The following is a 140,111-nucleotide window of genomic DNA, read 5'->3' on the forward strand; positions in this document are numbered from 1 at the left end:
GTGCTGCGGGCCCTGGGGGCAGAGATCGTGAGGACACCCACCACCGCCAGATTCGACTCCCCTGAGTCGCACGTGGGGGTGGCATGGAGGCTCCGAAATGAGATCCCCAATTCTCACATCCTGGACCAGGTGAGGGTGGGGGCTGGGGGCAGGCGTGCCCTCGGAGGCGGGGACCTCTGTTGCGGGGGGAGGTGGGCGGAGGGCGCACTGGCGGCAGGGGTGCCCGGCCCGCAGGCAGGGGTGTCTCGGCCGGTCAGGCCCTGGGCTGGAACGGCCTGTGCGGGGGACCCCGGAAGTGCCGCATGGGTGTAAAACGCACAAAACCCTTTTCTTCGGACGCTCTCTGCATCACTCGCTTCCCTTCCGGGACTCCTGGAGATGGGATTTTGTGTTCTGTGCCTGTTGAGGTTCCTAAAACTGCCCGTGCTGTGGCTACTGTCCCCTGAGCTGCCAGGAGCGTCCCGGCTCTGAGCCGTGCGCCTCCCGCGCTGTGGCTGTAGCCCCTAGCGTGTCTGACCTCGCCGTCTTTGCGCAGTACCGCAACGCCAGCAACCCCCTTGCTCACTACGACACGACCGCCGAGGAGATCCTGCAGCAGTGTGAGGGTGCGTACCCCGTCCCGCCCCGCGGTCCGTCTCCGCGGCTCCTACCCCTGCTTGCCTGGGAGTGTCCGAGTCCCTTATCCTCTCCTCGGTAAACTCCTATTTGTCCTTCAAAACCCAGCTCAGATGCCCCCCGCTCTGTGACATGCTCTGCCGAGCCTCTCCCTAGAGAGCTTTTCTCCCTCCGGTGTGCTTTTTTGGACTTTGCGTTTGCCTCTCCTCTAACACCAGACACGAGCAGTCCCGTTTGCGTGCCCAGCGGTGTGTCCTCCAGACGTGTAGGGGCTCCCGAGCTCAGGGAGCGCATGTGTCCCCGGCCGGTGCTGGACGCGTCCCTGGGCTCACGCTGTGGAAGGGCGCTTGGCGACGAGCCCCGATCTGAACGGGTGGGGGCACCTGGCATTGGCTTCCTCACGCGCGGACGGACGGAGCCCCTCGCGGTCTTCCGCACGCTCAGAGCCAAGGCCCCGAGGGGCTGTGGCGGTGTTTGCCGAAGACACTTGAGGGAGTCGTTGCCGGGTGGTGGGCCCCGTTGGCTTTCTGCTCGGAGTCTGGTGCTGGCGTGGGCTCCCGCGCAGCCGCGTTCCGAGCCCAGGAGCCAGGCGGCGAGCTCCAAGCATTGGGTCACCCTCTCCCTTGGCAAAAACCCGCGTCTGCCCCGGCGTGCGCGCCCGTGCAGACTTGTCTGCGGCCGTCGGAGCTCGCCCCCCAGCAGGCTGAGAGCGGGGGATGTTGGAGCCGAGCCTCAGGGATGTCCTCTGTCTCCTCTGTAACTCGGTTCCCTTAGTCCCATCCCCAGCCAGACTCAGCTGCCCGGGCCCCGTCCCCCAGGGGCAGCCTCCGTGGAGGGACGCACGCCACTTCGGGGTTTCCGTGGCCGTGGCCCGCCAGCAGACACCGGAATGAAGCCCCCGGGGTCACTCGCCATGAACGCTTTCAGAGATCCGGCGCTGTAATGAAAGGCTGTTGAAACACGAGAATCGTTTCTCTGGAACTTTCCCACAACCAGCCTTCAGTTGGCTTAGGTTTTCACCCATTAGTAGGCGTGCGGGTGGGGCTGGATGCTTCATCGGTGAAGCATCTGCCTTCGGCTCAGGTCATGACCCCGGGGGCCTGGGATCGAGCCCCGTGCGGACTCCCTGCTCGGGGGACCCTGCCTGTTCCTCTGCCTCTGCTGCTCCTGGTTCTTGGACGTGTGCACACGCGCGTGGGGTGTCTCTCTCTTGCTCTCCACTAGATGAAGTTTTAAGAAAAGAAAAGGAGGGGGCGGGGCGGGCCGGCTGGGTTGTGGCCGGAGGATGTTCCCCCTGACGCGGCTTCTCCCATCAGGGAAGCTGGACATGCTGGTGGCTTCGGCGGGCACGGGTGGCACCATCACCGGCGTCGCCAGGAAGCTGAAGGAGAAGTGTCCGGGCTGCAAGGTGAGTGGCCCGGGGGCTGCGGACGGGCGGGAGGTGGGGGCAGTGGACGCCGGCCCTGCCCCGAGACGCGGGCCCCGACGTGGCCACAGCTGGAGGCGGACCCGACCCATCGGGCGTCCGGGCATCTGGCCCCCAGAGCGGCCTCTGCTTTAGGGCTGAGAGTTCCTGCCATTTCTGCTTCCGGCCTTGTGTCCGGGACGGTGTGTGTGTCTGGGCCGGTCTGGGAGTGGCCCATGACCTACGTGCCCACATACTCTGGGGGCGGACTGTTGGCTTGGGTGGCCTCCAAGGACTGTTCCAGAAGCTCTAAGCTCTTAGGCTCAGGTCCCACATGTGCCGCACCTGGGAGGGCATCTGGATTTGGGGTTTAGCCCGGACCTGGGGAGGGGCTTGTAGAAACATCCAGCGGGCGGTCCGTTCTCTGCCCTCTCAGCCGCACAGGCTTCCGCTGTCCCCACAGGGGCAGTCAGCGCTTTCCTGGGGCGCCCTGCTACCCGGTTCTCCCCTGGGAGGCTCCTTCCCCCGACGTGCCGGCCCCTCTGAGTGCCCCAGAGTGAATGTTTACCTTGGAATCTGCCCAAGGCTGGGGGCGTGGGTTCCTGGGTTTCCAGCTTGGCCTGAGGCCTGGGGATGAGACCGAAGCCCCCAGGGGCCGATCTTTATCCGGCACTTGCTCGGGTCGGGACCGGCCACCTGGGCGAAAGCCAGGCCAGGCCGGATGGGACTTGTGCGCAGCTCAGGCCCCAACGCCGCCCGCTCTGCAGATCATCGGGGTGGATCCTGAGGGCTCCATCCTTGCGGAGCCCGAGGAGCTGAACCGGACCGAGCAGACCGTGTACGAGGTGGAGGGGATCGGCTACGACTTCATCCCTACGGTGCTGGACCGGTCGGTAGGTAGAGCCGGGCTGCCTCCCCGTAAGGGGCTCCAGTCCTCCGCGACGTGCGCCCTCAGACCGGCCTTCCTACGGAGGGGGCGCCGGGAAGGGAGCACCGCAGGGGCCGGTGGGCGGAGCACGGTCTTGGCGGTCGAGGCTAGGTAACCGGCGGCACCGTACCAGGCGTGTGCCGTGGCCTAGCTGGGCACAGACGTGGACGTGGCCGGTCAGACCCAGCTTTGTGTGGGTCTGTCAGGCCCCCGCCGAGGGAGGGAGCTCCAGGTGCTTCGGGCAGGGGGGCGAGGTGGACGAGAAGGACCCCAGACCGGCTCTTGAGAGGGTCTGGGCTGGGCCCCGTGGGGACATACGGGGTGCAGCGGGGGCCGCGGGACAGCTTCGGTTGCCAGAGGCAGGTGGTGTGGGACCAGCGAGAGGGAGACCGTTCTGGGTTTTCACACGTGAGAATCCCCTCCCACTCGTGGGGGGGCCGCGACCGTGGAGGGTCACGGCCTCCGGGTCCGAGGGCATCTGGGAGGCGGTACCCGCGGGCGGCCGGCCGCATCCCTCCAGGCCTTCGGTCCCGGCCGCAGGTGGTGGATCAGTGGTTCAAGAGCAACGACGAGGAAGCCTTTGCCTTCGCCCGCATGCTGATCGCGCAGGAGGGTCTGCTGTGCGGTGAGCGGGGCGCGGGCGCCGGTGTGCGGGGGGTGGGCTGGCCCTCTGCCCGCTTCCGGTCCAGGGATGCGAGAGACGCCCCCCTCCTGGGGCTGCGGGGAGGCGGCAGCCGGGCTTCTCAGGTGCCGCCCGCCCGCCCTTCGGTGCACGCTGGGCGTCGAGCCCGTGTGAGGGCAGGAGGCCGGGGAGCGCGGAGCTCTGGGCCAGTGTTCACGGGTCCCTACGTGCTCTGTGCTCTGTGTTGAACGGTCTTGCTGAGACAGGGATGTGGCGCGCAGATCAGGGGCAGCGTGAGCGGTGAGGGGCCTGGGGACACAGCAGACGCCAATAGCTTGACGGGAGAGGAAGTAGCCGTCACACTCCTGGGAAAGTAGGCACCGGGGTCCGGGTGCGCGCCGGGCACCTGGGTCCCCCACCCCGTGAGAAGAGCCCTGGCGATGCCATCAGCCATGCTGGGCTGTTCTGGGGGCGAGGCCAAGGCTCTTGGGACACTTGTGTTTCTAGTCAAGCCCAGCACTGACCTTGGAGTGGGGGGCTCGTCATCGACTAGAGTCCCCGGCCTGGAGAGGGTGTCGGGAGCGCTCTGGAGAGGCTGGAGGGCATCTGTCACACGGGCCTCAGTGCAGAGGGAGGTGGGACGACACCCCCCACCAGCTCTCACAGACCCCAAGGCCCCCGAGGGAAGCAGCTTGGTTTTGACCCCCAGGGGCTTCGGGACGGAGGGGACGGGCAGGGTAGGTGCTCCGTGAAAGCCCGCCATGGGGTCTCTGGGTTTCCCTGGGGCAGGGTCGAGTGAGGAAAGCCTGGGCCGACACAGAGCTCAGTGGGTAAGAGAGGAGGGCAGGGGGCACTGAGAAGCGGGGTGCTCCCCGTGGAGGCAGCCACTGGTGACGGCTCCCCGGGGTCCAGCGGAGCACGTCCGGGCACACGTGCACACGCGCTCACGGTCCCTCTCCGCAGGTGGCAGCGCGGGCAGCGCCGTGTCGGTGGCCGTGAAGGCGGCGCAGGAGCTGCGGGAGGGCCAGCGCTGCGTGGTGATCTTGCCCGACTCCGTTCGCAACTACATGTGAGACGCGCCCCCTCACCTGCCCGGGTCGCCCCGTCCTTCCCAGCCGCGCTCTGGCCCGCCGCCGAGCCTCCCCTGACATCTGCAGGCAGAACGTGGCGGGGTGGGGGCCTGCGCGACTCCCGCAGGCCCCGTATCCTCCCTCCTGGCCCTTGGGGTCCCTTTGGGGTCTCAGGAGTCTGTGGTTTCTCCTCCCGTCTCGTCCCCACCTCGGGTCTTCTAGACACATTTGACAGTCTGGGCCTAAAGCATCCGTCAAGGGAGGAGGGTGACAGCGGCCATGACCGCGCCTCCCTGCTGCCCTCCGTGCTCCCCTATAGCTCTGTCCAGCCTCTGGCCAAGGTGCTCCCCGGGGGGGGGGGGGGGCTCAGATGGCCCCATGGGACCTGGTGCGGAATGTGTGACCAGTGGCCTCTGAGACCCCTTCACTTTGTGTCCCGACTCTGCAGACCGTAGGCCCGGCTGGTAGCCCGGGCCGATGGCTCTGCTTGCGGGCCCGTGCGCTCTGCGGCGGTCTTGTGGGGGGCAGAGATTTAGAGACGCCCCCCCTTCGCCCACCAGAGCCTCACTGCAGCCCGGGGGCTGGGGTACGTGTCTCTGGTGCTCTCCCGGGGGCCGCGTGAGTCATGTCTGGGCTCCTGCGGCCAAACTGCCCCGAGCTGGGTGGCTCACCTGCCCCAGTCAGGAGGAGTGTCTGACTCCCAAGAGCTTGGCACGCCTGCTGCGTGTGCGATAAAGTCTGAAGGGGAGTGTGGGAGGAGGGGCGGGTGTGGGAGGGGAATGTATATGAGGTGCCCATGGTGCGGCCGGTGTCCCTCACCCCCAGGAGGGTCGCGCTGCCTTTGTCCCCAAGTGTTAGGAATGGGCTGGGGAGGAGGTGACCCTGGGGCCGCGAGGGGCCTGCTGGCCCAGGTCCGGGGACGGGAGCTGCTGTGTCCTGAGCTCGTTCAGACACGGACACGGGTCGCTGCTTGTCCAGCTCTCCCACCGGGTCCCCGCTGAGGTTCCCTCACCCTGCAGCCTCGGCCGCGGCGGGGTCTCTGCCGGACTGTGGCATCCGGCGGGGGGTGCTGGGCTCTCTGAGCGCCCGGGTCCCCCTCCGTGTGGGCAGAGGAGCGGTGAGACCCTCCGTGCGGACCCTGGTGACCTCGTGATGCCCGCAGGTCCAAGTTCCTGAGCGACAAGTGGATGTTGCAGAAGGGCTTCTTGAAGGAGGAGGACTTCACGGTGACCAAGCCGTGGTGAGGACCGCCCCCCCGAAGCCCCCCGTGTGACCACAGGGCACGTGCTCCTGGTCCCCGCCTCCTGCCCCCCCAGTTCACGGCCCGCCTTGTGCTGTCGCTCAGGTGGTGGCACCTCCGGGTTCAGGAGCTGAGCCTGTCGGCGCCGCTGACCGTGCTGCCCACGGTCACCTGCGAGCACACCATCGAGATCCTGCGCGAGAAGGGCTTCGACCAGGTGCCCGTGGTCGACGAGTCGGGGTCAGTGTCTGCAACCCCCACCCGGGACTGCACTCCGCACTGCAGGACGGGGCGGCCGCGGGGACCCATGCCGACGGGTTGGCGGTGGCCGCCGTACACACTGCAGCATGGTGGGGGGCCCGACGGACGAGTGGTCGCTGCGCAGCCCCCGGGGCGGGGAACGGGCCACGTGCACTCCTGCGGGTGGGGGACACACCAGGCCTGGCAGGCCACGCACAGGTGACCCGCGTGCACAGGCTCCCAGGACGACCCCCGTGCTCGCCCCAGGAGTCCAGGTCCCGGGGGTGGCCTCGATGCTGGTCAGAACGGAAGCCCCCAGGGGACCCACCAGTTTGCACAGTCTGCCCCCCGTAAGCCCTGCTCGTGCTGGCTGAGGTCTGAGAGGACTTGCGCCTTTGCCCAGAGGACACCATCTGACGCCAAGGGTGGCCCCGGGCATGTTCTGCCGTGGGGAAGGAAGGGGTACCTGCCCTGAGCCCTGACCCTGAGCCTGTCCCCCACCTCCCAGGGCGATCCTGGGGATGGTGACCCTGGGCAACATGCTGTCGTCCCTGCTCGCCGGGAAGGTTCAGCCGTCAGACCAAGTTCGGAAAGTCCTGTACAAGCAGTTCCAACAGGTACGAGCGCCGCTGGGCCAGCTGCGGAGACGCTGCCTGGAGGGCACGGCGTGGCCCCCCAGGGGGTCAGGAGTCAGCTGGGCCTCGGTGGGCACGACTGTCCCATAACACGGGGCCACGCCTTTCCTGGGCACGCTCATGAGGAATAACCTGGTGCGCCCGATTGTCTAGTGAGACCTGGAACATTCTGGGATACGTGCCGGGGCTGGGGGGACCCCGCGCGTGTCCTGAGACCGTGACAGGCCCCAGCACACTGAGGCCCGAGTGCTCTGGTCTCCACCTGGCGGTGAGGGGAAGGTGAGCCGTTGGCTGTTCCACGTGAGAGGGTCGGGGGTCGGGGGTCGGGTCCCAACCCCGGGACGAAGGTGCTGCTCCCCCTCCCCCAGCACGCGGCTGCAGGCCCTTCGGAATCGAGGGTTGCTTCCACTTCCGCCGCGTCTCTCGGGGCCTGCAGAGCCCCTCCCGCCACGCCACCCCCAGGAGAGCTCGCCCCCCGGCCTGGACCCCCACCCCCTCTCCTCTGAGTCCGCCTGCTTCCTCCAACCGCGAGCACCCCCGCTGCCCTGGCCTGCCCCTCCTCGCAGTCCCCTGAGCCCCCGGCTCCGGTCCCACGAGTGTGCTTCCTGTCCGCGAGCGCCGTGAGGCTGAGGCCGCCTGGCCCCCGCGCCCCTGAGCCCGGTGTCCCGTGCGAGTGGCTGGGCAGCCCGGCTGAGCGCTGGTGGCCTGCCCACGGGCCCCGCGGCCGCCAGCGGTCGAGCTCCCTCCTTTCCGTCTCGGGAGGTGTGACTGCCACGCGGTGAGCACGTCCCACACATCCCAGTTCACAGTTGGGACAGGACACCGTCACCCGTCACCCCAAAGGCTTCCCGCACTCCTCCCTGACCCCCAGCGCCACGGAGGCCACGCCCGTCCTGTCCTCGCGGTGGCGTGTGCCACGTGTCCGGCTGCTTCCCCACGGCTCACTGATGCGTTCTCCATCCGCAGGGGGCCGCACGCGCGATCTGTCTCCTCCCTGCCCACGGTCTGTCCCCTCCCTGCTCGCGGTCTGTCCCCTCCCGGCTCCACTGCCTCTCAGTCCTTTAGGAGTTGATTCCGTGGGCGCCTGGCTCCTCCCTCGGCGAGTGGCTGCCCCCGCGCTGTGGCCTTCCGCAAGCCGGCGTGGCTCCCCTGCCTCTCACTGTGGGGGGGTCTCCGCGCTGGTGGCCGCTGTGGTTTTGTGCGTGCGCGCTGCTGGCAGAGCCTGAGGACGGACAGGCAGAGCGGGGCTGCCACCTGCCTCCCAAGTCTGTTTTGTTCCTCCCTTAGAGGCCACGCCAGCAGGTCTGAGCCTTCAGAGCACGACTGAGCCCCGGGCAGGGCCCCCCACTGGCTCTGCTGCTCTAAGGACCCTCAGGGTCTCCGTGTGGGGACCCCAGTGTCCTGCCACCCAGATGCTGGGCAGGGCCGGCGGGAGCAAACCACGAAGGGGCCCTGGTGTGCCCGCTCCACTCCGGGTACCACGGGGCCGGCGCAGACGGAGGCAGGATGTCGTCCTTCGCCAGGCGTGCGAGGCTTCCGTGGACCAGATCCTGTCTGGAGGCGAATGCAGGGTCCACGGGATAAAGCCTGGGTGGGACCCGTGTCGCGGGCACCCGGCAGTGAGCCGCGGCTGCCCCGACCCCTGGCTCTCCCTGACCCCTGCGGTCGTCTTGGCCACATCACGTCGGACCTGCCGAGGCGCGTTCAGGGGCACTTGGCTCCCGCGGGCAGCGCTGCCGTGCTCGGCCTGCCCCAGCGCCCGGCGTGGCTACGGTGGGGCCCCGCTGACCCTCTGCCCGGCCCCGTGAGCAGGCGTCTTCTCACGGGAGGTCGCCCCCGTTACCAGAGCCAGACGGGAAGGGCGCCCGGCTAGGCTCTGGCATGGCCAGCCGGTTTGGAAGTCAGGCGGGGACTTGTGCAGCTCGCATCTGATCAGGACTTCCTCGCTGTGTGGCTGGAGAGGGTCGTCCAGCCCCTGCGGCCCCTCCCAGGGCACTGACACCCATGGAGGCCGTGGGGACGGAGGACTGTCCCGGTCCGTGAAGGACTTTCTTGGGATCGTGAACAGACGACCCGAGTGTTTGGCTAACGCCAAGGGACCCTTGGGGCTGGGCTGCGGGCGCCCCGTCTGTAAGTCCCCTTCTGAGAATCTCACGGTGTGACCCCGAGGGGGGATGACCCCGCCTGAGGGCCTCACAGGGCTCCCCTCTCCCTCCGGGCCCCTTAAAACTGGAAAGAGCTTTCAAAGGGCATTAAGGTCTCGCATGAGTTCAACTCGCAGGGAGGTCACCTTCGATCACTGCGAACATCATCTCCCTGGGAGGGACGAGTGTGACGAGCCCCCACCAGGGTCAGGGAGCCCCGACCCGGAACAGCCTTCTCAGACTGATTTCTAAATGAATGTAGAGTCTGGGGCCATTGAGGCCTCTCGCTGACGCACACATCTTCCCTCTGGACGTGAGGTCATGTGGTTCCCCGGCTCCCAGGCGTTTGGGCCGAGAAACCTCATTTCAGGTCTTTCCTGAGGTGTGAGGTTGGCTACTTGGGGGGAAGCGGGTCCGGGCAGCCCTTCCCAAGGGGCTGGACCCGCCTAGACCTGGGTGCGGGGTCAGCTGGTGGTGAGCTGTGGACCGAGCGGGATGACAGGCCTGGGGATAGGGACCACCGTGGGCCGGCCTTGTTCCCCCCCACCCACCCCAGCCCTGGAGGACCAGGGTCTCCGTGCCGTGGCTGGACTTCCATCCCCCCTCCTGATTTTCCTTCCTGGATCTTCTGTCCACTCTGTAGTCCTCCAAGTCCCTTCCCCATCTGGTCGGAAACACGCTTCTGTGAAGCCGCGTGCAGGCGCGTCTGCTCGCGTTCGTGTTTGAAAGGTGGACCCAGGTGTCCTCGTCCTTCCTCGCCGGTTCTCCTCTGTCTCGGGCGCCCAGGGCGGCGCTGAGTTCCCACAGTCCCCTTCTCTGCACCGTCTCCTCTCGTTAAGTCTCGTGCTGGTGTCCGTCTGTCGCAACGCGTGACCGATGTCCATTGTTCGCAAAGGCTGGCTGAGGTGGGGGTTCTGTCTTGGTCTCCTGGGGTCTCCGGGCTGTGACGTGCCCCCGTTCCGGTATCCCGCCGAGCGATACTGCGTGTAAGCCCCCCCACTCCACCGGTTTGCCCCTCGTCTCTTTACCGGTTTCGCCTTTCCCAGAATGGCCAGACCGAACGGGGTCAGACCGTGGGACGCTCTGCCGGCCGCTTCCGTGCAGGGTTGGGTACAGGACGTCCTGTGTCTTTCCAGGGACTGGTGGCCCGTCTTCGCGTCTGCTCACGTTCGTTGTGCGGCCCTCTCCATCCTGTGTTTTATTTGTGCCCGGCCTTTCCTCGGCTTTGCCGCCTTCACTGGACGGCCCGGCAGGCAGCGCCCACGGTGGCGGCAGCTCTCCGGCTCCGGCCGGGCTGCCCCCGGGCGCACTGAGCACCGCTTCTCTTCCAGATCCACCTGACGGACCCGCTGGGCAAGCTCTCGCACATCCTGGAGATGGACCACTTCGCCCTGGTGGTCCACGAGCAGATCCAGTGTGAGTAGGGCCGGCTCCGGGCTGGGCTGGGACCGGGGCAGGGGGCGGGTGGGAGCGCTGCGGGGCGCCGGCCGCCACGGCCCGACCCCAGGTTCCGTGCGCCTTCCTGCCGTGAGCTGTGCGGGCAGGAAGGCTCTCGTCCCTCGAAGGGCATCTGGGGAGTTCGTGGGGAGTCGACCTTCAGGTCCCAATGGCCTTGGATTGTGGCTCCGAGGGACCCCCCTGTGGGCCTGCCTGGGGGGTCCGCTGCTTTGGAGACCACGGGGCGTTTGGACTGCTGGTCCGGTTCTGGTGATGGTGAGGCCTGGGGACGTGAGAGTCAGGCGGGGCCTGGAACCTGTCCACCCTCCCAACAGAGGGCTGCTCTTGGGGCCGGGGCGGCCCCGAGTCTAACCTTCTCCCGTCCTTGGCTCCACAGCGCGGGACCTGGCCTTGTCGGGCGTGGTGGGGGGGCCCGCAGGTATGTACGCCCCGCCCGCCCTGGAGACGGCTCGGGGTCAGAAGCGCAGCCTCTGAGGGCAAAGGAGGGTGTTCAGGGCCCTGGAGCCCCAAGCTTGCGTGCGAGGGTTCCCCCTCCTAGTGTCCCATTTACTCCTATCTGAGCATCTGGTAAAAACAAAACAAAAGAAAAAGAGCCAGGAGGTCCAAGTTCGGGGTCCGGGAATAAAGTTTTCTCGGAGTCACACTCAGCAGTGCTTCCTGCCATGCCGGCAGAGCCGAGCCGTCATCACGGACCGCGTGGCCCTTGGCACGCCTCGGCTGCGGGCGAGTTTCTCCTGGAGGGGCCTGGAGGGCGGGTCCCAGGGGCGCCTGTAGACCCCCTTTGCCGGTGCTCCCTGCAGTGCACGGGGCTCTTCTGGCTCTTCCCCTGGTGTCTTCCCGAGGTACCCCCCGTGCCTTCCCGACCCCCGCCCTCTGCCACCTCTGCCCTCAGTGGCCACGCAGAGTGGTGCTGGGCAGGGAGGTGGGACCTGGGCCCTTCCCACCCGCTCCTCGGCTCTGCCGGTCCTCCGTGGGTAGCTCACGGCTTTCCAGGGACACCAGCAGCATGTGTGGGTGTAGGGAGAGGTTCAGTATCAGAAACTGGCTCCCGGGACGAGGTCGGCAGGTCCCAGGGGCTGCAGGGTGAACGGGCAGGCCTAGGGCCCCGAGAAGAGCCGATATCTCAGTTTGAGTTCAAAGATAGGAACTTCTCTTCTTACTCAGGGAGCGGCAGTCTTTGTGTTCTGTTCAGGCCTTCGGCTGATTAGGTGCGGCTCACCAGGCCAGGGAGGGTATCTGCTGTACTCCGCAGACCCCATCAAATACCTGGGCTCGCCCAGACAGCCAGAATACGTTTGACCAAATATTTGCGCGCCCTGTGACTTAGCGAAGCAGACATGTGAAATTAACCGTCTCCCAAGCCCTCTGCCCGTCGGCAGCACAATGTGGCAGCCACCAAGAGAGAGGGACACGGGTCTGACGACAGCCCGGAGCCGTGAGCTGGTGTGGTTCGTGGGTGTGGGCAGGGTTGGAACTTCACGCCAGAACAGGAGCGCCGGCCACCAAGGGGGCCCCGCAGAGGAAGTAGTGAGACGGGGCGTCGGGCCCAGCAGGCCTGGTGGGAAGAAGCCAGGACCCCACTCTGTGCGGCTTCACCCAGATGGCTCGTGCCGGAGGACGGCTGCTGTTGGGGTCGGCTTGGGCGCTCCTGGGGGGACACTCAGGCACCGGCTGGGCCCGGACGTGGGCAGGGCCGCGTGTCCCCGCGTGCACACCCAGGCACCTTTATACCCTCCCGCCCTGTTCGTCCTCAGACCACAGCGACGGGAAGTCCAGCAAGAGGCAGATGGTGTTCGGCGTCGTCACGGCCATCGACCTGCTGAACTTCGTGGCTGCTCGGGAGCGGGAGCAGAAGACAAAGTCCGGACCTGCTGGGGCCACCGTACAGCTCTGACGCCACTGCGGGGGTCCGCGCTCTGTGGCTTCTGACAGCCCGAGCGCACACCCCATGACTGCCGCCTGCCTGCCGCTGGGCTCCGCTCTCCCGTGATGGGCAGCAGGGAAGGTGGACGACGCTGAGCCCGCGGCCCGCAGGAATGTTCATTCCCCTTTATTAACAGCTGGCTACCCCTGTGGGCCTATTTATGGTTTGTTAGAGTAGCGGGCTTCCTTTAACTTTCTTCTAACCCGTTTCAACACGAAAATCCGAGTAGAGCCCAGCCAGGTGGAGGCACCCACGCGACCACAGGAGCAGGGTGGGTAGAAACAGCAGCGGGTGCTTTTTCTCGGTCCCTCCGGGGACGGGGAGCCACAGAAAGGCGTCTGGGAAAGTGGGGTGCGTGTGATGCCCTTCGCACGCAGCAGGGTCTGCTTGGGGCTGGGTTGCTCAGAGGGACTTGTCTGGGGTTTTCTGATTGAGGTGACATTCCCATAACATGCAGTCAGTTTAAAAACGTCCTGTTCTCGGGGTCACGTAGCCAGTCCCCTCCCCGGCCTCTCTGGCAGCTGCCAACCTGCTTTGTGTCCCGGTGGGTCTGTCTGGATCCATCACATAAACGGAATCCTGTGGTTCGGCCTTGCATGTCTGGCTTCTGTGGCTCAGCGCGACACTTCTGGAGCTCACCCGCCCGTAGCGGGCAGCTCTTCTCCTGCTTAGGGCCGAGTGACTTCTGCCGCGCTGCGGGACACGGCTCATCCCTTCATGCACCGCGGCGGGCGGGCGTCTGGGTGGTTTCTGCTGCCGTGAACCCCGATGTGTGCCCAAGTATTTGCGGGTCGGCTTCGAACTCTCTGGTTCTGCACCCGGCCGGAAAGTGCTAGGTCACGTGATAATGCCGCACATGTGCATGTGTGCATGCATGTGTGTGCACGTGTGCATGTGTGTGCGTGCGTGAGTGCACATGCGTGCATGCAGCTCCCACCAGGCTATTGCGCAGCCACGGCGCCTGCTTCCGCCCCCACCCGCCGTGCTCGGGGTTGCAGTTCCTCCGTGAGCTGGTCCACAGTTGCTGTGCCCTGGTTCCAGGCATTCTGCCTGTGTTTCCCCAGTGACTGGTGACGCTCAGCATCGTTATGCTTTTTGGTCAGTTGTAGGTCTTGGCAGAAGTGCCCGTAATTCTGTGTCCATTCCTCACTGGGGATGTCTTTTGTTGTCCAGTTGGAGGACTTCTTTATATATTTTTTAAGATTTTTATTTATTTTTCTTATTTGACGAGACAGTAAGAGAGGGAACACGAGCAGGGGGAGTGGGAGAGGGAGAAGCAGGCTTCCCGCCGAGCAGAGAGCCTGATGTGGGCTCGATCCCAGGACCCTGGGATCATGACCTGAGCTGAAGGCAGATGCCCAACGACTGAGCCAACCAGGCGCCCCTGTTTATGTATCGTAGATACTAGATCTTTATCTGATTGTGACTTGCAGAGGTTTTCGCCCGTTCTGTGGGTGACTGTTCCCCTTCTAGCGTACACCACCTTTGGCTTTGACGAAGTTCAGCTTCTTTCTTTTGTTATACCTTCGCTCTTATATGTACAAACCCACTACCAGATCCAAGGTCATGATACTTTACACCTGTTTTCTTCTAAGACTTTCATAGTTTTAGCTGTCATGTTTGGTTTATTAACCCATTTCGAATTAATTTTTATACAGGGTGTGAGGTAGGGATTCAGGCTTTTTTTTTTTTTTTTTTTGTATGTGGATGTCTGTCTGTTACAGAGTGTCCCCCATTGAATGGTCTTGGTGTTGAAAATCCACAGATGGACATGTTTATTTCTGGGCTCTGAATTCTCATCGGTCAGTAGATCCGTCCTTAGGCCAGTACCACACTGTTTTGATGACTGTAGCTTCGGTAGTAAGTTGCAAAATCAGGAGCTGTGAGTCCTCCAGCTTTTGTTCATTTTTAGTATTATTTTGGAAATCATGGTGTATCTTGATGTATTTTGCTTCATGTTTCTCATGCTCGGAATTCTTTGAGCTTCTTGGATTCCGATATTTGACTAGAAACAGTTCCAGAAAGAAAAAAGAAAGGGAAAGAAATCAACAGCGAAGTAATTCAAGGACTTTCCCAGACTAAAAGACGTGATTTTGTAAGTCAAGAGGGTCCATCCAGCACCCCACACCATGGATGGGGAAGGACTCGCACAGGTAACATCACTGTGAGATGTTCGGTCACTGGGGACAGGATCTGAAAGCCACTTCCAGAGGTGGGTGGGGAAACCCAGTTCACCTAGAAAGTCTGGGAAGGAGGAAAGCGTCTGACTTGATCTCTAGCTTGCGGAGGCTGGGAGACGAGGGAGCAGAGCCTAAAAACATCTGGAACGGGGAGGAATACAGGCCAGGCCCTCCCTGAACAGCAAGATGGGTCTACAGACCTTTCCACCCAGGCACTGGGAGAGGTGCTCCCCCCAGCAAGCTCCAGGTCACCCCGAGTGGTTGAGGGGGCAGGTCCCTGGCAGCGCTAGTCGGCCGTGGACTGTAGCAGGACAGACGGCTCCAGGGGATGCTCGGAGGGGAGGGAACATCAGAGGCCTGTAAACATCTGAGTCACAAGCCTAGTAGAAAGTAGGGGTTGCTTTCGTCCCTAGGAAACACCACAAAAAGGCAATCTGAATGAAGACTGGACTGTTGACCCTTTGACAGCCCAGGCTTGGGGGTGCCAGGCTTTCTGCCCTGCAATAAAGAATCTGTAACTTTCTGTTCCTTAGAAACTTAACTGCTGGGGCGCCTGGGAGGCTCCGTCGGTTGAGCGTCCATCTTCGGCTCAGGTCATGATCTCAGGGTCCTGGGATCGAGCCCCACGTCGGGCTCTCTGCTCAGCGGGGAGTCTGCTTCCCCCTCTGCCTTCCCTGCTCGTCTTCTCTCTCGCTCGCTCTCTCACTCTCACTCTCAAACAGAATCTTGAAAAAGAAACGTAACCGCTCACAGCCTACCGCTGACCAGAAGCCTTGCTGGTAACATACACCGTTAACACATAGTCTGTTCCATTTCTACTGTATTTTTACACTAAGCTAAGCTGTAGGTTATTAAGAAAATACACGTACAGACTCGACTACGGAGAAGAATCCATGGACAGGCGGATCCACGCGGGCCGAGCCCGTGGTGTTCGCGGGTTTGCTGTCCGAGGGAGGCAGGCACGGTGCCGAACACAGCTGGGCTGGGAGTAAGGGCTGCTTCCTAAAACCCAGAAACACTGAGTGGGGATCCCCACAAACGTTACCATAAACCATAGGAAGGGGGTCTGCGCTGGTGGGAGGGGCCCGGGGGCTGGGGGGTCCACAGCCCTGCAGATAACGAGTAGGGCGAGCGAGGGTTTGGAGCCACACAGGTGAGGGGCACGGGCTGCATCTGGGGCACTGAGCCAGTGTCTCGAGGGCAGCCTGGCACTTTGGAGTCTATGCCCAGGCTGGGGTGGGTCTAGGACTTGCTCGCATTCACGGTCAGCCGCCTGGAACTCGGGCTGGATCGGAGCAGAATGGTGATTTAAAAAAAAAAAAAAAAACACCTTTTTACACACGAAGCCAGTAAAAGTTTCTGGACAGAAAGTATCTTGGGTACATTTCTGAAACTCGGTAGTCGTTGTTTTAGGCTTCTGTGAACCAGGGACCGGATGGAGAAGACAGTCCCGTCTGGTGGCCCGTGTCCGTCACAAGACTCCCGACGGGTCAGCGGGTTACTTTCCCGCAACAATGCCCGTATTGGACAGTCCAGCACCGTCACGGCCTGCTCCCTGGGGACCGCGGGCTAGACCGTAGGACAGTGACGCTCTCTGTGGAGCTCTGAGCCTCCGCTCCCCTGGGCACCCCAGCCGGGGCCTGACCTCGGGGTCTGCACCCCAGGGCCGGTGGGAACACACCTCCCCGGTGGGCCTTCAGCCTTGTCGGGAGCCCGCCTGCCCCGGCTGCGGAAGCCGGCAGCCCCTCGCCCTGCGGCCTGGCCCTCGTTCCTCCCTTGAAGGGCTGGGGCCCCGGGGGACGGCGCCTGGGGCCACGTGGGGTTGTACTCGGGGAAAGGCAGGAGCGTCCCGGCAGGGCCTCAGGAGCCCCCTCCAGCCTGTCCCAGGCCGGCCCCCGCCGTCGCCCTCAGACACCGCTCCTCTGGAGCCGCAGGCCTTGCCCGACAAGGCCCCTGTTGCTGGCGCACTGCCCTCCTGTGCCTGCGTCCCCCGGCCCAGAGCAGCCGGTCCCGCCCGACGCGGTGACAAGCAGCTCCTTGCTCAGTAACACCCGGTTCCTAAGCGGGCGGTCCCCACCCCGCTCTGCTGGCTGCGGTGAGCACAGGCGGCTGAACTCCGGGGCACGGCCACCCCTGCCTGCGAGGGAAGCTGGACTTTGGGGTCATTAGTCGGGGCCGTAGGCTCAGCTTAAAAGGGCAGTGGTGGGGGTGTCAGTTCTAAGGAACAGGAAGGATCAAACGGGGCGGGGCCCACACGCTGCCCTTTCCTGAGGGCGCCCTTTTTAAGGGAACCTGCACAGGCGACAGCTGGCAAGGACACTAGTGTCCCGGGGGTCAGGCCGGCAGAGCTCCCAGGGCCCACGTGACCATCCCACGCGGCTGGCAGACCCCCTCCTCCCGCCGAGTCAGGCCGGGAACTCGGATCGCTCCTGGCCCTGCCCACAGGTGAGCACTTTCCTGCGCTGTGGACCGCCTCACCTCCTGGCACGTCCCACCTTCCCAGCTGCCGAAGCGCCGCTCTCTCTCCCAACATCCTTTGCAGCCGGGATGCGGGCACCGGGCGAGCTTGGGCGATCAGACGCCCACCCCGTGCCTCCGGGAAGGAGGACATGGCGCCCCCCCGTGGAGGGCAGCGTGGCTGCATCCATGGTGGGGGCGCGGCGTGGCATCTGCCCCACTCCCGGGGCGACCAGCGGCCGTGGCTCGGCGGCCGGCCTGACCCCGGTCCTCTGGCTCCAGGACCACTGGAGTCGGGGCTTCCCGGCAGTGTCCTTTTTGCCGAAGGAGCCACTGTGTCTTGCAACAAGAAGCGCCAGGTGGGGACGTTTCCTCCGTGGCCACCTAGGGATGGCCGCATGCTCAGTCCCTTCTCCCGTCCTCCATGACACTCTGACCAATGCTGGAAAGACTCCGGCCCCACACAGCCCCTCCCGGGCTTTGTCACCTGGGCTTCAGGTAGCGTCAGTCCCACTGCACCCCTCGGGAGGCTGCTGGCCGAGCTGCCTTCGCCTCTGCTCAGAGACACAGGCCATAAGCAAGACCATTCTCCATCTGCCGGATGAGCAACAGTCAGGAGCGGAAAATCCCCGCGGTGGGGGTGCCGGTGGGCAAGTGTCACGCCCCGCTTGCCAGGCACGACCTCTGCCGGCTGCTGGGGGACATCGGCACAGCCTCTGGGGAGGGCAGCCCACGTGAGCATCCCGCAGACACGGAGCGTCCCTTGACACCAGACACCAGTCCCAGCCCAGAATTACGAACACCCGACACCAGACTTCCCTTCTGCTGGGAGGAGCCAAATAAGACATACGACACGTGCCGCCCGTGCCCGCGGCAGAAGAGGACGCGGCCTCGGCAGGGAGGACGTTCCGGCACACGCTACAAGGTCCAACCTAACACCAGCGAACACAAAATGCGGACCAGGGGTGGGGGGCGAGGGGCTGCGGGAGGGGTGCGGGGCTGTGTTTGAGGAGGACAGAGCTTCAGTTTGGGAAGATGGGAAGTTCTGGAGAGGGATGGCGGGGACGGCTGCACGAATGTACTTAATGCCACAGAACCGGACGCTTGTAACGTAGTCGGGGCTGTATTTTATATTCCGTGTATTTTACTACAATGAAAACAAGAAACGGGAAGAGAGCGGGGGGCGGCGGTGGAGAGGGTGAGGCAGCCACATCCCACCAGATGGTGACCCTGGAGACCGGAGAGCCGTGTGGGGCCGCCCGGCGGACGGCAGGTCCGGGCCCCCAGCCGCGCGCACAGCCAGCACACGGGCCCTGGGGCAGGTGCGCCTGCGGCGTCCCGGCAGCTCCGAGGGGCCGGGAGGAGCCGCCCCCCGCGCCCCCCCACCGGCCCCCGCAGGAGCGCTCGGCCTTGCTCCCGACGGCCAGCCCGAGCACGTCCTCCCAGGGGCCGACTTCGGTCACTCGGGCCAGCTCGCTGGTCTGGGAGTCACGCGTGGCAATTCCCACCCCCAGACCCGTGTGTGCGAATGCTCTGCACGGGGCGAGTCCACAGTTTCCAACGGTCTTGGCGGCCGTGTCGGGGCGACGCTCTTACCGCAGAGGCCCCACAGGCCAGAGAACGGGGGAGCTTCCCAGCCGTTCCCCCTGAGCCTTGCCCAGAACCACCAGGAGCGGGGCAGGACAGCCAGGGCGGCCGGGGCTACTGCCGGCGCAGGGCGAGGCAGAGGGGAGGCAGGGCGTGGGGCGGGGACAGGTCCTGTGCAGAGGTGGCCCCGCCCCAGCCTGGCTAGGCAGGGGCCCGCGGGCGCTGTGCCGGGTTCGCGCCCGAGGGCAGGGGCAGGGCGGCTGCGGGCGGCTGCCCAGAACTGAAGTGTAGGGCTCTGGGACCTTCTGCGACGTGTGACAACAAAGTCGCGCCCACTGCTCTCGCGACACTGACTCACGTGGAAGGTTGCATCTGTTCCGAACGGGTGTTCGCTTCACTCAGAGTTCCCAAGTTCAAAGAGAGGTGGGGACCCGTGAAGCCCGTGTGTGGACGCTGAGAAGCGTCAAGGGCCACAGAGGAGCCAGGAGAGGACCGAGGGACACAGAGGATGGGGGGGGGAGGGATGGGAGGGCACAAAGGAAGCACCACGGGGCGGGTCAGAGCCTCTCCAGCTCGGTGCCCGGAGGTGCCAGGACGGCCAGGCAGTCCCTAACCCTCCGGAGACAGGGTTCGCTCGACGGACAGTCCTGGAGGAGCGCGTGGGGCGGGCGCGCTGCTGCGGCCACAGGAGCCGCCGTGCCCAGGACACAAGCGCTGCCACAGGGAGCAGGGTCGCAGCCCTCTGGGACCGCTCAAGGGGACGCAGGAGACCATGAAACCACCTCTCAAGTTCTAAGTAAAAGTGACTTCCAAGTCCCATTCCTCCCTCCTGATGCCCATTTTTAACTTGTGGACCTCTGGGGCCGGGAGCTCGTGACGCCCCCTCCCACCCGCTGTGGGCGAGCTCCAGCCCCTCCTCCCGCCCTCGCTCCCAGGCAGGACCCCGGCCCAGGCGCATTCCGCACCGTCTCACTTACCTCCGGGAGCTGTGGCAGAGCTGTTGGCAGAGACACGCCAACCCGTCGGAGGTCCCGTCGATCGTGCGGCGGCTCTGCTTCCCCTTCCGATGGAGAAGCCATGCAGTGTGCCCCGACGGTAAGGACACTGGGTAACCCACCAGGTCCTGACTCTTCTCCAGCTCACAGCGGCAGCGGCAAGGCCACCAGATGCCTGACCTCCCAAGAGGGACAAAGCCCTCTGGGGCAGGAGCGGACGCCGATGGGCTCCCCTTTAGCCCAGCCCAGGAGGGGGAAGAAGACAGCCGGCCACCAGGGCACAGCGCTCCCTCACACGGGGCTGGCGAGGCAGCTTGGGGAGCAGGCTAGGGGACTGGAGAGACCCCCTTGGAGGTGTGCAGGCATGACCCCCCCCCATCCTAACCAGTCCCTCATGTAAGAGCCTTAATCCACAAGGAGAGGAACCATCCCGTGCTGCCCCATAAAGACCACTGCTTCGGGGGGGCCCCAGAGAACCTTCTGGACCCCGGATGCAGCCCCGATACCAGGAGGCCCACTTTCCCCCACTCTGTAAGGCCGGGTTTGTGGTCAGAGGCACGGGTGGGCGGCCCTGCTGGTGCCCCAGAACCTGCCCACCACCTCCCAGCCTTGCCGGGGTCTTCTGCAGGGGCGGGGCAGAGCAGGGAGACCACCTCGGGGGCTCGGGTGCGGGGCCTGCCGAAAGCAGACGGCGGGGCAGAAACACGGGACAGTGGTCTGGCTGCGGGATCCTGAAGGGGAAAAAGCAAGAGCGAAACCTCAACCCAGCACGTCGGTTCAAAAGACGCACGCACGCTCACGGCCTGTCGGAAGGGGTGCGCCCGCCCCGGGGCATGAGGACCCTCTACCGGGTCTCTGCTGTTCCCCAGATCAACCCAGCTTTCCATCCGTCCCGTCGGCGGTTAGGCGGCACGCGACGAAGACAGAACCACCCCACCGTGTCGAGAAAGCAGTTCTCCAAAGCAGACCCGGGAACGCGCGCTTGCCACGGTCCCGGGTTGGGGCGCCCGCCCCCTGCAGGCGCATCCCTCCACGCGGCCCTGCCCCGGGCCCTCGGCTCCGGCTCCCAGGGAGCGTCTGCGCCGTGGTCCGCACGGGAAGCGGACGCAGTTCCCTGGCCGGGACGCGTGGGGCCAGAGCACCCCCGCTTCTGCTCCCTGGGGCACCTGGAATCCTGGGAGGAGGCCCCAGCAGCAGGGGTCCCAGTGATGCTCCGACCCCAGGCTCCAGGCTCCCGCCTCCAGGCAAACTCGGAACCACTCGGCTCAGGAGCCACAGGCGTCTGCGGGGCCGGCCACGCTCCCCACAGGCTGGCTGGCCGCCCGGATCTGGCCCTGACTGCCGGCTCCTGTCCTCCGGGCTTCTCTCGCCACTGCCAGTCTCGTTCTCTTCATCCGCAGGACCCCCCGGAACCCTAACCAGTAAGCACCCGTGGGTGGTAGGCGCTGGGACAGAAGCTCGCCCCGCTCCGCCTGTCGCCCGCTCCCAGCCCACAGCGGCCTCCGCGGAACAGAGAAGCTTCCCGCGGGTCTGGCCAAGTCCCCTTCAGGGGTAGCCTGGCTTGACGTGTCTGGGGTCTTACAAGGTTTTCCACGAGGTAACCAAGACACGCCCCCTCAGTGTCGCCTACTGATCCGCGGTCACCTCGCCGGGACCCCCGGCATCTGCCTCCCTCTCTTCTCTGGCTCTGCTAGAAGCCGCGATCACCTCCTGGCGGCCCAACCCAACGTCCCCCACACACGCCACCTCCCCTCCTAGAAACACGCCTTTCTCGGCCTCTCCGCTCAGCCCCACCGTCCTGTTCTAAGCGAACTCGGGGCTTCAGATCTCTGGCCTACACCAACACGCAGTGTAGACGCGTATGGGCTTCACCACTCACTCCTAGCAGGACTGCTGGGTTACTACGAGAGAAAATCGAGTTAATAGAAAGCAACATATTTTAAAATATACCTTTTTTTCTGTAAGCCGTTTTCTAAAAAAAAAAAAAGCCTGAGCAACGGAAACCCTCGACCTCCTTAAACTGCTCCTTGTCCAACCACCGCAGTGAGGGACCCCCTCGTCTACAGTAAAACCATCACTGGCTTCTGCGGCTTGAAGTTTCGGGTTCATTTAAGTCACGACATAAGAAACGGAAACATCTGGGGGCGCCTGGGTGGCTCAGTGGGTTAAGCCACTGCCTTCGGCTCAGGTCATGATCCTGGAGTCCCGGGATCGAGTCCCGCCTCGGGCTCTCTGCTCAGCGGGGAGCCTGCTTCTCCCTCTGACCCTCCACTTTTCATGCTTTCTCTCTCTCTCAAATAAAAAAATATTTAAAAAAATTTAAGAAATGGAAACATCTGTGCAACATTAATGCCTTCTAAATATTATTTGTGTGTAAAATACTTAATTATTCAATTAAGCCAGACAAAGTAGCCCTTTCCAGGGCTGGAAGGGCCACCACGGGGAGGAGGCCGACCTGGTTCAGGGCCAGGGCGCTGGGGACAGTGGACGGCTGGCAAGCCAGCCAGAGCCCGCGTCCGAGACCAGCATTCATCTCCTCGTCACGTGGGCTTAGAGGCCACAGCTCTGCCTTGCAAATTTTAGCTGAAAAATGGCACCCAGACCTTAGGTCTTAGTGAAGATAAGAGGGTCTCACTGTAAAAGGGCAAAAATCCTCTGTATTAAGAATTTCGTTAAAGAGCGTCTCTAAGCACAGCATCGGGGCTAAACGTAGGTGTTACTTCTAACCTCTGCACAGTGTAACAAAATGGGGAACACTAGTCCAAGCATATTTCTTCTTTTCAGGATTCGCTAGATCACGACTGACTGACTTCTCTCCCTAGATAGATGGGTAGCATTGGATCAGTTATAAATACGATTTCTGAGCTAGAATAAACCTTCTACGCCAATTTCTTCCTTTTACAAACAAAGCACCTGAAGCCTAGAGGGGGTCAGAGACTGGGCCGAGGTCTCACCTGGTTAGAATTTCGACCTAGAGGAGCTATAGGGCCGGCACAGACGCTCCATTTTCCGTCCGATCAAACAGGACGTTTCCCGAAACACCACGCTTCACAGCCGGTTCTCCTCATCGCCCGCGAGACGTACCGTTTCAGGGGTGCTCTTTAAAAACACGCGAGTCTGGGGCGCCTGGGTGGCTCAGTGGTTAAAGCCGCTGCCTTCGGCTCAGGTCATGATCCCAGCGTCCTGGGATCGAGCCCTGCATCGGGCTCTCTGCTCGGCAGGGAGCCTGCTTCCTCCCTTCTCTCTCTGCCTGCCTCTCTGCCTACTTGTGATCTGTCTGTCAAATAAATAAATAAAATCTTTAAAAAAAAAAAAAAAAAAAAAAAAAAAAAAAAACACGCGAGTCTGCTTACTTTGGCCTCGAAGTGTGAATGGTCTGGGGGGAGTTCACACCGGACTACAAAGAAAACGTTCTCGGATACTGTTTTCCTGTGGCTCTTTGACGCGTCCGGAAGGACGCTGGGCGCCACTCACAACACGCCCGCGGAAGGCGGCCCCTCGCTGATGAATCCTTCCTCATTCCTACCAGAATAATTAGGTTTCTGATAAACTACAATAAAAAACAAGCAAAAACTTTCCAATGTTTTTCCCCGGAACACCACGGCTAACTGAAGTGAGGAACTTAAGGGAGGACCCCTGAAAACGCAGGCGGACCGGTGCGTCCGGGCAGTCCCAATGCCTGAACAACGTGCAGGGCTCGCCATGACCCCCACGACCCCCACGTCACCAGCAAAACCCGTCAACGATGTCCACGTTCTGCTTAAAATGGAAAAGCAGCTTGTGGTGACATCAGCTTTTAGAAAATAAAACATCCATAAAACGTGTTTCTATTTTTAATTTTTTTTGCTTTGATAAATCAAATGCTTCACAAAAATCCCTTTGAAAGACAACAATCCAAGAAAACATATTGTTACAGTATTCACATTTTAAAGATTGTCAGTTCATAGACCAAACGTAACTAAAACGAAGGCAGACCGTGGAGTCACTTCTGTCACTACTGGCCAGACACAGCCTTCTCCCTCCGGCCGGGTGTGCTCGGGTGTGTCTAGAAGGCAAGCCCTGGCCACTCGCCCCGTAGGGAAGGCCCCCCAGGCCGCCCTCCTCACTCAGCATCCTCCCCGGGCTGGCGGCAGTCGGGGCACTGCGGGCGGGGTGGGCGATGCTCCCCCGGGAGGGCAGGCGGCCCAGCCTGTCAGGCTCCCTGCTCAGCCGTGGCACAGAGGGGACAGCCAGCTTCCTCTGGGCCTCAGAACGCATCCAAGGCACCTTCTAGTGGACGGTCAGGATCGCATCCACTCACCGAAAAGGAACGTTCGACGGCGTCCCCTTTGCACAGCTGCTCTGGAATGCCGGAGGGCTGGGGATGGAGGTTTCTACAATGCAGATGGACAGACAGTGCGCTGGGTGGCGGCTCTCTGACCCCAATCGGCTTTACCACATGCCCAGCCGCGCATGGGCGCCTGTGCGTCCCGGGAAGTCTGCCAGAACCTCAGGCCATCCTACGTGCCTCTGTCTGAACGGCTCATCCCAGTGCTTGGAGCCCAGTGAGAACGGAGAGCCCGAGAACCCCAGCCTCAGCCAGAGGGAGCGCGCGGCATCACTGGGCCCCGAGGCCTCAGGCCGGGGGTGGGTGGGACTCTGCACGGGAGCCCTGGACTGCCGGGCTGCCCCTTGCAGGATCCCTGGGCAGGGAGGGAGACAGTGACTGCTGGGAGTCCCTGCACAAGGAGGGACATGGTGACCGCTGGGAGTCCCCGGGCGGGGAGGGAGACGGTGACCGCTGGGAGTCCCCGGGCGGGGAGGGAGACGGTGACTGCTGGGAGTCCCTGCACGGGGAGGGAGATGGTGACCGCTGGGAGTCCCTGGGCGGGGAGGGAGACGGTGACTGCTGGGAGGCTGCACCGGGAGCATGTCTGCTCTCCCCCAAGGAGCAGGGCGGCGAGGAGGGCCTGGGGACCTGGGGCCGCAGCAAGCCGGCCGACTGGCCGCCACGGTCCTTGCGTCAAGAAGTCCAACAACACCAGACTTCAGATCAAGTTAAAATCGTCTTTTAAACTGGGGTAGACTTACTGAAAACATTACAAACCATTTATAAATAAGGAATGTAACTGCTGCTTACAAATGTGATTCTCTTGCCAAGAGTCAATAGTCGTGTTTTTCTTCTAAAGCTCCTGAAATATTTTTAAGAGAAATCTCCATGTATTTCTAACTGTCTTCTAAGTTATCTAGGAAATGCTCTTCCGTGATTAACCTTAATCAATAAATTTGGGGGGAAGAAGTCAGTTGCAGAACAAAATCTTTCCTCGCTCAAAATGTCCCCTCAGTGTGAGCGTGGTCTGCAGCCAGCTACCGCCGTCGAACCTCGAGGACGGGCGACTTTCCTGACCACGAACTACCGTTCGGCCACACGGACCGCGGGCATCCCGTGTCAGACCATGTAAAGACTTCACGAGACAAGGCGGCTTGTTTTCGCCCTGTTTTCTCTCAAGAGCCCCACTGGCAACTACATGAAAACAAGGGAAACAGAACCCAGTCTCCTCTTCTGGTTTGTCTTGTCACCCGGAAAGGGAAGTCCTACAATTATGCCAAATCTGGTGTGCGCAAGCCCGAGGGCCAGGGCTCTGGAAATGCCTAAGCGACAACGGACAAGGAGGGGAAACGGACACCGGGCCCAACGGTGGGAGAGTCTGCTGTCACGCTGTCGCCCCAGTCTGGGTCCCCGTGTCACTTCGGGGAGGTGTTAATTACGTAACAGAGCTAGCGTGGCTTACGGGCCCTCACTCGGAGCCAGCGGGTAGAGGACATTTTGTGTTAGTTTGTGATGAACATTCTACGTGTAACACATGGCTGACGAAAACATCCTAGAGCAACACACAGCTAGCTGGGACAGTGACCGTTTAACTGCAGTCAGATTTAGATCAGACAGAAACACAGGCGGTGAGCTGTTCTCCGGTCGCTGGCCGCCGCGTCACCTGACTTACTAGCCCTGTTTAGCAATCCCTTAAGTCTATGTCCGGATCGAGAGTACGATGTGATGCGAACATTCACGTAGCAACTAAAATTTGCAGGTACCAAAATTTCATTCAACAGCTGTTTCCTTCATAGTCGTAAATATAAACCACCAGCCTGGGGCGGCAGAGAACCGTGGAATGCTAGCTAACTTTGGGCAGGTTCACGAAATTTGGTCAGTCCACAACATTCCAAATTGAAGTAGTAAGCACGTATTGTTTCTCCTCTAGAAATTTTATCCTCAATATAGTCATCCAATTCATAACGAATTTATAAAAATAGCTTTTTATCCAATAATTCCAACAAGGTAAAAATAGGAGTTTCTTTTTCATCTATAGCAAATGAAACAGGCTCACGGAATGTGCGAGAACCTACGTGTGTTCAGATGGCCGCACGCCCACCGCGGAGCCACGCCCACTTTGCCGCCGATTGGCGTCCGCCTGGCACGGGCGGCTTTAAGATGCAGAAGCTTCTTTCGAATCCGTGGGCTGCACAAAGAGATCAGCCCACCGAGACCTGCTTCAACCACAGAACTAAGTTAAAACTGCGTAATTTTTTAGAAAATGGCAGCACTATTCCTTAATCTAATTAGGGGCTCACAGGGGTGTTTGCCACTCATCACATTTTTAGCGTTAAACCTTTAAAGAATTTCCTTAAAAATCCACACGCACGCCCACACACGCGCGCACACACACACACACACACTCGAAAGAAGTCGCTGCACCAGCAAAGATGCTCTTGAAGCGTACTATGAAATACAAAAGTGCACTCTTCTCTATCTACATATAAAACATATTAGAAATAAAACTGTGTAAAAGGTTTGCCGTGCAAACTGTAAAAAGTCAGGCCGGCCCGCCCCACGGTTCTGGGCCGCGCCGGCGCCCTACTGCAGGGAGTCGCTGTTCTCCAGGACGAGGCCGCTGATGTGGGCGGGGGCCAGCGCGGCCCCACTGTCCCCCGTGCTGTCCACAGACTCGTCCTCGCTCTGCTCCGCCATCATGACCTGCTGCACCGCCAGGGTGGCGCCGTCTGAGGACAGGGACTGGAGGCTGTCCACGTTCATGCTCACGGGCGCGGTGATGGTCACGACGGCTCCTGCGGCGAGAAGGGGGACATCAGCTCCCGCGCAGGAAGACGCTCCGTCACGCGGCGGGGCACTGTTGCTTATCTGACCTCTGGTTCTGGGGTGTTCCACAGGGGTTGGGAAACAGCCTCTAGGATCCGCGTCAGCCCTTCCTTCGCTAACACGCACTGAACGCTCCTGGTCTACGGAAGGCCTCGGGTCAGGACTACAAGAACACAGGTGCACGGGGCGGAAAGCAGGTTTCACAAGGAGAACAGAAGAGGCCACAAGCCTTCTAACACGCCCGTCCCCGTGTGCCTTCCGGCCTGGCAGCTGAGGGACAGAAGCTGCAGGAGCGCAAGGTGCCCCGTGTCTCCGCACACACGGGGGCCTCGTGCGCTCATCTGCAAAGGCCTCCAGACATAGTGACGGGGGGGGCAGCAGGAGGAGACCGAGTTGCAGGTCAGAATCGGGGAAACCCTTTTAAAGAGCTTCATTCATCCCCTGTGGTCTCCGCACAGTGGGTCGTGTCAGGAGCGCCCTGGGAGCACAGACAGAAACTGTTAATGAGGACGGTTTCTGGAGAAGATTGGGGGCCAGGATGGAGGGAAAATCACTTTTCACTGGATAGTTCTGTGCGAACTTCTACCCCGATATGCAGGGATTGTCTTTTCCAAGGAGGGAGGGCGGGGGAAGAGGGAGAGAGAACTAATACCTTCCTAACTAATTCTTGGATTAAAAGAGAAAGCAGAAACCGAAAACACAAATTATTTAAATATAAATTGAAGACCACTGCGTATCAAAACCCAAACGGCGAAGGCCCAGCTGTAAACGCACGCACCACAACCAGGAAACAACGTCAAGCCTGGTTTACACCCAGCATGAGGGGCCCAGCCCAGCCGTCCGGCCAGCTCGGCTGTGGGAGCCCCGCGTACACTGGGCAGAGGACGGGTCCGCACACGCATACGGGACACAGTCCAGCGCTGGGCGAGGAGCATCTGAGAAGATTCAAGGACGCTGTCCAGGCCTCTGAGAGTTGGCTGCCCGGGGGGGCGGGGGCCCGGGGAAGGAGGGCGATCAGAAGTCTCGCCGTGGCTTGCGCAGTCAGCCCAGGACTGAGCGCCCCCGGGTCACCAAACGAGGACCAGTCACAAAGACCGTCCCAAGTAGCGTCCGTGCTAGGACACGGCTCAGGAGGACTCGCTGCCATGCGAAAGCCCCAGCCCCCCGGCAGGTGACGTTCACAGGGCCCGGCGTCAGTCCCAGGTTCCCAGGCACGCGCACGGGCAGGGAGACGACCCTCAGTGAGGACCAAAGTCAGCCAACGGAAAGCAGCTCAGGACAGAGATGTTAGAGGCAGCGGAGGATGTCAGAACAGTTCCTGGGACTGTGTTCTAGGAAGCAGAGCCACAAGAGGCAGAAAAGACTTTTCCGGAACTTCTGGAGATGAGCAGGACAATGTCTGCCCAAAACGCACTCCCCAAAACGCCCGGTGGCAGGTCAGCCACAGAAGACGAGCTCAGTGATGCGCAAAGACAGTCACGGGAGCCATCAAGACGGTGGAAACAAGAAACAGAATCCCAAACGCAGGAAAGCGCACCAGTAAGGACAGATGGACCACGGCGGTCCCTGAAGGGGTGGGGGAGGGGCGACAGAGCAGGTATTTGAGGAGATACGGGCCCCCAAGTTTCCTGACGTAGCACCAGTACACTGCGGACGAAAATATGCCCAAGAAAGTAGGAACGAGCGAATAACACCGATTATACACGTGGAAGGACACGCACACCCAAACGAGCCAAACTTTGGAGAACTGTCGCCAACATAAAGCTGCTTAGTAAACACAGATCAGGCGGGGAGAGGGACGGGTCCGAGGGGACCAGCAAGAGCAGGATCAGGCCGCAGGGGCTCCGGAACAGAACACAACGAGGACTCCAGGCCTCTGTCACTGGGCTCTGCAGATAAGGTCAACAGCGCAGCGGTGCAGAGCGGAGCTCAGGGCCCCGCCCCGGCCCCGCCCCCTGTGGCCCCGCCCCCAGCACCCCCGCCCCCAGCACCCCCGCCCCCAGCACCCCCGCCCCCAGCACCCCGCCGCCCACCTTCAGACATGGCCAGCTCGCTGGGGGGCGGCTGCGCAGCTCCGGAGGCAATGGAGTCGGGCCAAAACCTCTGGACCGGTCTGTTCTGAGCAGTTTTCTTCTTAGTTTTTGGAGTTTCTGAACAGCTAGAATCCAGCATGGGCTGAAGAATCCGTCTTCTGGCGTTGATGAACCTGGGCATCGAGGGCAACACAGGGAAGTGGTCACTGGGTGGGCTCCGCTATAGCCCTCCCGCAGCCCTCCCGCTGAGCACGTCCTGGACTGCCCCGAGCACGACCCCACAGTCCCGTCCCTCCTGGTGCAGACGGTGCTCCGTCCACTCGTGGTCACCTCCGTGTGGGCGGCTCCAGGGCCGGAGTGGGCCCTCGACACAAGGAACAGGCTAGTTATGGAGCGGCCCCCGTCTGAAATCTCTCAGCTGTGCCGCTGCTGCGACAGCACCCCCGGGGACCCCAGACAGGACCCAGCAGCCCAAGCGGGGACCAGATCCCACACAAGCAGAGTGGCAGGAGCGCACAGTCCCACGTGGGAACATGCTTCACTGACTTTAAGCATGTGCCTGGAAAGCCTGCCTTCCTTGGCCGGCACCTTCCCCGCACCCAGCTGGTGCCCCCGGATCTGGGAGGGCAGCGGAGCTCTTGACAACTACCCCTGCCCTCCAGAAGCCGGCGGCTGTTCCAACCACACACTCGGAGGAGGACACAGCTGCACCTGCCAAGCCTAGGGGCAGTTCCTCCTCTAGGAATATGGCCAGGTGGGGGGTCACCTCTCGCTGGAGCCCAGCCTGCTCGTCCCCAGAAGCGGGGCCCTCATGAGGGCGAGGAGCCGTGTTTGGGTGTCAGAGAAATACAGGCTCCACGGAGACTGGGGCTCTGCGCTGGTCTCTGCCGCCACGCCCCGCTCTCCAGGCGCCCAGGTGCAGAGCAGAACTGGGGCGCACCTGCTCCCCGGCCACATGAACATAGGGACACTCACGGGGCGCCTGGCTGGCCCAGTTAGAGCGTGCCACTCAGCATCTCCCCCGAGAGTGAGCCTGACGCTGGGTGCACAGATGACTTAAATCTAAAATCCTAGCATTTGCAACATTCTCCAGTGGAAAGGAGGGGACTGAAGTCGCAGCCGCAGGCAGTGATCTGGTCCCTGGAGCACAAGCAAGGGGGACACCGGCCATCACAGGGGAGCCCTGGCGGCCCCTAGCTCGGCGCTGACCCCGCCACTGCCTGCGGAGGGAAGCCCGCTGCTGCCTCTCAGCATCTGCCTTCCAGCCTCCTCACTCAGAACCGCCAGGTGGCAGGGGCACAAGCTAACGGGGTGTTCAAGGTAAGCCCAGCGTGGGATTTTTGTTATCGTAAAAGGAAACAAAGTCACACAAAGTAAAAGTAGCTACAAAGATGAAAAGGTTTTGGAAACTTTATGCTAATCGTGCTAGTAAACTGTTACTAATGTAAAACTTAAAAGCAGGGGCGCCTGGGTGGCTCCGTGGGTTAAGGCCTCTGCCTTCGGCTCAGGTCATGATCCCGGGGTCCTGGGATCGAGCCCCGCATCGGGCTCTCTGCTCGGCAGGGAGCCTGCTTCCCACCCCCGCTCCCCGCCTGCCTCTCTGCCTACTTGTGATCTCTGTCAAATAAATAAATAAAATCTTAAAAAAAAAAACAACTGAAAAGCAGGTGTCAAACCTTCCAGATCAGACAATTCTGGTATGTGACAGAGCAGTAAGTTAGGGAGCTCGAGGAGGTTATCTGATGAGGAAGAGCAGGAAGGCTGACCAGCAGCAAAGGCACTGGGCTGCCCCGAGAAGGGCCTCCAACGTCCAGCGCCAATCAGCCGACCGCCCTTAGGACTAAACCTAGACGGGAAGCGTCCCACGAGATGCGCCAGAGAACGGAAGGTACTGGGCCATCGCAAACGTCACAGCGACAACACAGGTGAAAACTTTTTTTTTTTTTTTTTTTGCAAACGCTGTTTAAAAGATTTAATAGGAAATAATCCAAAGACTCTGTATTCTTGGTCTCCAAGACTCAAACAAGGGCCCAAACGCAAGATTACAGATACGCAGTGCGACCCAAAGCATACCCATACGTCCTGCCCAGACGGCCGCATACTTTGGGAGATTTTGTCATTTATATTGGAAGGTACCTGACCTTGCTCAAATTTAAATTATTTTTTTAAGATTTTATTTATTTATTTGACAGAGATCACAAGTAGGCAGAGAGGCAGGCAGAGAGAGAGAGGAGGAAGCAGGCTCCCCGCTGAGCAGAGAGCCCGATGCGGGGCTCGATCCCAGGACCCCGAGATCATGACCTGAGCCGAACCCACTGAGCCACCCAGGCGTCCCTCAAATTTAAATTTTAACAGTTAAAAAGAGAACAGTGTTTACAAGTGATAGAGTCTGTGCTTTCTTTTACGGATGCCCTTTTTATCAGCCGGTCCTGTTTCCCACTCCTGAGTGAGTACAAGAGACCGATGACTGACACGCACAGCCTTAAGTGCACCCTGGACCTTAACGCCCTCCATCATGTCTGCAGCTCTGATCTCAGGGGAGCGCACACAGTCGGGGTCCAAGCTTCCACCGTAGCATGTGACACCGAAATCACAACAGGCTACTTTATTCGTGAAGTCAACCAATCCCGGGCATTTCCCTCCTAGGACCCCGGGTCCTGCTGTGGGGGTGGGACCACCATACGGAGAGCGGACAGCAGAGGGGCCGCCTCCCCAACTCAGAGTTGAACAAAGGGTCAAAGGTGGGGGAGCTGCAGGGGCGGGAGGGGCACTAGAGGTCAAGATGCCTCATCGCCACCAGGTACCCCCCAGGGAAGCTCATCACCAAAAACATCACGTTTCTGAATGAATGTGGGGGCTCAGGCATAGTGGTAACCCACAATAGAGAAACTTTTTTGAGACTGTGTGGCCAGGTGCAAGCGGTTGGGGGGCGGACAGAGGGAGAGAAAGTCTCAAGCGGGCTCCACGCCCAGTGCAGAGCCCAGATCACGACCTGAGCCAAAATCAAGAGTTGGACGCTTAGCCGATGGAGCCACCCAGGCGCCCTCGAAGCACGTTTCTAACCGGACGAGCAGGCTGCAGAGAAAAGTCCGTAGTGAGGACGAGAGGTTTAAGTCGAATGTGTGTGCTGATTTATTCTCAAATATCCTGCCACCAGTTCCGGCACTCTGGGGACACAGTGCCGCCTGTTAAAAGGACTCAGCCAACTTCAACCCAATCCCACTACTTATTAGCGTATTCTCGAGGCCTCCATCACGGTGACCGGCACCATTCCGGAGGGCGGGCGGCTCTTACCAGTTGTTAACTTGGAGTAGTGTCAGATTTGTCTGAGCAGCAATCTGTTTTTTCTCATCTTCTGTCGGGTAAGGGTGCTAGAAATAAAAAAAAGGGTTAGCATGACCGGCAGAAATAAAAAAAAAAGGGTTAGCATGACCAGCAGAAATAAAAAAAAAAGGGTTAGCATGACCGGCAAGGTTTAAAAGGGACTCGAGCTTATCTAGTAGAATAGAAAGATACAAATAATCATTAGCGAAAAAACGGTGAGTAGCAATAGCGCCTTCTGCCAAAACCTCCTTAGTCTTACGATTTCGTTTTAGAAACGCGCCGCGGGACGTCCTCCCCGCACCGCCCAAGCACGCGGCAGCCAGGCGGCACACACAGCGCAGGCCAAGGCGAGACCGGGTGAGCGGCTCAGAGACGAGGCGGGGGTGCCGGGCCCAGCGAGAGCCGCGCCCTGCTCTCCTGGAAGGGCCACTTCACCGAGACCACACGGTGGAGTTCGGACCCAGCAAGCCACAGCACGGGCGTCACGCACAGTCACTTGCGTCGTACAGACGAGGAAGCCGAGGCTGGAAAGCACACACACTCCCCATCCTCCAGCTGGGTAAGCAGGGGACGCAGGGGAGGGGCGGGGCCGGCGGTTCCCAGGCCGACACACGGGGCAACATGCTTCCGTCCCAGGCACTGGGAGAGAAAAGGGACACGGGGGCGCACGGCTGGCTGTTCAGGACCCGCCTGGGACCAGGTCAGCGTGCGGGGTCTGTGAAGAGCCGTGCCCAGGGCTGGGGTGGGAGCACCTGTTACATTCCTCTTCCTCGCACGATGAAAACACTCCACTTGAAAAAGCAGAATTAAACCGGAAGGTACGTATCAAAACTGACAGAAGGACCAAAGGACTCTCTTCTACCTACGGTAACAAGTGCCTTCTCCACGGCTGATCGCTGTCCACACGCAGAAGCCAGGAGAACTCGGGCTCTAAAGCCTTCCTCCCCGGAGTCCCTGATTCCAGATGGCCTGGGACCCCGGAGGACACGGGGGGCAGGAGCTACCGCGAGTAACACTCGGCGCGGGCGGCCGTCGCTGCACACGACCGGGACCGCGGGGACCACGTTTCGGGCCACAGCGGCCTCCCCAGTGGCGTCTGTTCCCTCGGACAGACGGAGACCGCACGGGGCCCCGGGGCCGAGACTGTGGAAGTGGGAATGCCATGCCCGCCGGTTAAGAGCCCGTGAAATAAAAGGGGGCAGGAAAGCCAAGTGCACTAAGCAGGACAAACCCCGCCGTGCGGCAGAACCACAGTCGTCCCGTGTCAGCGAGGCCGCCGAGGGGACTGTGTTCCAAAGAAACAAGGGCCAGAAGAGGCAGAAAACGCCTCATAAGGGAAAAAAAAGGGACATTTTACTTCAACCTGTGAGGAGAGTTTATTGTTTTAGGAATTACGAAAACTTTCAAGGACACCGTCCGTGCTCCTAGAGCGCAGACACGCCACACGGTGGCACTCTCCTGGGGGGACAGCGCTGGGGGACCCTGTCTCACTCGCCACCCCGTCTGGGTCGGCCGGGCTCCCCAGTCCTCGTGTCCCACGGGAACTAGCCGTGTAACTTCCCAGCAAACGGATGGGCCCGAAACCACATACCGAGTCTTCCCACCAGTAGGACGAACGTCACCGAACCACTGTACCTGTAACACCTTTCCCTTTTAGGACAACTTTCCAGATGCGGCCGCACCACTCAGAGACGGCACTGTCATCCCCAGACCCGTGCTGCCGTGGCCTGCACGCAGGGCTGGCTCGGGGGAGGAGAGAAGCGGGGGGTCCTAGCGCTCCAGGCGGACTGGCCTGGGCTCCCTGAGGGCCTTCCCCCAAGGAAAGGGAGAGAGGTCCTGTCCCCACCCCAAAACTGCTCAGCGACATCACGTGCCCGTTCCATGTCTGGAGTCAGCGGCTCCTCTGACTGCTATCCCTCGGGGAAGGAGCCTGGCATCAGTTAGAGAAAAGAGGGTGCTGGTCGGCAGTGACACAGGCTAAAGCCCGGAAGACGGGGGATGACGGAGACCGGCGCCGGCCCGGGGCCGAGTCAGGGCGAGGACGGAGACCTCCAGGAAGGGCCCAGGCAGCCGGCCTGCCCCAAGGTGGATGCGCGGAAAGGGTACCAGGACACCCTGCTGACAGCCTCGGGGCAACGGGCTGCAGACGAGCCGGGAGGGCTGCGGAGGGAGCAGGCGGCAACCAGAGACACGAGCGGGGGCCAGGGAGGCTGAGGGGCAGAGTCGCCGACGCAGCGCAGCAGTCGGGAGCAGCAGGCGGCCGGGGCTGCGGAGGGAGGCGAGCACCAGCTCCCCGCCGGACCTCCTGACCTTCCGTCCCTCCGGGTACAGAAAAGCCACTGCATCTGTGCCCACATGCCCCTGCGGGTTCCTCTGTCTGCCTGGACACGACAGGCAGCGGCCACTTTCCTGCCTCGGTCTCACCGCACACTCCCCTAAAAGCCAACCTGGCCCTTCCTGACCCTGGCCACCAGACCAGGTGGTCCCCCAAGCTGCCCGGGGTCACATGCGTCCCCCAAGTTCAGCAGCATGAGGACTGAGGGTCTCAACTTGTGAGAAGCAAGTCTTGCCCAGTAAATGGGAGAGCAAGCGTGTGCTTCCTAAGACAGGACACCCCCACAGAGAAGGTGTGGTCGCGACCCAGGGGAGCGAACAGGTGCGCGGACGCAACGTGCATGGGCCGGGGCTGTCTGCGGGGCCAGACGCCATCTCAAGTTCAACAAGTCCGTGTGCGGGCCCCTCTGTCCACAGCTCGGTCTTTGACCTTACCACACCCTCCGTTCAAATCCAGTATCTAAGACGTCACTGTTTTCCCATGTTTTGCCCACACTCCTCTTCTCTCTGCCCACTTCTTGAACCTCACCTCACTGGGTCACCCTTCGTGGCACAGAGGTGATTAGCAGGAACGGAAAGGACCCCTGGTGGGCAGCAGGGCCCTCCTGACTAAGTCCCTGAGGCAGAGCCCTCCAGAGTGTGGTCACCCTCCTCTGGCCCACGTCCCACCCTAACACTGAGACAGTCAGCCGGGACACCCATGCCCGACGCACAGTGCGCTCTTCGTGGAGAGGAAGCGGAGGGGAAGCGTCCCGGGGCGCTGCTGCCGGGGTCCCTGCGCTCTTACCCCTATGTGCTGGAAGAGCCACGATCGCATCACGTTGGTGGCGTGCTTCGGCAGAACGCCCCGTTTATTCTTAGAGGAGCCGTCATCTTGATGCAAGATGCTCAGATCTTGGTTTAACTGCAACTGAAGCTTTTAAACAATGGAAAAATAACGTTAGAAAGCACAGAAAATCACGACATATGCAAGTGGCTTACGACTTCAGATGGACAAAATACCCAAAGGTCTTACGGATAAATGACGTGCCGACCTCAGAGGGGGTGGGCTGGGCCCCACGAGCTCACCTGTGGGGGCGGCGCCCTCTGCAGTCTCACTACTGACCCTGCTGTCTCGAGGGCAGCGGTCCCCCATCCAGCAGGTGAGACCGGGGCCCAGAGGGTCTCGGAGCCACTGCCCAGGAGATACGTGCGTCCCACGGCCCTTGCGCCCACCACGTGTTTTCACCTCGTGCCCTCTAGTCACAGATGTGACAACATGTGACAACACGTGACAACACCTGCTCCCCTAGCCGAGGATCCCAGACGATCAGTAGAAACGGGCAGGAAGGCGGAAGGGCAGCCAGCGAGAGGCAGCCGCGTGGGCTGAGCAGAGAGGAGAGAGAGACGCCCACGCAGTGTGGACATGGGACACAGGGCAAAGGGGCCATGGTGCCCACCCTGGGCACGGCCTCCCTTAGCCCCGAGGACAGTGTGGGCACATTCTGCCCATTCCGGCGCGCACAGCACTTCTCACGTGCGTGTCTTTCGCACCAACGGAAGAAGGCGCCGATGGGTCAGCCCCGTGGGCCCCAGGCGCCGCAGCTCACGCCCGGCCTGCCTGTGCAGACGGCAGCGCTCGCGACCCGGGCCAGGAGGAAAAGCCCCCGCGCGCCCCAGGCCCTCGGCACAGACGCTCGGGGACATCTCCACAGCTGTGCACCCGTGAATTTGGAACTTAACGTGGGAACCAGACTTGCTAAGGAAGAACATCAGCTTCAACGTAACTATCCTCAGACACAGCTGTGAGCGTTTGGAACTTGTCTTTGAGGAGGTCACTGTATCTCGTCTGTACTTCCCAGGGCCGTGCAGCGCTTGGAAAGGATGTGCTCTTTAAAAGCCTCAACAGTGACACGGAAACGGACACCATTCATGACTTAGGGAAGCACGGACTCACTAGCTGTATCTAAAGTGTCTCAAAAGTCAAGACTATCATTAAGGGCATAAGTGTTTTTTAAAATGTGCTTCTTTGTCAAAGGACTGAGGCGGTCGGAATTAAGTACCCCTCCACGCTTGTGTTTGTGCCCACAGGAGAAGGAACAGGAAATGAACTTTGAACACGCGCTCCAAAGCCCCGGGGCCGAACTTCAGCTCGCCTGCCTTATTTGCTTCAATCAGTATACGATGTTCTTCACGAAATCTCACACACGATCAGTGTTGCTTGTTTTGTGCGGGGTTAAAGCAAACGTGGGCTCAAAACAGGTGAGGTGACAGCTGCCTGCGTGACTCGCCCCCACAGATGCGACTGAGGGGCCGGAGTGTCAACGAGGCTGTGAGGAAGGCAGGCCACGGGCCTCTGCGCGGAACGGCCGCTGGCCCTGCTGAGCTCCGGCAAAGCCGGGGACCGGACAAGCCGGGGGTTTAAGGGCCCAGGCAACCGGCTGGAAGTCCATTTCGGTAGCGAGAGCCCCCGCCCGCCCCGGCCCTTCCCATCCTTCTCTGCAGATGACCGATCCGCCCCCGCAGGAGACCAGGGACACACGGAGCACAGCGGGACAGTGGGAGGGAGGGGCACGGCCGGAAAGGGAGTAAGGGGAGTCTGCGCGCAGAATGGGAGACCCCGGCCCACCCCCGCCCTTGCAAGCAGGCCTACGCCGGCAAGACGTCCGAGAGCCCTTCCCTGGAGACACGGAGTAGAGGAAGCCTCCGGAGGCCCGCGGAGAAGCCGGCCTGCCCTGCACCGCCCCGGCCACGCTCCCAGAGGCTTCTGGCAGCTCTTGGGGACAGTCCCGAGGACAGTCAACTGTCCCCAGACACCGGAAGGCCGCTGCCGCAAACCGCAGGCACCCGCGTGAATAAGCGCGGAGATGTAGAGGAGAGAGAGAAGGCGGACGCTAAAGACAACTCGGCGTCCCGCGGAGCCAAAATGGGGGCCACTTCGAAAGAGCGCGGCGGGCACGGAGGCGTCTAGGAAACCCGCACCGCGCTGAGCGGCAGCCCGCACGGAGGGGGGCGCAGGAGGAGCCCGCGCAGATCGCCGAAGGGAAGACAAATACCAAATGACACCAAAACGCAGAGATTCGGTTCAGAAGGTCTAACGGGCTCGGGCTGGGCGCGGGGCTGTCCCAGAGACGTCGGGGAGAGGACCCCACCCGCCCCGCACCCACGGACATGAGGTCTGCCGGGGCTCGGCAGCAGCTCAGAGAAGAGGCATCTGAGAGCAGAGAACACAGCAGATGGGAGAGCAGCAGCGGGACCGCCCCCACGGCGACAAGGTGGCGGGAGCCCCCGACACCACGCTCCCCGCCCCCACCGACGATTTTACCCGGAAACCGTACTTGTAAACGGACTGCGTCGAGTACGAGACCAAAACAAAGTCACCTTCAGGTTCACCACGTCTCAACAAAACGCAGTTCCCACGCGCATGTCCCCTGGAAGTTCTCCAAGTGGGGGGTGAAGCCCAGAAAGTGGAGGGTGTAGGCTCTAGGAGAAGGGACTCCTCAAGGCGGCGCCAAAGGGAAGTTCAAGAACACGCCCTGCGCCCAGCCTGGACGGAGAAGAGCCCCGACAAGAGGAGGCGGAGAGCTTCTGGGGGCACGCGACACCGACATGCTTCTGGCCGGCGGGACGCCCGGGGCTCAGCCAGCGGTGGGCCATGGCACCAGGAGAGCCAGGCCAGGGGCAAGAGTAAAGTGCTTGTGACTCTGCCAAAAACACGTGAACCAGAGAAGCCCCGCAATCTCGGCTACACACTGAGTCACAGAGACCAGGTGAGGCTCATGCTGACGACAGGTGCGGCTGCAGGTGAGAAGCGAGGGGCAGGGCGGGGGTGGCGCAGCCCGGGGCGGGGGTCATAGGGTGGGATATGGAGCACAGGCCCCGACCGCAGACAGAGAATCCAAACCAGGTGCTGCAGGGGTGAGTTAAGAGGGAGGATTTTTAGTTAGAAACAGGAGGAAGGTGCCTCGTTAGCGCAGTGGGTAGCACGTCAGTCTCATAGAAACAGGAGGAAAGCAGCAGGATCGGAAAGCAGCTGCCCGAGTGGAGAGGAGGGAACGGGGCAGGAGAGGGGGCGGTTTGCTCCAAGCCTCTTAGCATGCCGCCCGCTGAGCCGGACACACAACTGGATATAAAAAAGCCAAATAAGTGCTCGCTTCGGCAGCACATATACTAAAAAAGCCAAATAAGGGGGCGCCTGGGTGGCTCAGTGGGTTAAAGCCTCAGTGGGTTAAAGTGGGTCATGATCCCGGGGTCCTGGGATGGAGCCCCACATCGGGCTCTCTGCTCAGCGGGAAGCCTGCTTCCCTTCCTCTCTCTCCGCCTGCCTCTCTGCCTGCTTGTGATCTCTGCCTGTCAAATAAATAAATAAAATCTTAAAAAAAAAAAAAGCCAAATAAGGGGCGCCTCGTGGGTTCAGTCGTTAAGCATCTGCCTTTGGCTCAGGTCATGATCCCAGGGTCCTGGGATCGAGCCCCGCATTGGGCTCCCTGCTCAGCGGGAAGCCTGCTCCTCCCTTGCCCGCTCCCCTGGCTTGTGTTCCCTCTCTCACTGTGTCTGTCAAATAAATAAATAAAATCTTAAAAAAAAAAAAAGGCAAAATAAGAGTAAAACGGAGACAGAAAACCTTGTCATGGGCCAAACAACAGCAAAAACCTAAAACATGGGGCGCCTGGGTGGCTCAGTGGGTTAAAGCCTCTGCCTTTGGCTCAGGTCATGATCTCAGGGTCCTGGGCTCGAGCCCCGCATCGGGCTCTCCGCTCAGCAGGGAGCCTGCTTCCCCCTCTCTCTGCCTGCTTCTCTGCCTACTTGTGATCTCTCTTGCTCTGTCAAATAAATTAAGTCTTAAAAAAAAAAACTAAAACACGTAAACGACAGTCACACAATTGAGAGTGTCCCAGGAACCGGGCGGGGGGAGGGCCAGGGCGTCAGGGAAGTGCCCAGCTGCCTCTCTTCTCCCGAAAACTTGTTCTGAGAAGCAGAAACAGCTTTCTACAGAGACGACCTAGGAAGACATCAAACCCTGCCTCCTCCTGACGGGCACTAGGTCAGAATGTGGCCCATGGTGGCCGATTCTCTCCCGGGGGAGAGGAGCAGGGTTACTATCCGCCCCGTGTGTGCCCACGACGCACGCACCCAGACCCAGGGCAGGATGGGCAGGTCAGGGACGGCCCGGGAGGGACTGCCACCACACTGCTGCCGTGGACGGTGCTGGCCAGAGTGACAGCGTGACCCGGGACAGACAGCGGTCTTCCCGATAAAACCAACCCTGATGGTTTCTGACACTAAAACAGACAATGTCACTGGTTCAGTTACTCTCCCCAATTACCTGAAGCCCAGTAAGAACCAGCCCCCACCCCCGCAAAGAAAAGAAAAAGGGAAGAATAGAGCCAGAGCAGCCCAAAGAGCTACAACAAAAATCACGTGGACCACGGGCAGCTCGTCCTCAGAGCAACCCGCACCCCGGGCCCCCCGGCAATCTGTTGACGCTTCTGCTGCAAACCCGGGGTAGCTCGTGTCTCCGGCTTCCTGGCCCTGCCACCCTAGAAGCCAGACTCGGCAGGAGTGTGACGGGGAGGGGACAGACACACACGGTGGGCTGGAGCCACGGAGTGCTGGGGCAGAGACAGCCCGTGGGCCACAGGGAGGGGAGCTGTGTCCTTCTGTCTGCCCAGCAGTGCTGGCGAGGGTCACGTGCATGTTCTGCGTCCAAAGGGGTTTTGCTGAGACACAAGCTCTGTGTGTCCCCTGCTAAACTAGTCCTCTCCGTCTGTAAGAAAATTCAGGCAAGGGGCACCTGGGTGGCTCACTTGGTTAAGCGACTGCCTTCGGCTCAGGTCATGATCCTGGAATCCTGGGATCGAGTCCTACATCGGGCTCCCGGCTCCATGGGGAATCTGCTTCTCCCTCTGACCTCCCCTCTCATGCTCTCTCACTCTGTCTCTCTCTCTCAAATAAATAAAATCTTAAAAAAAAATAAAAAAAAAAGAGAAAATTCAGGCAAGTAGAGAACTTTCTTCTTTTTATTCCTTAAAGATGAATTTTTGTATCTGAGAGAGCGAGCGAGCACACAGTAGGGAGGGGCGGAGCGAGGAGAGAGAATCCTAAACAGACCCCCGTTGAGCGCAGAGCCCAACACAGGGCTCGATCTCATGACCCTGAGACCAAGACCTGAGCCAAAATCAAGAGTCAGAGGCTTAACTGACTGAGCCACCAGGCGCCCCGGAGAACTTTCTTCTTAAGCAACACAAGGAAGGCACCTCACTCTGAAGTGTGTCTCTCTAAAAGCAGCTCCCTGTGGTACCAGGAGGTGCTCAAGCTCGCAGCCATGCTGAATGGGGAGTTGCAGGGAAAGCGGGTTGGCCGGGGATCTAGGGACAATGCCGGCGGAGTCTGGCTCCTCCTCTACCCACGGCTGGGCCTGGTGAGACCCCATGTGCCCAGATGACAAGGCCCCCAGCCCCAGCTCAACTCCGTCCAGGCAGCGAGAGGCAGTAAGCCCTGGATTGGCAGCACCAGCCCATGCACCACCAGCCCCAGGCCCTGTGGCCTCTGCCGCCTGCTCGCAGGAGACCAGCATCTCCGGAGCTAGGCCTCCAAGCCGCCCGGAGGCTGTGCGAAACCCCTGCACAGGCCAAAGACAAAGAACTAACCGAATCTGTATTCCTAAATGTGAGCGGGTAAGCGAAACACGACCCTCTGACTTAAACCCAGCTAAACGTGGAAAACGAGGGTGCGTGTGTGCCCATGACCGACGGCGGCGGGCAGAGTGCCGAGCCCGAGCCCCTCTCCCCGCACAGGCAGAGAGAAAATGGCTCGTCCATCTGCTCGGCCCGCGAAGCTCCTTCCTGCACTCTCGGAGCCGGGGCTCCCGCGAGGCGGCCGGCCGAGGGCAGGACGAGCCCACCGGCCTCCTCTTCGGGCAGGGCCTCCACTGGACCACGGGGAGTGGGGAAGGGGCAACCCGGGCTCGGCTTTCCCGTAGGCTGTGGGAGGGCGTTCAGGAAGGGCCCCGCCGCCCCCAGGACCGGCCTGAAGCGGTGCTCTGGCCCAGCAGGTGCACGGAGAAGGGCCCTGGCCGTGGTCTGCGCGGTCTGCGGTCGGCCGACCTGGGGCGGGAAGAGCCTGTCCACGCGGCCTCGAATCTCCCGAGCCAGAGACAGCTACGCAGTCCACCGTTCGGTTGGACGACAGTGGCTGCTGAGGGAAAGGGGTCAGGGCTGACTTTTTCCGGCTTCCTTAGACTTTCTGAACTTGGAGACTTTTTTACGAGAGAGACGAAGTGTAGGTGAGAGACAGCGCACTGACATCGAGATGACCTGCAGACGGCTACGGGGAAGCCCGCGGAGACTGTGGCCTTCAGGCTGAGGAACAGCTCCAGCCCGGACCCACTGTGCCCCACACGGCGCCACTCAGCCCCAAACCCGCTCGCGGGAACGACACACGCACCTGGGAGTTCTGGATCCTGATCGTGCCGGGCGACAGCGCTTGTGTCACTACTTGGCCTTGAGGAGTGACGACGGTGACGGGCTGGTACACGGTGCCACCTCAAGAAGGAAGAAATTAAAAGACTCTTAAGTCTCAAGGATTTAAAACCATATTCTCGATATACTTAACGCGCGTATGGAAGGAATAAAACCTCCAGTCTGACGCGGTTTTCAAACTATTTCAAGTGATCAGTACTTTGCTGGTGGACTTGTCACTGCAAATTATTAAAACAACATCCCTGGACAAACAGTGTCCCGGCATCTAGAGTGAGGCCTGGCTCTGGGCAAGGGAAGGGCCCCCCCAGTGGGGGGCCGCGGTACTATAATGGGTGTGTGGGCCCCTGGGCAGGAGGTATGGCATCGTGCGGGGAAAGGGGTGCTGCGCAGCGAAGCGGGGAGGTGTACGGTGGGGGGAGGGAGGGGCAGAACAGTGGGGGGGCAGTGCAGTGTTCCGGGGCACGGGCACAATATGGGGGGTGCACAGTGTGGGGCAGGCGGCAAGGTGTCCCACCGCACAGGGCACAAGGGCATCCTTGGATTCTGCAATTCCCTCTTTTGTCTGCCTCTATTTCCTCCTTTCCCCACAGTTACCAGTATTAAAGGACCCGGTGATGGTGTAAAATATTTTTTATTATCGTCTTTTTTGATCAAACATGCGTTCACCTTCCCGCAGAGGTTTCCCTGCACACTATCACATGAGGCTTTTCGGTGTAAATTTCTCCCCTCCTTACACGCCCCAGTCCATTTTCACGACGATGTTGTATTTGCGACGCTCGACATGCACCAGGGAACCGCAGAACCCGTACCCCTCCCGCGATGGGTTTCACTATACAAGTAATACTAAGAATGAATTCTTGTTTGTCAAATATCAATGACACCACCTAAGCTTGTCCAGGTGCTCCCAAGAGCCCAAGGAACAATGACGTCACCTGCAAACCACAGCGGGTTTTGCTATGTATCGTCAACTCCAATATAAAACCTTTCTTCTCAAAATCTTTCGGTAGAGAAACACAGCTTGCGCACACTATTTGTTACTGGGAATTAAAACAAGGAAGATGCATTCGATCCCGAGGGCCTACGTGCCGCCACTCCCATTTCAGGAACCGGCATTGATTAGAAATTATACTGACGCACTTCTCCGTTCTAACAAGAAGGCCTTTTCCACAAGCGCTCAAGGCAAGAGCGGCCCTTTCCCGAGGCATACCTGCCACCGTCGCCATGGTGACGTTTCCCTGTTGCAGCGCAGACGCCGGCACCACGATTCCCTGGGGGCTGAGAGTGCCTGAGATGGCGCTTTGAATCTGCTGTAAGTCAGAGACACACAGTGAGGGGCGGGAGGAAAACAGAAAGGCCTCCTTCCGCATCTGCAAACCAGGAGATCCAAGGCTGACCCGGCATCACATACGAGGGTTCTGAGATCCTGGTTTCAATCTGGCTTTCAAAAGGTTACGTTTCAGCTTGTCACCATAGGAATCATCATCAAAGAGGCGAGCCCCCTGGTGCTCCTGCCTGTGGAGGGCTCGGTCTGGGCCTGGCCTGCAGCAGGTTCCATGAAAACGACCGTGAACGCTGCACCCAGATCCCAGCCATCTGAAGTCGGGCACAAACGGGCTCATCTACCCGTTCCCCGTGACGGCTGCGTGGGCAGCTGCAAGGGAGGGACGCTGTGCACCTGGCGTCCGGGCACGGGGCCCGGCACCCGGCAGGCGCCCGGGTACCTGGGCAGCTGAACAGTGCTGGTGGCAATCGTGCAGAGACAATTACTCTGCAGGCTGCCCCATCAACTTGCTTAGAATAAAAGTTAATTCATCCCAATCAATAATCCAAGCTCCCACCACCGAGAACCGAAACACGGAGGAACAAAAGGAAACCAAAGCAAGCAGGAGGGAGCACGTGGAAAAGATCAAAGCGAAATCAACGAAGCTGAAAACAGAAAACAGAGCAATGAAAACAGAGCTGGCTCTTAGCACGATCAGTAGATTGACAATGTCTACAGGACTCGGGGAAAACGAAGGGAGACGACGTATTACCAGGACCAGGAAGGACACAGGGGGCGCCGCACACCCTACACACGGCAGCGGGCGAGACAGGCCGCAGCCACTCGGCACACGAGACTCTGCCATCTGAGAGGGGAGCTTGTGTGAAACAGGCCATCTGATCAGCCCTACGACCGCGAAGGACATCGAATTCGTATCTTGAAAACTCAAAAAAGAAATCTCCAGGTCCGGCTAGTGTCACTGAAGAATTCTATCCGACATGTAAAGAAGTAACACCAATTCTACGTAGTCACTTCCAGAAAACAGGAAAGGAGGGAATAATACTCTTCCGTTCACTTTATAAAGCTGTACTATCCTGGTACCAAACCTGGACAGAGACTGTAACAAAAAGGAAACCACAGACCAGCATCCCTTGATACAGACACACGAACACTTGACAGCACACTAGTCAACAGAACTCGGGAGGCTACATAAAAAGAATTTCGTGCCATGCCCAGGCGGAGTTTATATCAGCTCAGTACGCAAAAAATCAAGTACTGTAATCAACTACCACGTTAATAGAAGAAAGGAGAAAAATCACATAATCCTATCAATTTACACAGGGAACGCATTTGACAAAATGCAACATAACAGAAATTCTTAGGAAAACAGGAATAGAGAGGAACCTCAACCGGACGGACAGCGTCCAGGAAAAACCTGCCGCTAGAATTATAGTTAATAGCGAAAGGCAGAATGTTTTTCCCTAAGACTGGGGAAAAGGCAGGAGGTTCACTTTCGCCAATCGTATTCAAGACAGCACCAGAGGTTCCTGCCAACGCAGTAAGGAAAGACAAGGAAATGGGCACACAGCTCGGGAAGGAAAGACTAGAACAGTTCCTGTCCGCAGCTGGCATCGCCGAACAGGTGAGACATTGTCAGGAAGCTGTGAACACAACCTCCTAGAACGAAGAAAGGAGTTCGGCAAGGCTGCAGGATGCAGGATAAACATACAAAATCGACTATTTCTAAATATTAGCAGGTACACTGAAGTTAAAAACATAACACCACCTGTAACTGCTTAAAAAGAAGAAGAAGAAAAGAAACACCCAGGTGTGATTCTACAAACACGTGTGTGGGCCTTACAGCACGAAACTACAAAACACCCCTGAAAAACGACAGAGGAGTGAATGAACGGAGAGACACGCCGGTCTGGGTGCTGGGGGAGTGGATGGAGGGAAGACCTTGTTTCTCCCCAGAACGATATGCAGGCTGACTGCAATTCCTACCTAAACCTCAGCAGCACTTTTTTGTTGATACAGACAAGATTATTCCAAAACTTCTATGGAAACGACCTAGAATAACTAAAATCACTTTGGAAACGAAGACTACAGCGGGAGGAACCCGTCTACCGACATGTGAGGCTTGTTAGATAGCTCCGGTGACCTGACCGGCTGCTGTCCATACACCGATCAGCGGACCCGAACAGAGAACAGAGACAGACGGACACAAACATACCCGACTTGTTGCCCCCAGTGTCGTAAAAGCACTTCGAGGGAGGGACCGGAGCAGACGGTGCTGGAGCACTGGGCGGCCAGAGGCAGAACAAAGAAGCTCGACCTAGACCCTCACACTTTATACCAAAGTTATCTCAAAAGGATCATGGATTTAAATGTGAAACATAAAACTTGCAGGAAAAAAAAAACAAAAAACGAAACAAAAAACCTAGAGAAAAGTCCTTGGGACCTGGGGCTGGGCAGAGTTCTTGGAGTTACCACCAAAAGCACAGCTCATCAGAGAAAAGTTGACAAACGGGACTTGATCAAAATTTAAAATGTTTACGATGCAGAAAACCCTGCTAAGAGGATGAGAAGATAAGCTACAGACGGAGGAGAAAACCTTCACAAACCATGTAGCTCATGAGAGACTAGTATCTAGAATACGCTGAGAAGTCAACAGTTTAAGAAAATCCCATCAGAAGATGGGCAAAGACGTGAGCGGGACGGACAGACAGCAGACAAGCTCAGGAAAGACGGCCAACACCATCAGGCGTCAGGAAGGCGCGAACTGAGCACGACACGATGTCACTACGCGCCATTAGAACGGCTCGCGGGTAACGGTGCTCCGATGTGCACCAACTTCGAGGACGTCACGCCCGTGAAGCAGGCCAGACACAAAAGGACGGATGCGGTGGGATCCCCTCGTGTCGGGTACCTGGACTGACCAGTTCACAGAGAGTAGAATGGTGGGAGCCAGAGGCTGGGGCGGGAAGAAGGGGGAGTTAGTACTCCAGGGACAGCGTTTCAGTCTGAGAAGATGGAAAGTTCCAGAGACGGCTGGTGATGACTGCATGACAGTGTGAATGCATTGAATGTCACCGAACAGTCAAGACGGTACATCCTATGATACGTGTGTTTTACCACAATTTCCAGAAATAATAAAAACCTTATTTTAAAGAAAAAGGAAAGCGATGACTAGTACTCCGTCCTCCGGACAGCCGGGGTCCAGGGTCCGCCGGGCAGACGGAGGCCTCAGTCCACGACCGCATGAAGCCCAGAGGGCTGTCCTGGCCCCGGGAAGGCCGTGACAGCCCAGGCCCTCTGGCGGGGCTGCTGGTCTCCGGAGGCGGCACCGTCGCCCCTGCGGACCTTACCGTCACCGCGAAGCAGAGCAGGACCCGAACGGATACCTGGGACTGGACGGGGGAGTACGGGCTTCCGGGCTCTCCGCTCAGCAGAGTCTCACTGTTCATTTTCGTCTTTAGACAAGCGATGTATCGACTGCAGAAGTCTTTGCACAGTTCATTAACCTTTTCCAGCTCAAGAAGATGGATGCGTAACACCTGGATTGCTTTTACCATCTAGAAGCAGAGGAAACGAAAGACCCTCAGACAAGAAAACGGCAGCGTCCCGGGAAGCTCGAATTCTCAGCACGTAGCCTCTCTCGGCTCGGCCTGAGCGCCGCAGAGCCACGGCCGTCTGCAGGGCCAGCGACAGAAGGGGAACTGCGTCCGAACCACGTGCACCAACAAGTCATCCCAGCGCTGCGGGCCTCTGGCATCTCGGCTGCATCCGCTGTGCGGGGACACGGATGGTCCCTGTGCCGCCCTCGTGTGTCCCAGCGCCGGGAGACGGCCCAGCCTCGGCCCGGCCCCGCCGCTGCCCCGCTCCACAAGAGCAAGTCCCTCACCCTCCCTGTGCTCCCGTGCCTCCCTCGGTCCCTCCGTCAGTGGGGACGGAGCCACACCCACAGCACAGGTGGCTCTTTGTTTCGATAAAACTCGACTTACTGCCTCTGCCTTTGATGGACTGTGCTCCCGGTGTGAAGCCTGAGAACTCTGGCCCTAGCATGACATCAGCCCTTTAAGATCTAAAAGTTCTACCGTGACTTTATTAAGTCACTAAGTTTCGGGGTAACCCGCCCCACAGCTGCAGCCTCTGCTCTGTCACAGCCCAGAGCCCAGCCCCTTCCACTGGGACCCTGGTGGCACACCTCGTACGCACTTGCCGAATGAACCAGCCAAGCCGTCAGCGGAGTGACCACGCCCCAAGCCCCGCTAGGCCCTCTGCCGGGACACCAGTCAGGAGAGCCTGGGTCCCCTCCTCCAGCTGTCCCCGCGGCCACGCACTGGCAGCACTGTGACAGATTCAGAGGCCAAGCGAGCTTCTGATTCTCAACCCGAAAGGGCGGGCACCTGAAGGCCGCGCCAGGCCAGACGGCGCCCCGGGAAAATCCGTTAAGCACAGAGGTTGAATGCACGATGAGAAATTAAAAACTGACACAGACCCGGGACATTTATCCAGGAAAAGATTTCCTAAAGACGCTCTTCTGCGGACGGGGGCCCTGACCCCGGTTTGTGGCTGGGGGTTAGCAGGCTCTAAAGGCAGCCCGGGGAAGGAGTGTGCCCCCGACTCGAGCTACCGGCGCTCCACCACACTGAGGGGCGCACGAGCGACGCTGACCCTGACCACGTCTGCCCGTTCTTCAGCAAGCGCAGACAGCCCCGGGCATGGGGCACCTGACCGGGGAGGAGGGCACCCAGCCGAGGCGGCACGGCCAGGGCGAGCAGTGAGGAGTGTGGGAGCCTGCTGTGCAGGCCGCCCTGCTCCGTGTGCAAGGGCCTCAAGTCTGCACACAGCCACCCACCACCACTCACTGCCAGCCTCCAGACAGAGCATAGGGACATGTGTCCATGGTCGGGGACGAGCCCAGAACCGGACAGGGACACAGGCATGCTGCCTGAGAAGCGCGGCACAGAAGCACGCCGACCCCAAGGGACTTCACCGATACTGGGGGGGACCTGAGTCCCCAGCCCCCTGGTGGCACAGGCACAGACGAGCTCCTCTGAGCCCTCGGTAAAGGTCATTTGGCAAGGCTGAGAGACGTGCGGTCACACCCGAGTCACACATACGGGAAGTATTTCATCAACTCCCGGATCCCCCCCTTTACCACAACTACATTCTGAAGTCCTGATTACAAGTTTCAACTTCACTGAATAGATTTTAAATTTGGAATAAGTAAAGAATAAGAACGAAACATTTCTTTTACTTACTAAGTTGTCAGTTTCCGGATCTTCACAAAAGAAGGGTTTCCCTTCCTTCTCCTGCTTCCGTACAAAATTTTCGATATCCACATCGAAGCTGGCGGAAGTCGTGCCTTCGGAGCCCTGAGTGGACTGTTCGCATTTTTCAAACAGCAAAGCTAATAACGGAAACAGCGGGTGCCTGGGGGAAAGAAATGGTAAAATGGGTGTCCCACATGGGCACCAGAGTATCTGAGTACACATGTACGCATTCACTGTCGAGACATCGTTCTCATACTACAGCTTATCCGCTGCCACGGACGAGCCAAGGGGGTCTCCTCTGTTCACGGAGGGGTGCAGCCATCACCAAGAGCAACCCTACAGCACCTTCATCAGCCTGCAAAGAGACCCCGCAGCCATCAGCAGTCGCGGCCCACCTTCCCCCAAACCCCAGCCCCTGGCCACCACAACCGATTTTCTGTCTCTCTAGGCTTGCCAGGGTTCTAGGCATCTAAACGGAATTACACAACACACACCCTTCGGCATCTAGCTTCTTGCACTTAGCACGGTGCCTTCCAGGCTCATCAGCGCTGGCACATGGGTCACTACCTCGTTCCTGTTGTGGCTGAATGATACGCCACAGTATGGACAGAGCAGCTTTATCAGTTTAAAATTTACAGTTAGATCTAAACTCTGTTTTGAGTAAACTTTTTTTAAGATTTAATTTATTTATTTGAGAGAGAGCGCACAAGCAGGAGGGAAAAGCAGGCTCCCCGCTGAGCAGGGAGATTGATGCGGGGCTCGATCCCAGGACCCTGGGATCAGGACCCCAGCAATGGCAGAAGCTTCACCCACTGAGCCCCCCAGGCGCCCCTTGAGTAAACTTCTGTACAAAACGTGAGAGCACGTTGAGGATCTTCTTTCGGCATGTGAATGTCTAATTCTTCCAACACCATTTGTGGGAAAGTCTGCCTCTACCCCACAGAACTGTCTACACCTTTGTCAGATCCACTAAATCACGTTTTGGTACGTCCACTTCTGGACTCTATCAGTGATCTGCCCCTATCCCTTCACCACCGTCACGGCATCTTCATTACTGTGACACCACAGGACGTCTCCAAATCCAACTTTAGTCTTTTTCAACACTGTTTCGTCTGGTCTAGTTACCTTGCCTTCCATATAAAATTCAAAATTAATGTGTCTGTATGTAGAAAATTATCCTGCTAAGGCTTTAATTGGAATTATGCTAAATCGTCAGGTCGATTTCAGGAGAAAGGACATCTTTACTTGTTGAGTCTTCTAATCCATGAACATGGTATGTGTCACATGTAGGTTTTCCTTGATTGCTGGCATCAGCATCTTATAGTTTTTCAGCATAAAGTTTCTGCGTTTTGTTAGAATTATACCTAAATGTTTCGGAGCTCTTGTAAACAATACTGTCTTTTTAAATTCTCAGCCTCCCATTGTGTATAACTGATACAGAAACGGGATTGTTCTCTGTGCGTTGCCCCTGTAACGAGGGACCTTACTAAACTCACTTACCCGGTTCTGGAAGTTTTTTGGTAGAGTCTTTGGGCTTTTCTACACAGACAACCGTGTCATTTGCGCACAGAGCCAGATTCATGTCTTCCTTTCTAATCTGGTTTGCCTTTTCTTTCTTTCTCTTGCCTTATCGCACTGGCTAGGACTTATATTACAGTGCCGAACGGGGCTCCTTTTGCCCAGTCTCAGAGGAAAACAGTCTCTGGCCATTGAGTGTGATGAGAACTGCAGATTTCCTGATGTCGCCCTTCATCAGGTTAGGAGAGAGACCCTCCAGGACCACCTGGCTGACAGTTTTGAATCATAATTAGCTGCTGATTTTTGTCAAATGCTTTTCTGTGTCACTCGGTATGATCATGTTGGGGTCTCGCCGGCTGATCTTTTGACAAATGATTCAGTTTGAGTTCTCGGAATAAACTCCACTTGGTGAGTGTATGTCATTCTTTTTATATGTCACTGGATTTAATATTTTATTAATGACTTTCATGTTTAAGTTCCTGAGACACTCTGGCGTGTACTTTTTTTTCTTTTAATACTGTCTTCGTCTGGCTTTAGTATCAGAATGATGCATTGGGAGCCATTCCCTCTTTGTTTACTGGATTCTCCTGAAAAAATACCTGGGCCTGAAGATTCCTTTTTGCAAGGCTGACTAAAAGGTACATTTATATTCCAAAACGTTTTTTTAAGGTATCAGGAATGGTATCTTAATTTGACCAACTTCTTACCCCCGTGGTTATCACGTCAAACCTTACTACTCTGCCTAGCTGACGGCTCTAGTGTTCCATTGAACAAGGTTCTCAATCCCTGTTATTGCTGTTAAAACCCCCGTGCGTCGCATCTCGTCGCTACCTATAAATGGCCTGCTTGTCCGCGTCCATTGGCGTCTGGGACCCCACGGGTGGGGGGCTTACTCCTTCCACATCGGGTTCAGAGCAGTTGGGGTCTTGTTCCGTTTTTAACTCTGTTACTACTTGCATCTGTGAAAGGAGGAGGAGAATTCTGGTTACTGAACACAAAGTAAACTGCTAGTACGTACCCGACCCTCAGGCAGGAGCAGAAATGCAACAGGAGGGGATCGCTGGACGGCTGGACGACCGGCAACAGTATCTAGAAACTACACCAACAACACTCCTCTGAACTTAATACATTTTGCAAATGGCTAAGACAAAGTCAGATTTCCAAATCATCGTGAAAGCCGTGAGGACCGGTCTCCGTGAAATGCTTATGATTTTCAGAAACGTACTACTGCCCAGCACTGAAGGGACAGGGCACATGAGTAATGTCAGCGCTGTCCCTTCCTGCCCTAGAGGCTCACACCGAGTAACACTACAGTAAGAGAAGCACACACGAGGAGTTCACACTCTTACCTTGTCAAAAAAAACAACTCGGACCCCACATTCTAAATTCTCCCCTATCTACTCTTGAGTTTGAGGAACACATAAGCCATCCAAAGTTTGAGAAAGAGTCACTGTGCTCAGAAAGCAAAGACTGGCTGTGTTTCAAGAACTTGTATTAAATGTGAGAGGAAGCGCTAGAGGTATTACCAGTTAAATTCCTCTCAAGTAGCTATTTGGTTTGTAACTTAGGTGTAAAGTATTTAAATCCATCAGCATAAGGAATTCAGTTCACAGAAAGAAATCCCAGATCGCTGCGGGAAGCTCGCAAGGATCCACGAGCAGATGGCCAGTCGTCCCCCAGCTCCTTCAGGGCCACCCCTCGCCGCCAGAACTCCGTCCCTCCAGGCAGCAGCCGGGTGGGGACCCTCGGGGAAGGGGCTTCTCCCCACAGGGCGGGAGAGCCTCCGCCCTGCCACGAACCCTGCCCCCCACCCAGGGTCCCCTGACAGCCAGGGCTGGTCACAGGCCATAGGGACCCTGCCGCAGCTCTCCAATGGTCCAGAGGGCAGGGACCCCTCCGAGCCACTGCCTTCAGATGGTGCAGCGGGCCCAGGAGGGCATTTGTCTCTCTTAAAAAAACAAAACACTAAAGCAGCTAACTACAGCCCAGCCGAACATGACCTTTCTGGAGGGAAATCTGACAGTGTTATTGAAAAGCCTCAAAAGGGGGCGCCTGGGTGGCTCAGTCGTTAGGCGTCTGCCTTCAGCTTGGGTCATGATCTCAGGGTCCTGGGATCGAGCCCCGTATCAGGGTATCAGGCGCCCAACTCGGCAGGGAGCCTGCTTCTCCCTCTCCCACTCCTTGTGTTCCCTCTCTCGCTGTGTCTCTCTCCGTCAAATGAAAACAAAATCTTTTTAAAGCCTCAAAAGATTTATTTTAGGTTTTTTTTTTTAAATGATGGTGTAAAAAAGAAACACCTAAATGTGCCACCTCAGAGGAATGGCCAAGGAAACCGGGCACATCTAAGCTGCAGGGTCGTAAACAGTCAACGTTCACCGAGAGTTTTCCACGGCAAGAGAAAAGCGAGGCTCCTTCCCTCCCTGGGCCTGGCACCGCGCAGGACATGGCCACCACCACGGACACGGACCTGCCCCTGCCGGAGGAGACTCTCGGAACAGGTTCCAGGATAGGCTTGGCCAGCAGGGGATGGGGCATCAGTGGAGGGAGGAAGGACAGGGTAGGGGGCAGGTGGGGAGGGAGCAGGCTGCCGTGTGACCAGGGCAGGCCAGGGAGTCTTCCCAGGATGCGATGGAAGCAAAGACGCACGGGACCGGAGGGCCGTGGCCGAGCCGCTGCCAAGGGACGCGCCAGGCCAGGGCCACAGGGCAGACATGCCCAGAAGCAGACTGCAAAGGTGAGGACAAGGGCAATGCAGAGTCCTCAAGGCCGGGCTCTGCGGGGCAGAGAGGGGACAGCACTAGCTTTGCATTTCAGAGACAGAATCACTTGGAAGTATCAAAAGACTTTGAGATGCAGAGAGCACCCCCACGCCTCAATTCCTGTAAGAAGAACCAGCAACCACCACCACAACAGTGAAAGCCAACAAAAACAAAGTCGTGCCCCAGGAACCAAACCAGCAAGGCCGGGGACTGGCTGCCAAGGAAAGACGCAGCAGGAGAGGGAGGAGCCGCAGGGCCCCCGGCGCCACCGGAACCTCACTGGTGTGGGTCCCCGCCCTCATTCGGGTGAGTCCCCCAGCCTGGGAGTGATGGAGCGCCCTCAACTCAACGTCCGAGCAGGAAGAAGGGGGGCTCCGGGCCTTCTCCCACCACCTCCTGACCGTAGGAAGCAGGAAGCAAAGACGGAGCTCTTCCACGGAACGAGCTCCAGGGCTCCGAGTCAGAGGGGACTGGCCCCCATTCTGAACACACGGAGCACCCCAACACCTCGGGGTCCCAAGAGAGGCCGCCCGGGCCTCAGCTGAGCTGCTCCCACTCCCGGCCTGCCCAGTTCCTTCCGGGCGCGGAAGCCCCAACCTCCGGACCTCCACGGCAGCTGCCACGCAAACCAAGCGCACAGACGGCGGGAGGGCGGGCAAGAGGCTGTCGGGCGGCCGGGCAGCGCCGCCACCCAGCCCATCGGGACGCCCCGCCGCCGCTCACCCCTGCGCAGGGGAAAGGCCGTGGCTCCCACGCAGGTCGGCAACCCGTCACGCAGCTCTCACCCACCCAGCTTCCCCTTAAAAGCAACAACGCTCACTAGCGCGGACATTAAACCGGTAACTTCCCAATCGGCTCCGACGGAGAGGGTCGCGACCACTGGGAACGGGACAGCACTGGGAGAAACGACCGAGTGAGTCTATGGCTAGCCCCTCTGGGCACCGGCACATAACCCACGCATCACGCACTTGAAATTGAACCCGCAGCCTCCGGGAGACGGACTCAGCCGCGAACGACGCGTCAGCCGCGTCTCCGCAGCCGCCCCACGCCCGAACGCAGCGCGCGGGTAAAGCTCGGCCGCTCACCTGCTGCCCATCCTGATAGCTGTCTATGCTCAAGGTCTGTGTGGCCATCATGGTGAGTGAGTTTTATAATAAAACATCACATCATCTCGAGTCAGAGGCAAATGGTGTCTGGGGAAACAGAAGCAGAAAAGCATCAGTTAGTAACTACAGAGCATTTTGGGTCCTCCTTATTCCACAGGACCCACAGACTTTTTTAAAGGTCTATTTTCACATGGAGAGGAAAAAGCCACCCCAGGATCTTATAAGCCAACCCCCTCAGCCTGACCCCGCTCACTTAGCGGCCCCGAAGTCACACGCGCTCCAGGCCCAGACTTGTTCTCAGTATTTACCCCTCCGGATGCCTTCCCTCTAGTAACTGTCCGCGGGTGCAGGACACCGTCCTGGGCCCGGGGCCGCGACAGTGCGGAGGCTCCGCTCTCTTCTCCTGGGGCGGCCAGGGAGCCGGGCCACACGGAAGGGTCGGCATCTTCATTGACTTGGCGCTCGCACCCTCCCTGGGGCAGGGTCTCCCGCGGGGCCACCCTCCTCAGAGGGGCCTGAGTAACGGGGCTGCGACTGCAGAGTGGCCAGAGGCGGGGCCAACCAAGCCCTCATGAGAGTCGGGGCCTCCCACCCGCCCAGGGAGCCAACCGTGACCTCGTGAAAGGCCCAGGGGCAAACGAGGCTCCCCCCCGCCCCCCGCAGCAAATGCTCCAACTCAAGTCCCACCCGGCGCCCGGGGGAGCACAGGCAGCCGCGCAGATAGGCGCCAACCGGTCACCACGCACACAGGGTGCCGGGCAGCTGTAGGCACAAGCCGGTCACCTTGCACATGGGTAAGTGTCAGGAGGGGATGAGATGAGGACAAGCAGGCAGGGACAGAGAAGACTGGGGGGAGGGTGGGAGACCCCCGGGCGCAGGAGGGCCAGAAGGAGCCACGGGGAGGTCATGACTCCACATGTGGGGCAGGCGACTGGGCAGAGTGGTGAAGGGGACGGCGAAGGGAAGGCAGCAGCAGGCACGGGACCAGCTCCAACAGACTCTCACAGGCCCCGGCCCCGCTGTCTTGGGGGCACGGGGAACCATGGGAGGGTCTGAGCAGCGGGGGGACGTGGCAGGGGCCCAAGGCGGACAGGTGCGCAGCTGCGGGCAGGCAGGGGGCTGGGCGTGTTCCCACCTGAACAGCGGGCAGAGCCGAGCCGCACGTCCCGGAACGGAGCCGATGGAGGGGAGCAGCTTCCGTGGCCTGGGAGGAGAGAGCAAGGGGCAGGGCTTTTTAGGTTTGATGCTTCTCAGACAAATTCCAAATGCAACTGTGTCAGAAATGCAAACTCAGCGCCTATTAGGGTGTGGCTGGTGCAAGGAGGGGACCGAACAGTGTCCCTCAGCAGATTCGCCGAATCCCAGCCCCTAGTCCTTGCCAGTGGGACCTTCTCTAGAACAAAGGCCTTACGCAGGTCATCATGCAGAGGATCTTAAGATGAGACTATCCTGGATTTCAGGGAGGCCCTAAGTCCAATGACTGGTGTCCTTTAAGGAAGGGGAGACAAAGACCTGAGACGTACAGAGGGGACGCGCCACGTGCAGACAGACGCCAAGACCGGGGTGATGCTGCCACAAGCCAAGAACGCCTGGAACCACCAGGAGTGGAGAGAGGAAGACCCTGAGAGCCTCAGACGCCAGGCTGACTGCAGGTGCCAGAGAGCGTGTTTCCGTTGTTTTCATCCATCCGGTTTGTGGGACTTTGTTCCAGCAGTCCCAGGACACTGCGTCAGCACGTAGGGCCCCCAGCTCGGGGGAGGCCAGCCCGGGGAGAGGGGGTGGGCCACGTAAGTCAGGAGGTCGGGAAATCTGGGACACCCAGTACAGAATGGGGAGCAGCCGCCGGCAGGACAGAAACAGAACGAGGTGGCATGGCTGACGCCAGAGAAGACAGACGGAGGAGGGGGTGTTAGCCACGTCACCACAGCTGACTGTGGCCACGGGGACCTGCAGGGGTGTGTCCGTGCGCTGGGGAGAGGAGGGCCTGACCGGAGCGGGGAGGACAGAACAGCAAGACGCGGCCAGCCCAAGGGTAGGAAGTAAACTCGCGTGGAGTCATGACTCGAGCTGCTCTCTCTGCCCCTGGCAGCCTCTGTCCTGAGACAGAGTCAGACCCGTCACCGAGCACCTCCCAGTGGTCTTTGCCTTGACCCAAAGCCGGCCCTCCCCCCAGCATCTTGCCTTCCCCTCCACCCCAGGGCAGTGACTCCAAGCAGCACTCCCCGCTCCCACAACCCTGATCATAGCAGGGCTCATGGGAACCTCTGGTCTCCCTCTCCTCCTCTCCGCTGTCCACCGTTCGGAAACGCAAATCTGGTGAAAACCCCACCACAGGTCAAGTCCACGGGCGGCAGCACCCCGGCCAGCCCCGTGCCCCCGGGAGCTGTGCCAGCAGTCAGAGGGCGCCGCGCTATTCCTCCCCCGGCCCGGCACGCCGCCAGCCTGGGACTTCGGCTGGAACACTCTGGCCTTCTCTAGGCCTGGCCAGCTGGCAGACATACCTCATCACCCACACGGCCGTCCCAGAGTCTGCCCAGCCGCTTGCCCGCACCTGGCGCGCACCTCTCTCCCGGGGCCTCACGTCCAGCCCGTGCTCAGTGCCACGGGCCTCATGGTTTCTCTGCACACTGCATGTCCCTTCAGGGCCATGGCCCCGACAATCAGTACCGTCTCCGATCACGACATACAGAGCCCACCGTGGACAGATGACGGCGTGGTCTGGACGCCTGGCTCACCCAGCTCTGCCCATCCTGGCGCCCGCATCAACGGGCTGCACGCTCAGCCTTTTCTGATCTCAGTCACGGTCTTTTCGGCGGCCACAGGCACACAAACTCCCGAGGCCGGGCTGGGTCTCAGTCAACCCCGGCCTGCAGAGAGCAGGGCAGCCCCCGGCTCCCCGCGCCAGTGACGGCTGCCCTGCGAGCACGGCGGGGCTCTGGGGGAGCACCGAAGCCCCCGCGCGCGCACCAGCCGCCAGTCACCGGCAAGGCCGCCTCTCTGGGCAAACACCTGCCGCGGCCGCGGGGACAGCTGCCCGCGCTCACAACTTCACTTTCTCGGCCGCACTACCTCGGGCCGGTGCACCTGTGCTGGGGCTGCTTCCGCACATTCTAGTTCACCCCACACGAATGCAGGGGGCTGCGAGCGCCGCCATCCAGGGCAGGCGGGCCAGGCCCGGACACTCTGCCAGGAAGGCCCCGGGCGGCCAGGGGCCTCACTATCTCAGTGCTGCACAATGGAAACGGAGGTTTCCCACCATCAGCCGTCTGAAAGTCCGACACTGCTCAAAGCGGAGAAGAAAATATTTTAGAAAACTCACATTTAAAGAATAGACGAACCAAAGAAAGAAGACACATGCCTTCTGGGGCCGCGCGGGCCGGCGAGCCAAGCCCGGAGCTGCCTCTCTCCCCGCCGCTGACGTCCATCTCCCAGGACCTGGCCCCATGCGGAACCTCACTCTACAGCAGACAGTTCTAGATCAAAGTCATGCCGGCCCAAAAACACCTGTGTCAGAAGAAGTCCGCGTCTACTCGGCTGTTGGTGTCCAGAGCTCACACTGGCTTTCAGTCATGCCAAGTCCGAACAGCGGCAACTGCAGAGAACGAGCGGGCGCCGCGTGTGCGGGGTCCTCTCCCGGGCACACCCCACCTCCTGCTCCGACCCACCCTTCTAGAATAGATGTGACACTCAACCAGAAAGCAAAGCCCGTGGGAGACGAGGCAGCACCGCGCCCATGGAGTCACTCCCCACACGTGTCAGCAGTGCCCTGCGTTCAACACTGAAAGCCTTTTTCATCACTGTGAAAGGAAGAGGCTCCCCATGATTGAGGCATGAAGTCACAAGTGCACCTGATGGACGAGACCCCTTGGCAAGGACACCTACCAAGAGCTTCCTGCAACAATCCAGTGACTCAGAGTTAAAAAGCATACTGCAGAAAAGGGGGGGGGGGGCTGGGTGGCTCCGTGGGTTAGGCGTCTGCCTTCAGCTCTGGTCATGATCCCAGGGTCCTGGGATCAAGCCCCAGATCAGGCTCGCTGCTCAGTGGGAATCTGCTTCTCCCTCTCCCTCTTCCTGCTGCTCCCCTGGCTTGTCCTCACTCTGTGTCAAATGAATAAAATCTTTTAAAAAAATGTCCATACTATCCAAAGCAATCTATACCCCGAGTGAAATCCCTATCAAATACCACCAGCATTTTTCACAGAACTAGAACAAACAAGCCTAAAATTTGTATGGAAGCACAAAACACCACAAATGGCCAAAGTAATCTTGAAAAAAGAAAAGCAAAGCTGGCGGCATCACAATTCCAGACTTTGAGCTCTATTACAAAGCTGTAGTCATCAGGACAGTATGGTACTGGCACGAAATAGATACACAGCTCAATAGAACAGAATAGAAAGCCCGGAAATGGACCCACAACTCTATGGCCAATTAATCTTCAACCAACCAGGAGAAAACACCCCATGGAAAAAAGACCATCTTCAACAAATGGCATCAGGAAAACTGGTCAGCTACATGTAAAAGAATGAAACTGGGCCACTTGCCTATACCACACACAAAAATAAATTCAAAACGAGTTAAAGACCTAAATGTGAGACCTGAAACCATAAAAACCCTAGAAGAGAGCACAGGCAGTAATTTCTGTGACACCAAGCATAACAATATGTTTTTAGATTTTTAGATCTATCTCTTGAGGCAAGGGAAACAAAAGCAAAAATAAACTATTGGGATTTCATTTCCAAAAAAAAAGAAGGAAAAAAAATCTTCTTCACAGCAAAAGAAACAACCAATAAAACCAAAAGGCAACCTATGGAATGGGAGAAGATATTTGCAAATGCCATATCTGAGAAAGGGTTATTATCTAAAATAGTTAAAGAATTTATAAAACTCAACACCCAAAACCGAACAATCCAATTAAAAAATGGGAAGACATGAACAGACATTTCTCCAAAGAAGACATCCAGGGGGCCAAAAGACACACTCATCACCGGGGAAATGCACATCAAAACCTCAGTGAGACACCATCTCACACCTGTCAGAACGGCTAAAATTACACAAGAAACAACAGGTGTTGGCGAGGATGCGGAGAAAGGGGAGCCCTCGTGCACCGTTGGTGGGGACGCAAGCTGGGGTAGCCGCTCTGGGAAACAGCACGGAGGGTCCTCAGAGAGTTAAAAATAGAGCTACCCTATGACCCAGCAATCGCACTACTGGGTATTTACCCTAAAAATACAAAAACACTAATTCAAGAGGAGGTAAGATGGAGGAGGAGGAGGGGACCCTAATTTTGTCTGGTCCCTGGAATTCGGCGAGATAGTTACGAGATCATTGTGAGCACCTGCAGAATCAACGAGAGATCTGAGAACCGCTGCAACTCTACCAATAGAAAAGCGACGACTTTCTGCGCGGTAGGAGGCGCAGAGACGAGAATCCGAGGCGATACAGCAGAAGATAAACACAGGCGGAGGGAGCCTCTGTAAGCAGCCACTGGAGAGTGTTATACGCACTGAACACAAAATCAGAACTTTTAGACGTCTGCCTGAAAGGCGCTCATGGGGCCAAGTGGGCCGGAATCCCAGGTGGGACTCAGGGTCCCCAGGGTCACAAGAAGAATGGGGGTGCCCAAGGGTGGCAGAGTTCCCAGGCATTGGAGCAGGAAGTTCACTGCAATCAGCGACCCCAGGCACCAGCTTTCTGCTCAGTCTTGCCACAAACCGAGAACCGCTGCGGGGTCGGGTCACTGTTCTCTGAGCAGGGACCTAGCAAGCAGCAGATCTGGGCTGAGACACCCCCTCCCTGCCCTCGGAGGAGCAGCGTGGGTGCACGCCGCAGGAGTCTGCAAAGTTTGGAGACTCCAGACAGGGTCACGCGCCTGAGATAAGAACATTCGGCCACAGGCTCGGTAAGCACAGGGAGTAAAGAATGACTGGCTGCTTTCCCGCGGGGGCTCACGAAGAGTGGGGGGAGCGAATTTCTGCTCCAGGGCTGGAGATTGGGGCACCACCATTTTCATCCCCCACATGGTCCTGGAGCCACTTACACCGAGCCAGGCCCCCTGCAAGTGGGGTGCAACCCTGCCAGGCCAAAGCCACCTGAGAACCAGCGCAACAGGCACCTCTTTCAGAAGACCAGCGGAACTTCAGGCTGGCAGCAAGTTTACCGATCGTCCGGAACTGCAAGACTCTGGCTCTTGGGGAAAACAGTATATAGCATTTGTGGTTTTTTTCTTGTGATTCTTCAGTCTTTCAGTTTTATATTTCATTTCCGTTTTAGCTATTTTCTTATACTGTCAATTTTTTTAAGTCTTTTTCATTTTCATTTTTACATTTACGCGTCATACATATTTTTCATTTCTGGCTTCCTTTCATTATATTAAGTTTTACATATATATGTAAAAACACATATATAGAGAGAGAAATATATGTAAAATATATTTATATTTTACATACATATGTAAAAACATATATATATATATAAAAGCATATATATATATATGTTTTTCTTTCCTATTTTGGGATCTAGTTTATTGTTCTGTTCAACTTCTTGTTTGATTCTTTTTTTTTGTTTGTTTCTGTTCTCTTCTGATTTGTTTAGTGTGCATTTTTCTAGTGTTGTAGTTGCTATTTCTGTATTTTCTCTTTCTTTCATTTACTCTTTTCTGGATACAATGACAAGACAGAAGAACTCACTCCAAAAGAGAGAAAAAGAGGCCGTACTCACTGCCAAAGATTTAGTCAATATGGATATTAGTAGACTGTCAGAGCTAGAATTCAGAATAACGATTATAAAGATACTAGCTGGGCTTGAAAAAACCATATTAGACACTACAGAATCCCTTACTGGAGAAGTAAAAGAACTAAAATCTAATCAGGTCAAAATAAAAAAGGCTGTTAATGAGATGTGATAAAAAATGGAGGCTCTGCTGGGACAAATGAGGCAGAAGAGAGTCAGTGATCTAGAAGACAAAATGATGGAGAATAAGGAAGCTGAGAAAAAGAGAGAGAAACAACTACTGGATCATGAGGGAAGGATTCGAAAGATCAGCAATTCCATAAAGTGAAAAAAGATTGGAATAATTGGGGTCCCAGAGGAAGAGGGAGAGAGTGGGACAGAAGGATTATTTGAACAAATTATAGCTGAAAATGTCCCTAATCTGGAGAAGGAAACAGGCATTCAAGTCCAGGAGGCAGAGAACCCCCCTCAAAAATCAACAAAAATAGGGCAACACCTCCACATATAATAGTGAAGCTCGCAAATTTCAGAGATAAAGAGAAAATCCTGAAAGCAGCTCAGGACAAGAGGTTCTTAACCTACATGGCTAGAAACATAAGGTTGGCAGCAGACTGGTCCACGAGACCTGGTGGGACACAAAGGACTGGCATGATATACTCAGGGTGCTAAATAAGAAAAATATGCAGCCAAGAATTCTTTGTCCAGCTAGGATGACATTCAGAATAAAAGGAGAGATAGAGAGCATCTAAGACAAACAGAAACTAAAAGAATTTGTGATCACTAAACCAGATCTGCAGGAAATATTAAAGGGGATCCTTTGAGCAAAGAGAGAGCCCAAAAGTAACAAACACCAGAAAGGAACAGAGACAATATACAGAAACAGTGACTTTGCAGGTAATACAATGACATTAAGTTCATATCTTTCAATAATTACGCTGAATGTAAATGGGCTAAATGCTCCAATCAAAGGACACAGTGTATCAGTTTGAATTAAAAAATACAAGACCCATCAATACACTATCTGCAAAGATGCCTCCAGACTGAAAGTGAGGGGGTGGAAAACGATTTATCATGCTAATGGACATCAAAAGAAAGCTGGGGTACCGATCCTCATATCAGACAAACCAGATTTTAAATCAAGACTGTAATAAGAGGGTGCCTGGGTGGCTCAGTTGGTTGAGCGACTGCCTTCAGCTCAGGTCATGATCCCGGACTTCCAGGATCGAGTCCCGCATTGGGCTCCCAGTTCCTTGGGGAGTCTGCTTCTCCCTCTCACCTTCTCCTCTCTCACGCTCTCTCTCATTCATTCTCAAATAAATAAATAAAATCTTTAAAAAAAAAAAGACTGTAATAAGAGATGAGGAAGGACACTACGTCATAATAAAAGGGTCTATCCCACAAGAAGATCTAACAATTGTAAATATTTATGCCCTGAATATGGGAGCAACCAATTATATAAACCAATTAATAACAAAATTAAAGAAACACATCGGTAATAATACAATAATAAGTGGACTTCAGCAACCCCCTCATGGCAATGGACATGGTCAACAATGGCAGGTCAACAAGGAAACAAGGGCTTTGAATGACACACTGAACCAGATGGACTTCACAGATATACTTAGAGCATTCTATCCTAAAGCAACGGAATACACATTCTTCTCGAATGCACATGAAACATTCTCCAGAATAGATCACCTACTGGGTCACAAATCAGGTCTCAACTGGTACCAAAAGACTGGGACTATTCCTTGCATATTTTCAGACCAGAACAGTTTAAAACTTGAACTCAATCACAAGCGGTAATTTGGAAGGAATTTGGAAGGAACACAAATACATGGAAGTTAAAGAGCATCCTGCTAAAGAATGAATGGGTCAACCAGGAAATTAAAGAAGAATTTTTTAAAAATTCATGGAAACAAGTGAAAATGAAAACAGAACTGTTCAAAATCTTTGGGATGCAGCAAAGGCTAAGCTATTTATTTCCCCCTAAGAGGGAAATTTATTTATTTTCCCTCTTATTTATTTTCCCTCTTAGGGGAAATAAATAGCAAGACAAGCCTTTCTCAAGAAACAAGAAAAGTCTTAAGTACACAACCTAACCTTACACCTGACGGAGCTGGAGAACGAACAGCAAAAAAAGCCTAAACCCAGTGGGAGAAGAGAAATAATAAAGATTAGAGCAGAAATCAATGAAACAGAAACCAAAAGAACAGAACAGATGAACTAGGAGCTGGTTCTTTGAAAGAATTAATAAGATGATAAACCCCTGGCCAGACTTATCAAAAAGAAAAGAGAAAGGGCCCAAATAAATAAAATCATGCATGAAAGAGGAGAGATCACAACCAACACCAAAGAAATACAAACAATTATAAGAACATATTATGAGCAACTCTACGCCAGCAAATTTGACAATCTGGAAGAAATGGATGCATTCCTAGAAACATATAAACTACCACAGCTGTCATTCAGAATAGGAGAGGAAAAAAGAGAAAACCCAAACAGACCCATATTCCTCAAGAAATTGAAGCAGTCATCAAAAATCTCCCAATAAACACGACTCCAGGGCTGGGCAGCTTCCCAGGAGAATTCTACAAAACACTTAAAGAAGTATTAATACCTGTTCTTCTGAAGGTGTCTCAAAAAACCAGAAATGTAAAGAAATCTTCCAAACTCATACTATGAGGCCAGCATTACCTTGATCCCAAAACCAGACAAAGACCCCACCAAAAAGAAGAATTACAGACCAATATCCCTGATGAACACAGATGCAAAAATTCTCACCAAGATACTAGCCAATAGGATCCAACAGTACATCAAAAGGATGATTCACCAGGACCAAGTGGGATTTATTCCTGGGCTGCAAGGGTGGTTCGACATCTGAATCAGCAAAGAAGTCAAACTCTCACTCTTTGCAGATGACATGATACGCTATGTGGAAAACCCAAAAGACTCCACCACAAAACTGCCAGAATTCAGAGGAATTCAGCAAAGTGGCAGGATACAGAATCAATGCACAGAAATCAGCTGCATTTGTATAAGCTAACAATGAGAAGAAAAAGAAATTAAGGAGTCAATCCCATCTATAATTGCACCCAAACCCATAAGATACCTAGGAATAAACCTAACCAAAAAGGGAAAGACAGGATCTGTACTCTGGAAACTATAAAACACTTCTGAAAGAAGTTGAGGAAGACACAAGAAAATGGAAAAGCATTCCATGCTCATGGATTGGAAGGATAAATATTGTTAAAATGTCTCTGCTACCCTAGAGCAATCTACACATTCAGTGTAATCCCTATCAAAGTACCATCAGCATTTCTTCACAGAGCTGGAACCAAATAATCCTAAAATTTATACAGAACCAAAAAGACCCTGAATAGCCAGAGGAATGTTGAAAAAGAAAAGCAAAGCTGGTGGCATCACAATGCCGGACTTGAAGCTCTATTACAAAGCTGTCATCATCAAGCCAGTATGGTACTGGCACAAAAACAGACACATAGATCAATGGAACAGAGTAGAGAGCCCAGAAATGGACCCTCAACTCTATGGTCAAGTAATTTTTGATGAAGCAGAAAAGAATGTCCAAAGGCCAAAAGACAGTTTCTTCAACAAACGGTGTTGGGAAAATTGGACACCCACATGCAGAAGAATGAAACTGGACCACTTCCTTACACCACGCACAAAAATAAACTCAAAATGGATAAAAGACCTAAATGTAGGGGCGCCTGGGTGGCTCAGTGCGTTAAAGCCTCTGCCTCCAGCTCAGGTCATGATCTCGGGGTCCTAGGATCGAGCCCCGCATCGGGCTCTCTGCTCAGCGCGGAGCCTGCTTCCTCCTCTCTCTCTGCCTGCCTCTCTGCCTACTTGTGATCTCCGTCTGTCAAATAAATAAATTAAAAATCTTAAAAAAAAAAAAAGACCTAAATGTGAGATAGGAAACCTTCAAAATCCTAGAGAACACAGACAGCAACCTTTTTGACCTTGACCACAGCAACTTCTTCTTCTTCAATTTAAATTCAATTAATTAGCATATAATGTCTTATTTGTTTCCGGGGTACAGGTCTGTGAATCATCAGTCTTGTATAATACCCAGTGCTTGTTACAACACATACCTTCCCCAATGTCCATCACCCAGTTACCCCATTCCCATCCCAATCCCCCCCCCACCCCCGTCCCGGTCCCACAACTTCTTGCTAGACACACCTTCAGAGGCAAGGGAGACAAAAGCTAAAATGAACTATTGGGACTTCATCAAGATAAAAAGCTTTTGCACAGCAAAGGAAACGTCAACAAAACCAAAAGACAAACTACAGGAGGGGAGAAGATTTGCAAATGTCTTATCAGATAAAAGGCTAATATCCAAAATCTATAAAGAACTTATCAAACTTGACACCCCAAAACAATTAATCCAGTCAAGAATTGGGCAGAAGACATGAACAGGCATTTCTGCAAAGAAGACATCCAGATGGCCAACGGACGGGTGAAAAAGTGCTCCACATCACTGGGCATCAGGGAAACACAAATCAAAACCACAGTGAGATGCCACCTCACACCAGTCCGAATGGCTAAAATTAACAAGTCAGGAAACGACAGATGCTGGTGAGGATGCGGAGAAAGGGGAACCCTCCTACACTGTTGGTGGGAACGCAAGCTGGTGCAGCCACTGTGGAAAACAGCATGGAGGTTCCTCAGAAAGTTGAGAATAGAGCTGCCCTACGACCCAGCAATCGCACTACTGGGTATTTACCCCAAAGATGCAGGTGGAGTGACCTGAAGGGGCACATGCACCCAAATGCTTACAGCAGCAATGTCCACAATAGCCAAACTATGGAAAGAACCTAGATGTCCATCCACACATGAATGGATAAAGAAGATGTGGTATGTGTGTGTGTGTGTGTGTGTGTGTGTGTGTGTATACACATACACACACACACATATGTATATATATATATATACATACACACATATACACACACACACATATACATACACACACATACACACACACACACACACATACATACAATGGAACACTATGCAGCCACCAAAAAAGATCTTGCCATTCGCACTGACGTGGATGGAACTGGAGGGGATTACGCTGAGCGAAATAAGTCAATCAGAGAAAGACAACGATCACATGATCTCACTCATATGTGGAATTCAAGAAACAAAACAGAGGCGCATAGGGGAAGAGAGGAAAAAATAAAACAAGATGGAAATCAGAGAGGGAGACAAACCATAAGAAATTCTTAATCACAGGAAACAAACTGAGGATGGCTGGAGGGGAGGGGTGGGGGGATGGGGTACCTGGTGGATGGGCATTCAGGAGGGCATGTGATGTAATGAGCACTGGGTGTTCTACGCAACTGATGAATCACTCAGCTCTACCTCTGAAACTAGTGATACACTATGTGCTAATTAACTGAAGTTAAGTTTTTTAAGAAAGTAAAACAAAAAATGTTTAAAAAACCACCAATTCAAAGAGATGCATGCACCCCTATGTTTACAGCAGCAGTTATCGACAGAGTCAAGATATGGAAGCAGCCCAAGGGTCCACTGACTGACGAATGGGTAAAGAACATGTTTGGGTTGTGTGTGTCTGTGTGTGTGCGCGCGCGTGCGTGTGTCACGGACTACCACTCAGCCATAACAAAGAACGAAATCTTGCCATTTGCAACAACACGGATGGAGCTAGAGGGTATCAGGCTAAGTGAAATCAGTCAGTCAGAGGAAGACGAATACCTCAGGATTTCACAATTACACTCATATGCGGAATTTAAGAAACAACAAGCAAAGAGAGAGGGAGAGACAAACCAGGAAACAGACTCTTAACTATCAAGAACAAACTGATGGTCATCAGAGGGGAGGGGGGTAACAGGACAGGGGAGATGGGATGGGGATTAGGGGGTGCACCTGCCACGATGAGCACTGGGTGGTTGAAAATAAAAACGAGAAAAAGAAAAGAATCGGTGAGTCCATTGTGATGGACACACGTACATGAATAAGCAAGTGGGGGGACGGAAAGCTCTGAGTTATCGCAGCGTCCCGACCAGCGCGTACAGGAGGGTACCGTCCGGTCATCACGGGCACCGGGCACAGTAATCGCTCCTTCAGGCAAGAACCACCACGGGGCCAACGCTGGGCGTGAGAAGGAGGAGACGCACGGGGTCTCCGGATACAAGCCACGGATACTATTCCTTACAGGGGAAAACAGGAGCCTCACCATGAAGAGAAAACATCCTGACCAGATGGTGAAAATTCCCATCACCAGTAATGAGACAGAATATCACAGCCCGCCCAGAAAGGACAGAAGACACCTGCCACCACCATGTAGCCCTGCCCAATCCTGAGGCTGTCCCCACAAACCACGGCCTACACAGGAACCTGCCAGCAAGCTTCCCAAGCGCCAGCGTGAGCGGGCGGGCGGACCCCTCCAGAAAGGGAAGGGACAGGTAAGTAGGTGTGATCCTGAACTGGGTTCTGGGCCCCCAAACTGTGACTTCCTTCCTGCTTTAAAGCTCCCTAGTGAGACAACGGGCAACATTTACATCCAGCGGAGAAGGGTATCTTGCCAGTTACCGTCCTGGTTTTGATCACTGTGCTGTGGTTAAAGGAGACGGTATCCCTGCTTTGAAACGCACACTGAAGTATCCAGGGGCCTCGTGTCTGTAACGGGCTCCCTCTCGAGTCTGCGGGCACACGTGTGTGTGTATGCATGTGCACACATGCACACACATACAGTGAGGCACGGGGGGGGTGCACAGACTTGGCAAAATGCTAACACTGGGGAAGGCAGATGGGAAGTCTTTGCACAATTTTTGCAACTTCTCTGTAAGGGTGAAATTCAAAGCAAGAAGTTGTTTAACGTTTCACACTTGCAGGATTAGAAAGAAGGTGAGGGTCTGTTCTGGGTTCAAGGGGGGTAAAGAAAGAGCCACCAAATGCAAATGCAAAGTGCAAAAGCGGCCGGAGGCAGTGCAGGAGCCCCGGGGGGAGGCGCATGCGGCAGGCGGGGCGACGGGAGAGGGCCGTTACCCACGCCGCAGTGCTTCTCACTTGTACGAAACACCTGTTTTGAGGAGCGAGGGCTGTGATGCTTTGGGCTGTGGTCACAACCCCCAGAACGTACTTTAAATGGTCCCAGGCACACACACAGCCAAACAACGTGTGGCCAGAGTCAACGACTGTTGAATCTAGCTGGTAGGGGGTCTCCGTCCCACTCTTTCAAACTTTTTGTCTCCAAATGTTCACAATAAATACTGGGGGAAAGTCAGAATTTTGTTCAAAACACATGGGATTATTTTTTAAAGATTTTATTTATTTATTTGACAGACAGAGACCACAAGTAGGCAGAGAGGCAGGCAGAGAGAGTGGGGGAAGCAGGCTCCCTGCTGAGCAGACAGCCCCATGCGGGGCTCGATCCCAGGACCCTGGGGTCATGACCTGAGCCGAAGGCAGAAGCTTTAACTCACTGAGCCATCCAGGCACCCCATGGATTTTTTTTTTTTTTTTACAGATTTTATTTATTTATTTGAGAGCAAGAGCACACCAGCCAGGGAGTGGCAGGCAGAGGGAGAAGCTGACTCCCTGTTGGGCAGAGCCCCACACAGAATCGATCCCAGGATGCCAGGATCATGACCTGAGCCAAAGGCAGAGGCTTCACCAACAGAGCCCCCCAGGCGTCCCTCAAAGACATATGGATGTGCGGTCCTTCTAACAAAACTGGGTAAAACCACAATGTCTGATATAATTGGTATAACCATTCTAAATGGAAAGCTTGTCATTTGTGCCAAACGCTTTGAAAATATGTCCTCCCTCTACAACAGAATACCACGCAAGGAATTTTTTTAAAAAGGGCTGGGGGGGGGGCGCCTTGGTGGCTCAGTGGGTTAAGCCTCTGTCTTCGGCTCAGGTCATGATCCCAGGGTCCTGGGATCGAGTCCCGCATCGGGCTCTCTGCTCCGCAGGGAGCCTGCTTCCTCCTCTCTCTCTGCCTGCCTCTCTGCCTACTTGTGATCTCTGTCAAATAAATACATAAAATCTTTTAAAAAATAAAATAAAAAGGGCTGGGGGGGATGGGAGTAATTCTGTGTGACTAACACGCAGGGGGGCAGAGCAGGAGGGTGACCAGCATTCCTACAGGACGGACACCAAAGAATGGGAGGGAAGCGCCAGCAGGTGGCGCCATTGGCTCAAGAGGCTGATGGGCGGCGGCACCAGGCCATGGAGGGGCACCCGCAAGTGTGTTGCTCCTAACCTGCGGAGCCCCCTCCGAACCCCACTCCCCGACAGCAGCTCCTCTCCTCCGGGTGGGAACGCGCACGGCGACCTGCAGGCGGGCAGGCAACCGGCTCCCAGCAGCCTTCGCGGGGCTCACCTGCACCACTTCTGGGCTCACCTGCACCACTTCTGGGCTCCCCTGCACCACTTCTGGGCTCAGGTGCCGGCCTCCGGGCTGCCGGCCACGCCCGGCCCGAGCCACCGTCTGAGCGCCCGCGGGAAATCCAGCATCAACTGGGAGATCAACTCACAGCGGCCAAGAGTGACCGGTCGGCAAGCGCATCTGTAACTGCTCTGTGAGGCATGCGGCTAAACCCCGGGCTAACTTGAGTTTTGAAACCATCAATTAATCCCTATTTCTTCCCTGCATTACACAGAAAAGCAAGTTCCTATTAGGTTCAAACTCCAGCAACACTGCCTTAACTTCTTCTTCTTTTTTTTAAAGATTTTATTTATTTATTTGACACAGAGAGATCACAAGTAGGCAGAGAGGCAGGCAGAGAGCCCGATGACCTGAGCCAAAGGCAGAAGCTTTAACCCACTGAGCCACCCAGGCGCCCCAACACCGCCTTAACTTCTTACCATCACACGGAGCTCCACACTCCAGCTGGAAGGAAGTCAACCCAGCGTCCTTACGATGTGCACTGGTGAAGGGCTGCACGCAGTTTTGTCTGTTCTACCTCTGCGGGTCTCACCCAGCAAAAAAAAGGACACATCGTGTACTGACGTTGTCCCTTTGCTACCCTTTCAAGAGTTCTAGCCAGACTAATACGGATGAAGAAAACACAATCTTCCGATCTTCACATACAGAAACACTAGAACTCGCACCAGTAATTAAAGAAACACAAATTTTTAAGTAATAACCGTTTCTCATCTGGCAACAATTAAACTCCAGCAAGGGTCCCACACTTTGCTGGCCGAGGTGAAGGGAAACCTGGAACCTGAAGGGGTCCTGAGACTCAGGGACCGAGTGACTTCGGCTGCGCGAACACACTGCCACAGAAAGTGTGACCCACTTTTCAGAACCAGCCGAAGAAGACAGTGTCCGTGTTGTGACCTTAAAGGCAGATCAACGTATGAAATGTGGCCCAAATCCAACAGGCAGGCATTTTAATGTTTCTAGGCACTCCTGTCCAGGCGGACGGGACAAAGTTTCATTTGTTTCAGCAAAGAACAGATATAAACAGACTGAATCCGAGCGGCAGCGAAGTCTTCTGCGCTCAGAGCAGGTGGACGAATCCGGGAAGGCTTCCCGCGGGCTGGGGAGCGCCGCGCGGCGGGGCGGAGGGCAGGCAGAGGCCCCAACCGCGCAGGGCCCGTCTCTCCTCATCCCAGCCACAACCCTTCGGCCAGCACGGGTCCCCCACATGGGAACTCCTGCTTGTCTGAGAGGATTTTTTTTTTTTCAATATTTTATTTGTTTACAGAGAGAACACAAGTAGGCAGAGCCACAGGCAGGGACATGGGAGAAGCAGGCTCCCCACTGATCAGGGAGTCCGACACGGGACTCGATCCCAGGACCCCGGGATCATGACCTGAGCCGAAGGCAGACGCTTCCCTGACTGAGCTCCCCCAGGCACCCCTGTCTGAGAGGATTTAATTATTGCCTTAGGGGTCACGTTAAGCCCTGTGGAAAATTTAGATTTTAATATTTTTATGTTAAGCTTCAGAATGAACTATGTATTTGACCTTTAAGGTATTTGTAGTACTTAAGAAAATCTGGCAAGCTAATCTTACATTTTAGCCTTGACTCTAATTTAAAATGTATAATTGGGGCACCTGGGTGGCTCAGCTGGTTCAACATCTGACTTGGTTTCGGCTCAGGTCATGATGTCAGGGTCCTGGGATCGAGCCCTGCCTTGGGCTCTCCCCGCTCAGAGGAGAGTCTGCTGGAAGATTCGCTCCCTCTACTACTCCCCCGACTCTCTCTCTCCCTCTCAAATAAATACATGCATCTTTTAAAAAAAAAATAAATAAAATATAGGGGCACCTGAGTGGCTCAGTGGGTTAAGCCTCTGCCTTTGGCTCAGGTCATGATCTCAGGGTCCTAGGATCGAGCCCTGCATCGGGCTCTCTGCTCAGCGGGGAGCCTGCTTCCCCCTCTCTCTCTGCCTGCCTCTCTGTCTACTTGTGATCTCCCTCTCTCTGTCAAATAAATAAAAATCTTTTTAATAAATAAATAAATAAAGTATACAATTAAGCTTCTGATTTTAGACATGATTTTTAATTTTGTGAAAAGGTGTAAGAGAGAAATGTACAGAGACTGTAAACATTCTTCATCTACGCAAGTTTATGGATTGCGCGGCACTCTTCTAGGTACTGGGGATACAGCAGTGAGCAAAGCCAAGCTCTTGACTCTGCAAAGCACATTTCCTGGCAGACAGGTCTGGAAAGAACTTGAGATTCATTATGTATGTAATTTTAAATTATGATGTCTAATTGGTAAGGTTTTACTTGTTTGGGCAGATATTCCAGGTGTTTCCAATGACAATTAAGCCTAGTACACTCAAGAATTAAACACTAGGGGGCTCAGTGAGTTCAGCGGCCCACTCTGGGTTTCAGCTCAGGTCATAACTGCAGGGTCGTGAGACTGAGCCTACGCGGGGCTCCACGCTCAGTGGGGAGTCTGCTTGGGATTCTCTCTCTCTCTCCCCCTCTGTCCCTCCCCCTCACTTGTGCTCTCTCGCTCTCCAAAAATAAACAAATCTTTTTTAAAATAAGTATTAAAACTATGGTTTGGAACATGTAAGGGAATTTAAGTTGTAAATGGGACTAATCATTAAAAACGATTTCGTCTGGGGCACCTGGGTGGCTCAGTGGGTTAAGTCTCTGCCTTCTGCTCAGGTCATGATCCCAGGGTCCTGGGATCGAGCCCCGCATCGGGCTCTCTGCTCAGTGGGGAGCCTGCTTTTTCCTCTCCCTCTGCTGCTCCCCTTGCTTGTTCTCACTCTCTGTCAAATTAATTAATTAAAATATTTTTAAAAATAAAAAAATTTAAAAAATAATAAAGCCTGATCATCTTGAGTTGATCAAAGTTTACCTTAAAGAGAAGGTTAAAATTTACAAAGTTTTTGTTTTGTTTTGTTTTTTTTAAGTATTTTATTTATTTATTTGACAGAGAGAGAGATAGATCACAAGTAGGCAGAGAGGCAGGCAGAGAGAGAGGAGGAAGCAGGCTCCCTGCTGAGCAGAGAGCCCGACGTGGGGCTCGATCCCAGGACCCTGAGATCATGACCTGAGCCAAAGGCAGAGGCTTAACCCACTGAGCCACCCAGGCGCCCCAAAATTTACCAAGTTACACAGAGAATAATAAAATTTATAAAGTCCACATAAAGCATAAGAAAAGAATAGGGCCGTAACTTTGCAGCCTAAAAACATGTCGATTCAAAATAATCTCAAAAAATCTTCCCTGTGCTCAAAAGCCTCACATCAAAGGGCGTTAAAAACTCACAGCAAGAAAAGCTAGATGCTCACAATGTTTTTTAAGCACCTTAATAATAAATGGAAAGAGAACCTGTATGTCATCCGCAGGGGAACGGTGAAATCAATTACAGTTACCCGTCATCAATCATTAACAGGACGGTTTCATCCAAGAGTGGCCTGGAAAGGGCTCCCAGCAACCGTCCAGGGGAAAGGGAGGGCACACATTTGCCGCGCCTTCATTCAGTCCACAAATCTTCACTGACGGTCGTCTCTGTATTCTAGAGGCTGGGATGGAGTAACAGACAGGACAGGGTCCCTGCTGTCAAGACACAACCTTACAACAACGTCCAAAGGTGTTTATGGACCAATCTGGGGAAAAGAGGCATCTCTCTAGTACCAGGTCACCCCATCTAAGAGCAGGGGCCCCCCTCCCGCATCCCCAGGAAGTCCGATGGTCTCCGTGGAGGTCTACTGTATTCCTGGTCAGACTTATTCCTAAGTATCTTCTGGTTTTTCTGGCCACTGTCAAAAGTATCTCATTGTTACTACACTTCCTGGTGGGCTGCTGGATAAGAAATGCCCCCGGTTTGCGCACACTAACCTCGGACCCGCCAGCTCTGCGGGGCTGCCTCTCCTGACGGTTCACGGAGGGTCTACCCGTTGTTCTTGGCACGTGTCATTACCTGTAAGTCATGGGGCTGCAGTCCCAATCAAGATTCCCGGCATTTTTGAGAAATGAGGCCTACTCTAATATGCATATGGGGGAACACGCCTCCACGCATCGCTAAATTACTCTCGAAAGCTTTAAGACATACCGACTTCCAAAATGCCCTACGAGGCCACGGTAACAACCCAATGTGGGTAACGGCAAAGAACCAATAAACAGGCCAATGGAACAGAAGAAATAAGACGTTAGACCTGCCAGGGCCTGAAGAAGAAGTACCAAAAATGCACAAACCTTAGCAATTTTGACACTGTTACAAAAATCTCTGAACACCATCAATCCCTGCAAAGTGCTGGTGGAACTGGGCTTTGGTGCTACTCTCCAAGCACGCCGTACCTGTCCACCACATGCTCTCCGGGTCAGCCATGTGGGCACGTTGCCTCTTGGTGACTGAGCTGGTTAAGGCAGAAGCACTCAAAAGATGAAATCTCGGGGCACCTGGGGGGCTCAGTGGGTTAAAGCCTCTGCCTTCAGCTCAGGGCATGATCCCAGGGTCCTGGGATCGAACCCCACATCGGGCTCTCTGCTCCACAGGGAGCCTGCTTCCTCCTCTCTCTCTGCCTGCCTCTCTGTCTACTTGTGATCTCTGTCAAATAAATAAATAAAATCTAAAAAAAAAAAAAAAAAGATGAAACCTCTACCGATTTGGAAGAACATTGTCTCAAAGCTGTGTTACAGGCCTACTCATACAGTCCATGCTGATGCACGGATACATGGAAAATTTGTTCTAAGAGGCTCACTCTTCATTTTGTACAAAGAGGGGGAAGAGAGAACTATCACCTAAATGCCTACTCCATATGTCACGACCCATATGAGGCCCTTTTAAAACGTACCCCCTAGGGGCGCCTGGGTGGCTCAGTGGGTTAAAGCCTCTGCCTTCAGCTCAGGTCATGATCTCAGGGTCCTGGGATCGAGCCCCGCATCGGGCTCTCTGCTTGGTGGGGAGCCTGCTTCCTCCTCTCTCTCTCTGCCTGCTTCTCTGCCTACTTGTGATCTCTGTCAAATAAATAAATAAAATCTTTTAAAAAAATAAAATAAAATAATGTACCCCCTAATTCACCGGCTCCTCCCACTGAGCTGTGCTCTTGAATCTGGGCTGATCTCAGTGACTCACGTGGAATGAGAAAGCGGTAGAAATGACTTGAGGAAAGTCCTCCCAAGACTCCAGCCCTCAGCCATCAAGCCACGGCCAGCCTGAGTCTTCCTAGCTCAGGACCCAATCACCTGGAGCAGAGGGGCCGTTTCCACTGTACCCCTCCCCAAATTCCTGACCCAGGCAGCCTTGAGCATAATGAGACGGTTGTTTTATGGGGTGACAGGATTCACACCAGTGGTTAACCAGAACACTCTGGTAGATCATTAGTGACAGGGACCTCAGAGGTCAAATACCTTTGTGAGGTCCGTCTGTCTGGCTCGGAAGCCCTGCTGTGTCTTTGACACATGATCTCTGAGAATACAGGAACCTTGTTTCTAACGTGACTGTAGAACTCACAGGGAAATCGGTGCAGGATCTCGTAACCTGCCGGACTTTGATGCCTCCGTGTTAATTTCATGAATCCCATGTATGAATGATGGTGTCTTTCAAAATGAGAAACACTCAGCGTGGAGGAAGGCGGCGATCCGTGGGCAAACGGGAACGAACTTCCAACCACAGCGAGGATGCAGCGCTCCATACTGCCGCCCCCCCCCCCACCCCGCAAGGGCTCCGCAAACATACAAGAGACTCGAAAGAAAATGACAGCCTCATGTTTATGAGCAGACGCGGCACCGCCCACAGTCAAGGTTTAGAAGTCAGGCATCTCCAAAATACCGTAACACAAATTACTGAAAAGGAAAGAACTCCTTGTTCATGTCACACGGACACATACAAGAAACATACAATGTAGCAAACGTAGACTGACAGCGTGGGACAGGGGACAGACTCCTGATACTGCTCGTAAGCATCTGGGTTCAAATGCTGGGTGGTAAAGGCTCTGATTGAAGATTATTTTCCAGAATTTCACTCTGGAGAAGAGTCACCTAGTTTTCATTCCACAGATTTACAGAAACACTCACCCCACTGGACAGGGGGTGAGCACCCCCTCACATCTCCATTTCGTGACCGCCCAAGCAATGCCTCCGGACCTTTCTCCCGTGGCCACCCTTCCCAAACCCCACCCCACCCCCAAGTCCAACCTCCACACTGCAGCCCCAGGGACGGGGTTCCTTATACCTGCTGCCTTCCTGCTGGTTATCAATTTTCAGAACACCGCGCTGATTCCCCAGCATTCTCCAACAGTAACCAATTTTTTAGTACCTTATCACCTCATGGGTTTGAACGTTTCAAAAATCAGCAGAGTAGGGCACCTGGGTGGCTCAGTGGGTTAAAGTCCCTGCTTTCAGCTCAGGTCATAACCTCAGGGCCCTGGGATTGAGGCCCACATCAGGCTCTCTGCTCAACAGAGAGCAGAGAGCCTGGCCTGCTTCCTCCTCTCTCTCTGCCTGCCTCTCTGCCTACCTGTGATCTCTGTCTAGTAAATAAATTTTAAAAACCTTAAAAAAAATTAGCAGAGTTTCATATAAATGCATATATTTTTTGATGTTCCAAATCATCCCATGTTTGGCCAATGCAAGCCCCTTTAGTTACCAATTAGAGCCTTTAACACACCCTACTAATTCTCAGTAATCTTCTCGCTTTCAGGTAAAACAAGCTACTCCGTGATCATCTTGTTCATTTTCTGCACCAAACTCTGACTTTGCCATTCATCCACGGGGCTCAGATTTCTTTCAGTGGGAAATGATACGCACAGACCACAGTCTAGGTACCACCATTGCTCACTGCTACTGGTTCGTCACTATTCCTAGGCTTTTCAGGGGACACAGGAAGTATTTTCTCATTAAATTTTTTTCAAAGCAAGTTAACACTATTATCTACAATGCAAATTTGGGATTACAGGGTATTTACCTACTTTGATTTCATATTTCTGTATCTTTACCCTGAAAACCTTGACCATGTAACATAAGGACATACAAATTTTTATTTAGTTAATGGTTGCTACACTTTATACAAAGTTTCATCTAACTCACACAATGGTTTCTAGTGTCTATTTAAACAGATAAATCCCTGACGACCTTCTCAATTTCATCTAAAGGTGCTGGTCTGTACAGGTTTTCCACCTCCAAGGTCAACGCTGGTCACTTACGACTTCCTCATAAACCATCCAGAAGGCTTCCAGATTTGTTGCCATCAAACTGCACGTGTGGTATTCCTATTTAAAAATCCTCATGGGGGCACCTGGGTGGCTCAGTGGGTTAAAGCCTCTGCCTTCAGCTCAGGTCATGATCCCAGGGTCCTGGGATCAAACCCCGCATCGGACTCTCTGTTCAGCATGGAGCCTGCTTCCTCCTCTCTCTCTGCCTGCTTCTCTGCCTACTTGTGATCTGTCAAATAAATAAAATCTTTAAAAAATAAAAATAAAAATCCTCATATGTACAGTTATATCCTTTTTGTAAATGTTGTGCTCTCATTTCTTCTTCATCCGATTTGCAAAAAGCAAAAACAGATTTGCCTCTATTTTCTTTGATGTGTTCTCCTGGTTTCTTGAGTTGAAAGCCGAACAAATTTACTTCTCTTGCACTCTAAAGCCTTTAGGTTATACATTTTCTTTCTCCTGAGAACTGTTTCTGACTGATTCTATGACTGCGGTATGCAGCCCTCTGCCATTCACTTACACAGTCTGAAAATAGTTTTTGATCTCCTCTTTCAATCTAAGAGATACAACGAAGGGGGTCTTAACATTTTCAGGGAGTTATTTTTAGCTATCCCTTCACTCTTAGGTTCTAACTAGGGTGCATTATGGCCTGAGAATCTGGCCCATAGGACTTACTTTTTGGGTGAAACTGGGGTTTTCCTTTGTGGCCTGTAGGTGGCCAGTTTTGTTAACTGATTCATGTAAATGAAGAGAATCTGTATTTTAGGTTTGTTGGGTACGAATTCCTATACGTATCTATGGCCACATTATTTAAATCCTTGAGATCAGTGGCTCTCAACTGGGGGAGATTTGACTCCCCGAGGACATCTGGAAACGTCCAAAAACACTGCTGGCTATCACAATTAGGGAGACAGGTAGCTACTGGTGTCTAGTGAGTAGGGACTGGGGTGCTGTTCAGTAACGGGCGGTACACAGGATGGCTCCCTCACAGAGAATGATCTGGCCCCAAATGCCAACAGGGTCAGGCTAGGAACTACCCCCCCACATCCTTTCTTTTCTTTGGTCTACTTTGCAGCTTGCAAAGAGCCACGTTAAGAGTCCTCCTTTTTACATATACAACTGGAAACTTCTATTTTTGGCAAGTCTTACTGTGACATTAATTTATGATTATTAATCATACCTTTGAGCAACATGACACAGTCCCCCAGCGCTCCGTAACCTGAGTCTGGTTGTGTCCAATGTAATGTTACAAAACCTGCTTTCTTCTTGTTAGGACTGATAGTGATTAGTTGCCTACCTCCTTGTGCTCTAGATGTTATCACACATAAGCAGCATTTACTAGATTTCACTCTTCTAAATCTGGAGTTATCACCACCCGGGAGACTTCAACCTTTTACGGGAACTGTAGTTATCCACACTGTGCTCACTCATGCTATCTTGTACTAGTTGTTTGCTTTTAAGATGCCAAGTAAACCTCCTTGTTCTCTTTTTCTCCTTCTCGAAGTTTTTATGTAAGCTCTACACCCAACATGGGGCTCAAACTTACAACTCCCAGATCAAGAGTCACGTGTCCCACCAACTGGCCAGCCAGGCACCCCTCTTCTTTCTTCTTAACACCCGTTTGCTGAAATGAAGTTCTCCGTGGCTGCATTTCCCTCTGGTAGTCTGGGAACTGCACAGCCCACCTCCGGTCTACTGCTCGCTCTCACACCACCTCCGATCGACACTCACACCAACATCCCAGCCCAGGGCTCTGACAGTCCTCACCGCATCCGCGAAACCTACACTAAGGTTCACTATACTTCCACACTTGAATTTGTCCTCCTTAGCAGTAGGGACTGTGACATTTTGTCCTTAGAGGCTCAGTGCTGGTTGTGCAAACACAAGGCTGGAACGGCAAACACATCTAGGATCACTTTAGGACATTTTCTAACCCCTTAAAATGAGTTTCGGGGCATTTACAGGGTAAACTTTATTATCTATGGGTTTCTCTTCGCTGTAATGCTTCCTTCCCAATTAATGCCATGTAACCTGTATAAACCGTGTGTACACACACACACACACACATTTAGTTGTCTGTGTACTTACAGTACAGTACCAGGATGTCTACTTTCAATGAGGAACCACATCAAACACAGCAAAGCACGTTACCATAACTATTTGGAACACGTGATTATTCTGACTAGTCTAGACAGATTTTTCAGGTAATTGTAATGACACCCTATCAAGAATATAACCAAAATGAGAAAACATGTAAATGTTTTATTTGCACTATCATTGTTGCTTTCAACATTATTTATTATGTGAAACAAATACATTAGAGAAACATTCCTATAAGCTTTGAAGGCAGAGATACTGGGTGTGCTGCATAAGGTTTTCCACTACACGCAAATGCAATTAATTAAATTATCCACTTGGAGATCGAGTCACATAAAATCGTTTTTGAAAAAAATGGGGAAAATAAAAAAATAGAGAAATTTTTAAAATTTAAAAGTTACAGGTCACCTTCTTAGGATATACTGGACTGACATGAAAATTGAAACAGAGAAACGAACACTTCCAGACACGTCAAAACATCCAGGAAAAAACAGCTGTCGGAAAAGAGCTGAAGATTATCAGTCCCCTTTTTTACTCCTTTTACAAAAGAAATGCTGAAAGAGATTTGAAAACAAGCAAACAAAAAAGTTGGGGAGGGGAGGATTCTAGAAAGAAAAAACAAGCCCTGAAAAACAAAAGACCGGGGAGGGCACCCCCAGCCCAGCCCCCCAGGAGCCCGGCCAGCCGCCCCCCAGCCCCCCAGTCCCCTGGCCCGTACTTCGTACTTCGGAGCCCTGCCCGGGGCCCACGGGCCCTCACGCCCAGCACTCCCAAGCCCAGAGCCCAGCCAACGCGGGGACTGCCGCCCACAGGACAGGCCCATGACCAAGGAACCGTCCTTGCTTTCCCAGCAGCATCCGGGATCCCGGAATGACTTCTGGGCCAGGAGGTGGCACCCATGAGAGAATTCGACCCTATATACTGACTTTATCAGCAAAGCAAGGTTCCCCAGGGCTCAGATGCCAACAAAAGAGAACGACTGGGCACAGAGTCAGCTTCCAGCCCATGGTCACGGGGAGGCCTTGGCGAGTCTTAATTCTGGTGCAGGAGCTCTCCGCACAGGCCGATCCCGGCAGGACGACGAAGGGAAACTATCCTACTTCCTCCTTTCTTACTCGTGTTTCCCCAACAGACTTATGCAACTTTATCCACTCAGATCGGACTGACCTCCGGCGTTTCGGCTGGGCGCCGAGTGGGGGTCAGCGAACTCATCTGTGAAGGGCCAGACGGGAACCTTTTAGGCTTTGCAAGCTGCGCACTGTCCTCCCTAGATTCTGCTTTTCTGCTTTTATGACCTTTTCAAACGTAGAACACGCGGCCCCAGGGCCAGACAAGAGGAGGCCGCAGCGGGATGGCTTCCAACCCCTGGCCTGAAGGCAGAGCTGTCCAAAGAGACATGTGATACTTTAAAAACTGAACTCTTCTATTTTTAACCCATCTAGGAGTTGCTCACGTTGGTGACATCAAGCCGTTTGCATTTTTCAGTGAGTCTCCAAACATGCCCGAGGCGGGAGCAGCGGCCCGGCCCGGCCCTCCGGCCCCATCCCTCCCTCAGCGGCCAGACTAGGAGCAAAGGGTTTTAATTCCCCAGCCCCGAAGCTTCACAGCTGCTCTCCAAAGCGGCTGTTATTTTACTAGCGAGCACGATCAGTTCCACTGACAGAGAAATGCCAGACATTCGAGGGGAATTTCAAGTTTACGTGCTCTCGGTCACACCGCCGCCTACAGCCGCGGGCCTGAGACCTTGGCAAACGACATCTCTCCCTCGTTTTCTTTTTTTGTTTTGCTTACTAGCATTTCCCAAAAAACATTTAACTGAGGATCCTTTTTCAAACTAAACCTGTTTATTAATAAAGCTTAAGAAAGCTGTCAAGGAATCCAAGAAAATTCTCAAAATTCTGTATTTGAAAAAAAGAGAGAGAGATCTTTTCCCAGACACCTTTCAGGAAACTGTCACTGCGGTTCAAGTTTTCATTTTGAGTGTGGGAAGTCTCGAGCACAAGTCACCTGCTGGCCACCCTCCAACCCGGCTTCACGTCCCCCTTAGCCCCGGGAGGTGTTCGGTCAACAACTCAAGAAATCACTTTATTTTTCAAACAAGATTTGGGGAGGTGCCTCTTACTGAGTTAACACTCAAAATCAGATACTAAACCCTGTTAAAACAAACGTATGGGGCAGGGGAAGCATTCCCAAGTTAAATGCCCACATGTCCATTCAAGTCACAGCCAAATTCTAACAAGGAAGGTGATTTCATGGCATCAGAATCTGTATCAGAAACTCTGACCTGGAAGGCCTTAGGACATTGCTGGTAGAATTTAAAATTACAGCACAGCCTTGCTTTGCAAACGGTGACTATCATCGGCATCATTAAAAACTGACACTCAGGGGCGCCTGGGTGGCTCAGTGGGTTAAGCCTCTGCTTTCAGCTCAGGTCATGATCCCAGGGTCCTGGGATCCGGCTCTCTGCTCGGTGGGGAGCCTGCTTCTCACTCTCTCTCTCTGCCTGCCTCTCTGCCTACTTGTGATCTCTGTCAAATAAACAAACAAAACAAAACAAAACCCCTAACACTCAAAACTTTCATGATGGACTTGTTCTTAAGAGTAAAGGAATGGGGGGTGCCTGGGTGGCTCAGTGGGTTAAAGCCCCTGCCTTCGGCTCGGGTCATGATCCCGGGATCCTGGGATCGAGCCCCGCGTCGGGCTCTCTGCTCTGTGGAGAGCCTGCTTTCTCCTCTCTCTCTGCCTGCCTCTCTGCCTACTTGTGATCTCTATCTGTCAAATAAATAAATAAAATCTTTAAAAAAAAAAAAAAAAAGAGTAAAGGAATGGGGGCGCCTGGGTGGCTCAGTGGGTTAAAGCCTCTGTCTTCGGCTCAGGTCATGATCTCAGGGTCCTGGGATGGAGCCCCGAATGGGGCTAACTGCTCCGCCGGGAGCCTGCTTCCTCCTCTCTCTCTGCCTGCCTCTCTGCCTAGTTGTGATTTCTCTCTGTCAAATAAATTAAAAAAAAAAAAAAAAAAAAGTAAAGGAATGGTTTTAGGAAAAAATAAGAACCCCAACTTTTTGAAGCAAGGGCCCTTCCACATGGACAATCTTTCCTCCCAGGGCACTGTGTGCTCGGGGACAGAGCGCTGTAGAAAGGGACCCAGGAGCACCAGCCCTCCTACCCACATCCCCTGTGATCTGCCAGCACTAGGCTTGGTAGGCCAGAGAATGACGGGAAAAAACAAGGAAATATCCAAACCTAAATGCTCAAAAGGTTCTGTGACATCAGACATGCCATAAAGCAATACAGGGGGAAAAAAAGAATCACAAAATTATGTGGAGATCGTTGATAGATTTTTTTTTAGTGAGAAGCACGTGGGTTATGTAAGTACACGGAAACATACATGATAACGCCAACTAAAAATATAGCCCAAAATGGGGCGCCTGGGTGGCTCAGTTGGTTAAGCATCTGCCTTCGGCTCGGGTCCTGATCCCACCATCCTGGGATCGAGCCCTACACCGGGCTCTCTGCTTAGCGGAGAGCCTGCTTCTCCGTCTCTCTCTGCCTGTCTCTCTGCCTACTTGTTATCTCTCTCTCTGTGTCAAATAAATAAACAAATCTTTTTTTAAAAAAGGGCACAAAATAACTAAAATAACTAACATGTAAAAATGGATACGTATCCCATTAAACTTGGGTTCCACACAATACATTTTGGGAAATGTTCTCAACCGGGGTTGACTTTTGTCCCCCAGGGGACATTTGGCAATATCTGAAGACATTTCTGGCCTCTGGGGGGTAGCAACCAGGAATGCCGCTGCCATCCCACAACGCCCAGAACGGCCCCCACAACACTGAAGCATCTGGCCCCAATGTCAACACTCCCGCAGGTGTGTACCCCTAGCCACGCCGTATCACAGAAGTGTCTGCATTTATGCAGCATAAATTCTGCTAAAGTACATTCTGGGGCGGGGGCGGGGGCGGGGGTGGGTACACATAAACACAATTTAAAAGAATGCAAAACTAAATTCCTAAATTGTTTAATGCAAAAAAATACACACCTTGATCAAGTATTTCAGACAACATAAAACAACGGGTATTGAGACAAGCATCATTGCCACAAGTCCAGGCAGAACCTGCACCACACCACCCCCCAATCCACGGTCCCTTCCGAGTGACCCAAACCTGCGGGAGACCCCAGGGAAGAAGGGTGGCAGTGCGGAAGGCATGTGCCCTCCCCTCCCTGAGGGCAGCACCGGGCCCAGGGGTCAGGGCCCAGGAGGTGGGCGGAGGGAAGGAGCTCTGTCACTCTCTCTGGGGTGCATGCTGGGAGACAGGAAGAGGACAGGCCGGTAGAGCTGGGCCCCAAACTGTTGGGAGGGGAGACCCTGTGGTCACCAGCGTGCAGAGCACGCAGACAGTGGAGAGCGACGGCCCAGCTGAACCAGGGCAGCCCAGCCTCCTGCCAGAGCTCAGGCTAGCTCTGTGGGCCCCGAAGTCCAGCACTAGTGGTTCCGGGACCCACCAGATTCCTAGTTTCCTTCTTGCTGTGTAACCCTCGGCTCCTGGACTTGAAGTCGGCCTGCTCCCTGCCACCTTGCCACCTGCCGAGAGCAACTCACCATCCCGTAGGTGCCAGCCACGGACGGAAAATGAGAAAAGCATTTCCAGGGAACGGGCCTGGCGGCCTTACCAGCACATGGAGGGCTGCGTTCAGCTAGAGACCGCACAAAATAACACACACCTTTTGGGTGGTGGGGGGGTCACCCCAAGCTAAAATGGTCTCCCCCAGACAGGAGCACCAGCAATCCACGCGGAGCAGCTGAGCCCCTCGGAGAAGAGGCAGGCCTGAGTGCTGACCTGTCAGGTGACTGCATCCTGTCACTTAGAGGAAGACTCAGGACAGGAAAACGAAGGCTCAGTTTTACCCACAAACTCTTACACTTGCAATCGGGCAGGTCAGTTCTGAAGATTCTGAAAACACCCTAGAACCTTTTCCCTAAGGAATCCCAGCTAGAATGAAGCTGCCATCCCCTCGCCCCCTCCCCTCACTAAGGCCACCACCCCCCACCCCGAACCACAGCACTTCCAAGCCACTGGTTTCAAACTACCCTGTCACACAGCATGTTTGCTGCGGTACCACACAGCCTTCTGCGAATGAACTTTCCAGAAGCAGTAGCTAAAGCGGTGGGGCGGCTGGTGGGGTGGCAGGTGTGGCCTCCTTTGAAAGGCTGTGCAGCCAGGGCTCTGCCAAATGACCAGGCCTCCCGCTCTCAGACGTTGGTTCTAGCAACTTCCAGACTGAAGCTCTTCTACACAATACTCCCCACCGTCCAGGACACACCCGGAACTGATCCGGTCTCTGGTCTCGGCCTAAGACGGCCCTCCCCACGTGGCTGCTGCCCCTCCCTCATCCCTGACAATGACCGCGGACGCCCCCGCAGCCACCAGCACAGCTGCCCACCCCAGGAAAACAAGGTGCATACACAGGCCTACTAACCGGTTCCGACCCTGCTCTCCGTGAACGTGAATGAGAAACAACACATCTTGATTCCCAACAACCTCCGGCTGAAACCCAGTACCCGTTCCATCATCAAGGAAGACATGAAATCCCAGAGTTGTCAGAGTACCTGTGGCTCTTCTACCGAGAGAAGCCACAGATATTTTCACAAAGCACCGGAGCTGCTACAGAAACAGCCCCTCACTTATGCCGGTCGCCGCTCCAGAAGGAACCACCGCGGCCCGAACTTGACCTGTTACTAAGTGAGCCAACAAAGGGCTCGCAAGCAGCTTGAGCATCAGTCTGGCTCAGTATTTTGGTAACTATACTTCAATGTAACATATGGGCGCTCTCCCCCATCTCATTTTCTCTAAAATGTGTCCGTGAGGAGCCCGCAGGCTAGGGGAAGCACAGAAAGGCCCCGGGAGGCAGAGGATTTCCACCCCTCCGGTGGTTTCAGGCTTCCTCCTAAACAGTTTCAAGTACTTGAACAATTTGCAACAATTTGCAAAACTGAAAGTTACAGCTAGAATGTTGCTGTCCACCCGCAGCACCTTCCGCTCATACACAGACCGTCTCTAAAGTTGGTGCACAGGACACAGAACTGTCAATGCGTGTGTCTGCCCCCCATCCTCAGCCACGCGACCTGCAGACTCAGAAATCCTCGCGACGGAAGGTCAGTCTTCCAAGTTCTGGTTCGGCCGCGGATCTCACCCATTCTAACTCCCGCCTGTGAATCTGACACACGAAGCACCCCCCACCTCCGCGTAAGGAAGCGCCGTGTCAGCTCCTGCTCTGCGCTCACACCTTCTACCTTCGTGACCCACGTGTCACTCTCCACGCTCAGGACCCTGAGGCTGGAGTCAGTCCGCCACCCCCGAGTCCACGTGCGCACAAGTGCAGGAGCGCGCGGCACCGACACCGGCGCCGGCAAACGGCTCCACGTCGCCTCCGGTTCCCCCTCAGTGTCTCCAGCCCCCCATGCGGAGCCTTACATAATGGATCCGACACGCTGCACTGCAGAAGCGTCCTAGGTATTTCCTCTCTCGGAAGATGTCAGAAAGGAGCATAAACTCACGCCCAACCCAGCCGAGGGCGCCACGCACCCCGGGTGGGGAGTACGCACTTCCCCAGGGAGAGACACCGCAGAGGCTCCTAGGGAACCTCCTTCTTACGACCCAGCGCGCGGGCGGCCCTGGCACGCGCCGCCTCCGCCCCGGGCTGAAGGCGTGCGAGGGCCCCGGCCGCAGCCCCGAGCCCCGCTCGCGGCCCGGCCCGGCGGGCCCAGCCTCGGCACGCGGGCACCACGAGGCCCTTCCGCGGCCGCCGGGACCCGGAGAGCGGACGCAACTTTTCCTGATTCCCGTCCAGTGACTCAGGCGCTCTCCCGCAGGGACGGGAGACGCCGGCGAGCGACCAGCCCCTGCCCCGCACCTCCCGGCACCCACTCCCGCACCCCACACCGCGGCCGCTCGCTACAGGCCGCACATCGGCGCCGACTAATTCCGGGAACCGGGGCACCCCGCCCTCGGGCAGGACGGCGGCCGCCCCGATCCCCACCCCCACCCGAGGCCCGCCTCCAGCGGGGCTCCAGGCGACCCCGCGCCCCCGCCCCTCGCACCCCGGCCCGGCTCCGGGCCCCGCTCCCCGCCCGCGACCGCCCCCGCCCCGCCCCCGCCCCCGCCCCGCCGGCTCCGCCCCGCACCCCGGCGGCCGCGGCTCCGAGCGCGCCCCCGCCGCCCTTCCCCCCGCGCCCCCGCCGCCCTCCCCCGCCCCCCGGGCCGAACCCGCGCGCCCCCGCCGCCCGGCCCCGCCCCCGCGCGCCCCCCGCCCGGCCCCGCCCCCCCGCGCCCCCGCCCGCGCAGGGCCGCGCGCCGCGCTCCGAGAGGGACGGTTAGGAGCGCGCGCCTCACAGCGGGCCCCGCGCGGCAGCGGCGGCGCCTTCCAGAAATTTCCGCGTCCCTGAGCCCACACAGAAAAACAAGCGGGGCGCGCCCCCGCGGCGGCCCGGCGGACGGCGCCCCTCCCCGCGGCCTCGGCTCCCCTCCCCCACCCGCGCCCCCTCCCCGCCCCCTGCCCCGGGCGGCGGGTCCGGCGCGGCCCTCCCGGGCGGCGGCGGCCCGCGGAGACCCGGGCGGCGGCGGCGGGGCGGCGGCCGCGGCGCCTGCGGGCCGGCGTGATTGATAGGGACGGGGCGGCGGAGCGGCGGCGGCGGCGGAGCGGTTGAGTGACAGCTTACCTGGGTGCCAATCTTCATCACACTGACAAGCGGCTGCAGCAATCGGGACCCGCAGTGCCGCGCCCGCGTCCAACCGTCACGCCGACGCTGGGCCACGCGACACAGCCTCGCTCAATGGGAGGAGGGCGACGCCGACGCGCGCCGCATCAATATTCAGGCGGGGGGCGGGGCCTGCCGGGCCCGGGCCCCGCCCCGCCCCTGCGCCGCGGCGGCGCGGGGCGGGGCCTGCGCGCCGGGGGCGGGGAGCGAGGCGGGGGCGGGCGGCGGCCGGCCCCGCCCCCGCCTCGCGCCCGCGCCGGGCCCCGCCCCCAGCAGGGCGCGCCGGAGAGCTAGGAGCGGCCCGCCCCTCCCCGCCCCTCCCCGCCCCGCCGGCCGAGAGGGCCGCCTCATGACTATGCAGCTGGGGGCGTGGCCGGGGGCGCGCCACGCCCCCTCCGCTCGCTCTCGGGAGGGGCGGGGTTCGTGGCGCGGGCTCGGGTGGGCGGAACCATCCGCCGCAGGCCGGCGGGGAGGGCGGGCCGAACCATCGCGGCGGGGAGCGCGGGCTTCCCCGGGCGCGACCTGCGGCAGGTGGGCCCCGGACCCCTACCCCCACCCCCACCCCCCGGCTGCCCTGGGACCCCGTCCGCTCGGACGCCCGGCGTCGGTGGCCCGCACGCCGCCCGCGCCCCTTTGTGTGCGGCCTCCGGGCGGGTGCGCAGCGGGCCCCGGGCGAGGGCTCCGGGGACCGCGGCCGGCTCGCCTCTGCTCCCGCGCTCTGCCTCCCGCACAGCTGTCCCCCGGGAGACCCACGCGGGCCCTCCACGCGGGGGACGTGGCCTCCCTTAGAGCGACACGGGGGTTGTCTGCGTTGCGGGCTTTGCAAGACCGGCCGGTGCGCCCGCAGCTCCCGCGGCGGCCTTGTCCCGCGCGCCGAGGGCCGCGCGGCCCTTCCCGGGGCCGGGGCCGGGGCCGGGGTGTCGGCGGCTGTGCGTGCCCACCGCGTGCGATCGCTGTGCGGGCTCCGCGCCGCCCCGAGCAGGGTCGCGCGGCCGGCTCCGGTGCCGCCCCTGGGAGAAGCCGCGCCAGGATGGGACCCCGCGGCTGCGGGGGCGCCTGGGCCGGGTCCGGCCTGCAGCGGCTCCTCGGAGGACATCCGGCTGAGCTCCCCGACGCCGCGAGCCACAGCAGAACGGCTCTGTGGACCGCGTTGTACAGACAAGCTTGTAGCGAGGCCCGCGCGCCGGAGAGGCCACTGGGGCTCTAACGGGGTGAAAAGTTGGAGGGGACCCAAAAGTTCAGGGGTGCGCACCAGCTACAGAATGTGCAGGGCCCAGGGCAAAGCGGAAATGCAAGTTCCCTTGTTCAACAGTTACTGGGCATGTGAAGGCAGGGACAGTACAACTCTAAACCGGGCGACAGCTGGCCTGGGCACAGACCTGTGTGACTGGGCTTGTCCCCAGGCCGCCCGACTGTCCCTGGCCTCTCCCCCTAATCCCGGGCCTGGCCTGTGTCTTTTCGTTTTTGTTATTTTGTTTTAGTTTCTAGTTACCTTGGAGTTTTTGTAAACTAAGAGAAAAAGCGTAGTGTTTTCATGGACTAGCACTCAGTTCTTTAAATAACAATTCTGACAAACGACGGAAGGAGTTACGGAACCCTGCGCTTATGATCCACATAAAGCATTTTTGATTGTACGTGATTTAAAGATACATCTCACACGCTTTTTGAAATACAGCAGTAGCCACGACATGGAGGGATGCCTGAGGTGGGCTTAGGGATCAGTTCAGAAAAGGAGGAGAAATACCACCCTGAATTACCCAATTTCTTCAAAATCACTGAGCGAGAAAAGGAACATTAAACTTCCATACCGACTTTATACAACTTCTGTACAGTATCTTGGCTTAAATCCCAGAGCCAAAAGTAAGACTCTCCACCTCTATTTTTGGTGAACAACTGCGCCGTAAACTGAGATGACTTTCTGCCTGGATTCCTTACAAGTGGGCGGATTTATACTGATGTCACCAATGTTAGTATTTCTTGGGATCCGGGGAAGATTCCTGTCCTTCACAGCAGGTAGAGCTGGGGCTGGAGCTCCTGCAAGCCAGCCTCAGATCATCAGCCTCGGATCATCAGATTATTAGCCTCAGATTGCATCGACTTGTGTAACGATCTCCCTCACATTGGTCTCCAATAGCATTGCCCCCCCCCTTCCCCGTTTCAGCAAGCATATTAGGAACCTCCTCGACGTGGCAAAAATTAAACCCAGCTCCTGGACATTTTCAGAACACCTGTCCAGTGTTCCCACAAATACTTGAACGAGATCTAAAATGTCAAGTCCGATTTCTGAAAACGGCGCACGGAAGACAAAACAGAAGGTTGCATAATGTCTGTAAATCAGGCTGTTGCCAGAGCCTCCAGGTAACGTCATCTAGCTGGCAGAACTTGGGGAGCCGGGCTTCCTGAGGCTGTGGAAGAGGACAGTCCAGCAAGGCTGGGCAGCCAGAGGGGCCAGGGCGCCTCAACTCTGCATCTCGTCGTCCCTGCTTCCCCACCTCCCCCTCCCTCGAGAGGGCGATCCACAGGGCTTCTGGAACCTGGAGAGGACCTGGTTGTGTGGGGTCGCCTGAGAGCCGGTTCAGGTCACAAGGCCCAGGAGACCCAAGCCCCGCCCACCTGCCCTCCAGGCTCTGTGTTCTGGTCTCCCACCTGCACATCCAGCTCCCCCCACCCCTTGATCAGCTAAGCTTTCTTACTTTCCCCGGGCTGTCGAAGGAGACAAAGGGCTGGGAGCACCGTCAGTAATCCCTCCCAGTTTTTGTGGCCCTGAGGCTCACACATTTGGGGATTGAGGGGGACTCCTTAGCAAAAATCATTCAAAATTAGTTGTGGGGCCTTGGAGGGTTCCTTGCTTCCCTTTGCCTCCACCCCCTGGTTCCTCCTTAATGTTGAGGACCAGGTGGTTCCCAGACAAAAACTCGCAGGTGATCAGCGTTCTGGCTATTCCTCCCCGCCCCCAAGTGTGTCACTCTTATCCCAAGGACCCTGTGTAGGTGTGGGAAGTAAGAAGCCCCCTATAAATGCTGATAGAAGTGTGCAGGTGGCAGCAGGTGCCTGTCATGCCGGGAGGCAGCGAGGAGGCTGCAGAGGTGGGGCGTGCTGGTGGAGAGAAGCCGCAGGGACAGGTAGAAAGAACTCTGCCAAGGTGCCCGCCAGCCCGACCGAGCGGGTCTCGGGCTCAGCGGCCAGGTGTAAAAGACAGGTAGGACTTGGACCTGCCCGGGAGAGCTTACAGTCTAGAGTGCAAAGCAAGCATCCACCCCAATAGGACACAAAGGTGCTTAGTGCCTGGCGTGGGGGAGGGTTTGAGGTCAAGGCTTGGGGGGGGGGCGGGGCTTGAGCTGTCCTTAGCAGTTGGCTAGGATCTGAACGCACCAGTAAGAAAAATGATCGTGAAAACCTCTTAAAAATAAGGACAAGTCTCTTGGCTTATTAAGGTGGCCGGTGTGGCTGAGGTTTGTACTGGGTGGGGGGAGGCCGGAAGGCACCCGCAGTGATGGGATGCAATGATGGGGAAGGGGACGCCCGATGACTCCGTTGGTTAAAAGTCTGCCTTCCGCCCAGGTTATGATCCTGGGGTCCTGGGGTTGAGCTCCCCATCATATTCAGAGTGAAAGCAAAGTCCTCACACTAGCCAAAGGGGGTCTACGGGACCCTACCCCACCTTCACCCCTCCGCACCTCTGACGTCAGCTCCCCTCCCCTCCCCCACCCAGGCTGTTCTGTCCGCCTCCTTCCTGCTCCTCCCTCATTCCAGGCCTATCAGCCTCAGGGTGTTTGCACCGGCTAACCCGTCTGCCGGCAGCACTCTTCCCAAAAATACCCGCTTGGCTTCCTCCCTGAGGTATTTCTCAAAATGCTTTCTCAAAAGTTTAAAATTGCAAAACTCCCGGCTCCCTCCCTCCCACCTCACCCCGCCTTCTTCCGGCAGACTTGTGGAGCTACCTGTAACATTCCCATGTAACTGTGTAACTAGGTAACTTACCCATCATGTCAACTGTCTCACTCACACAGTCCCCCCCCACCCACACACCTGTAAACACTAGAAATCAGAAAGTGCAAGAATGTTACTCTGTTTCAATTCACTGTTGTGTCTGAGTGTCTGACTAGTGCCCGGCAAGCTCGTATTCGTTGAGTGCACGAATGAATGTTTCTAAGACCTGATGTATCGGGAATCTGTTGCTTTGTAACCAATTATCACAAACTTAGCGGCCGCAAACAACACAGATTTATTACCGCACAATTTCCGCTTGTCCGGAACGCAGGCTTGCCTGGGTCCCCTGCTTCAGGGTCTCACAGGCGCCAGCCACATCTGGGGCTCCTTTGAAGGCTCCATTGGGGATGGCTCCGTTTTCAGGATTCATTTCCTTGTGGGCAGATGGACTGAGGGTCTCAGCTCCCTGCTGGCTTTTGGCATGGGGGTCACCTTCAGTTCCCTTCCACTTGGACCTCGTTATGGAGGAATTCATGAGCTGGAAGCTTGCTTCATTAAAGCCAGGAGGGACCAGAGTCCGCTAGGATGACAGAAATCACATTCCTGCACTGAGTAATCCCAGAAGTGACCTCGTATCTCCTTGGCTGGACTCTGTGGCTTAGAGGCGAGTCACAGGTCCTGCTCACCCTCGGGGAAGGAGATCACACAAAGACGTGCGCGCCCGGAGGAAGGATTCCCGAGCACCGAGCACCGCTTAGAGGCTGTCTACATGGGGCAGTTTCCTTTTCTGTGTTGAAGACACAGTTGTGGGGGCACCTGGGTGGCTCGCTGGGTTGAGCGTCCAACTCTTGGTTTCCACTCAGGTCATGATCTCAGGGTTGTGAGATCGAGCTGGGGTGTCGGCTGGGGAGTCTGCTTGGGATTCTCTCCCTCCCTCCCTCTGCCTCTCCCCCTTCTCTCTCTCTCTCATAAATAAATAAAATCATTAAAAAGGGGGAGAGAGAGAGGCAGTTGTGGTATAGTCAAAGGAGCACTGGGCTTGCGGTCCGGAGTCCTGGGTCCAAAGTCCTGGGTGTAAATCTGGCTTTGCCACTTACCATGTAAATTCCAAGGAGGCGGTTTCCTTCCCTGCGATTCCGTTCTTTCTGTCTTCAATGGGGACAACAGGACCTCTCTGAGAGGATTACACAGGAGAGAAAACGGGGCTGCACATGGAAAGTGCAGGGGACATCCGAGCTGAGAAGAGTTGTGAAGCGGTCAGGCCAGGATGAGGGGGACCCACCGACTTTCGCTCCTAAGCCTTGGTTCTCTCAAGAGAATAATACCAACGACAAAGTCCTCAAAGATCTGGAGACCTTGTCCTCACCACCCACGCTTCCCTCTCAAGGATCCCAGGGAAATGCAGCAGGAAAAAAATGGCAGCCACAGCCAAACGTGGGACAGACCAATGTTAAAAAGTCATGTTGACCAAGGACAGAGTCCTGAGTGTCCCGGGGATACGCAACCGACGTGTGCCAAACGTCTTACCGAACTCGGTGATTGAATGTGGGAACTGGGGAGATGGGACGACCAGTTTCAAAGGAAAGGGTGAAGGACAGACACACTTATGGGTCAGGAATTCGGGAGCGGACTTGCAAACCATGCCAGATCGGCTCAGGAGGGGGGCGCGGGGTGACGCTTGCCCCACCACGCTGTGGTTTTCTCTTTTGGTATTTCTTGTCTTTTTGATAATAGCTGTCCCAGTAGGTGGGAGGTGATCCCTCATTATGGTTCTGATTTGCATGTCCCTGATGATGAGTGATGCCGAACATCTTTTCATGTGTCTGTTGGCCATCTGGATGACTTCTTTGGAAAAATGTCTATTCAGATCATCTGACCCCCCCCCTTTTTTTAACAGGCTCTACACCTAGCGTGGAGCCCAAACTCACCACCCTGAGATCAAGACCTGAGCTGAGATCAAGAGTTGGAGACTCAGCTGACTGAGCCATCCAGGCGCCCCATCTGTCCATTTTTTAATAAGGTTGTTGGTTGTTTGTTACTACATTTTATGAGTTCTCTACATATTTTCAGTATTAACCCCTCATCAGATACACGATTTGCAAATATTCTCTCTCATTCCGTAGGTTGTCTTTTCATTTTGTTGATGGTCTCATTTCCTGTGCAGAAGCTTTTCAGTTTGATGTAGTCCCAATACTTAATCTTTGCTTTTGTTGCCTTTGCTTTTGGTGTCCAGTCCAAATACTCATTGCCAACACCAAGGTCAAATAGCTTACCATGTATGTTTTCTTCCAGGACTTCCATAGTTTCAGGGCTTGCATTCGAGTCTTTAATCCGTGTTCAGTGAATTTTTATGTATGGTGTAAGACAGTGCTCTAATTTCTCCCTCCTCCTTTCTTTCTTTCTCTCTCCTTCCTTCCTTTCTTTCTTTTTTCTTTTCTTTTCTTTCTTTCTTTCTTTTTCTTCTTCCTTCCTTCCTGCCTCCCCCTCTCTCTCTTTTGTTTGTTTGTTTGTTTCTTTCTTTCTGTCTGTCTGTCTGTCTGTCCAGCTTTCCCAATTGTATATTCTTGCCTCCTTTGTCATAAATTAATTAATCTTATATGTGTGGCCTTATCCCTGGGCTCTCTGTTCTGTTCCACTGATCTGTGTGTGTCTGTTTTTACGCTACCACACTGTTTTGATCAGTATAACATTGTAATGTAGTTTGAAATCAGGGAGGGCGATACCTTTGGATTTATTCTTTTTCGAGATTGCTCGGGCTATTCCAGATCATCTGTGGTTCCAGACAAACTTTAAGATTGTTGGTTCTCTTCTCTGAACACTGTTCCTGAGATTTGGATGGGGCTTGGATCTGATGGGGTACAGATCTGTTTATTGCTTTGGGTAATATGGATATTTTAACAAGAGCACAGAAGGTCTTCCCATATCTTTCTGTCTTCAACAGTTTCTTTGATCAATGACATTGTTTTCTGTGTAGATTTCCTTCTGTTCTAAGGCTGAATAATATTTTGTTGTCTGGATATACTATATTTTGTTTATCCCTTCATCTATCAATGGGCACTTGTGTTATTTTCAGCCCTTGACTATTGTGAATAATGCTGCTAGGAACATGGATAGAGAAAAAAAATTTTTTTTTAAATTGTTTTTAAGGGATGCCTGGGTGGCAGTTCTATTTTTAATTTTTTGAGGAACTGCCATTCTGGTTTTCACCGTGGATACACATTTTATATTTCCATCAGCGGTGCCCAAGGGCTCTGATTCTCCAAATCTTCACCGACACTGATTTCTGGTTTTGTTTTTGGAGCAGCCATTCTAGTGGGTGTGCGATGACCTCACGATTTTAAAGACCACGTGGTTCCCCCCTCCTACTTTCTGAAATACTCAAGACGTTAAATTTATCAGATAGGCACTTCGTAAACATGAAGAATTGGGAAATTTAGACTTACAGTCACCAGGGCAGTTGGAACAAGTCCCTTTACCCGGCCCTAAGCTCTCGAAGCCGGAGACTGCCCCGCCGCTCTCCCCTCTGCTGGCTTTAGGCTCATCGACGCAAATGGCATTAGACAGTAAAACCAAGAAACCGCTTTTAACAGATATTTTATTAAATTAAATTAAATTATTACATGTATTATTATATTAAATATTATTTGTTATTATTAAAGTAACGTATTTAATTATTTAATTGAAAGATTCATTTATTTGCGATTTCATTAAGAAACCTCTTCCATGTGATTCTCTGTTAATATAAATAGTGTATTTTATGAAAAATGCTTCTAAAAAATTAGTAAGAAGAGTCTAATTGTTTCACGCTTTTGCCAGTCTCTTTAGCGTGTGGCTTGAGGGAAGACGCTTGGGTGTTCACAGCCGCTTCTGTGTTCAGTCTGTCGCAATATATTGTCTTAGTCAACGCGTGTGAAGGAAATCCGGCCTCGCGGAGACGTGCAGTTGGAAGGTAGAGGAGCATTTACATAGAGCCTCCATGGAAACCCACACATCGACGTTTCTGGAAGGCGTGTGGTGACGTGGGCCCGGCACCACCACATCGATGAACTTTTCGTGCTCTCAGCCTAAGACCCACGGGGCTCTCCCGCACTGCAGACGGACCTCTGACCCCCTCGCGGTGTTGTCACACGGCCACTCAGTCATCTGAAACATATGAACCCCGAGTTACACGGATACCGCAGGCGCCACTCCATGTCCCTAGACGGTATGAAGCAGCACCACCCGCCTCATCGGAAACCTCGCCCAGTACCGGGGTGTGATCAAGTTCATGGTGACAGATACAAGTTTTTCCAAATTTTGGTCATTTCGGAGCAAATACTGTCCATTGGTTGCCTTGAAGTGGCAAGCTTACGTTGTTCATTCTTTCTTTTTTTTTTTTTTTAAGATTTTATTTATTTATTTGACACAGAGAGAGAGATCACAAGTAGGCAGAGAGGCAGAGAGAGAGAGAGGGGGGGAAGCAGGCTCCCCGCTGAGCAGAGAGCCCGATGCGGGGCTCGATCCCAGGACCCCGGGATCATGACCTGAGCCGAAGGCAGAGGCTTGACCCACGGAGCCACCCAGGCGCCCCACGTCGTTCATTCTTAAGAAAATGTCTGCCGGAACCCTAAGCCTAAGAAGCAAAAGTTTGTCCCTCACTGGTTCCTTTGGGCAAAAGTGACATTCCGAGAAGACGCAGCGGCTGACGCACATCTCCCCGCCAGGCCTTTCCTGCCGGCGGTCCCCGTCCGAGGGTCTGCGGCAGAGGAACCTGATGGGTCCCTCCGGTTGCCTCACACAGAATCTTAAAATTTGCATATTCAATGGCCGACCCTTAATAAAGTTAATGAATAAATTCTGCTTCCTCAGGACATCCTCAGAGAAAGCGAGAGAGAGAGAGAGAGAGAGAGAGAGAGAGAGAGAGGGAAAGCACGGGCATGAGCAGGGAGAGGAGCAGAAGGAGAAGCAGACTCCCCGCTGAGCAGGGAGCCCCTGCGGGACTCGATTCCAGACCCTGGGATCATGACCTGAGCCCGAGTCAGACGCTTAACTGACAACCACCCAGGCGTTCCAGGTGGTGGAACTTTAGTGTCACCCAGAAGAATGACATTGTTTGAATTATTTATTTATTTATTTATTTATTTGACAGAGACACAGGGAGAGAGAAAACACAAGCAGGGGGAGAGGGAGAGGGAGAAGCAGGCTCTCTGCTGAGCAGGGAGCCCGATGCGGGGCTCGATGCCAGGACCCCGGGATGATGACCTGAGCCGAAGGCAGATGCCCAACCGACTGAGCCACCCAGGCGCCCCAAGATGTGACTAACATTTAAATCAGTAGAGCAGATTCCCTGGGATAATGTGGGTGGGCCTCATCCCATCAGACGAAGGTCTTGAAAGCAAAGACAGGTCGCCCCCCTCCCCTGCCCCGGGGGAAGGAATTCTACCGGCAGACAGCCTTTGGCCTTGGGACTCCAGCCGCAACGTCATCATCTCTCTCTCTCTTCTAAGATATTTATTTATTTATTTATTTATTTATTTATTTGGGGGGGGTGTGGGGAGGGGCAGAAGCAGACAGCAAGAATCTCCAGCCGACTCCATTCTGAGCACAGAGCCCCACGTGGGGCTTGATCTCACGACGCTGAGATCATGACCTGAGCCGGCATTAGACTCGGGTGCTCAACGGACGGCACCACCCAGGGGCCCGGAGCGCACATCATCTCAGCTCCAGAGTTTCTAGCCCGCTGGCCGGCCCTGCAGGGTTCAGACTTGCCAGACTTGCCAATGAGCTGATTCCTTGGAACCCACCCATCTATCCCTACCATCGATCTATGTATCGGCCGATCTATCTATGAACCTGTCTATCTAAAATCTCCGTCTGTTGGTTCTGTTTCTCCGGAGAGCCCTAACTGACCCAGGACCCTTTCCATTTCTATCTAGGCCTTTCTGATGGCCCAGTGAGGCCACCAGGAGAGCAGGCGGGCACCATGGGCCGCCAAGGCTGCTGTGGGGCGGTCCTGGAAGGCCTGGGTCCGGGTTAGCCATTCTCTCACCCATGGCTCTCCCTGGAGGTCGCCCTCCTGCCCGTGCAGGTCCCCAGAGCTCAGGCGCTGCTGGCTGGAGGAGGGGTGGGGGACACGGAAGTGACGGCCTGGCTGCAGGTCCCTGTCCTGCCTCCATGCCCACCAGTGGGCAGCGCTGGCCTTGCAGGGACCCAGATCGCCTGGGGAGGCTGCGGATGGATGCCCGAGGGGCGACGGAGGCGGGGCGCTGGCGCGCTGCCCTCCCACACTCAGGACAAAGTAGCACAGAAAAGCGCGTCGTGCCAAAAAGTTTTCCTTTCTCTTCCTGCCCCTCCTTCTTGGCTGCTTTCCTAATCTTGCTAAAATGAACGTTCACCATCTCTTGAGACATCAGAAGACAGAGCTACAGTTTCTGTAACAAATTTTCAATGAGAAAAAAGGAAAGAACAAAGCCTGGGCGGGACCTGCGGGCTGGGTCGGACCACACGCCTTCCGTGGTGGCTGCGCGTCTGTCCCGCTGGCCGCTCGTCGGGCTGGACGGCCCTCTTCTTCCTTTGCCTCCACAGTATTACCTACTGCAAACACACGTACTTTTGCTAGGTGCAAAGAGTAGTCACGATCTGTGGAGAGATTCTGTTTCCAGAAAACAGAACGTGCTCACGGAATTCTAGAGCTGGAGGGAAACTCTCTGGGTCCTTTTATGGGGAGAAACCCGTCTAGACAAGTTCAAGGTGCAGTGAAAGAGGGTCCAGGTATCCTCATCCTGGCTAGTGCTCGTCAGGCTTAACGAGTCGTCCCCTTCCCTACTTTTGTGCAGTATGAATGAGGGACACAAGCTTTGACCTAATAAGAGCCTTGAGGTTGGTTTAACACCAGGATGGAATCATTTACAAGCAACCTAGCTTTTGCAAGTTATATGTAAAAGTTTTGCAAAGTCTTTTTACATGCGGTTTCTTACCGGGGCATCTGGCCGGCTCAGTTGGAAGAGTGTGTGACTCTTGATCTCAGGGTTATGGGTTCGAGCCCCATGTTGGGTGTAGAGTTTACATTTAAAAAAAAAAAAAAGTTATAAAGGTAACTTCTTCCTGACTTAAAGATTGCCCTGGAAGTCTTATCGACACCATCTTATTCTCCCAGGGCCCAAGGCTATACGAACAAAAATAAGCTTCCACTCCCTGTCTCCTTACAACCACCAGCAATACTGAATTACCGAAGACTGCTGTATGCTCATGCCTGCTCTGTGTTCAAAAAAAAAAAAAAAAAAAATGCGGGGGGCCTGCAGCTACGGACTAATTTTGCATACATTTCCTCCCCACTTTCAGCAACATCCACATTGCCTTTCTTCACGACCATCATTTTTGTCCAAGCGGTCCTGGCTGGCGGCTGCCAGAGCCAGGCTGAGCCCTCGTGCACTCCTGCCCTGGGCCGGCGCCACGGTCTGTGTGGACCAGCACACGCCCAGGCCTCTGAGGGGGCCCCTGACATGGCGAGGAGGCCTTTCCTTGCAGGATGTTTCGCACCGGGTAATTCTCTGTGTACAACAGCAGACAGCGCCGGGGTGTGTAGGAAGCCGGGTGCAATGGCTTCTCAAATGCGCGTCTTCCAAGGAGGGACGGGTTTGTCAATCCTCACTAAGAAGCAAGCTTACAAGCCTGAATTTCGGGGCTCTGCCTTGCAGGCACCTCACCTCGATGCACTTGTCACAACCTTGACTTCAAGGTATCACAGGCACAGCTTCCTTTTTTTTTTTTTTTTTAAGATTTTATTTGTTTATTTGACAGATCACAAGTAGGCAGAGAAGCAGGCAGAGAGAGAGGGGAGGAAGCAGGCTCCCTGCTGAGCAGAGAGCCCGATGCGGGGCTCGATCCCAGGACCCTGAGATCATGACCTGAGCCCAACGCAGAGGCTTTAACCCACTGAGCCACCCAGGCGCCCCCAGGCACGGTTTCCTAAAGGTGTATTGGCTTTTCTCCTTGGCTCTGCAATTCCCCAAACTGGGTGATTCTACCCCACGGCGCCCCGAGTCCGTGGTGGGAATGGACCAGCTTCTCGGCCGCATTCGGTCTGCTCATCCGCCCCTGGGAGCCGGTGATTTATAAATAAAAATTTATTATTTATCATTTATGAGCCTGTAAATGTGATGCATATGGAGCTCCAGGATTAAATTGTCCGCCACTGGGCAACATATTTCTGATATACGGCAAATTTATTTCCTACGTCACCGAGCCGCCCAGATGGGCCTCCAGTTCGTCGTGCTAAGACGGATGCTCCGCGCGGCACAGACGCTGCGGAAGTTTTATCTTCGTGCTTCATAGCCGTTCTTCCCCTGGGTCCTCATCTGTTTTCTGTCTCCTTGTCAACAATACCTCCAGGGGGACATTCTATCAGTTGATGGCCACGGAGTAATAACTCAGAACTATTTACGTGGTGTCCTTCTCCAAGAGGCAAAGGCACTGGAGGACAGTGCGGAATGTTCTGGCATTCCTATGCAGTAGACAGGGGAAGGCATTATTGTTATCACTATTATTATTATTATTTCTTTTTTTTTTACTTTCTAGTTTGGAAATTTTCACATGCACAAAAGCAGAGAGGAAAGTATAAGGAGCCTCTGTGCACCCATCATTCAGCTGCAAAATTATGAACACTTCTCAAGTCTTATCCCAACTTTTTCCTGTCCTCCCCCCCCCCCCCCCCCGCCCCTTAAGTAGCTTAGAATGAATCCCAGCCATGGGGGATTTTCACTGCAGGAGGAGAAAGTGTTATCAGTTCCCGTTTAGGGGGAAGTGGAGGCAGGGGAAGGACCTCGCCTGTTACACCGAGTCCCCGGGGGAGACAGGCACCAGGAGTGGGTCTCCCTCCCTCCCCACACCCTGCTCCTCGGAACAGAGGCGAACCGTCCCACAAAGTGATCTGCTTAGTTACATACAGCCTGTCACCAACTACACAATGTCGGCTGTGGCAAAGACAGTCAAACAGATTAAGAACACAGACAGATTTATCTCAGTCTATAAATATTTAAAGAAGTTAAAAGAGTTTGCTTCCGGAAGCTATGGGAGTCCCTTGAAGGAATTAATTACAAGCTAACTTCCCAAAGTTACACTGAGGCAGAAAGTCATGTAACGATCCGAACGTACGGGGTCATAAAGAATAAACGTGGGACGTTCTGGTCACCTGCGACTCTGAGCACATCCCACCAGGCTTCGCGGTAGCGTTGACAAAGCCAGAATTTACAGTAAACACTGTCTCCCCCGAAGACATCTTAGATGCCTGTGTTTTCTCCCGACCCATTTTTGAGCTCTGGGTACCCCCCGGTGCCCATCAGGGGAGCACTGCCAGACGTGTCCGCAACCTCCGGCTTCCCCACCGGACAGTGGCTTTCACGTGGCCCCTTGGTCCCCAGCTGTGCCACCGGGAAGCCGTGTTGCATAACAGGAAGAATTTGGCAGGTCTCTGTCGCTGGTTCCTGGGAGGGGGCCTCTAAACCATCAGACCACACCCGAGTTGGTGCTAGGAGATGACCAACGGCCCCTACCCTGTCTCAGGATGTGAGGATGTGAGCCCTTCCTGCTGGAGAGACCAGCTGGGGGAGAGGGTTGGGACTTTGAGCCAAGGGATGGCAGGCGGAGCTTTTGATCTCCAGGGAGGAGAGGGGGCTGGAGCTTGGGCCCAATCATGGGACCAGCGCTCCCCTGTGCCCACACCGTAAATCCCAACAAGCACTCCCGACACCCCAGGCTCAGATGAGCTTCCCGGCTGGGAGCCCCGGCATGTGCCGGGAGGATGCACGACGCTCTGCGTTCAAGGCCCACCTGGACTTTAGAGTAACCTTTACGGCCGAACCCTAACCACCATGCTAGTGGTTTCCTGAGTTCCGTGAGGCACCCTGGCGAACGGCTGAACCGAGGGGGTGGTAGGAATTCTCGAGTCTGTGGCCAGTTTGTCGGAAGCACGAGAGGCCTGGAACCCACGAAGCGCGGCTGGCCTCCGGAGTGAGGGCAGTCTGCGGGGCGGGGCTGCGGGGGCCGCCCTAAGCCCGGGAGCCCGTGTCGGGAGCACACTGCCTGTCCCCGCAGGACTGCCCCGAGCCGGGACAGCCGGGACAGTGGGCTCCGCGGGCTGGTCAGCGGCCGGGCCTCCATCCAGCCCCAGATCTCAGCACAGCACCCGAGGGGCCCGGCTGGCCGGAGCCGGCCCGTAGCGTGTCTCCCCGTGTCACTGCTTTACGTATTCAAACAGGTGTATTAGGTTTCATTACCGAACAACACACCCATGGTTAGAAGCTCAAATACGGAAGTAAATAAATAAAAATATAGAAATGAAAGAACTCTCACTGTCCCCGGAGGCGCCCACTCTCCTTTGAAAGAGGTGTCTCCTGCAGACTCTTTAGGGCACTCCGGCAGTCTTAAGGAGGAAGGCTGGCCCTGGGTCCCCAGGGAAGACAGAGGTGCGGCCCCTCGTCCCTCCTGCTCTGGGCCTGGGGGCCACCCTCCCGGGCTGCTCCCCGGGCACCCTCCTTCCGGCTTCCAGGTGGGTTGGCCAAGGGGAGGCTCGGCCGGAATTCAGAGGGTAGGAGGAAAGGAAGGTGGCGCTCGGGCCCGGGTCCCCAGCGGTGCGGTGTCCCTCGCCCCACAGCCTGCTTCCAGCCTTCGGCTGCCTCCTTGGCTTCTGGGAGCTGCTCCCTCCCTTTGCCCTCTCTGCAGGGGCTCCCAGCTCTCGATAACCTTGTGTTAAGCCCAGAGCAGTGCAGGATAAAGTGTCTTCAGATCCCTCAGGCCAAGTGTGCTCTATACGCCCCGGCCCTGGCCAGCACCCAGGAGTGCAGGGGAGCCGCAGGGAGCAGCCCCTGCCCCGTGCTGGCTAGAGGGGGCCTGGCCCCTTCGGGAGCAGGGGTCACCTGCCAGCACTGAGCGTTGTCACGGAGATGCCTGGGCGGGGGACGGTCTGGTCAGACCAGGTGGGCAGTGGGGAGGACTGGCCAGCAGAGGCCCCGGGGGGAGGAGGCAGGGGCCAGGGGCCCTCATCGGGGCAGCCCAGGCCATCCGCGTACAGACTCTCCATGCCACGGGGTGCTGAGGCGGATCATGGTCTCGGGAAATGCAGAGGCCGGAGGTCTCTGAATTTGGAGACGGGAAACCAGTGTCCATGAGCAGAAAGAGCGGGGGTGCTACGGAGGACTCGGCGGCCGGCCACGTCTCGGCACCTCGGGGCACCACGCGACAGGCGAAGTTTCGGGGCGACGCGGCGCCTGCATCACTCTGATGCCCCAAAGCAGAGTTTCTCGAAGTTTCCAGACCTCCTCAAAGTCTGGGCATCTGTCAAAATCCAGATCATTGAGGCTGACAAGAATGAGCTTCACCCGAACCCCCCAGAAAACAGTGACCTTGAGAACCCCCCACTTCCCCGTGTGCCTTAGGTGAGGCTCAGTGTCTGGTCTTTCTCTCTGCTCCCACAGGCTCCCAAAGATGCCCTTTTCTACACAGACTCTCCAATTTCCTGTCCTTTGTCTCCCAAGCGGTTGGCTGAGACTAGAGGTGTCCCGGCCAAACCCGCTAGACACGGAGACGGACTTCCCCGGTTCAGCCGACTGACCGGGCCGCCCCCCGGCTGCACGGCGAGGACCCTGTGAGTTCCCCCACCTGTCACGAGTCCCGCCTTCCCTGCAAAAGTCCAAGGCGAGACCACCCGACCTTGGGACCCGGCCCTGCCTGCCGCAGAGCCCTGCAGAAGATCAGTCTCCTTGCTTGTTTGTTCCGTCCAGGCAGGGCCTGCCCCGGGGCCCAGGAACCAGCATTTCCGCTAGCAGCCCTGGGTGATTCCTACGGCATCACGTTTGAGCAGCTGAGTCCCGGAGGCCCGTGGGCCCAGGGAATGCCGGTGAGGGCCGAGCAGTGGGCGCTCGGACCGACGCTTTCCGCATGGGCGGGGGAGGGTACGGGTGTGCGGGGGGGCGCGGGGGCGCGGGAGTCAGCTCTCCCCACCGCCCTCTGTCCTCGGCCCCTCTGCCCCCCAGGCTGGGTGCACGGGCCACTCTGATTTGCCCTGGGGGCAACAGCAGACTTTGTAGATGGAAGGAGACTCAAGTAAATCACTGGAAAGGCCTTTGAAGACAATACGTTTCTTTTCAAAAGCGGCTCGGAAAACAGCCTTGTGAACAAGCCCGCTCCGGCCTTCGGTCTGCCCCGCTCCTCCCCACTCAGCCTTTTATGGGCCTGTCATCATCACCCCTGCTGACAATGAATGATTTCCTCCCCGGGAATATCACAAGAACTACAGTCGCTGCCAGAAGCCTCTGGCACCAAACTCCGCTCTGAGTCACAGCCTGAGGCCATTAGTGAGGGGAACAGCTGCGGGCCGCACATCTGCGAGGCATTGGAAAATTTTATGAATAATAAAAACTATCCATTACCCAGACTTATACATTATAGATCAACCTGATACCTCTACGATTACACGACCAACAGTCTCCTTGGGCGTATGCATTTTTTTCTAATGACACCCTAACTCCAATAATAAATTCGCACATCTGAAATGCTGATCTCCGGCACCAGTCCATAAAATGCCCTGCCCTGCGCCGTCAGCTCTTCAAGAACAACAGTAATAAATACGGCGTCGGCTGAAAAGACAAGGGAGGAATGGAAACCCCCCAGAATGCTAAGAGCACGGGGAGAGAATTACGGTTTTAGGTTAAATAACCAAAAGACTGAAAAAAAAAATACAGAGAACATCAAAAGATGCTGAAAAATAAGCCTTAAAAACAGGTCAAGCCCCAGGAGCTCCGTGAGCTGCGCCCCCCCCAGGGCGTGGATGACCTTAGTTTGCAGCCGTGTGTCTGGTGACCGTGGCGAGAGGCTTTGGAGGACCCAACGGCGGGGTGAGAAGGTGACAAGGCGGGGGACCCCGACAGGCAGGAGAAAGAAAAGGAACTGCTTTCAGCACCAACGCAGGCCAAGCAGGGGCTCCTCCTGCAGAAACATCTCGCCGAGGGCAGCGTGGAAAGGTTCGGCTGCATCCCACAGCCGCCGAGCCTCTCTCGGGCCCTTCCTGCGTGAGGGTGTCCGACGGAGGGTCTGGGTCAGTTTTCAGGAATGCCTTCCCCCCTTTCCTCTCGTAAACTCTGTAGTTCACATTTTCGCACTCAGAAAACAGCTTTTGGTAGCACGAAGCTTTGCCTGTTTCCGTGCATTAAACCTACATTCTTATTTTGTACCAGAACATCCTTTCTCTTCTGATTTCTCCCTTTTTCCGGCAGCAGTGACGTGCCATATGTTCAAAGAGGACGGCGTTTTATTTTGGCTTCCCTCTGGCTGGCTCAGAGCTGAGGAGGGGATATTTTAAGCCCCACGCTTAAAAATAAAAACCTTGGCAAGGCTTCGGATGCACTAAAAACATCAAGAGATATTGGAACCTGGGCTCTGATTAGTTTGAATTTTGTGAGATTTCAAAACCGGCGCTTAAAGGAAAGAAGGGAAGGCAGGCTAGTGGGGGCCAGTGTGGAGGGATTGGCCCTGCCCCCAGGGCCGGGCTCAGGTCTTCGGCCATTGGCGCTCCAGACAGGTGGCGGTCAGGCCTCGACTGTGCGGAGAAGCCTCCCTCCTCTCTTCCCACCTTTGCCCCTTTCGTGCATTTGCAAGCTGCTGGGTGCCCGTTTGAGATGGGAGACTGTCACGGCTGCCCCGGCTATGTTCCGTCCCCCGAGTCGTCCCACGGGCTGCCTTCCTGCCGGCTGGGGATCCAGCAGGTGGGGGCGACAGGAGAGACATCTCACCTTCTTTGGGCAAGAAGATCTGCTTCTTCACGGAGCCCAGCGAACAGCCTGCCTCCTGGGACACCACCCCGTGGTCTTCACCTCCACCCGCCGTGGCCGAGGAAGGCGGTTTGCTGCCAACACGCCTGTTTCATTCCCACCGTGACTTGGGTTAATACCTGATTTGCAAGCGCCCTACCCTGGACTAACGAGAGGTGTCTGTACTGTGCTACAGGACGCACGACCCAGGCAGTCCGGAGGGAATGAGTTCGCGCCCCTTGTCTTCCACCGTGCTCCGCCCGCACAGCTGGGGCTCCGGAGGGCCCACCCTCTCCCCCCAGCAGCCCACTCTCGCTTCGGGGAGGCAGACTGACTTTTCACCCAGCAGCCCACCTGCCGGCGTCGGCCCCGACACTACACGCTTGCAGGGTCCCCGCGTGAAGCAGCCGCGCAGTGCCGGAGGAAGCCCCGTCCCTGGGGCACCGTGACCCCACGGGAGTGGTCCTCCCTGGCCTCACGTATGTGTTTCTGTTGAGGATAAAGCGTGGCAGGACCCCCAGATGTCTCAGCCTGTGTCAGGGTGCTGTGCCTCCGGGGCCCGGGGCGTGCGACGGGCGGTCAGAGCGGGGTGTGGCTCTTGTATCCCCACGCCCGTTAGGGAAAGGCGGTGGTGCCCAGACAGCAGAGCAGACACGGAAGGACCCTTGAGGCACTGTCCATCGGTCACGGAGCTTGGGCGGCATCCAGTATTTGCCGGAAGCCTGCCAGGAACGCCAGCCCAGGGGCATCTTCTGCCGTTGTCCCACGAGGAAGCACGTGGCAAGTGTGCTACTGACCGTGTCCCGGCTGCATGTGTCCTGTGATCTCAGGGAGACGGGGACAAGGCCGCACTGACTTCCGACAGATCAAGGTCACATCATCAAGTTAAAGGCACAGGACGGGAGACATTGGGTTCTCCAGATTTGTGGGGGAAACACAGGCGCTCATTTTTGCCATCTGAGAAATGAATGCCAGAAATCCATATTCACTGCGGGTGTGGGGCCGCCTCACCTGCTGTCACTTGTCAGCAGCGTCACTCATTCCTTCATACATATCAGGTTAGATATGGATCAACGTCACGAGGAAGGGCTGTGGCTTTTAGTGTGAAGACGTCCTTGGCCATCACAAAGCCCGGAGTGTGGACGAGCGGGGACACTTACTCCTGCCCACTAGGGGCGCTCCCGTGGGGCCACGGAGACAAGCTTCAGGTCCCTCCCTGGGGCGTGCTGGGGGTCCAGCCATTCCCACAGTCACCCGGTGTCACATTTCCAAAAGGGAGACCTCTGGATCCCAGTCACTGCAGACCACCTCCCGTCCAGCGTGGTCAGCCCCCATCTCCCCTGCCTGGTGTCAGAGTGGCTGGGACGTGTTGGGACCTGCCTGCCCGGGGGGTACACCTCATCTGGGCTTAGTGGGACGTATGCAGGGGTGTACACGGAGCCCCTGGGTAGCTAAGCTGGTGACAGCTGTCTGGTGTGGGAATGGCTTCCAGGCATACTCCTGGTTCCCACTGAGCAGACCCGCCAGGAGCTCCGATGTGAAGGTGGTGACCAGAGCAGGTGTTGTGGTGTGGACACGTCCGTGACCGCGAATGTGGCTATGACTGTGCCACGTGACCAGGACTGTGCCCCCCCCCCACCCCGCCCCTAGCTATGAACGCTTGGTGTGGCAACAAATGTGATGGGGCCGGGTCCCGGGTCTCTTGGCACCAGAAATACCTGATGCGGGGTGGGACGTGTGTGTGTGCGGGCTTTGAAGTCCGTGGAACAGCAGCTACTCGGAGAAAATCCTTTTAATCATGAAAACTCATTTCGGAGGACTCAGCTCTCACCTGTACCCAGACCAACAGAATTCTCTGTCGAGAACGTAAACACGGGCCTCGCTTTTCCTTTTTGGATTGCATCATGTGAAATCAAGTTTCTCCGAATCCGTGTTTGAAGGAGCGCCGCAACAGCGAAGAGGTCTGTGTGTGGTCACGTTTATGGATCTAAACTACCAAAACACAATTTTGATCAACAGTGCTGCAGGAAACACGCCATTATCCTTACATCTAGCGAAACAGCGCTACGAAACTGCCACGTGTGGAGGCAGCCAGCAGCGTGCAGCCCAGCGCACCCGGCTCGCTCGGTCCGTTCGGCGTCCGACTCTTGACTTCAGCTCACGTCCTGATCTCCGTGATCACGAGATGGTGAGATCGAGCCCCGGATCAGGCTCTGCGCTCAGCGGGCAGTCGGCTTGAGGTTCACTCTCTCCCTCTGCCCCTCCCCCAGCCTGTGTGTGCTCTCTCTCAAGTAAATAAATCTTTAAGAAAAAGTATACAGCCCAAAGTTATTTTAAAAAAATATTTTACTTATTTGACACAGAACGATCACAAGTAGGCAGAAAGGCAGGCAGAGAGAGGAAGCAGGCTCCCCGCTGAGCAGGGAGCCCGATGTGGGACTTGATCCTAGGACCCTGGGATCGTGACCTGAGCCGAGGGTAGACATTAAACCACCTGAGCCACCTGGCGCCCTCCCCCTACCCCCGCCGCTGCCAAGTTATTTTTTTGTTTTTGAGAGAGGGAGTGTGAGCCCACGTGCATGGGCGTAGGGGAGGAGCAGAGGGAGAGAATCTTAAGCAGGATCCACACTCAGCAGCGCTGAGCCCCACACGGGGCTCGAGCTCATGACCTTGAGATCATGATCTGAGCCAAAGTCAAGAGTCAGAAGCTTAACCGACTGAGTCAGCCAGGTGCTCCTCCAAAGTTGTTTTTTTATTAGCTGCCTGGCACATATAGAAGTATGTTAGGAGTTAATTAAAACGTTATTTTTCTGGATTTTGTGAGGTTTATAGTATCTACCAGCTTTTAAAATTTGTAAGCTATTTTTCCTCATCCTATATAATATTCATGGTCACATTCAACTTTGAATTTGTATGTTTGTATTGAATTTATTAAAAAGAGCCCTCCAGATTCTGTAAGGTCCCACAAAACCTGAATCCACCCTTGATAATTGGTCTATACATCTTTTTTTTCCTTTTCTGTTAAATTTCATTGAATCCCTTCTAGACTTAAGCAATATGTATCCATGGATATAGGAGCTAACTGAAAAAAAAAAAAAAGTTCCAGAGGCGCCCGGGTGGCTCAGTGGGTTAAGGCCTCTGCCTTCAGCTCAGGTCATGATCTCAGGGTCCTTGGATCGAGCCCCGCATAGGGCTCTCTGCTCAGAAGGGAGCCTGCTCCCCCCTCTCTCTCTGCCTGCCTCTCTGCCTATTTGTGATCTCTCTCTGCCAAATAAATAAACAAAATCTTAAAAAAAAAAAAATCAGCAGTTAAGAAAAAAATAGAGAAAAAAAGGTTCCAATATCTTGCACTAAGAAATGCATGTCCAATAAAATTTATTTCTTAAGTTTAGGAATGTTCATTAAAATTGGAATTTATTTAGGGGCACCTGGGGAGCTCTGCCCGTGAAGCGTCCGCCTTCGGCTCAGGTCATGATCCCAGGGTCCTGGGATCGAGCCCCCTTCTGGCTCCCTGATCGGCTGGGAGTCTGCTTCTCTCTTTCCTGCTCCCCCTGCTTGTGTGTGCTCTCTCTGTGTCAAATAAATAAGTAAAATCTTTTTTAAAAATCTATAAAAATCGGAGTTTATTTATAAATAGGGTGGTAAGATTTGTAAACAAAAGCTTTAAGAAAAATTAGGTTTTTATTAAAATTGAATTTTTGTGTTTCCCCCAGTTCCTATGTTGAGGCCCTAAACTCCGAAGTGCTGATGACTGGATGTGGGGCCTCTGGGAGGAAGCTAGGGCTAGACGAGGTTCTGGAGGGGGCCCTCAGGATAGGGTTACGGTCCCCTTAGGAGAGACTCCAGGGAGCGGCCTGTGGTGTGAGGACACAGGAAGATGGCCATCCGCAAGCCATGAACTGGCTGCCTCAGCCAGTACCTTCATCTCCAACGTCCAGAACCGAGACAACACTCGTCTGTTGTTGAAGCCCCCTTCCCCTCCCTTGTCCCCGACCCCCACCTCCGGCTCAGGTGGCGTCGGAGCTCTCTAACACAGAGCCCAAGTGTACGATTCAGCCCCCACCCTTGCTGCGTGTCCATTCTCAAACCGTGGCCCCCAGCAGGGTCCCTGTCCGGGGCTTGGCACAGACCCATCCCAACACCTCGAAGATCACCCTGGGGGCTTCCCAGTCACTGTCAACATCTGGGGTAGAGGTCTTGTCCCACAGAGCTTTCTCTGATCAACTTCCTCTCTTCCCCAGACAGCCCCTCTGCTACTAGGCTCACCACATCTCCTAGCATGGCTTTCCCTGGGCCTCCTTCCCGAGGCCGGGACTGGGGAGAGGTGTGCACGGACTTCGAACCCATGGCCCAGACCCAGCCCAGGGCCAGCATAAGGTGAGCATTAAGACCATCTGCTTACAGGCACATGAGAGTGACGTCACTCTGTAAGGAACCCCCCACGTTGCCCATTAACTCTTACACCCTGGTCTGTGTTTCAAATCCTTTCTAGAATAAAGATGGCTGGAGGGCAGAGGGACGGCGGTCGGGGGAGGAGGTGGTGGAGGCTGGGCGCTGAGCCCCGGAAATACACCCACGATCTGAGTGTCCAGCCTGCCCTTGCATGAAGTGGCCTCTGACCGCCCCTTCAATACCATGGCCCCTTGGAAAGCCCTGCTCTCTGCCACCACGAGAGGCCCACAGCCAAGAATGGGTTTGCCATTTTTAAAGGTTGTAAGAACAAGACGTGGGTAACTACACAGGGCGAACCCCAAAGATCCCCCTCTCCGGCCCTTCACAGAAAGCCTGACGGCTCACGTGGCTTTGCATTGTTTGCATGTCGTGCATCGGGCCCGTTTTTGAAACATCTGGCTGCCTCCCACGTGCAAGGTGTGGGGCCGAGGCCAGATGGGCGGGTGGTGAGCTGGGAGCGGAAAGCGCGTCGCTGGGTTCTGGGTGCTGGCTGAGACCGGCAGGAGAGAACACCGACCATTCAGACACGAAGCCCATGCTTGGAGGCTGAATCAGACGAGCCGCACAAGCATCTGCTGGTTTTCGGTTATTAAGCAGCTGCCGGGCAACGTCAAGACAAGAATTCCGCCTGAGTGAGGGCTGGACTTCGTCGCAGTCCAAGGGTATTTACTGTGACAGGTGGGAGAGAGCAGGCGTCGGGGAAGATGCCACACTTCCGGTGACAGGAAAAATACAAAAGGGAGTAGAATCATTACCTTATTCCACTCGAACCTATTAAACGGGTTTAAAAGCCTTGTGGAGGGGCGCCTGGGTGGCTCGGTTGGTTGAGCAAAGGCTTCTTGGCTTCAGCTCAGGTCATGATCTCAGGGTCATGGGATCGAGCCCTCACTCCTGCCCCTGCCCCATCGGGCTCCACGCTCAGTGGGAGACTGAGAGTCTCTCCCTCTGCCCCTCCCCCTGCTCACTCACGCTCTCTCTCAATAAAATCTTAAAAAAATAATAAAAAATGAAAAGTATATTAAAAAAAAATTAAAACCCTTGTGGAAATGGAAGCAATACCAACGTTTGTGAATCCCACGTGATTCATCAGACCGGTTTCTGGAAATCCATCTTAAGGAAACAATACAAAACACAGCATCAGTGACAGTCACACAGACGTTTCTGGCCGCGCTGAGAGCAGGGGGACGAGCAAGGATCCAAAAACTGTGCTGCACGGGCAAGTGTGGCGCTGCCAGGGGACACACCACGGCGGGTCCTGCACACACGGCTGTGGCCAGCGCCCCTTGTGTTGGTTCTCAAGCCTTTTTGGAGGTCGGGGGAGAGGGAGCCAACTCCCGGAGAGACGGGAAAATAACCAGTGAAAAACTTCATGCAAATGAAAATACACTCCTACCCATTGCTGGGTTGAGAGCTGCGGGCCACAGCGGCAGAAATCCGGGAAACGCACTGGGGCTCTGCACTCACCCGGGTGGGACACGAGAATGCCCCGCGGGACAGCAAACTCTGTCGCAGGGCTACATCCTTCTGCTGCCCCTACCCCGAGGGAAGGCATGGGAAGTGTTAGTAACGGGGGTGCGGGCGTGGCACGGTGGATTCTCGGTTGCCGCCTGCTTCCTTTCTTTTGGGTAACGTGGCTCTGCTACTTTTATAGTAAGAAAATGCGACAAGGAGACTCTAGCCGAGGTGCTAAGCTGTCAGAAGTAATAAAAGGCCAGGCAGTGATCACAATGGTAGTTTTCAATTCTGGTATTCTTACCTGGACTAGCTCGAAAAATGCGGGATTACAGAAAAGTGAACTGTAATTACAAAGACACTGTGTTGTTTGCTGTGAACCGGACGAGAGGCCAAGGACCAGAATTCAGACGAAGCAAGGTATCGTTCAGGAGTCCGGGCCCATCAATGGCCATGTGAGAACAAAGCAAACCATGGAAATGACAGGGATTCGAGGTGGGGCGGCTGGGCGGGGGGCAGGGGTCCCCTTCAGGTGGAGCTGAGCTGCCCTAACCAACAGGCCCACCTTCCACGCCTGCTCTGGTAGTCGGAGCAACCTCACCAGGACCTGTGACTCTCTCCCAGGAGATGGTGTATCTCGTCCCCACCGGGCACGGGTGCAGAGACACCACCAACACCACCCCAGCCCCTCCACACTACTCACACCCCAGGCGTGTGAGTGACGCTACCATGAATGCTGGAAGGTCCCGCGGCCAACCCAGAAACCCTCTGTAGCCCGAACAGCCCAGAGTCCGCTGTGGCCATCGGGGGCAGAGCTGCTCCACCGGACCCCACGAAACCATCCCCTGTCCCCAATTCCCCCTGCGGAACACGTCCCCGAGCTGACACCCTATGCTTGACGCGGGAGAACAAAAGGCTTCTGTTCCTTCTCTGATACCGAAGTGCTATAACTCAGTGTTTATTTTCTTTGCATTACAGTGGTTAGAATCAGTAGAGCTCCTCGTCTGGCTCTCACAAGAACTAGGTCTGCCAAACTCGAAGGTATCACTACATCCACCAGCGCCGAGCTGGTGAGACAGACTAACGTCAGACTGGGGGCCGGACACAGCGGACCGCAGCCATGCAAGGTGCCTATGACTCTCTGAGGCTATGGCTCACGGGGGAAAACCCCCGTGTACAGATGCTTCTAACTGCACGACTACACAAAGTGCTGCCTATTTGCTGTTTGCTGTCAAAGGGACACGGATTACGCACGGCACAACCGGAGCGGGTTTTATTCTGCTGCCCAGACACCGGAAGCTTTCTTCTCTCAAGGGAGCGCTCAGTGGCGAGGGGACTCCCGTCCGGAAGAGGGCTGGGGCATCCTGAACTTGGACAGGTCCAGGTTGAGGTCTAAGAAGGTGTACGGGGTGTAGTCATGGTGCTGGAGGTTCCTGTACGTGGTGTTATCGAACGGCTCGGCGGGGCTGGCAGCCTGAGCGGGCTCTGCGGGGGGAAAGCAAGACCTGTGAGGACACGGGACAGAAGGGCCTCCGTGGGCTCGGCTCACAGACACCCGCGCACCCAGCACTCCTCACACCCCCCGCCTGAAATAAACGGTCCAAACAGAAAAGCCTGTGGAAGCAACAGGGTCTTCAGAAGCAAAATAAAGGAATGAGCTGAAAACGTTTTCTAAAACACACCCGCTTCCCAATGGGACGGTTGCGAGTCCTTGACACCCGACTTTGTAGAACTCTGAAAATGCCTACGATTACGGCCACTTAAAGATGCAGGAAAAAACCTCAGATCTGTCAGAGAGCGGTCTCATCACACACCACGTGCAGGACAAGCTGTTCCAAAGCGAGCCTGCTAAGAATCTAGACAGAAGAAAGTCAGACCCTGTTTTAACGACACAACCACCCGCTCAAGGGGGACAGAAAGGACGTGTCGAGTTTTCAACTTTTTCTGAAAAAGTTGTTGGTATACTGTAGATTCAGACTAAAATATAAAAACTGAAAACTTTATTTCCTTCTGTGGAGAATGTCTGGTCATCCTAGAAGTCAAAGTGTGTGGTTGAAGTAAAGGAAATGCAGCCTTTCCTGCCCCGGGGCCAGGCGGTGTCAGAGGGCAGAGGTGCGGCTGGCGGGGACCGCGGGCGGAGGGGCCGGGTGGCGTGCCTGCTGGTCCCGGACTTCCGCCATCGGGGCTCTCCCAACATCTACTTGGGGGGCACGGAAAAGAACCTAAACAGATTCCCTACTTGGATTCACAGCAAATGCTTTGTTTTTCATGGGTTCAGTTGTATTAAACAACCCGACATCTTTCCAATCTCGAGGAAACACTCCGGAGGCGTGTAGGGACATCTTCAGAGCAGACACAGGGATGGTGCTCACTGAAGGGAAATACGGGTTCAGAAAACTCGTGTGAAAATCAAGCCCGCCAGAAAGCCAGGGGCCAGGCGGCGGGGGCAGAAGACTGCCCGGGGACACCTGCAAGCGGGCTGTGCTCCCGGGCAGTGGCGGCCTCAGCCTCCAAAGGGCATAAGGAATGCAGGAAAAAGAACACGTCTGTAAAAAATCAGAAGGAACCTGTTTTCAAAATCGTTTGCAATGTGAAAACCCTGCCGTCATCCTAAAGGTTTGGGCGCTGCCCTGCAGTTTACAGAATGACTGAAGCAGTGCGGCTCCGCTGTCTTGACCAGTCTGGCAAGCGCGGGCACTTCTGCATATTAATGAAAGAGGGAGAAAACGGAGGGAAGAAAACACATAAATTCTGTCCACATAACACAACCAGTAACAACGACCACATGCTGGACATCAGACAAGAGGGGGCGGCTTTAGGAAGACCACAAAGCAAACAGGAAGGGGCCGCGGCTGTTAGCAACGCATTTTACAGACACTCTGCGGAGCCCGGCTCTGCGCCCAGAGCCCTCCCCGCCGGCCGGCCTTGACCCAGCGACAGCGCACGCCCTCTACACACGTCACTGCACCGCCACGCGGTAGCGTAAAAGGAACAGAACACTAAACATTTATGACAGCAAAAGAGCGCTTCATAAAAATTCAGTATGGGAAAACGGAACAGCCCACTGTGTTTTTTGGGTTAATCAGAGAAGGAAGCACCACCCAGGGGAACGGAGACGGAAGCTGCTCCGGGCGCACCTGGGCCGCTTACTGCTCTAACTCCCCAGACCGGGCCTGTCCCTCAGGCCTAAGGAATGGAAAGGCTCCGCTCCCTGGAGGCCCTCCCAGCAGGGCGAGCACGGCCCACGGGAGTCCCCCAGACCCCTTCCACGGAGAAGAGGCTCTGCAAGTTCACGGAACAAGGTTTAGGGAAAGGACGTTAAATGGCTGGGAAGGGGTGGGGGGGGGGCGCGGGAAATGACCCAGGGCTCCCACTTCCGCCTAAATGGAAAGTGCCCCGGGGCTGTGCCAATTCCGACAGTCCTCTGCTTATCTGAGACTCGGCCCGGGGCCCGCTGCCACCGCAGACACGTCTTCACACCGCCTGGGCCTCCAGCGGCCCACCACCCGCACAGGAAAGGAGGTTCTCGAGAGAGCAGAGGTCAAGGTATACCCTGTGTGTCGTCCCGCTCTGCCGGGCCAGGCGCCGACGCCGTCTCGTCCTTTCCCTCGAGCTCCAGGCCTGCAGGCTTCACATGCTCTACTGGTGGTACCTGGTCTTCCAGAGTCTCCTCTCGAGCCTGCAGGACTCCTCCCATTATCCGCTTTCCCGAACCTTCCCCGGCGACCGGGGGAAACACCCCTTCCCCATCGCGTTCCAGGACCTGTTTCTCCAAACGCCCATCTCTGGTCTCAGGAGGTGCCTGCAGCTGCCCCGCTGCTCTGCTTGCTTCTGACGACGGCACAGGACTGCCAGCCGGCTGTGTAGACAAGCCTGACTTCGCCGGCGCAGGGCTGCTAGCTGGCTGTGTAGACGAGCCTGACTTCGTATGGTCAGGTGAGGCTTTTTTAACTTCCAGTGGTTTGGGACTTTCTTTATCTTTTTCACTTGATCTAAGTATTTTCCCCATTTGTTTCTCCTTTACGTTTTGCTTCATCAACTCCTTATCTGCTTGCAACCTGGGTGCTGTGGTTTTCGGTTTCGTGTCGTTTCTGTCCTCTAATGGCTTCACGGGGGCCCCTTTCTTTTTTGCCTGCCGGGGCCTCTCTGGAGGGCTCAGGTCTGGCTGTCCCTGGTGGGACCGGGTCTTCTCTTTGGTGGAAGCTGCGATTTTGGGGGCTCCGTTTTCAAGCGAACGGGAGGCCTGCGGTTTGGGAAGGCCTCCTCTGCCCCTGCTCGTCACCCGAGGGTCAACCGTGGAGCCGCCGCCCTCCTCATCAGACTCCGAGTCAGAGGAGCTGGACGACGAGGACGACGAGGATGACGAATCACGTGTCCCTCCCCTGTTCTCCTGAACAGCTCTGGAATCCGAACCCTGTTTTCTGAATGGAGGCAGAACTTTTTGAGGAAACTCTACCAAAGTCTTTCTTGAAAAAAACTCTGGAACCCCTTCGTCTGTGAATAGCACGCTATCCTCGGGACTGGGGCGAGGGCTAGTTACCCTCCCGCCCGGATTCACAACTGATGGGTAAGGACTGGGTGAAGACAAGTTTTTAGACAATTCAGCTGCTGCTGGGGTGGCTAGTAGCTTGCCCCTCTCCTTTGGTTCCACTACATCTAGGAAATGGCATAAAGAGGAATATTATTTTCAATATTTTGTAAAACAATCTAAATTTATCAGTAAGTCAAAGACATTTCATTACTAACAACTTGTTATCATAATATTTTCAACATGATCAGCCTAAGAAATGTTCCAGGGGACACACTCTTAGGTCAAAGCCAAGCCACGTGACAGGGAACAGTGAGACACGTACAGGTTTTTCTTCGCAGCTGAAATATTTAAAAACAGGGATTTTTACCAACAGAAGTAACAAACTTGTCTCCACTTTTTGCAATAAGAACTTCTTTGATGGTAATTTCATCCAAATTTCAAATAGTTAAACTATAAAGATATTTCCTAATGACTACTGAGGGTTTTAGAAATGGGTAATTTCTTAAATCTTTAAAAATCTGATGGTTCTCAAATGTTAAGAAAGTCATCCACAGCAGATGAGCCCGAACGTTCTGGGAAAACACCCCCCACCCCCCAAAACCATAGGGCACTTGGGTGGCTCAGTGGCCTCCGGCTCAGGACGTGATCTCAGGGTCCTGGGAAAGAGCCCCACATAGGGCTCTCTGCTCAGCAGGGAGCCTGCTTCCCCCTCTCTGCCTGCCTCTCTGCCTATTTGTGATCTCTCTGTCAAATAAATAAACAAAATCTTAAAAAAAACAAAAACAAAAACAAAAACAAAGACCAGGACAGGGACAAGCGCCTGGTTTGCATTTGGGTGTGTGTGTGTGTGTGTGAGAATGCTGGGGGGGGGGTGTGATGGGGTGGGGAGAATGTCATTCAAATGAACGCGCCCCTTCAAGAAGAGAAGTCCTTCAAAATCACAAGTCATCTGGGGACTTCCTCAGCCACAGAAAAGTATTACACAACCAAAAAGGTCTAAAATAACTTGGTGCGTATATCATTGGAAACAACAGGTTTTAAGCCGGGGGGAGAAAAAAAAAGAAATAAGTGCTAATGTAAAACTCTTGCATTCTGTAGAGTCAATCATTAAAAAAATAAGATTGCAGGGGCGCCTGAGTGGCTCAGTTGGTTGAGCGACTGCCTTCGGCTCAGGTCACGCTCCTGGAGTCCCCGGTTCGAGTCCCACATCCGGCTCCCTACTTGGCGAGGAGTCTGCTTCTTCCTCTACCTCTTCCCTCTCATGCTCTCTTTCTCTCTCTCTCTCAAATAAATAAATAAAATCTTAAAAAAAAAAATAAGATCGCATAGTACACTGATCAGAACCTACTTCATTCAATTTTCTCAGGTGGTAAATCTTTTCTAACCATAGAGACTTGAAGAAAAACATAAGACAAGTGTTGTAAATCACAATTACTTTCCAAATCTAAAGCAAAACTTAAAAATACACTGCAGCTGAGCAGACGCCAGACGCAGGGTCTTTGTTCTCTAGTGCGGGGCTCTATCTCAACCTAAAGAGACCGTGACCATTCTCTCAAGTGGAAAGACCCGTAGTCCTGACTCTACTGTCTTCCCAGTATCCACAGCGGCTTCTCACTCTGGGCTCTGGGCCCTACACGTGACAGAAGGACAGGAAATGGTCGCAGAAAACGGAGGAATAACCACAAATCAGAAATGGGCCACCGAGAGGAAAACGGGCATGTGGAGGGCTTGATGGTTCGGCCAGAGCAGATCGTGGCGGCTCACGCCCACCCCCTGCACCACCCCCTCCAGCCCCGGCATCCCTACCGCAGCCACCACTGGCCCCTCCGCCAGCACCAGCTCTGCCACCTCCATGCCTCAGCCAGCCCAGAGTCTGCATCCCGAATGCCCTGACTCTCAGAACACACATGCAGCTCCAGGACCACATTCAACACAAAAGCGAGGCAAAGGAGGGGCGCCTGGAGGGCTCGGGTGTTAAGCGTCTGCCTTTGGCTCAGGTCATGATCCTGGGGGTCCTGGGATCGAGCCCCGTGTCATGTTCCCTGCTCAGTGGGAGACCTACTTCTCCCTCTCCCACTCCCCCTGCTTGTGTTTCCTCTCTTGCTGTCAAATAAATAAATAAAAAGTCTTTTAAAAAAATGAGGCAAAGGAGTATATGCACACTTGAACTCTTTCTCTCTCTAGACTGTACCTGAATCAGCTCAGAAACTTCTAGTGGCCCCCACACCCACTAGCCTAAATTTTCTTTTCTTTTTTTTTTAAGTTTTCATTTATTTATTCGACAGACAGAGATCACAAGTAGGCAGAGAGGCAGGCAGAGAGAGAGAGGGAAGCAGCCTCCCCGCCGAGCGGAGAGCCCGATGTGGGGCTCAATCCCAGGACCCCGGGATCATGACCTGAGCCGAAGGCAGAGGCTTTAACCCACTGAGCCACCCAGGCGCCCCTAAATTTTCTAAGTATAAAAAGTTACGTTAAAATAGGGCGTATCTTAGATAGACTGCTTTGAACAGAAAAGTTACAATGCCTGAATCTTCCAAAATATTGTTGTGGGGATTTTAAAAATTGCAAATAAGTCATCAAAATTACAGTATAGGTTGGTTTATTGTCTACTGAAAACGGAAAGAAAATTTCAAATGGGATCAACAGTGGTATCATTAGAAACTGAAAAGGAAATTTCTATAGTATGAAAAAAGAATGTTTTAAGGTGTCTCTTTTTTTTTTTTTTAAAGATTTTATTTATTTATTTGACACAGAGAGAGAGATCACAAATAGGCAGAGGCAGGCAAAGAGAGAGGGGGAAGCAGGCTACCTGCTAAGCAGAGAGCCTAGATCGATCCCGGGACCCTGGGATCATGACCCGAGCTGAAGGCAGAGGCTTTAAACCACTGAGCCACCCAGGCGCCCCATTAAGGTGTCTTTTATTCATTCTAAAATTACTGGAAAAATTCCACAGAAAGGCTAATAGACTAAAATAAAGCATTGCATTTTGCATTTAAAAAAAAATATTTTGTGTATTTGAGAGAGAGAGCGCGCGCGCGCTCATGCAAGAGAGCGCGAGCTGGGGGGACAGGCAGAGGGAAAGGGAGAAGTGGACTCCCTGCTGAGAAAGAAGCCTGATGTGGGACTCCATCCCAGGACCCTGGAATCATGACCTGAGCCAAAGGCAGATGGTTCACCGACTGAGCCCCCCAGGCGCCCCTGCATTTTGCTTTTCAACGAGCCGATTTCTGACCCAGTGCAGCACAGGCCCGAGGTCCTCTTGGGACTCAGAAGGAAGTTACCACAATGGGCTGGAGCTGCCACTAGGAGCCACTATTCCGGAGACCGTACTCCACTGCGCAGTGCAGAATGTCACCTGAAAAACAGCCGTCTGGTGTAGAGAGGACTGACGGCTCTCACCTCATGACCCTACTGGTTTGTTCTCACGAAGTCTTTGTCTGGAGGGAGGAAGCCCATATGCTGGAAGTTCTAGTTTGATGCTGACCTTCCTTGAAAAACATATGAAAGCGCATCGCTACCTAACTCTAGCCAGGGAGGCCCAGCACAGGCTGGGGCCTTCCGCGGACTGTTTCCACTGTCAGAGACCAGATAAACGACCACAGCAGCCCACACACAATAAAGGTCTACGAGCTCTAGTAGCAGCACCGAGAGAAGTCCTACCGCTTCTCTATCTCCTCTCAAAACGGAACTTGTACTTCCCTGATCTCTTTTCTACTCAGATGAAAAATGAGGGCATGACCTTCAAGTTTTAGTGGTCTCCCTATCAAAGCTTTTTTTAAAAAAGTTTTTATTTTTAAATAATCTCTACGTCCAACATGGGGCTCGAACTTACAACCCTGAGATCAAGACTTTCGTGCGCCACCAACCGAGCCAGCTGGGCACCCCCAGTGGTCTCCTTGTTAGAGGCAGAAATGGCTACTGCTGTTTGAAGTGGATTAGGCACGTCAGAATTCTTCTGTATCTTCTCACTGGGTCACAGAACTAATCTTGGCCACAAAGCACACTCAAAAACAAACACACGTCTCCACAACAGCTACTCAAATTTTATATGCTAATTAAAACTTTTCCTTTTGTACATGTACAGGACTATAAAGCTGGGTTGTTTTTTTTTTTAATGAATACCTGAGAATTGAGATTTTTTTTCCCAGAGGCAGAACAGCACAGCGATGATGAGTACAGACGGTGGGGCCTTACTGGCTGGGTTCACGTCTGGCTCTACCACTGCCGTATGTGGGACCTTGGGCAGCTCACGGACCTCTTCCCGCCTCTACTCTGTCGTCTGTACCGCAGGGACACTAACAGTGTCCACTCACAGGGTGCTGGGGACCAGACGAGAGACTGTATGGAGTGCCGCGGACAGTGCCCGGCACTTGGTTAGGAATAAATACAGCAAAGCCCTATTTCCGGAGAGTCCTCGCTTTTCAAACTGAGGTGAGGACGGGAAATGGATGATTAACTCGGGCTTCCTGACAGATTCTTCACGAAGTGACACAGGAGTTATTAAGTCAATACTGACCGAGGCAAAACCCAGCTAGCGCCTGCATTCGAAGGAACGTCAGCGCTGGGGAGCCCGGCGGTTCTGCGGGACGGGGGACCCACAAGGAGACCCTGGACTCGGACAGCTGCGCTGGCGGCCCCCCCTCGGGAAGGACGCATGGGCCACAACAAGTGGAGCTCCAGGCGCAATGAGCCGGAAGGCGCTCTGTAACCCAGGGTCCCGCCTCTGAGGCGGAGCCTTTGACTAGAGATGCGACCCCAAGGGTGGGCGCTTGGGGCCCAGTCTGCATGCAGGCAACTTCCGTGAGAGCTTCCGAAGCCACGGAGTGGACAGGGCTTTAAGCTGGCAATGTGCCAGCCAAAAAGACACTCAACCGGTCTTCCAAGTACTGACGCTTTCTTTGGCAGACACAGAGACCTGCACGCATCCATTTAGAAGCATCCTTTCCTTTTCCTCACACAGGGATAAGAGATTTTTAAATTGTGGGACACAAACCTACTGTGATTAGAGACAACGTGATTCTGCCTCCCGTTTTCCCACCTGGAAGCACTCTGTGACGGACACAGCACGCACAAGCACCTCCCGCTGGCCCTGCTCAGGCAAGAAGGCTCTGTGTCCAGGGGCGGGAACGACACAGGCCGGAGCCCAACTCCCAGCTCGGTCCTCCCTTCTCATAACTGCACCCAGAACTGTCCCAAGACCCAGCACCCCATCCCGCTCACATATCCATTAGCCCAGTGCCATAAACCTAGCACAGAGGAGTGCAGATACAGGACTAAAAGTCATCAAAGGCAGCGATAACCTAAGTGATGAGATGAAACTTATCATCAGTAAGCACTGGAAAAGAATGCCGAACACGTGCCGGGCATAACGCAGAATCGAACTGACATTCTAGCTGTAAACATTTTTTAGGAGAGATTATGGCGCTGTGGTTTTGCTAAAAAGGGGGAAAAAAAAAAGAATACTGGGTTTAAAACTGGACTGAGTTAAACAGAACAGGACATTCTGAATTAAACAGAATTCGCCTGAGCTGCCATCCAGAAGGGGTATTTCCTCAGCCAACATCGACAGGGCAGGAAAGGCAGCTGGGGACCAGCAGACCCAACAATGGGCCAAAATTTTAAATGCCACCAATGGTTTTTGGTGCATACTAAGGAGGAACAAAACAAAAACTATCTAAGCACTTTCAAATACTCAAACTGAGGAAATGGAAAACAATGAAAACAAGACCAACTCAGATGATCATTCCAAACCACATATAAAGGTTTGCAGAAACTACAATATACATCTTTTATTTTTTTAAGATTTTAAGTAATCTCTACACCCAGTGTGGGGCTCAAACTCACAACCTGGAGATCAAGGGTTTTACGCTACACTGACTGAGCCAGTCAGGTGTCCCTATAATCAGTTATTAGTAATGAACAGGCAGTACAAAAGAAAATTACCATTAAGTATTTAAAATATACTGTTGCCTTTTCTATTTTCCTGCCACGAGCATATGCTACATCGTATTTGGGAGGAGAAACAAGAAGTAAAAAGCAGCAATCAGTCAAAATGACTATGGAAACAGCTGGACATAGATCAGACACAGAGCTTCATCAAAGTAAGTTGTAATGGAAAATGGTGCTTGTCCTTAACTCCCTCTCCACCGTCATAAAAGGATGCTTTGGGGTGCCTGGGTGGCTCAGTGGGTTAAAGCCTCTGCCTTCGGCTCGGGTCACGATCCCAGGGTCCACATCGGGCTCTCTGCTCCGCAGGAAACCTGCTTCCTCCTCTCTCTCTGCCTGCCTCCCTGCCTACTTGTGATCTCTCTCTGTCAAATAAATAAATAAAATCTTTACAAAAATAAAAAAATAAAATAAAAATAAAAGGATGCTTTGCAACCCTGGACCATGGCCAACCAAAGTCGGAGTTTCAGAGACACTGAGAAAAGCCACAACTGGGGGAAGAAAAGCAAGGTGGGTTTCTGAGCTGCCACGGGGCTGTGGGATCTGTACTCGGGCCACCTCAATGCCCCAGCCTTCGCACTCTGCACCGCTTGCTACGTGTTAAGAGTATGGCCCTTAGAAAACACAGGCAGAACTGGTTCGGGGCTAAATATTGAGTCAAACTCTGTTACATGTCTGATGTGTTTGGTCTAAACTCCATCACCTATCTTATGTCTGATTATAATCTGGACACTGCCAGAAATGAAGAATCAGGGGCGCCTGGGTGGCTCAGTGGGTTAAAGCCTCTGCCTTCAGCTCAGGTCATGATCCCAGGTCCTGGGATGGAGCCCCACATCGGGCTCTCCGCTTGGCAGGGAGCCTGCTTCCTCCTCTCTTTCTGCCTCTCTGCCTACTTGTGATCTCTGCCTGTCAAGTAAATAAAAAAAATCTTAAAAAAAAAAAAAAAAGAAATGAAGAATCAAATCATGGGGTCAGTAGAACTTTTCATGCGTGGAAAGCAGACTGATTTATTTACTCTGCACTCTCTTTCCCTTAGGACTATCATTAAAATCTTACTTTTTGGTGGACTTTGCCTCTTGGAATTCGGCGGCAGTCCCTTTTCGCTCTTCCCTGACTCTGCAGAGAGGGAAACCGTGGAGGCAAGTCCTCGACACACTCGTGCTTCCAGGAGCATCGTCTGAGAGAAGAACGGACAGATACAGACATTTTAGAGTAAAGCCATTCAGAAGCTGTCGCGACACAGAAATACTACGTGTTATTACTAAGCATTCACATGCTCTATTTCTCAGAGTTACTACAATTTCCAAAACATGTGTATTTTGGAAAATACCCAAAAACTGTAAGAAAAAAACCCCACAGGACAGTCATTATTAACTACGTAACTGCAAGAAGAGTCAAGGCAGAGCTGTAGTCCCCGATTACCTTTAACCCACAAAATACTGACTGTGCAAAACGCTCTCCCAGGCCTAGAGCGCTCAACAGAAGAGACACCGTCCGGCTGTCACTCACGCGCACGCGAGTAACCACCGCTCCCGAGCCGCTTTCAGGGCGGGCGGCGACCGTCTCACGCACCGGAACGTCACCGGGCGCACAGGCGGCGCGGGCCGGGCGCTCCTCCAGAAGCTGGTGCGGAGGGGCTGCCTCTCCGGTGCGCGCGAAGGCAAACGCGTGTTCTACGTTCACGACCGCAAGCAGGGGCGTGTACGCGGCGGCGGAAACAACCGCTCGGAACCGGGGGCCTCCGGGACTAGACGGCGGACCCTGAAGCCGGATCCCGCCTCCTGCACTGAACCCTCCGCGCTTCCCTAAGAGCCGCCACGATTTCAAGTCCCGTGAGGCGGCCGCACACTTCTGCACGGCGGGAAGAACGCCCTCGTCCCTTCCGCCCTCACAGGCGGGGTCAGGCGGGCGCCCCGCGGCCGCCCGGTGCGTCACCCGCGGAGCCAGGCCGCTCCGAGCTCCCTCCTCCCCTCTGCGGCCTGAACTCGAGGTCAAGACATGTCCTCAAAGGTCCCGACGCCGGGGGCTCCCCGAGGGATCGCGGTCCGCCGAGGGGCTGGGGCCCGGCTAGTGCCCGCCCCAGCGGCCGCCCGCGGGCCCGCGCCCTCTCCTGCACCCGGGAGGCGGGTCAGCGGCCAGCAGGACGGCTGGGGATGGCCCTGGCCCCACACGGGCTCCCGCCGCCGGCCCGGCTCCCCTGTACCTTCAGCGCCGCGGACCGTCCTCGCCGCAGCAGAAGGGAGGCCGCCATGACGGGGACACCGGGGAGGACCGGGCGAAGGCCGGACGAGGCGCAGGTCGCGCCGGGAATGACGCCACCGCTGCGCGCGCACCGCCGGCGAGGTCCCGCCCCCAGGGCCGAAGGCGCCAGTCACAGGCAGGCACGGGGGCGGGGCCGAGGCCGGGACGTGCGGGCGCATCCCAGCCGCCTCTGCTCCGCGGCTCAGGCCCCGCCCCCGGGCGGAGCTGCCAGTCACCGGCGGGGCGGGCCCCGCGCGCGGCTCTGACCCGCCGTCGCACGTCTGGTGGCCGCGCGCACGTCAGCCCCGGCCTGGGCGGCCCTCGGGGGCCCTCGACGGCGGGTCGGACGCAGCCCGCGGCGCACGGTGGGTAGTGGACGCCGCTGCTCGTCGCCGGTGCTGCCGCCACCTCGGGCGGGGCCCTGGGCGCGCTGAGCCCGGCGGCGGAGCAGGAGGCTCGGGGGTGCAGGCCGCGCGGACCGGCGTGTCGGCGGCTCGCAGAGCGGAGGCCCGAGTGCGCGGAGAAGCGGGGCCGGCCTGGTCGGCTCCGCCGTGGGTCGCGCCTCCCTGCCCCGTCCGGGGACGGCTGGGTCCGGGGACGGCTGGACGGACGAGCCCACTCCTCCGACTGCACGGGCCCGCGGGGAGACTCGGGGCAGGATCGATGGGCAGAACCCGGTCCCCCAGCCCCGTAGCCAAGGGGACTGGAGAATGGAACGCGACCTGCCACCAGTCACCCAGGGGCAGGGGGACAGCCCGAGGTCCTTGGCATAATAATGCGAAAGGGGTCCCTGGTCTCTGCAGAAGGGAAAACCTTGACAACAGATTTACCCTTTTTTTTTTTTAAGATTTTATTTATTTGACAGGCAGAGATCACAAGTAGGTAGAGAGGGAGGCAGAGACCGAGGAGGAAGCAGGCTCCCTGCTGAGCAGAGAGCCCCATGCGGGGCTCGATCCCAGGACCCTGGGATCATGACCTGAGCCGAAGGCAGAGGCTTTAACCCACTGAGCCACCCAGGCGCCCCTACCCTTTTTTTAAAAAAATGATTTTATTTATTTGACAGACGGAGATCACAAGCAGGCGGGGGGGGGGGGGGAGGCAGACGTGGGGCTCGATCCCAGGACCCTGAGATCATGACTTGAGCCGAAGGCAGAGGCTCAACCCACGGAGCCACCCAGGCGCCCCAGATTTATCCTTTTATTTTTATTTTATTTTTTTTTTTAGTTGAGAGAACAAGCAGGGGAAGGGGCAGAGGGAGAGGAAGAAGCAGGCTCCCTGCTGAGCAGGGAGCGCACTCAGGACTCCATGCCAGACTCCATCCCAGGACCCTGGAATCAGCTTGAGCCGAGTTGGAGGCAGAGGCTTAACCTACTGAGCCACCCAGGTGCCCCAACAGAATTCTCCTTTACTCAAACCAAATTCACTCTGTTGTCTCCAGCGGAAAGTTCAGGCTTGCCTTGTAAAGCCTCAAGAATAAAGTGTCAGCCTCAAGAATCACATGAAGAGGCTAACCGCATGGGGACCAGTGTGGTCACCAGTCACAGTGGCCTGAGGAGAGTTCGCCTACTGATGAGGGTACAGAAGGCAAGCCGGGGACGAAGCAGAAGCTGACACCCCACAACCCCCCACCATGGAATATATGTGGCATCCCTCAGGCACTCCTGGCTGCCCTTAAGGAAAAACAAGCAGTTAACTTGTAGGGATCACAGTCCTGCAAGGCCTGAGTCTCCCTCCATTTACACATGTCCTGGTGATGTACAAGGAAGCAGCTTTCTTTTTTTTTTTTTTTTTAAAGATTTTATTTATTTATTTGTCAGAGAGAGAGAGAGAGAGCGTGCACTGGCAGACGGAGGCAGAGGGAGAAGCAGGCTCCCTGCCGAGCAAGGAGCCCGATGTGGGACTCGATCCCAGGACGCTGGGATCATGACCTGAGCCGAAGGCAGCCGCTTAACCAACTGAGCCACCCAGGCGTCCCTTTTTTTTTTTTTTTTAAAGATTTTATTTATTTATTTGTAGGAAGCAGCTTTCTTATCGGTAGCCAAACTTCCCGTGACCCATAACTTTCCTGAAACCTTAACAGCACCCTCCCCTGCGTAAAACTGAGGGAGGGTGAGGCAGAAGGAAATGTAAATAAAACTGAATTTCTTTTAAACCTGCAGGCCATTGGTGAGGGCGTGTGTGATAGGAATGTCCCAACTATCTTACTGTTAACGCCTTACTAGAGGGGTAAACAACCTTAACTTGACAACAGCAAGGCTTCTGGCATCCTGTGAGTTGTCTTTAACACAGGAAAGTTCCTTCTAGAAACCTCCCTTTTTCCTCACCGACCCCATAGTAGATAATCAGCGACACTCACAACCTCTGGGGCAGCCGCTCTTTCTGCCCACGAGTCCTGTCCCCTTGCTTTAATAAGCCACCATTGTGCACCAAAGATGTCTCAAGAATTCTTTCTTGGCTGTGGGCTCTGGACCTCACCCCACTGAACCTTACCTGTATTCCCGAACCCCATCAGTATGGTTGAGGGGAGCCCTGGCAAAGTAGAGACATGGGGAGCCGGGGGAGCCGTGCTGGTGGTTTTCCAAGAAGCAGTGAGATTGCGGGTGAAGGTAACTATGGCAACAGGGCAAGACCAAGGTCTGAGCCTGGCGGGAGCAGGACCTACTGGGAAGCTAACGCGGCAGTCAGGGAGGACGGCGGGGGCTACGTCAGGACGAGGGAACGGACAGGACAGGCCAAGTGCAAGAAGCGAATACAAGGTGTTGCAGGAAAACCAAACAGCAGAGGCAGGGGAGAGGGGGTCTGTGCCTTCGGGAGTCTTCGCGGAGCGGGGATCATATCGTGTTTTCCGATCAGCCGGAAACCCGTAGACTAGATTCCGTTTCTCCTGCACCCATCACCTTGCCCAGCAAGAAATAACTCGGCAGTTTTTAGGCAAAAACCTCAAAAACTTATGTTTGCCTATATTTCCTTATTAATCACACAAAGACCTAAGTTCCTCCAAATTCCCCTTCAGTCTCCTGAAGGCCAATTAAACATCTTTTTTTTTTAAACATCTTTTTTAAAAAAGATTATTTATTTATTTATTCGACAGAGAGAGAGATCACAAGCAGGCAGAGGTGGGGGGGGGGAAGCAGCCTCCCCACTGAGCAGAGAGCCCAATGCGGGGCTTGATCCCAGGACCCCGAGATCATGACCTTAGCCCAAGGCAGAGGCTTAACCCACTGAGCCACCCAGGCGCCCCCGATTAAACTTCTTTTTAAGATAACTGCAAAATGGAGCATCTCTTGGACCCAGCCCTGGGCTCGAAGGTGTTTGGGCCGAAAAGGAAGAATCCTCAGGTTCCTGCCGCCCCCACACTTACATGCACTCTCGCCCGAGATGCACACGCTTTTTAAGCCCCAAAGGAAATGTGTTATGGCATTTTCTATGTAAATTAATACAACTTAATTATATGTTTTACATGAAGCCTGGGTTTTTTGTTTGTTTGTTTTACAAAGCTTTCAATAACACTGGTTTTAAAATATTGTCATTGTTTTAAAGATTTATTTATTTTAGAGAGTGTGCATGCATGGGAAGGGCAGAGGGAGAGGGAGAGAATGTCTCAAGAAGATTCTGAGCTGAGGGGCGCCTGGGTGGCTCAGCGGGTTAATGCCTCTGCCTTTGGCTCAGGTCATGATCCTAGGGTCCTGGGATCGAGCCCCGCATCGGGCTCTCTGCTCAGTAGGGAGCCTGCTTCCTCCTCTCTCTCTGCCTGCCTCTCTTCCTACTTGTGATCTCAATCTCTCTCTCTCTCTCTGTCAAATAAAAAAAAAAAAAAAAAAGATTCTGAACTGAGCACAGAGCTCAACTCGGGGCTCAGTCACTGGGATCACGACCTGAGCCGAAACTGTTATGCCCATTTAACGGGTCCGTGATTAAAGGAGTGAGACTGATACAAAGCAAAGGTCCAGCAAAGCTTTATTTCGCGCCAAGCATCAAGAATCAGACAGACCGTCAAACACACCGGTCGGGGACGCCCCTACAGAGAGGACGACCCCCCCCTGCTTTCCAGACTAACTTTTATAGAGCAAAGGCCAAGTGGTTGGGCCTGGCCACACACAGGTGGCTAATTGAATTACAATTCACCCCATAGTAGCCATGGAAACTAGCCCATCACCTCGGTAGCTAGGAGACAGTATGCGCCCCCCGCTGATTGGCTGTCTCCACCTGGCCTGACCCACCCTTGTACCTGGGCTTTGTTACCTGGACTGGTTTCCAGGACTCGTTTTTAAGTCCCCTGGGGGAAGGGGAGCAAGGACAGTTTAAGGGTTAAACAACAAAGTCATTGTTTAACTTCAATGGAAGCCTCCGGCTAAAATAAAAATATAAAATAGGTCCTTACAGAAACCAAGAGCTTAACTGACCCGGCCACCCAGGTGCCCCTAAAATGGTATTTAGGATGACCATAGTATAGTATGCCTTACTCTTAATGAGATAATTTTCTTTTTAATAAGAGAGAATAAAAACAGGTGGCTAGCTCAGGGGACGCCCGGGTGGCTCAGGGGCTTCAGCGTCCTACTCCTGGTTTCTGCTTGGGTCATGATCTTGTCGTCATGGGCTGGAGCCCCGAGTCGGGCTCCATGCTGAGTGAGGAGTCTGCTTTGGGTTCCCTCTTCCTCCTCCTTTGCTTCTCCCCCTGCTCATGCTCTCCCCAGCCGCTCTCAAATAAACAAACAAATAAATAAATACAATCTTTAAGAAAAAACAGCTCAGGGGCACCTGGGTGGCTCAGTCATTGGGCATCTGCCTTCAGCTCAAGTCATATCTTGGGGTCCTGGGATCAAGCCCCTTATCTGGGCAGGGAGCCTGCTTCTCCCTCTCCCACTCCCGCTGCTTGTGTTCCCTGTGTCGCTGTATTCCTCTTTGTCAAATAAATAAATAAAATCTTTTTTTTTTAAAGATTTTATTTATTTGAGAGGGAAATGAGAGCGAGCATGAGAAAGGGGGTGTCAGAGGGAGAAGCAGACTCCCTGCCAAGCAGGGAGCCTGATGCGGGACTTGGACCCAGGACCCCAGGATCATGACCTGAGCTGAAGGCATTCGCTTAACCAATGGAGCCACCCAGGCGCCCTGAATAAATAAAATCTTAAAAAAGAAAAAAGAAAAAAAGCAGCAAAACAACAGGGAAAGTAAATTTAAAAGCTTTTGATCAAGACAAAATAAGGAAAGTTAAAGTGAAATTGGATATATCTAAGCTATTTATTACTATTATTATTGTTGGGTCCCCCCAAAACAGGGTACCCTAATAACAGGTCCGTGATTAAAGGAGCGAGACTGATACAAAGCGAAGATCAAGCAAAGCTTTATTTCGCGCCAAGCATCAGGAATCAAACCGACCCTCAAACAGACCGGTCAAAGCCGCCCCTACAGAGAGGACGACCCCTCCCTGCTTTGCAGACTAACTCTTATAGAACAAAGGCCATGTGGTTGGGCCTGGCCACACACAGGTGGCCAATGAGATTGTAACACACACAGGAAACTCTGCAGTGATGCTAGGTGACCAATTGAATTACAATTTACCCTAGTAGACATTTGAACCAGCCTATCACCTAGTTCAGAATTGGCGCCCAAAAGGCGCACAAAGGGTGGGGCCCATACTCCTGGGTAGCTAGGAGACAGTATGCGCCCCCCACTGATTGAATACCTCCACCTGGCCTGACCCACCCTTGTATTTGGGCGGTTACCTGGGACTGGTTTCCCAGACTTGCTTTTAAATAAGTTCCCCCGGGGGGGGGGGGGGAAGTTCAATTTAAGTTTTACAACAAAATGGCAGTTCAACCGGGGTGGGGCCACTCTGGCTGAAGAGGCCCTTACAATTATTATTATTATTTTGTTTATTTTTTAAGTAGGCTCCTTACCCAGCATTGAGCCCAACACTGGGCTTGAACTCACGACCCTGATATCAAGATCTGAGTTGAGATCAAGAGTCAGACACTTTACTGACTGAGTCACCTAGGCACCCCTAAATTATGTTTTCTTTTTTTTAATTTGTTTGAGAGAGAGCGCGTGCACAGGGGGAGTGGTAGAAGGAGAGCGAGACAGAGGAAGCCAGCTCCTTGCTGCGCGGGAGCCTGAGGCAAGGCTCTATCCCGTGACCCTGACACAGGACCCTGACACCGTGACCTGAGCAGAGATAAGAGCTAATGCTCAACTCTTTGAGCCCTCGGGCGCCTCTAAACTCTGTTTTAAAACACAGGTAGTGACATCTGTCCCCGGGAGTATCCGGCCACCAGATGTATGAAAATCTGCCGGGCTACAGAGTATTTGACAAGGCTGGGTAAAAGATCAAAGCACACTTCCAAATGATCAGTTCTGTTCCCACGTCCAGATCTGTGCTCTGCTGTCTCTGCTGGCTCTTGTCCACGATCGTGGGGCCAAGATGGACCGGAAACTCACGCAGTTCTGGGTTCTTATCTGTGGAAATTCCCAAGCCCTGGGGTGAGTGTGCATTCCTGCTGAATTGATTTGGTGTTTTCAGTGATGCCTATCTTGGCCTAGTGTGATCATTTTTCTTCATCATTTGGAATGTCCTGGACCACAGGAAGTGTGTGTCCCCAGGGACTAAAACAAAAGCAAGAAACCACAAGTCCCATTGCCCTGGGAGCATTTGCTGATCTCAGTTGAGTTAAAGTCTTGGTTTGACTGACGTGGAGAGGACTTTGGAGCCAGGAGCACGGGGAGGGGGCTGGGAAGCGCAGGAGGAAAGCCTGGCGGAGCTGCCCCTTGGTGACAGGGGGAACATGGGCAAAGCCACCTGCTTGCAAAGGAAGGTCACTTGAAATGGGTCTGTCTCAGCCTGGGCACTGGGTGGGGAAAACGATCTCTCTAGGCCTACCCTCTCTTGAATTTGCAGTACACACACACACACACACCCCTTCCCATGGCGCAGGACGTCCCAAGGTATTTGCATTAAATTGGAAATTTGTGTTTAGCAGAAGGCGCTATGGCAAGTAAAAAGACAAGCCACAAACTAGGAAGTCATTTAACTCATAATGAACTGGTGTCCAGAACACATAAAGTTTCCTACTCACTAACAAAGACAAAATACCCAGAAGAGCAGGTCCCGGAGTACCCCCGGAGGGCGTGGGGGGATGGTTGAGGTCCGCGAGCAAGGGAGCCTTGAGACTTGTGTCCTTTCGTAATGTTTGTTTGTTGTTTCTTACTGCGTGCTGTGGGCACACGAGTATCTGCTCTCGTATATGTTTGATATGGATGAAATATTTCATAATGCATTTTAACCAGTAAAAAAAAGCCATAAGTGGTTGGTTTTATTTGGTGCCTCAAAGTTATATGGTGGTCTTAGATGCCCACTTTTTTTTTTTTTAAGATTTTATTTATTTGACAGAGATCACAAGCAGGCAGAGAGGCAGGCAGAAAGAGAGGGGGAAGCAGGCTCCCTGCTGAGCAGAGAGCCCGATGCGGGGCTCGATCCCATGACCCTGAGACCACAACCCGAGCCAAAGGCAGAGGCTTAACCCACTGAGCCACCCAGGCGCCCCAGATGCTCACTTTTTGATGGAAAAGATACAGGTTCCAATACTACTGATGAAGTTCTAGAACCTAGGTCAGGTTCGGTGGGGTGAGGTTCGGAGCCAACGGCTAAGAAAGAATTCTTAAGATGTCTCTGGTGCAAAAAGGTGGTTTATTAAAGCACGGGGACAGGACCCGTGGGCAGGCAGAGATGCAGCTGCCCCGGGTTGTGAGGACGGCAGGTTATGTACCCTGCGGTTGGGGGAAGGTGAGGGAAATGGAGGTTTGAACGGAGCTTTCATATGTTAAAGGAGGCCTCCGAGGTGCAGGGATACCGCACCGGAGGCTTGATCAATGCTGTCTTTTGGCGAGCCATTAACATCAAGAGGGTTGGGAGATTCCTGGTGAAATGTCACAATCCTGCTATCAAGCTGTCTTTGTTAGTGAGAAACTTATCTTCACTTACATTTCCTTCTACCCCAGCCTCCTTCAGTTTTGTTTATGGAGGGGAGGGTGACATTAAGGCTTGAGGAACTGAGTCATTTGCCTCTGGAAATTGTGCTATTGATAATGTAACTTCTTTGTTCATAGATCTCTAGGACATTTGTAAACCAAGGGAGACTCCTGTCTTGCAGGATTGTGAGTTAACTATTTGTTTTGGCAGTCAGGGGTACCTGAGGAATGCCACACACATCACCGAGGGGAGCGGATGGAGAGGGGGTGCAAGATGCCAGCTTTTGCTTTGTCCTCAGCCAGCCTCCTGCTCCCTCATCACTACTAGAAATTCGATCTCCCCATATACCGAAAGAACGACCGGGTTTGTCCGGCAAGGTCCTGTGCGTACAAATCTCACGTATTTAACCCGCTGTACACCTTCACGTTTCTTCTGTCCCACCACGTGGGCCGTTACTGGAGCCTACACTGCCTTGGAAGGGCCCACACGTCACTACCTAGTCTAGTAAGGGTGAAGAGCTGAGCGGGGCACGAGTCAGAACTGAGTTGTTAGTACAGCACTGTCCTCAAGACACAAAGGTATGTTGTACTAGCTTCTTAGAGCTACAGTAACAAAGGACCACCACCTGGCTGGCTTGAGACCACAGAAAAGTATAGTGTCACAGTTCTGGAGGATGCGGTCCTCAGGGATGGGGGCAGTGGGAAGAGCATCCTCTGAGCCCCCGGTGGAATCCCTCCCTGCCTCTTCTGAGCTTCCGCAGCTGACCCCAATCCCTGGCATCCCCTGCTTTCTGCTTGTCTTCCTATGGCTTCTCTTTGTGTGTCTTTCTTCTGTGCGTGTATGGCTCTGTGCCTCAATTTCCCCTTTTCGTAAAGACACAAGTCATACTGCAGCAGGGCCCGCTCTGATGACATCATTTGAACTTGAAATCCTCTGTAAAGACTATGTGCAGTTAAGGTCACATTTCAAGTACCAGGGGTTGGGATTTCAGCTTATCTTTTTTGAGGGAAAATGGAACTCCACGTACAACATGCCCAAACCACATCGATGGGGAAATATAAGCGACTTTATTTTTTCAAGGAAATTCTTTTTTCTCCAGCTCTATTGAAATATAATTTATATACATAATGTTGTGTAAGTTTAAGATATACAGTGTAGGGGCGCCTGGGCGGCTCAGTGGATTAAGCCTCTGCCTTCGCCTCAGGTCATGATCTCAGGGTCCTGGGATCGAGCCCCACGTCAGGCTCTCTGCTCAGCAGGGAGCCTGCTTCCCACCCCCTTGCCTGCCTCTCTGCCTACTTGTGACCGCTCTCTCTCTGTCAAATAAATAAGTAAAATCTTAAAAAAAAAAAAAAAAGGTATACAGTGTAATGGCTTGGTATATTTCAAGTATGAATATATATTTATATATTATGTAATATATAAATTATACAAATTTAATATATAAATATATATTTCAGTATATAAATTTTGTAGCTTAATACATAATTTATATAAGACATACTTATTCATATTATATATGAGTATATTCATATATAATATTTTAAAGTACATATTTTAAAATACATAAGATATAAAACTATATTAAAATATATAAAGTATATTTCACATAAAATAAATTTATATGTGTTCACATATATTTACATATAGATTATATTTGTATACATTTATATGTATGAATACCAAGTGTATATTTATATATATCAATATCAACATCTCTGTATTGATATCTGTATCAGTCTCCCTAGGAATGTCCTGGACGGACTCTTCTCTTGTTCCCTGCCTTTGTGCAGTGACGAATTCCCACAGGGGCAGGCTCTGAGTCCCCTTTCTTTCTCGTTTGTGAATCTGCTGTAGGCTTTTGCTTCGTCGTGACCACGAGGCTTACACAAACCACCTTATAGATGCAACGGTCCATTCTACACTGATGACAACTGAACTTGACCGCATATCAAAGCTCCACCTTTCCATGTCCTCCCCTTGATGTTTCCGCTGTCACAGTTTACGTCTTCGTGTTTTCTATATTCATACACAGATGATCACAGCCGTGGTGATTTCAGCTTCTATCGTCCCTTAAGCTTTATACAGAGCAGCTAACGCACCGCATTGCAGTATCAGACGGCCCCCAGTCTGACTCCACCCACCCCCTTACAGTGTGTTGCATGTCTTCCTGTGTGTCCACACTGCTGGTTACTATCCTTCCATTTCAGCTCTAAGAACTCCTTTCTGTGTTTCTTGCAGAGCAGGTCCGATGGCAAGGAACTCCCTTAGCGCTCATCTGTCTGGGAAAATCTTTGTCTCTCCTCCATTTCTGCAGGACGGCTTGGCCGGGCGGAGGATTCTAGGCTGGCGGGCTCTTCCGTGGACTATCCCGTACTTCTCTGTTCTGGCCTATAAGGTCCCCACCGGGAAACGGGCAGTTTGCTTGCTGGGGACAGCTTGTACCTTCCAAGCCTCTTTTCTCTTGCTGCTTTTAGGATTCCCTCTTTGTCCTTGGTTTCTGGCAGTTTTATTGCCATGTGTCTTGGAAAGGATCTCTTCAAGCTGAGTTTGTTTAGTGACCGTGAGCTTCAGGAACTAGGATGTCCAAATCTGTCTCTTGATTTAGGAAGTTCTGAGGCATTATTTCTTTTAAATAACTTTCTGCCACTTCCTCCCCCTCTCCTTCTCTGGACCTCCAGTAGATCATAGACTGTCGCTTTCGCTGGTATCCCACGGATCACCTGGGCTTTCTTCACTCTCCGGTCCTCTCCCCCTTGTCCTCCCCTGCCTGGATGATGTCCGAGGTCCCGTCCACTTCACGGATTTTCTTCCGCTGTATCCATTCTGCCGTGGGTCCTCTCCGTTGTACTTTTCATTCACTGTTCTTCAATGAATTCTTATTTTGGTTCTTTCTCATGATTCCCATCTTTGCGACGCTTTTCATTTCGTTCATATATTGTTTTCCAGATTTTGTCGATTTGTCTTTTTTCATTCGCTTGCTTTCATGTAGCTCATTCCTTCAAACGGCTGTTTTGAATTTTCAGGTAAGTCACGCATCCCCAGGTCTCTGGGGCTGGTTGCTCGAAAGTTCTTGTGATCCTTTGGCGGCATCATGTTTCTTTGATTTTGTGTGTTCCTTGAAGTCCCGGCGCTGCTGTGTTCCCACTGAAGTTGCCATCCCCTCCGCTGGACCTCACTGCCTTTGGGAGAGAGATACCTTACCTCGGCCCTGCCAGGGATTCCTGGGCAACGGCAGACCTTCCGGTCAATGGGCCTCGTCCTCATTTCTTGCTCCCTCTTGTGGCTGATTTCTAAGCTCCTGTACCCTCTCTCCACCCCACAATGAACCAGGTGGAGTGCTGACCTCCTGCCTTTTGTTTCCCAAAGGTAGTGCCAAAAAGAAAGCTCAAGTTCACGGTCTCTCCCTGACCGTGGATTTGGGCCCATTATCTGTGCGTGCTCACTAGCTGGTTGCCGAGACTCACTCTCACTGCCATCGGGAGCGAGCACAGGGAGCTGGTCACAGTGTGGGGGTGAGGTGCGTGGAGCACAGTGGGGGGGCGGTGACAGTGGGCCGGTTGGGGGATCTGTGGGCAAGTCCCTAGTGGCTCACGGGCAGGCTTTTTGATGGAGTGTTGGGGTCCCTTTCTTGCCCGAGAGTTCCATCTGGGGTTCTCCTAGCTCTTCCCGCTCCCGGTACTCATGACCCATACTCTGGAAGGGGCTAGAGGGACGCGGGTCACTTTGGCAGCATCTCACACAGCCTGGGCTCGCTCACACATTCTCATTTTCCCCTGTGGGAGAAATCGTGGGCTGGGAATCTCTCTCTTGAGGCTAAGCTGTAGGGCTTTGGGGGGGGGGGGGATGACATAGGTAAAGTCACACTGTTCCTCTTACCTTCTCCACTGCGTCCAAATTCGTTATTTTTTGTTGTTGTTCTAACGGTGTGCTGGAATTTGTCTGCTGGAAACCTGGACTCCCACAAAAGCTCTTCCTTTGGGGGGGATTATCTAAGATGGGTTTTCCAGGGGCTCCCAGACCATGGCCAAGCAGGGGGCAGAGCCACTTAACACGCCACAGCAAACTTCACAGCTGGGACCAAAGTCTGTGCACCTATTACCGGACACTTGGGGAGGCAGGAGTCTGCCTGGGTCCCTTGGTGGGTGGGACTAGGTCCCACAGTTCCCACAAAGGCACTCTGTCCATGGATGAATGCTAAATTGTTGTTGAGTGGGGGGACATGGCAAGGGCTATCTCATTCAGCCACGATGCTGACATCCCCACAGTGTTTAAGGGCTTTGTATTGGGCAAAATACCACCTTTAGGGGCCTGGACAGTTTAGAGTGAAGAAAGGTCTCTGGGCCCCCAATTTGCAAAGGACAGTAGGAGTTTAAGAATTGCTCAAAGGGCATATTTTTCAAAGTGAGCAAGAGGTGCTGGAAAAGGAGGGCTCTCCAGGAGGGCAGAGGTAAGAGTCATGCTGGGACGCAGCCAGGGGAATGATCCTGGCAGGCAGACCTCAGCCTCAGCGGGGAGCACCCCCTTTTCCCCTGGTCCCGCGAACATTCTCCCTGTGCATTTAGGAATGGCTGTGCACCAGCGATTGCTCTGGGCACCCATTCTTTCCTTTTCTTTTCTTCTAAAGATCTATTTAGGGGTGCCTGGGTGGCTCAGTGGGTTAAAGCCTCTGCCTTCGGCTCAGGTCATGCATGACCCAGGGTCCTGGGATCGAGTCCCACACTGGGCTCTCTGCTCAGCGGGGAGCCTGCTTCCTCCTCTCTCTGCCTGCTTCTCTGCCTACTTGTGATCTGTCAAATAAATAAATAAAATCTTTAAAAAAAAAAAATCTTTTTTTTTTTTTTTTTTAGAGAGAGAGCACGTGAGCAAAGTTGGGAAGGGCGGAGGGAGAGGGAGGGAAAATCCCCAGCAGACTCCGTGCTGAGTGCAGAGTCCGACGTGGGGCTCGATCCTACCACCCCGAGACCATAACCTGAGCCAAAACCAAGAGCTGGACTCCTAACTGACTGTGCCACCCAGGTGCCCCCATTCTTTCCCTTTTCCACCTGAAGTATTCACTGTGGTGGTCCTTTCCCCTGTGACCACTGTTTGTTCAGGGCGGGGGGGCAGCTCATTGATATTTTGTTCGTCCATCTGTGGCTCAAGAGGGCTGCCCCCCCCCTCGGGACGCCTGGGTGGCTCAGTTGGTTGAGCAGCTGCCTTCGGCTCAGGTCATGATCCTCAGCGTTCTGGGATCGAGTCCCACATCGGGCTCCTTGCTCAGCAGGGAGCCTGCTTCTCCCTCTGCCTCCATCTGCCAGTGCTCGCTCTCGCTCTCTCTCTCTCTGACAAATAAATAAATAAAATCTAAAAAAAAAAAAAAAAAAAAAAGAGGGCTGCCCCCGAGGAGCCACATTCAACCCAGTATAGATCATGAGACCCTGCGCCTTGAGCCTGGTACTGGGATTGGGTGAGACTTCTGGGCATCTTGGGAGGAGCTGAGTTTTTGTTTTTGTTTTTTGTGGAGAGATGTGAATATTGGGGCCAAAGGGTGGACTGTAATAGATTTGACCACAAAAATGTCCTCAATTCTCTGCCCCTCCCTTTACTCACACCCTTTGCAATGTGACTTTTATGCTCCTATCACCAAGGTGGGGGGTTTATTCCCTCCCTTCACTTTGGATCTTGTTGCCCTTGTGTTGTGCTTTGGCCAACAGGTTGTGTCGGACAGCGCACTGGTTTTTTTTTTTTTTTTTTTAAGATTTTATTTATTTATTTGACAGAGATCACAAGTAGGCAGAGAGGCAGGCAGAGGGAGAAAGGGAAGCAGGCTCCCTGCCTAGCAGAGAGCCTGATGTGGGGCTCGATCCCAGGACCCTGGGATCATGACCCCAGCCGAAGGCAGAGGCTTAACCCACTGAGCCATCCAGGTGCCCAGCACACTGGTTCTTGACTGTGCCTACCACATAGCTAAGACCCAGTATCCTCCTGCGGGATCACAGAGTGTAGGGACAAGTTGTCCCAGGCCATCCTGGACCAGCTAGTTCTCTTCCAAGCAGGTGGCAGGCCACAGACAACATGAGCAAAGACCAGCCAACTAAGACCAGCCCAAATGACCAAATCACAGAATTGTGAGCTAAGTAAATGATTACTGTTTCAGGTTACACAACTGGTTGTCATACAGTACTTGTTATGTATTTGTTAGTATTATTATGACAACAGAAAACAGATACAGTTACTAATAACGGTTGCTGAAAGTTACTAATTACAGCTACTATAGACACAGTTGACTCCTTTGAGAAAATTACCAGAAGAAATGGTACAAAACCCAAATGGCTCTCCGTTTTTATCCAAGCTGTAAACAACGACTATACCCTCATCATTTTGTAAATTTCAGAGCGGTAAAAGCTCCGTTATAACTTTAGTAGCTACGTTGACAAATTACCAAAAAAAAAAAAAAAAAAAACCCCAAAAAAACAAAACCCAGCCAAATTATACAGAAATGAAATCTGAGTTTGTGGGCTTGTGGTTATAAGTGAAGAATATTAGATAGTAAAAGATCAGCGCATCATATTAATGCTGAAATATAGAAGGATAACGATGCGGAATGGAGTCACCAGACCACACATTCATGGGCCTGTGTTAACATCTGACAGCACGCACAAAGTAAAAAGCACCAGAGGAGACATGTGAAAATAAAAATAAGCTTAAAACCATTTCAATTCAGACTGGATTAAAATGAAAAAGTTTGGGTTATCCCGCAATTTGCTGAGAAAAAGATCTTCAGGCAAATAAATCTTGTTGGCACAAGTACTGTAAGAATTCAGAGCGTGAGGCACGTGATTCATCACCGCAAAAAGATCAGAATGACCAGGCTGTGCTTCGTCTGATGCTCAAGCACGATTCTGTAAGTTTTCATTTACAAATGCTCTGCATCTTGTGATATAATGGACGAGTTTCCTTAAATCTTTGCTATTTAGTCTCCACGGTTTTTTAAAAGAAGTTTTCCTTACTTCCCAAGGTTGTAACTTATAACATGAAGGCAAACTTCAAGGTCAGTTCAAATACATGTATCATAGTTAACTTTATCTGCTCGAGTGTGTGTCATGGGACATTTTAAAAGATGTAAAGGATGACTGGAAAAGAAGCTGAATTTGCTCACGAGCCTCGTGATGACTGGCCCGTCTAGGATCTCTGTGGTCTTAGTATCACTATCCTGCCCTGCACAGACACTGTAAACTCACTTGCATGCGGGAAAAACATCCCAGACCATGCGTATGGACCTCCCCTGTCCCACCTAGATCCGTCTAACAGAAACGTTTGCAGATTCATTTTCAGAAACGCTGGGAAGTCTCCTGCCTCCCCTGAGGTTATTGCCCAGCGGCAACCCCTCCGTGGGTACTCCCTCGCTTTTGCCTCCTCTACCTCTTTTCCCCAAACTCTGTGCCCCTTGTCCTCCCATCTTCCACCTCCATGAAAATCCCTTTAGCCGCACTGCCTTTAAGGAAGTCTGGTTTTTTGCCCATGCATCCTGCTCTGCCGGCAGCAGGTGCCCTCGATGTCGGGTAATAAATTCATCCTTGATTCATGCAGGAGGTGGGGTTAGGGTCAGCATTTTCCTGGTTTCTACGCCTCCTGCCCATCATCGCTCCTTCACTCTTCTGTAACAGTAGCTGCTCATTTAAGCGAGTTTCTTGTCCCATTCATGTACTTAGCAAATCGTGATTGGGCGCGGACTTCTCGCCAGGTGTTGTGCTGCAAGCTGGGGTGCCCACGACCTTCCAGATGAGGCATTTGTAGTCTGGAGAGACATTAAACCAATCAACATGAACACAAATACCGGAAAGGCGGGGAAGGCTTCCCTGACTGATGAGGCCACTGACATGAAACTGCGTGAGCGTCAACTAGTTACAGCGAACAGATGGGGTGCTGGGGGGAACATTTTAGGCAGAGAGAATGGCACGTGCCAAGGCCCTGGGGTGAGTGCACCGTGCCGGTGCGTGGGAGGGGTCATGGCGACCGTGCGGAGACGGGCCCGCCGCGAGGAGGCTGCGGGGCGGACGGGGCCGGGCACAGGCAGCTGCTGGAGCACGACGGACTCGGGTCTTCGCCGAGAAGCAACGAGAAGCCCCGCCGGCTTCACGCAGGGGCGGCTTTAAGCGAGCCGCCGGCCTCGGCGTGGCGGCGACCTGCGGGCACACGGGCAGCGGCGGCCGCGCTTCGGACGGCGGTGGAGGGAAGGGGACCCGAGCGGCGGGGCGCGCGGGGGGGGAGGGGCGGCCGCGGAGGGTCCCTCCAGCGCCGAGCTCCGAGCACCCCGGGGCTGCGGCGCCTCCCCCGCCCGCCTCTTGCGGGCACGTCTACTGGGAGCCCGGCCGGTACCCGCAGGACCACGTCGCCCGGCCGCGGCGGAGAAAGACCCGGAAGCGGGCCTCCCGACGCTCCGCCCGCGTCCCCTCGCGGCCGTCCGCGCCCCCCGCCCCCCGCGACGACCCGCCGAGCGGACGCCACCGACCGGGAGAGGGCGGGGAGCACCTTCTGCGCATGCCCGGCTCCGCCACCGCGGGGGGAGGGGGGACCGAGGGGCGTCCCTGTGCGGCGCCGGCGCGTGACGTCACTGCGCGGCGCCGGCAGGAAGCGGGGCTCGGCGGCGCACGTGGGGGGCGGCGCGGCGGGCGGGCGCATGGCGAGTTGCGCGGGGCTGGCGCTGTGCGGGCAGGCGCTGGTGGTGCGGGGCGGCCCCCGGTTCCTGGCCGCCTCCACCGCGAGCAGGTGAGGGGGCGGGGCCTGCCGCGGGGGGCCCGGGCTGCGGGCGCGCGGCGCGGCCTGCACAGTCCGAGCCCTCGCGCCGCCGGGGCGCCGTCCGCCTTGGGGGACCCCGGCGCGCTCTTCGCCGGCGCCGTCTGTCCAGACCCGCCGGGGGGCGGGTCACGGGGGCGGCGCGGGCCGGGGCGGGCCAGCGCGCGGTCTCGGGGTGGGCGGCCGGCCCTGCTGGCGGGCGCCGGGGGGAAGGCGGCCGCGGCGCTCGGGGAGCGGGTGCGGCCTGAGTCCGGGCGCCGGCCGCCTCCCCCCGTCTCGGGGCGTGCGCCCGCCCGCCTCGCCCGCCGGCCGCGCCCGCTCCTCGGGGCTCCGGGGCTTCCCCTCCGGTGCGCCCGCCCCCGGCTCAGGCTCCTCCCCCGCCGCGGCCCGGGGTTCCGTCGGTGCGGATCCCGGAGTCCTGTCCTGGGCAGCGTCGGCGCCTCCGCCTTCCCCCGGTTTGGCTCATGCTTGCAGGGGCCGTGCGTCCCGTGTAGACGCGGCCTCTCGGCTCGAAGCCCGAAACCCAGCGCTCTCCGTTTTCACCGAAAACTCACTCGCAAACTTGCGGTGTGTTCCGGGGATGTGCAGAGGCTCGCGGTACCCCGTGCCCCTGGGAGACGCGGTATCACACTTGATAGGACGCTTGATACATAACAAGTGCACTAAATCCCTCGGTTTTTTTAAAGACTTGTTTTTATTTGTTAGAGAGCGCGCCCGTCAAGCAGGGGGGAAGGGAGGGGGAGACTCCGCGCTTACCGCACCGGGCGCGCCATCCCAGGCCCCCGGAACATGACCTGAGCCCAAGGCAGACGCTTCACGGAGGAAGCGTTTTTTTGTTGTTCATTTTTTTTTTTTTAAGATTTTATTTATTTATTTGACAGAGAGAGAGAGATCACAGGTAGGCAGAGTGGGGGGGGGGAAGCAGGCTCCCTGCTGAGCAGAGCCCAAGACCCTGAAATCATGACCCAAGCTGAAGGCAGAGGCTTAACCCACGGAGCCCCCCAGGCGCCCCTGTTGTTCCTTTTTTAAAATACGATTTCTCCTCTGTGCCTCCTGTGGAAATGGAGTGATGGTGGCAGACTTGGTGACTCAGAGAACTACTTTTCCCAGCCCCACACTGT

The 140,111-nt window shown here is 55.0% G+C and overlaps 4 protein-coding genes across 11 annotated transcripts in view; 2 read left to right on the forward strand and 2 right to left on the reverse strand.

The window, feature by feature from the left end:
• Positions 1-12,872, forward strand: part of CBS (cystathionine beta-synthase) — a 20,405-nt gene extending 7,533 nt beyond the window's left edge. For 2 of the 6 annotated variants that reach the window (XM_080804603.1, XM_080804601.1), the window contains exons 6-17: positions 1-129; positions 536-605; positions 1,932-2,023; positions 2,788-2,913; positions 3,489-3,573; positions 4,534-4,639; positions 5,803-5,880; positions 5,986-6,120; positions 6,629-6,737; positions 10,231-10,315; positions 10,734-10,775; positions 12,112-12,872. The exon at positions 1-129 is cut by the window's left edge and continues 6 nt beyond it. In XM_080804603.1, the coding sequence (XP_080660729.1) occupies positions 1-129; positions 536-605; positions 1,932-2,023; positions 2,788-2,913; positions 3,489-3,573; positions 4,534-4,639; positions 5,803-5,880; positions 5,986-6,120; positions 6,629-6,737; positions 10,231-10,315; positions 10,734-10,775; positions 12,112-12,251 (1,197 nt within the window). In that variant the 3' untranslated portion in view covers positions 12,252-12,872. The remainder of the gene's footprint in view (positions 130-535; positions 606-1,931; positions 2,024-2,787; positions 2,914-3,488; positions 3,574-4,533; positions 4,640-5,802; positions 5,881-5,985; positions 6,121-6,628; positions 6,738-10,230; positions 10,316-10,733; positions 10,776-12,111) is intronic. The other 4 variants (XM_080804604.1, XM_080804602.1, XR_013966879.1 and 1 more) reach the window with 3 other exon arrangements.
• A 13,388-nt stretch (positions 12,873-26,260) lies between these two features.
• Positions 26,261-86,043, reverse strand: PKNOX1 (PBX/knotted 1 homeobox 1). The gene is made up of 12 exons (XM_080805155.1): positions 85,878-86,043; positions 54,845-54,913; positions 53,689-53,796; positions 50,676-50,803; positions 48,315-48,486; positions 46,452-46,622; positions 42,994-43,093; positions 41,752-41,849; positions 35,114-35,242; positions 31,963-32,039; positions 28,669-28,841; positions 26,261-26,604 (listed from the first exon to the last, which is right to left on the reverse strand). Exons 3-12 carry the CDS (start codon positions 53,737-53,739, stop codon positions 26,393-26,395), a joined length of 1,311 nt encoding a protein of 436 aa, XP_080661281.1. The 5' UTR covers positions 53,740-53,796; positions 54,845-54,913; positions 85,878-86,043; the 3' UTR covers positions 26,261-26,392.
• A 23,753-nt stretch (positions 86,044-109,796) lies between these two features.
• Positions 109,797-122,349, reverse strand: NDUFV3 (NADH:ubiquinone oxidoreductase subunit V3). Of its 2 annotated transcripts, XM_080815801.1 has the most exons (4): positions 122,212-122,329; positions 121,065-121,185; positions 113,084-114,187; positions 109,810-111,016 (listed from the first exon to the last, which is right to left on the reverse strand). In XM_080815801.1, the coding sequence occupies exons 1-4, from the start codon at positions 122,257-122,259 to the stop codon at positions 110,853-110,855; spliced, it is 1,437 nt and encodes a 478-aa protein (XP_080671927.1). In that variant the 5' UTR covers positions 122,260-122,329; the 3' UTR covers positions 109,810-110,852. The 2 variants fall into 2 exon arrangements, with proteins under 2 accessions (XP_080671928.1, XP_080671927.1); XM_080815802.1 differs by lacking the exon at positions 113,084-114,187 and having other exon boundaries at positions 109,797-111,016; positions 122,212-122,349.
• Positions 122,350-138,823: 16,474 nt separating this feature from the next.
• WDR4 (WDR4 tRNA N7-guanosine methyltransferase non-catalytic subunit) overlaps positions 138,824-140,111 on the forward strand; it is a 20,164-nt gene continuing 18,876 nt past the window's right edge. Inside the window, exon 1 of one of the 2 annotated variants that reach the window (XM_080824457.1) lies at positions 138,824-138,963. In XM_080824457.1, the coding sequence (XP_080680583.1) occupies positions 138,875-138,963 (89 nt within the window). In that variant the 5' untranslated portion in view covers positions 138,824-138,874. The remainder of the gene's footprint in view (positions 138,964-140,111) is intronic. The other variant, XM_080824458.1, reaches the window with a different exon arrangement.

Source organism: Martes martes (assembly GCF_963455335.1).
Source record: "Martes martes genome assembly, chromosome: 1".
NCBI classification, from domain to species: Eukaryota; Metazoa; Chordata; class Mammalia; order Carnivora; family Mustelidae; genus Martes; species Martes martes.

Bases quoted from the DNA above. Each gene is read 5' to 3' on its own strand.
- PKNOX1 (XM_080805155.1), bottom strand. From the start codon at position 53,739: ATGATGGCCACACAGACCTTGAGCATAGACAGCTATCAGGATGGGCAG. The intron at 43,094-46,451 runs GTATCCGTTCGG...TCTGACTTACAG, and splicing joins ACTCCCCCGTCCAGTCCCAG to CAGATTCAAAGCGCCATCTC. The intron at 32,040-35,113 runs GTAAGAGCGCAG...TTTTATTTCTAG, and splicing joins GGCTCTTCCAGCACATAGGG to CACCCTTACCCGACAGAAGA.
- NDUFV3 (XM_080815801.1), bottom strand. From the start codon at position 122,259: ATGGCGGCCTCCCTTCTGCTGCGGCGAGGACGGTCCGCGGCGCTGAAG. The intron at 121,186-122,211 runs GTACAGGGGAGC...TTCTTCTCTCAG, and splicing joins GACGGTCCGCGGCGCTGAAG to ACGATGCTCCTGGAAGCACG. The intron at 111,017-113,083 runs GTATACCTTGAC...TTCCCCCCGCAG, and splicing joins AGAGCGGGACGACACACAGG to AGCCCGCTCAGGCTGCCAGC.